Here is a 143742-nt window from a genome sequence, read left to right on the forward strand (position 1 = left end):
TACACTCAGCCACAGCCAAGGAAGGTCTCACTACAGATCCCATCATGCAACGGGGGAAGGACTAGCACGGTCCAAGGCCTTGAAACCCAAGTCCTGCCCAGACGGCGCCCGGAGACTCTCTGGGATTTGTAGTCGCAGTTCCGCGCTGAGCTCTGGAACTTGCACAGGATACTTGCCCCACCTCTTAAAGACCAAACACTCCATTTCACTACCACAGGCATTCTTGCTTATCAGGCGATATATTACTTTCACACACTTGACATTGTTTTAAATACGGAATTTTGCATGCTCAATGAAAACCTACAGTCGTAGAGCCTCTTACCTTCTTCACTCAGCAAAAATTTAAGAAGTTTCTAGCTTCTCTTAGGTAACAGGTACTAAGACCCTACTTTCAACAAATTCACAGAGTTTAAATCTCTTATCCATTATCTTATTCTGGAGATCTTAGAATCTGGGGCAGAAACATAGAGGCAACAAAAGGGGGGAGTGGGGGGAGAGAATGGTGAGCTACAATAGGGAAGCCCAACTGCTGTCTTAATATGGGATCCTCCCTTCAGAGGGTGTTTTTAGTTGCACCCTAAACCAGCGACCAATAAAAAGTGCCTTCATGTTTCATGGAGAACCAAAGGTTAATGGTTTTTAGTTTTTAAAAGAGACTCTAGGCTTAGGTCTTTTAAGGATGATTTTCCTGCCCTAGCTGGTTTGGCTCCGTGGATAGAACAACAGCCTGCGGACTGAAGGGTCACAGGTCGGATTCAGGTCCAGGGCAATTAATTGATGTGTCTCTTGCACAGATGTTTTTTCTCTCTGTGTCTCTCCCCACTCCCTTCCACTCTCTCTTAATATCAAAGGAAAAATATCCTTGGGTGAGGATTAATAAGGATGATTTTCCTCGCAATGATCTCTTTAAAAGGATTTTGAAATTTAAATCTGGGGGAAAGATTAGATGTAAGAATTTATAAAAGAAGAAAATTATATGTGACTCATGAATACAAAAGATCAATTTTGTAAATGAAGAATAAGGTATAGAAATATTTTCAGAACTCTATTTCATTAAACTGTTGAATGCTAATTTGAGATATCTTGGTCAATTAGCACAGATGATTTCTATTTTTCTAGCAAATAAACAATGAAGATTAAAAAAGTAATAATTAGTATTTGTAATGATAAATTGAGCACATGTTTTATTAAAATGCTTTTAGGTTTCATAGCTACTAACTTTCTATATTAGATCAGTATCCATCAGACCTCTTTACAGGGTTCTATTGTCACCAGAGTGGGCAGAGTAGGTCTACCTCAGTCTAATATGTAGTGTGTGGATTCTCGACTTTGTACAGGAAAGATTTCACAATGCAAGTCCAGTGATTTTGAGAGTACATTTATTAAAGCTGGCGACAGTAAACCAAAGGAAGGACTGAGGGTAAAAGAAGCAACAGGAGCGAGCCTAGGTGGGGCTGCTTTGACTCCCTAGAAACGTCATAGGAAAGAAATGAGCCAAGGCGGGGCTGCTTTTAGCTCACTGGAAAGTCAGAGAAAAAGGCGGCCTTGGAGGCAGGTTCAGGGGGTAAGCCTGGACAAGGTGCCACTGTCCACTGCTCTCTGGTTATAAGTCTCATGGAGACCCTTAGAGTTTAGGAGAAAGAAAGTAAAAAGTTCATGCCGTGCTCTAGAGGAATCCTGCATTGGGTCTTTGTCTTGAGGGTTTTTACCTTTTTTCTGCGGTTGAGAAACTTAGGGGAGGGTTTCAGTAGAATATGCATCAGCTTTCCAGGTGCATTTTTAAGATAAAGTCCTACAATTCACTAGCTGTAAGTTGTTCAAATTGTTTGACCTTGTTCTTGTCTCAGTTTCCCAATTCCATTTGCCCAGGAATTTTCCTAGCTTCTTACTGTCCTGCCTCATATTATATCTACAGGGTTGTAATTTTCCCGGACTAAGCCATTTACTAGCCCAGTGGACCCTTGTTAAGGTAAACCAAGATAGTCCCTCTATTTGCTAGGTAGACTTTCTTGGACAACTGAATTTGACTAAAATGGATCTTTTAGATACTTTAAAAATCATTTTTTTTTTCATGAGAGTAGCATAAAATTTGCTAGGCTCCCTCTTATTTCCTTGTCATGTCATTGATAATGATTTTCCGTTTTCATTTGCCATGTGGTTTGTGTGTTGCCTAGGTAAATGCAAAGGTAGATAAATGTCATACATTTGCCAGATAGCCTGATGACCCTTTCCCACTTAGGACAGGAAGTCTAAGAAAGCTTGACTGTCTTGTAGGTTTCTCCAACAGGATCAAGAGGAGAGAGAGAGTCAGTCCTTTCGTACAGCTTCTTTAGGGGAAAAAAAAAAAATCTGTCTTCAGTTCTTCGAATTCAAAAATAAAATAGTGAGAGAAAACTGATATAGTGATGAGCTGGGGGATTTAAACTTGGGTCCAGTGTGTAAGGGGTTACTGCTTTATGAATTACAGTAGTGTTGCTTGGGGCAATGTGGTTCCCTTGACCAGCACCAGAATTCTGGGGATAGGGCCCAGCAAACTTGTTTTAACAAACCCTCCAGGTGAATCTGATGCCTCCAATGAAAGTTTGAGAACCATTGGCTTGGGGCAATTATGTAAATTTAAATGGAGGACCTTGAAGCAATTTCTTTTTTCAAAGCACTTCAGAGTTAGTCCTCATATGAATGATTTAAGGTAATGTCTACAATACAAGTGAATGTGTTTAAAAAAGTGTTACGTGTTAAATTTTGTATAGTAACCAGTTACAGAAGACAACTGTTTCCTACCTGGATAACAATTCAGTCTTTCAAACTCAAGTTGCTCTTACAGTTCAAATGAATACAACAGGCAATCAGTTGCGCCTTTATTTTAAACGTTTTTATTGTGGTAATAAAATATATAACATAATTGCCATCTTAACCATTTTGAGTGTACAATTCAGCGGCATTGATTTCCTTCACAATGTCTTGCAACCTCAATTACGATTTTTTTTAAACCAGGAAACATGTTTTTGCGATTACCTGTAAGGAAATGTTCTCGGCATGTGCATCCACGGCCACCATTTCTACATCTCCATACGTGTGCAGCCGAGCTGCAAGGAGGCGTGCGTTTGGAGCTGAGGTCGCATTCCTGGTCAGCTGGCCGAAGGGAGCCCTTGGCTCTGGCGGGCGCCCAGCCGAGACTGGAGCGCGGCGGCTCTGCGATCCCGGGGCCCCTGCTCTCGGTGCAGGAACGCTCAGGGCCAGCGAGGGGAGCTGCAGGGTAACTTTTTCCCAGGGAAAGCGGCCCGTCGTCCTCGCTAGAAGCCTCCCTGCCTTTTGTTTGTTTTCCTGCTGGAGGCTGGAGAGCGGCCGGGTTCCTGCTGCTCTGCCATGCGCCACGCGGCCCGTGCGACTCGCCGGTCCTCCTGGGCGTCCCTGCACGGACGCCTTGGCCTGTCCTAGCAGGGATCGCCCCCATTCTCATTCCCGAGGGGCTGCTGCGCCCCACTCGCCCGAGGAGCTGTGCTCACCGCAGGGGCGGGCCCCCGCCTGTGTTCGCCGCACCAGTAAGTGGGGTCAGGGATTGAGGGGCTTCTGCCGGGCGACCTGTCACTCGGGGTGATGGACTGGAGCTGCGGAAGGACCCCTGTCCCGTGGCCTCTTGAGTGATCGGGGCGGGAGGGAGAGGTTAATGGGCTGTAGTTCTCTGCGCGGTCATGTGGGTCTCTCCCTCCCTCTAGGCATGAAAACTCCCGTTTCCTCGGAGTCTGGAAGATTTTGATGGGTGTTTACCTTTCAGTGTTTAAGAGGAGAGAGATTCGTGCCCGATTTGAAGCCCCTTTAGTAGTAGGTGGAGGACTTGCTCTGGAATTTTCCCTACTAGGCCTTTGGCTGTCCCGCAAGGGGTCTGAGCAAGAATCCTCACACATTTCTGTGCAACCATTTTTCACGGGGTTTCTTTCTGCTCTGATTCTTTCTTACCAATGGGAGTACCTGTTATGAGAGGGATGTTGAAGGATTTTCCAGAACAAGAGTTTCTTTTGTAATGCACCTTCGAAAGTTTGACTTTGACACTAACATTGAGGGCTTTGACTTTTAAATATAAAAGTAGTTTAATGCCTCCTTCTGCAGAAAAGAGTATTCGTTTCCACTTACAACTAAGTAAAGATCCACTTTTGCTATAGCTTGACTGTGCTGAGAGGATACCACCTTGGATTTTGCATGCAGGGCTGGATTTTTCAAAGGTACTGGCAGTTGTGTTTTTTATTTTGCCCTGGACCACTCTTTATAGCAATGGAAGTTTGATAGCTATAGTTTTCACTTCTCACCTTTTCCAATGAGCGGACTTCCTGGATGTGCCCCAATAGTGAATTGTACTATTGCAATTGAGATAAGCTTTAAATTTGTGTAGTCAACGTATAAGTAATTAAGAAGAACTTGTGTCTCAACCATATGCTAGCTGTGCTAAGAGTTAATGTATGCGTAAATATGCACATTTGAAATAGTTTCTGAACAAAGCGCTAAGATTTGTTACAGGATCTTGAAGGCCTTCCTATCTATTTGCAGGCTAGTCATTGTAAAACACTAAGAAGTGGGTGTAGAAATGAGAGCTGTGCTGGGATTCTTGATGTAAAAGGATATCCTGTACCACTGCCCTCTCCCTAAGGTCCAGCCCTCTACAGTGACCTGCCCACTTTTTATTTCCCCCCTCCACTTGGCTTTGTCCCCATCTCCAAAGTCAAAACTGGTGGTTGGGCAGGAGTGGACAGTCATGTTTCTAAATGAGACCCATTTAATTTTAGATGATGGAGGGATTTTTTAAAATTTAAAATTTATCTTTATTGTTGAAAGTTTGACAGATGTCCTCCCCCCGCCCCCCATTAAACCCCTCCTCTCCCACCCCTTCTCCAGATCTTCCCGACACTATTGTCTGTCCATGAGTTATGCATATATGCATATACGTTTATTGGTTAATCTCTTACCCCCCCACCTTCCCTCTGAAATATGCCAGTCTGTTGCATGCTTCAATGTCTCTGAATATATATATATATTTTTAAATATATTTTATTGATATTTCACAGAGAGGAAGGGAGAGGGATAGAGAGCTAGAAACATCGATGAGAGAGAAACATCGATCAGCTGCCTCCTGCACACCTCCCACTGGGGATGTGCCCGCAACCAAGGTACATGCCCTTGACCGGAATCGAACCCGGGACCTTTCAGTCCGCAGGCTGACGCGCTATCCACTGAGCCAAACCGGTTTTGGCATCTCTGAATATATTTTGTTCATCAGTTTATTTTGTTCATTAGATTCCACATATGAGTGAGATCATGTGATACTTGTCTTTCTCTGAGTGGCTTATTTGCTTAGCATAATACTCTCCAGGTCCCTCCGTGCTGTCTCACAGGGAAAGAGATCCTTCTTTTTTACTGCTGCATGGTATTCCATAGTGTAAGTACCCATTAGTTGACGAATGGATGGAGGGATGTTTTGGAGGGTTGATGGGGCCTATCTGAGTAGGCCAAGGCCTGTCTTTCTTACCCAGGGAACTCAGCAGTTAGTCACAAAGAAATGGTTTTTCTAGGTGAACTTTCCTTCTACTGACTATATATGTAAATGAGCTACCAGGATAAAGAAAAGGCCTTTTGGGAGCAGTTATTTGTTGACTGTTCAACATCATCAAAGCCCATTGTTAGTCTTATTCTCATTGCTTTTTGAGGTTCCTAGTAAAGGTGGAAATCATGTTAATATTGAACCTTTGGAATGATCTTTTTCTTCATTTCCTTCCTCCTTTATATCAATGAGTCATCTCGACCTGTTAAACATAATGTAAATAGATCCCTCCCTCTGTATTTTAATCCAGAACCTCACCTTTCCTCTCCTGACGACTGGAGCAGCCTCTTAGCTACCCTCCCAAGCCTGGCTCTTAGTAAGTCCTCAGTAAATGTCTGCCGAATGAATGAAGAATGAATGAGATGCTCCCCTTTCTGGAATCTTCAGCATTCTTTGTTTGTCTAAACTTTCTAAACTTTTAAACTATCACTTCCTTATGCTGCTCCTAGCTTTTTCCCACCTGCAGTTCCTCTCTATTCTCTAAAATAATTTGTCTCATTTTTCAAGGCCTTTATCAGGCTTCATCCCTCCCATCTAAATCTTATTTTCAATTTAGCATACATCTTTGTGCTCTATGGGGTTTGGTCTTCTTGCTCTACTGCTAAAGGGGCCAGGCTTTCCCTAGAAACTCCCTCCCTTCTCTCCACTCTCCTGTGCAAATCTTAAATCTTACCCATCCTCTGTGAAGGAGCCCAAGTCCTACTTTTATCATAATGTCTTCTCTAACGACTCAATTTTCTCCGCTTTCTTTAAAGTCTTAAGATACTTGTGTGTGTGTGTGTGTGTGTGTGTGTGTGTGTGTGTGTGTGTGTGTGTGTTTTAGCCCTTCCTTATACTGGCCATATTGACCTCTAATTGGCTTAGGCTATTTTAAGCCTCTTTGGGGCAGGACCCATATTTTATGCATGGTAATGTGGCACTGTGGGCTTTGGAGTCAGGCAGAATTGAGGTCAGGGCCTGACTCCACTTATTACACATGTGATGTGGCCTTGTGGGATTCACCCAGCATTAGTCCTCTCACATGTAAACTAGGGGAAATGCTTTCCCCAGCTGATTGACGTGTGGTGACGATGGCCTGGTGCCTAAACAGTGCCTGTCATATACCTGACAGAAACCTGCTCCTCCCCAGACAGGGACTCACAGAGACCTGAACATGTTACAAATATTTGGTCGATGTTTGTTGATTGACTTGTAGTAGGCCGCGAGTCCTGGCTCGGCCTGGAAGCCCAGAGCATGGGCAGTCATGCAGGGAAGCTTAGGGGGCGTTATCCTGCCTGTACTTAAAATGGCTTGAGCTTAGGTTATTCCTGGCTAGAGCTCTGCTTCTGGGATCTGTTGCTGTTTTTCCATCTGAACCTTGCCAGGAACACTACTGCCTTTAAAAAAAATTTTTTAACTGCTTCTCTTGAGGCAAGCTCCTCCATTTCATTTGGCAGGATCTTGCTGAATTGGAGTTTGATCTCACACGTCCTTCTATTTTTGTGCTTGTGAGGTATGTATGAGTGTATGTGTTTATGGCAGAACTACTTGCCTAGCACTTTCTTGGCAGATTACAGTGACCTTTGTGTATATGTTGATCCGTCAGCCTGTGAATAGTGTCTCACTTAATTGTAAATTCTCTCATCAGCAGTCTGACAAACCGTTCTGTGGCGTTCTGAGAAGGACCTCTGACTAGAGTGTCAGAAATCTCCTATCTGGGCCTCAGTGTTTGTGGCTGATGTGCAAACAGAGGTGTGTGCAGGACAATTTACACACATATTGTTTGGGGATGATAATGTAACCTTGGCCTAGGTTGTGGCTGTGCTGACTTTTGAAACACAGTTTTTTAACTTCCTTACAAATACACGTGCTCTACAAAATCACCCGGTAAAAATAACTTAGTGAAGCAAATCATTTTCTGGGGCAAATTACATTAAAATGCTAAGAACGTGTTATGGCAGGAAGGAATCAGCTGCCTTTACTTGCAGCCAAAGAGGAAGTTAAAGAAGCAGCTCAGGTTTCTCCCGAGAAGGTGAGGAAGGTCGGTATGGGCATTTGTACTCAATCTCTGCACCTAGCGAGGTGCTGTCGATGGTAGGAAAATGTCACTACTCAACAGATCCTAGAACAGTGCTCAATCCGTTCCTGATTTCTTCCCAAGGAAAGCGAAGCATCCTCGCTCATTGAGTAAATGCATGTGCTTTGAAAGTCGAAGCCTTCATGAAAAGAGTGTGGTCAGACTTGCTGGTACAGCTGGTGTGCGTTGACTTGTGACATTGTCTCAGAGTTTGAAGAAAGCAGATCTGCGACTCTTTTTAATATGTGGCTCAGAATTTTCAATACATTCATATACTTTTTAGAAAAGGGCAAGTGGGGAGCATTTGACACATCTCTGATGGATTATGAAAACATTTCTTGCCATGGCTGGGTGGCTCAACTGGTGGGAGCATCATCCCGTATACCAAAAGGTTGTGGGTTCATTTCCTGGTCAGGGCACATATCTAGGTTGTGGGTCCAATCCCCTGGTCAGGGTACAGTTAGTGCACATACAGGAGGCAACTGATCGATGTTTTTCTCTCACATCGATGTTTCTTTTTCTCTCACCCTTCCTCTCTAAAGATCAATAAAAGCATGCTTAGTGAGGATTAAGAAAAAAATAAACACTTTTTATTCAGACATTAAAAAATATGCTATCTGAAGATAACAAGGAATCCATTACTATTAGTTGGGTCTCTGGATCTCATCCGTAAAGTGAGGGTGTTGGATGATTATTAAGGTCCCTTACAGGAAAAAAAAAAATCTAATTTTATAGTCTGAGTTTCCTTGTGCCCATGTTGAACTTAGGTTCTGTGAACTCAGCTTTCAGTCTATACTAATGAACATTGCTACATGTTATCTTACCTTAATGTTCCCTAGATTTTAACTTTGTCATCCTAACTCAGTTGTTTTTTTGTTTTGTTTTATTTTAATGGAAGAGTCGCAGGTTTCACTTGGTGCCTTTTCTGCCACCCTGGGGGCTCTTCGTAGCTACTTGATAAATATATAGTGATGGCGGAGAGCTTGAGAGCCACATATTTTGGTGGAAAGATCAATGTGTCATTTTTTATCTTTCTGTAGGTGTAGTAAAACCTGTGATGAAGTGCTGATAACATGTGATGGCCCTCGTGGTTACTATAAAAGATAATGGCCCAGAAACAAAAAAGATAAAGTATGATGGTGCAATGTGCTCAACTACATGTTTGACGCTAGCATGAAAGTTACTGTCTGCATGAACTTGTAGTTCTCCAAAGACAATAGTTAATGCTTTTGTGATCTTGGACACTGCCTTTGCTTTGAAAGTGACTTTATTAAATATTCATTTAACTCAGACAAACCTGAGTGAGAAAAAGTAAGATATACATGCTCACACGTTATCTTAGCTGTTAAAAAGCATGTTTTCCTACTTTAGGGTAAGAGTTTTTAGAAAGATTCATAATTTTTGTATCCTAGTCCCCATATAATTGTCCAGTTTTGCAAAGAAGGGTGTGAGGGGGATGGGATGGCAGTGGGAGTAGGGTTGGTGACACAGGGAAATCACCGGTAGGCAAAATGACCATTTACAAACCTGTAAGTTGCTCATCCATTAATGTATTCATTCAACAAATCTTTCTTGTGAGTACTTATTTGTGCCAGCTGTATGCCAGGTACTCATCTAGGTGCTGGAGATACAGTTGTGAATATAAAATTTCTGCCCTCACCTTGCTTATATTCTAGGGATAAACACAGTTCACACATGTAACACTGTAACCTCGGGTTAAATGAGCGTTCTATGGCAACGGCTAAAATGTTTCTGCTTAGTTGCAGGGTTTCCTTTGTTCCAGGGGCCCACACACTGTGCCCTGCAGGCATACCCTGCCTGCTGCCCGTTTTGTAGGTAGAGTTGTCCTGGAATACAGCCGTGCCCACTTATTTCTGTATTGCCTCGGACTGCAGAGTGGAGTAGTTGTGACAGACTTAGAGCCCTCAAAGCCTAAAATATTTACTGGCCCTTCCCAGAAAATGTTTGCTAATCCCTGCTCTGTACTATTTTTTACATGAAGTCTTTGCTTCCTTGACACAGTTTATTGATTTGTTTGTTGTTAGACATGATAGTGAATCACTTTACATTAACATGAGATCAGCTCCTGAGTTACAGGTGCTGTAATGTTTGCACAGAGCTTGAATACAGGGTGGGGGGAAGTAGGCTTACAGTTGTGAGTACAGGAAACACAGATTTTTATTATTATTATTGTATGTTAATTATGGTATTATTTTCTATACAAACGACTGTGAACCTATTTTGCCCCACTCTATATATATACAGAGGCCCGGTGCATGAATTTGTGCATGGGTGGGGTCCGTCCAGCCTGGCCAGGGGGAGGGGACATGGGTGGTTGGCCGGCCTGCCTGCTGATCAAACTCCTCGTTGAGGGGACCATTTGCATATTAGCCTTTTATTATATAGGAAGGATATACACTGAGTGGCCAGATTATTATGCGCTCAGAGATCATAATAATCTGGCCACTCAGTGTATGTTCTCATTCACTCCCCCATCTTCACCACAACCTGCCTTACCCACCCTTACAATGTGGGGTGCCAATCAGGTCAGCAGCTGGGACTAGGACTATTGCCACCTTGGACAGTCTTTATTAAGCTTGAGGACTGTCACTCCAGCTCATCCACAGTTTCATACAAGTCAGGGTAAAGGTATCCTTCTTCCAGCTCGTCAACATTTGTCAACATCCTTCTTCCATTCATCAGCATCCCTTTCAGTTCTTTATAGTTCACAAAAGCCACATAGAATTATGGGTCCTAGTTTAGAAAGAATCCGCATGTGATTGAAGACGTTTTTTAAGGTTCAGGCACGAGCACCCTTAGGTAATGCAGGGGGAGCGATGGGAAGTTATGGACCCTGCTCAGGGGATTAAGGGCCCTGGGACATGGGGAGTTCTTTTTTCAGAAGCTGGGTTGATGGCGGAGAGAGAGGTAAGGCATGTAGCAGTTTCTGGAAACGGAAGAGGCATTCATCCAAGAGGCAAAATACTTAAAGAACATTTCTGCTAAATGTATATAGGCAGAAGAATTGGGCTCCAGAGAGAAAAATATGAGCACGTGTGCTATTTCTAGTATCTTTTAAAAAGAAATTAACAGTATTAACTTCCTCATGTCAAGTTATGACACATGTAAACCTAGAATCCAAGGTGTAATTAATTACATGCTGGTTATGGTGCCATGAGAAGGGCCACTGAATGACTTTGCACATAATCCAGTTTTCTTATGAGGGCACATGAAAGCAATGGAATCTTTTCCATGTAAAACAATCAAGACCCTCATAGGGTCTAAGTGGGGTCAGTGGGCTGGTAAACCAGAGCTCTCAAGAAGCCCATGTTTGCATGCACTTTTCTGTCTTCGATCTTCACAAATGAGTAATTGTGGCATTCATTCAGTGACTATCAGGATTCCAAAATAAAGAACGACTACCGCTTCCCTGTGCCCAGTCTCTGGTGTCCAGGCTGTGAATGAGCCGGGCACCTGTGAGAGCTGCTGGCTATGAGCAGATGTTCTTTGCCTCCACTGAGGATGGCAGCCGAGGGGAGGGAATTGGGGCTGTTTGGTCACAGGAAGGTTTCCCCCGATGTCACCTAGCTAGGAAAACCATCACTATATTTCAGAGTTTGGCTAGAACTCTTTGAAAGTGAAACCAACTTGTATTTCTCTGTTAGTTGCGTACAGCCTTACCCAAAGGCCAAAGACCTGATCTGACCATGTGGAGGGGGCCTTTCCGTGAGTCTCTGAGACTCCGTGATTCCGGCATTGCGGTGGGAAGGCCCAGGCCGCTGCCTGTCTTCACTTCTCTGTAGTGTTTACTGTTTTCCCATTTCAGAACTTCCGAACGTTTGTGGTCAGGTCAAACAATTTCATTGTTACTTTGCACATGAAGATATAGAAGTGCTGAGAGTTTTGAGATACTCATCGAGGGCGGTACAGAAAATGGATAGCAAAGACTAACATCCAGATTTTGACCATTCAGACAATCTTTGAGTAACTGCTGTGTGCAAGTGGAGGGTGAGGTGTGAGGAAGGCCAAGGAAGCATGCTGAGTGACCTGGCTGATGCAGAGGGCGGGCCTGCATGTCACTGACCACTGGGAAGTGTGGGGACTTTGAGATGGGACAGGGCCTTGAGAAAGCCATTAGGTGTGTCTGCGTAGGTTGGGGCAGGAAGCTTCAAAGAGGTGATGTAGATTCTGAACTTTGGGGCCCAGCTGAGGCAAGAGGTACTTGTCCCTCTCTGAAAGAGAAATGTCATATAGCATACAGGGTCCCCCGGGGGCACTCTTTTTGCTAGCTTTTGTGCATGTGATGGGAAAAGTGGAAACTGATTCTTCCTCTCCCCCACCTATTGATTTGAGAGAGAGAGAAACATTGACCTGTTGTTCACTCATCTGTGCATTCATTGGCTGACCCTTTCATGTGCCCTGATTGGGGAGCAAACCTGCAACCTTGGTGTTGCGGGATGACACTCCAACCAACTACCCGGCCAGGGCCAGTGATCCTTTTTTTTTTTTTTTTCTTAGACAAATGCTGGCATGATTGTGATCTAGTCACAGAATCACAGAGCATTTGAGCAAGAAACCATTTAACTGCATCAAGTCCAGTGCCCTAATTTCACAGAAAGTAAACCTGAGGGCCAGGAGACACTCCGAGTCAGAGGAGGTCTGGAAACTGGGACCAGCCCCTCTTTGTCTGCAATCACTTTGCCTCCGCTGCTGCTGCTGCTGCTGCTGCTGGCAAGGTCCCCGCTGGGTTCACTGATGTTTGTTAGCAGAATGAGGCCAACTATCATGGCCACATCACTGGTTTCCATATTTGGATTTTGAACTACAAAGTACTTCCTCTAATTCTTCTTATTCTCAGATCATCAAAAGATTTTATGACCTTTAGATCTTTTGCAATCTTTCCCTTGAGTTTGGTGCAGTCAGCCTGGGTTCCTATATCAATCCTACCACTTATTAGTTGTATAACTTTGGACAAGTAATTTGTGTCTCAGTTTCCTTATCTATAAAATGCAGGGATGATGGTAATAGTACTAGGGACAAGTTGCTTATACCTCAGTTTCCTTATCTGTAAAATACTGATAATAACAATAATAGTACCTACCTGGTACTATTAAACAGATTAATATATAGAAGCACTACAATAGTACTGTACATATAGTAAGTACTAAAATTAGTAGTAGTACCTTTTGGGTTTTTTTGGTACTAGATGCCCAGTGCACGACATTCGTGCAATGGCGGGGGGAGGGGGGGCAGGGAGGGTCCCTCAGCCTGGCCTGTGCCCTCTCACAGTCTGGGACCCCTTGGGGGATGTATGCCTGCTGGCTGAGGCCTGCTTCCTGCTCCTGAGTTGAGTGTCTGCCCCCTGGTGGTCAGTGCATGTCATAGCAATTGGTCGTTCTGCCGTTTGGTTGATTTGCATATTAGCCTTTTATTATAGAGGATATTAGGAAGGTGAGTGTGGATTAATTATAGTGAGGGATTTATCTATGTTATTCTTGGAGTCAGAGAGGTATGTGAAAGGTCTGCCCCTTAGCATATCAGCCAATTCCCAAGTCAATGGATGAGCTGCTGCATTCCTCTCACTTCTCAGGCAGTATTGACTGTCTATACCAGGAGCTGTGAATTCAAATGCTCTGGGGGACTCGAGGAAGCTAGCCACGTGCTTGTTAGGCAGTAAGAAAATGCTCTTCTCTTTTAAATAAAGAACAATTTTTCTTCAAACATGAGCTTTTTTTCAGGTTGCCTTTTAGTTTGTCACTTTTAATAGCAGCATAGGACCAGAGAAATGTTTTTCTTTTAATAAAACAAGTGGTTGTGATGGTACAAAAATACATGGTTACTAAAAAGAAAAATTGAGGAACTGACATAGAAACCATTTTAGGAACAGCAGGAAGGATGGGAACTGTGATGAGCTGAAGAGTCCATGTTCAGTCTAAGGAGGTGGTGACTACCCTTTTCTAGCTTTTTGTTACCACACAAGGCTAAGGATCCCATGTTGTCAGCCCTTCGGTTTTTCTAAAGAAGCCCCAAATCTGGATTTTTATATGCAAGTTCCTGCTTTCAAATACAGATTCAGAACATAGCTTTGGCTCCAGGCCTCAGACGTCCAGTTTGCAAGCTCCCGGTTCACACAGTGTGAATCTCCATATGCCAATATCGTATTCAGAGATTTCAGCCACAATTGTGAAGTCTTGCTCACTGTGCAAAATTGTAGAGAAATAGTCTCTAAACTTCAAAAAGGAATTCCGTTGCTTATTGGGGAAGTGTAGACTTCTGATTTCATTCTTTTTTTTTTTTTAATTGTGAAAATAAGTATTCATTTATTAAAAACAAACTTCAGAAAAACATATCTGTTAAAACATGGTTAATTTTGACAATAGCTGTCAGTGAGCAAAAATAAAAAATGTGATGAGGAAGCAAGAATTACTGTTACTAAGTAATATTATACCCACCTCATCATTTATACCCCTGTTATCTTGAAAAATATAAAGGTAACTCTAAGAACTTTAGACATAGCTCTAGGTTTATGGCATGATCTGCCTTTCATGTTTTATTGATTTCCAGAGGGTACTATTTTATGATACTAAATCAAATGCATAGTCTAAGAAAATTCTTTTCTTTTAATGTAGTCTATGAAATCTTCCTACCTGAAACCCTCAGGATCAAATTACCCTTACATTTTTCTAAGGAAAAGACAGCCATCAATTTTTTTCAACATTGGCCCCCATTCTTAAAAAGGATATAGGTGTGTTCTAGTCTGCAGAGGCAAGATTTATTAAAAGAAAGAAATGGGGGAAAAAATAGATACAGAGGCAAAGAAGCATTGAACAGACTGTCAAACTACAGCGGGAAGGCGGTGGGGGGGCTGTAAGAGATCAACCGAAGGACTTGTACGCATGCATATAAGCATAACGAATGAATACAAGACACTGCGGTGGGGGGGGGGGGCAGGTAAAGGCATGTACTGGGGGGAAGGGGAGGCGGGGGGGAGGTCAATGGGGAAAAAAAAGGAGACATATGTACTACTATTTGTAATACTTCAAACAAACAAACAAACAAATAAATAAATAAATTTCAATGCCCTCTGAAAAAAAATAAAAAGAACCTCATCACCTGCATCAAAAATAAAATAAAATAAAATAAAATAAAATATTATAATTAAAAAAAGGATATAGGTGTGGTTTAATTAATACTGATTTTTTTTTTAATGCATGGAAATCTGACTCTGCTTTTTAAATCAAATAATAGGAACAAAAATATGGCACCATCCCAAAAAATCTAATGCCAATAAAAATGGCAGTAGTACAAAAATCTAAGCAAATCTCAAATACAGCAGATTTGTTGTATACAACACGCAATGATTTCTTTTTAGCAAGAACAAGAAGCTTAATAACAGGTAAAAGAAACCAAACAACTGCATTATATTGAATACTAAGGTCAGTAACCATAATTATCTCATAAATCTTCCAATATCATAACTAGTTGCTTTTGAATAACTGTATGTAACCCTCATTTTTAATTAAATGTCTAGTCAACAAAGCTAACTGGAACAAATACATTTATGCAAATTTACATCCTAGGATACCAGAGTAAACTGGAGACGTTAGTCAACGATGAATAAGAAAGTTCTATTTTTTTTCATCATCTGTGTCACCAGGTGGCAAAGGATGTACTTTTCTCTTTCCTTTTCCTAAACCACTGCTTCCTGCCTCTTCAGGAATCCAATTCTCTTTTTCAGAATCTTTAGGAGACAGTTTGAAGAATTCTCCAGTTCCTTTTTGCCTTTTGGGAGTTGGGCGCACACAAACTGGATTCCCTCTTGCATACTTATTTTCAGCTTTCCTCGAGGAAGGTGAAGTGAAGTTAGTGAAAGAGGTAGAGGAACCAAGCACCTTCCTGGGGGCTCGAGCAGCCACCACTTTTCTGTAGGTGCCCAGGAGAATGTCTGCTCTAGTCCGCACCATGTTCAGACACGAGGAGATGAGAGCAACCCACTGACTTTCCCACGGAGGGTGTCTCAGTGGACAAGAACAAGAAAATGAATCTCCCGGGCACAGTTTATACTCCTGATTTCATTCTTAAAACATTCTTTTGAATAAATAAAAACCACTGCTGCCTTAATTCAGATGATTGTATGAAAGTCTTTGGGAGGTTCTCTGATTTCCTTTAACTTAAGCTCTGTTGTCATCTGTGGTAAGTTTCATTATCAATGACATACAGCATGAATCTATGTCATTGATAATAGAATAGGTTCTTTGGGAGGAAACTTTCAAATCAAGAAAACAAGGAAGAGCGGCATGGATGTCCCAATTTATCACTACAAATCTATTGTGGTGCAACAAGAAGGAGTGTCCAAAAGTGGCCCTGGGTACCACTCAGGGTTGCCTGGACAACTAGCCAACTGGGAAGGGGACTCTTTCATGCAGAGTTCATCAAAACTACATCTTTGTGAAGAGCCATGCTGGACTATGGTACTCTGTTGAATAGGCAGTGTTGGCATAATCAGATGATTTTCAGAGTCTGGGATTAGGTGTCAGCTTTAAAGAGTAGTTGTCTGGTAAAGCCATCCACCTAGCATGTAGTTTTGATGAACTCTGCATAAAAGAGTCCCCTTCCCAGTTGGCTAGTTGTCCAGGCAACCCTGAGTGGTACCCAGGGCCACTTTTGGACACTCCTTCTTGTTGCACCACAATAGATTTGTAGTTGTATGTTCTTCCCAAATAGAAGCAGATAATGGTGGATGGAAAAATTGAACCTTAGGCTAATAGAGAATTACTTCTTCTAATTTGTCTCCAACTGTGCTAACCTCTTTCAGTTTTCAAAGCATGCTAACTACAGATGATTGATCTATTGATCTATCTCTATCACCTCCTCTTAAGTCAGTGTAGCCTTAGGCTGCAGTATCAGGAATGTTTTCAGCTGTACTCAATAGAATATCGAACAGCAGCTTCAGCAACAAAGGCTTTTAATTAGATCATATAACAAGAAATCCAAGACAGACATTTTCAGGGATCATGCAGCAGGTCAGTGATATCATCAACCACTCAGCCTTTCCCCCAACCCCTCTTTTTTTTTCCCATCCTTAGCAGAAAAGATTCTCATCTTTAGAGTTCATTTCTTATAGTCACCAGAAGGCTGCCCGAACCCTAAATATCACAGTTTTATACAATCATGTTTAAGGCAGAAACACAGGGCATTATTTTTGTCAACTGTCTTTATCAGGGAGTAGATAGATTCCTTCTCAGAGGCTTTTCTCTTCCATCATCATCTCACTTTCCTTTCCATCTCTTAAGTCTGAGCCATAGCCTCACACCTAGTTGCTTTGCTTGGCTTAGACTGATCAGAATTCATGCATCAGGACTATGGTAGGTAGCTACCAGCCCTCATTAGATTGAATCTTGAATAAAGGAGAGGGTTCTATAAAGGAGAGGAGTATTGCTATTGGGTATATCAGCAGTGAGCCCACCCCTGTCTCCTTTTTTTCCAGTGCATTGTCCATCACTCTTGTTTTCCTGGAGCAGCAGTGTGGTTTGTTCTTCACTTTCAGATCATGACATGAGTCATCAGATTCAGGCCACCATAAAAATGATGAATAACTGACCACCACTGATCTCAAATGCATTTAACCACTTACTGCTGGGACATGCTCAGAATTGATTATACTTCTTGTCTAATGCTAATTTGAATAATACCACTTCATTTTTTTTTTAATTTTTTTTTTTAGGATAGGAAATAATTCACTGGAGTAGAGAATAGAAAGCTCAGACAGTGGTCATGGTTCTCTTCTCTGGAGCCCTACATCCTCTCTGATACCCCTTTGAACACTTGAAACAATTACCATAGCTCCCCAAGTCTCCTTTACTTTTAATTCCTTTCTTTCCCTTTTGTATATAATGAAACTTGATTATTCTTCCGTACCTCAGCCCTTCCACTTCTCTGAAAGGTTGCCTTCTCCCAAGAGTTGGTGATTCTCTCTATCATGTCCTCATAGCACTTTCTACATTTTTCATGTACATGTCAATTGTGAGTTATGTAAAGGAAGGGCCCTTATCTTATCCATAATGTGCCCCCAAAGCCTTGCACAATGCTTAGCATCTCAGCCTGGAGAGACACTAGTCTGATCCATTATAAGGTCATTACTCAATTACCAGAAGTAACAAGATGAAAAAGCAACTCCCATGCTTTGGTGAGAGTTACATCTTGCCTGAGTAATTGAGTTTTGTTCTATGATCTGAAAAACTGTAACAAGAAAGCATTGTTAGGGTGACTGTGCGTTGAATGAATGACCCACTTTATCTCGATTTCAGTGAAGTTCTTAATGCTTTCACAAGTAGCTTTCTCAGTGACCATCTAGGGCAGGGGTGGAAAATGTCCAACCCATGGGTCGTATGAGGCCCGTGAAATCATTTGGTCTGGCCCTGCCAAGGCATTAGAGGTGAATTAAGTAAATATTTGACTAAATATAGCAGACTAATTAAAAAAAATCTCAGCTCTATCTTAAAAAAAAAATATATATATATATATATATATATATATATATATATATATGTATGTGTGTGTGTATATATATGTGTGTGTGTGTGTGTGTGTGTGTGTGTGTGTGTGTGTATATATATATATGATAGAGCCCTAGCTGGTTTGGCTCAGTGGAGAGAGCATCGGCCTGTGGACTGAAGGGTCCCGGGTTTGATTTCAATCAGGGCACATGCCTGGGTTGCGGGTTCGATCCCCAGTGGGGGGCGTGCAGGAGGCAGCCGATCAATGATTCTCTCTCATCATTGATGTTTCTATCTCTCCCTCCCTTCCTCTCTCTGAAATCATTAAAAATATATATTTTAAAAAATATGATAGAGAGGAAGGGAGAGGGATAGAGAGATAGAAACATTGATGAGAGAGAAACATCATCGATTGGCTGCCTCTGCACGCCCCCTACTGGGGATTGAGCCCACAGGAATTGAACCTGAGACTTCTTTTATATATATATATTTTATTGATTTTTTTTACAGAGAGGAGGGGAGAGGGATAGTTAGAAACATCAATGAGAGAGAAATATCAATCAGCTGCCTCCTGCACACTCCCTACTGGGGTTGTGCCCACAACCAAGGTACATGCCCTTGACCGGAATCGAACCTGGGACCCTTCAGTCTGCAGGCTGGCACTCTATCCACTGAGCCAAACTGGTTCGGGCGAACCTGTGACCTCTTGGTCAACCGCTGAGCCACACCAGCCAGGCTAGCAGGCTAATTTTTAAGTTGATAATTTTGTATGGCCCATGAATGATGTTATAAATATCCAAATGGCCTTTGGCAGAAAAAAGGTTCACTACCCCTGATCTAGGGAAAGCATTGTCCCAATTATACAGTTTAAATGAATGAGGAAGTAGTAGCTCATTATCAAAGAAAGGCATCTATGATTAATAGTTAATACATGTGATTCATTAGTATGATGCCATTGGAAAAAAAAAAAGTGGGGAAGAGCCCACATGCTTCTGGAAGGTAGATAGTCATTAAGTTTTGGTCACCACAGTTCATCAAGGACATGGAGAAGTGTGTGAGGATTCAGAGATGAAAGCCAAAGGTAATTAAAGTAGTGTAAACAGGTCCTGTGAGGAAAGGTTGTGTAATTAAAGCAAGAAAAGGCCAAGGGACTCACATTTGATTACTAATTTCATGTATATACATATTTTTTGTGAGATATATTCTTTATATCCACAAAAAATAAGCATGAAGAAATTAGCTTAAAGTACAATAGGCAAGTTTTGGTTGGCTATGAAGAAAAATATTCTAACTAATTACATTTAAAAATGCAAATCTGACCATGTTATTCTCTAGTAAAAAAAAAACCAAAAAAAACCCTTAATTGACTTCCCATTGTTTCTAGGTCAGGATCTACTTTTTTTTTTTAATGAAGCATATAATTTATTTATTTATTTTTAAATATATTTTTATTGATTTCAAAGAGGAAGGGAGAGGGAAAGGGAGAGAGAGAAACATTAATGATGAGAGAGGATTATTGATCAGCTACCTTCTGCATGCCCCATACTGAGGATCAAGCCCGCAACCTGGGCATGTGCCCTTGACCGGAATGGGATCGAACCCGGGATCCTTTAGTCTGCAGGCTGATGCTTTATCCACTGAGCCAAACTGGCTAAGGCTGAAGCATATAATTTATTAGTTAGCTGATTTTTAACAAATCAAGGTTCAAGTGATTTTTTTTAAGCAAGATAATATGTAACAATGATTTGGGGATTTTAATTGGTTGGGAAATGAAATACTGAATGATACAGAAATAATGTCATATCAAAAATAGATGGAGATAAATAGGAAAAAGATGAAAAAGAGGGGAAAATAAACAGAGTCCAAAACTGCTTATGTTGTGGCCCAAATGTTCTTTCTATGTTTTATTGAGACACAGCTTGAATCCCAGACAGACTCAGCTTCAATCATGAAGTGGATGAGCCACAATGTATGATAGTGTTCTGTCTTATGAACAGCTTAATACTAGGTTTAATAAGTAAATCCACATTTGTATGGTTTAGGATTAAATAAAATGTTTAAGATATGTATGCGTGTGTTTTTAAAGTTACCCATTCCTGTATACTTTGAGGCTAATTTTTTCAACTTTTAATCTAGAATAATTTCAAACATGCAGTTATAAGAATAGTACAAAGAATATCCGTTTATCTTTACCCAGATTTACCTGTTAACATTTTACCCCATTTGCGCGCTTGTGCACACACTCTACACACACACACACAATTTTTGTTTTACCCACTTGAGAATAAACTGTATACATCATGGACCTTTACATATAAATCTTTCAGGGTATATTCTTTCAGAATAAGAATATGGTCTTACAGGACCACAGGGGACAGGCATCCACTTTAGTAAATTTAATACAGTTACAGTATTTTAATCTGCCATCCATATTCCAGTTGTTTCCTTTGACCCAATAATGTCCTTCACAGGTGTTTTCTTCTCCTGTAGGATCCAGCCAAAGCCTGTGTTTTTCAAAATGGCATCTGAGGCCATCCACAAACAAAACTGTAAGGTTACCTCTTTCCAGGTGCAAGCTCCTCACCTTGCCCTCCACGCCAGGTTCATGCCCCTGTGCCTACGTTTCTGGTCCTTGGAGTGCTAGAACCCCTTTCTTTACACAATACCTACTTTTCTTTTTCTTTCAATAATCAGACATTTATGAAAACTCTCCTTACTACCCTCCTGACCCAACTGGAAGTCAGGGGGCTTTCTCCTTTCTCCCTCCCCACATCTGGGACCCTAGGTGTACTTGACATATCTTAGTGCATATTCATGAATACATATCTGCCCTGCCTTCCCCCAATCACCCTCATCCCCTTCTATGAGACTCTAAGATCTTTGAAAAAGTAAACCATATTTTATTGGTCTTTGTATCCCCAGATGTTAACATGGGGTCTGTCACACACGAGGTGCTTTATAAATATTTATTTATCAGCAATGGAATATGTCACTGTAAAGAGCTGCTGAAGGAAGTTGTAGGAGTCTGATCCTGAAGAGCTTCCAAAGAAAGGAAAATGCCCTCTAACCATGGGCCTTAATGGTTCTAGGGCAGCCTTGGGCAAACTACGGCCCGCGGGCCGGATCCGGCTGTTCTATCCGGTTCTCTTGCTCTCCCCTCCGCTCCTTTACTTTGAATTTATATTAGTTCACACAAACACTCCATCCATGCTTTTGTTCCGGCCCTCCGGTCCAGTTTAAGAACCCACTGTGGCCCTCGAGTCAAAAAGTTTGCCCACCCCTGTAAGGGGAAGGAGTTTGGGTTGGGGGGATTGGTCGCTTCCAATTAAATGGTAGAGTATGGTGAAATCAGGCCTAACCTTTACATTTCTTAAGTTTTCTCAAGGTCACGCACAGCCTTCACAAGAACATGGACTGGATTTACTTTTTAATTTTTAACTTTTAACTAATTTTAGACTTCAAGAAACATTACAAAAATAGGACAGAAAGTTCCTAGAAACCATTCACCTAGCTTCCCCTAATAACAAATATCTTCTATAACCATAGAATGATGATCAAAACCAGGAGGTGGATTTGGCACAAGGCTATACTAACTAAACTACAGACCTTATTCAAATTTCACCAACTTTTCCACTAATGTCTTTTTCTGTTCCAGGGTCCTATCATGATCTCACGTTGCATTTAGTAGTCATGTCTCCTTAATTGCCTCCCATTTGTGACAGTTCCTCTTTGCCTTTGTGATCTTGACACTTTTGAAGAGTATTGGTCTGTCTTTTGTAGAATATCCCTCATTTTGGGTTTGTCTGATGTTTTCTCATGGATAGATTGAGATTCTGCATTTTTTACAAGAATACCACTATGCCCTGACTGGTTTGGCTCAGTGGATAGAGCGTCGGCCTGCGGACTGAAGGGTCCCGGGTTCAATTCCAGTCAAGGGCATGTACCTTGGTTGCGGGCACATCCCCAGTAGGGGGTGTGCAGGAGGCAGCTGATCAATGTTTCTCTCTCATCGATGTTTCTAACTCTCTATTCCTCTCCCTTCCTCTCTGTAAAAAAATCAATAAAATACATTAAAAAAAAAAAAAAAGAATACCACTATGATATTGTGATGTTGTGCCTTCTCAGAGCATCATGTCCAGGGTACATGAAGACATATGTCTTATTAATTGTGATGTTGAACTTGATCACTTGGATAAGGAGGTTTCTTCTGGATTTTTCCCTATAGAGTTATCATCTTTTTCTTTGACGTTAATAAATATTTTAGAGATGCTTTGAAACTATGCAGATAATCCTGTTTCTCTTCAGACTGTTATCCACTAATAACATCAGAGAATCTTGTTTGTAACAAATTTTACTGTTATGTTTGCCTAAGTCAATTTCTTATTGATTAGAAAGAATTCTTCTGGAAGGAGCTGTAGACTGGATTTGGATTTAGATGCAGAGTGTCACATATTTCTAATCAATATTTTCTGCTCTGGTGATTCTTCAGATAATTAATAGCTATATTTTTAAAATGTTTTTAATGTTCTTATTCATGTATTTACATTTTATTAATGTTTATGTAAAGGCATTACAATCACATACGTTATTACTGTATTTTCTTTATTATGAGCAAACTGAATGACTCTCAATTTTATAAATGAAAAAATTAATGGCATTAGAAAAACAGAACTAAAAACAAATTTTAATTAAAAAAAAACACCCCACCTGCTCAGGACTGCCCAGCCAGCTCAGTGGTTGAGCATCGATCTATGAGCTAGGAGGTCACCGTTTGATTCCCAGTCAGGGCACATGCCCAGGTTGCAGGCTACTGGGTTGTGCAGGAGGCAGCCGATCAGTGATTCTCTGTCATCATGGATGTTTCTATCCTCTCTCCCTCCCCTTTCCTCTCTGAAATTAATTTAAAAAATTGTTTTTAAAGAAAAGCTCTTAAAATAAATAAATACATACATAAATAAATACACAAATAAATAAATTTCTTTTTTTTAAAAGGGTATACAGAATTCAAATGGCAGCAAAAATAATTTAGGTGAAATACTAGGAAAAGCTTCTTAATATTAAGGACTGTGACATCTTCCATGCTATTTCCCTCTCCCTTCCTCTCTGAAATCAATAAAAATATATTTTTAAAGATAAATAAATAAATAAGTGAATAAAAATCTGAATGATGTTAAAAAGGGGCACAGCCTCCATAAAAAAATCACCAGCTCTTTGTTTGGCTTCTGAATGTCTCATAGTAAAAATCACACTTTTTTACCTAGCCACAAATACATCATGGAGCACAAGTACGCTCTCTATCAGGAGAACTTGGATTTGAGCCTTTCTTCGTTTTGTATGTTTCCATTGTTAACTGTAGCAGAATTACAGAACACGGTATATTTAGCATGAGCTCGGCAGTTTTCATGGACCATAGCTATCATGCAGAGTTTGCCCACAGTGGTTAGTCAACAAAAAAGCTTTGAATTGCAGATTCATTTTTGAGTCGGTGACAAATTCACTTTCCAAAAATGCTATCTTTAGTTTTACAAAGACTTGTAAAAGACCATTATTTAGATCACAGATGGCAAACTTTTTTTGTAAAGGGTCAGAAAATAAATACTTTTGGCTAAGTAGGCCAGTCAGTCTTTGTCACAACTATTTAACTCTGCTGTTGTATTATGAAAGCAGCCATAGACTATGCAAGTGAGTGGACAGGACTGTGTTTCAGTAACACTTTATTTATAAGAACAGGTGGCGGGTGCAGGTGGTGGGGGTCAATGGGAAAAAAAGGGGGACATCTATAATACTTTCAACAATAAAGATAAATAAAAAAAAAGAACAGGTGGCGGGGTTGGCGGGGGAGGATTATAGTCTGCTGATTCCCCGATTTAGGCTATAAAAATACACAAACTCAAAATATACTATAGCATTTATGCTTGTCCCTGATTTTTCTCTACAGGCAGAAGACTGATCTTTGAAAATATGTATTTGGGAGATAGTCACGTTCTGTTGAATACCTTGTGCGGGTGCTGCCACAGAAAAATCTGGTTACACTCCGGGGAGGCCTGCTGCCGCCGCAGGACTGAACCACCTCGGCTCTGAGATGAGTGTCCGGCCTGCGCGGGCACACCATGAATAGGTACACAACGATCAAGCAGCTCGGGGATGGAACCTACGGTTCCGTCCTGCTCGGAAGAAGCATTGAGTCTGGGGAACTGATTGCTATTAAAAAGTAAGTTTTACCCTTCACTCTCATGAATGCATCCTCAACTACGCATTGTCAAAAGGGGAGTGCGTGGGAAGCATGGAGAAGGAGACTAGACATTGATTTCTGTGGGTTAGATGATTGTCGACTCTGGAATGCTCATGTCTGAGGTGTTAAACACATTCCCTTGCATCCTGGGTTTCTGATTAGCTAATGGGCCTCTCTTCCTCACCTCAGGCTCCATACCAGGGATTGGCAAACTTTGTTCAGTAATGAGCCAGACAGTAAATATTTTAGGCTTTGCAGGCCATATGGCCCCCATCACAACTCAGCTCTGCTGTTGTAGTGTGAACGCAGTCATAGACCATATATATGAATGAGTGTGGCTGTATTCCAATAAAACTTCATTTATGGAAACTGACATTTGAATTTCAGATAATTTTCACATGTCACAAAATATTCTTCTTCTTTTGATTGTTTTTATTCCAACTATTAAAAAATATAAACGCCGTCTTAACTCATGGGCTTTACAAAAACATATATGGTGGGGTGGAGTTGGGGTGAGACATACCTTGCCAACCCTTTTACTGGCGTGTCTAGAGCTGTGTTGTCTAATAGGGTAGCAAGTAATCATATGTGACACTGAAATGTAAATTTAATTAAGAATTCAGTTCCTGTGTTGCACTAGCCACATTCCAAGTGCTCACTAGCCACATGTGTCTGTCTAGTGGTGACCATACTGGACAAACAACATTTCCAGGGAAACAAAGTTCTATTGGACAACTCCGGTCTAGACAGAATAAAAATGAGGGATCCCCTCCATGGCACAGTTAACTAATTAGTGATAAAGCAAGACACAGTCCAGGCCTCCTCTGCTGGGAAAATTGGTGATGTAGGATTGATTGCCAGATATTAAAATAAATGCTGTTTTGGATAGTATAATATTTGATAGGAATCAAAACCAATTTTAAGCACTATTCATTAGTTTCAGAATGAAAACATTAAAAAGAAAGTTTAGCCTGTGACTAGGAGTAAGCATACTATTTGTTTCTTCTCTTTTAGAATGAAAAGGAAGTTTTATTCCTGGGAGGAATGCATGAACCTTCGTGAGGTAAAGGTATGTATTAATACAATAGGGAATAATTTATGTATAGTTGATTAAAATAATGTTATATATGCTTACGTTTTTTTGTGTGGATATATTAATTCTCTTTGAATTGTTTCACTGATGCCCCAAAAAAGGGGGGAGGGATGCTAACATTATTCAGTTAATAGCTCAAGATAGAAGATTGCTATGCTATTAATGAGTGTATATATTGGTGTATTACTCTTAAGTTAATCACAGCTTTATTCAGATTTCAATAGTTTCCCACTAATGTTCTTTATCTCAAATTGTGATGAAAAACAAATAACATAAAATTTGCTATCTTACCAATTTGTAAGTGTATACAGTATGAAGTACATTCATATTGTTTACAACTATCATCACCATCTATCTCTAGAACTCATTTCATCTTGCACAACTGAAACTTTGTACCCATAAACAGCAAGTAACTCCCCATGACCTCTACCTTCTGTCTCTGAATTTGACTGCCCTTAGTACCTCAGGTAAGTGAAGTCATACAGTACAGGCAGACCTCGTTTTGTTGTGCTTCTCTGATTGTGCTTCACACATGTTGCCTTTTGTACAAATTGAAGGCAAGACCCTCTAACTCACTTCATGGCAGTACTCACTCATTGAGTTGGTTTAGACCCAATCCCTCAGTATCTCCGAGGTGTGCCTGTATTTATCTTTTTGTGACTGGTTTATTTCGTTTAGTATAAATGTCTTCAAGGCTCATCCTTCTTTTTTTTTTAATATATATTTTTATTGATTTTTTACAGAGAGGAAGGGAGAGGAATAGAGACTTAGAAACATCGATGAGAGAGAAATATCGATCAGCTGCCTCCCACACACTCCCCACTGGGTATGTGCCCGCAACCAAGGTACATGCCCTTGACCGGAATCGAACCTGCGACCCTTGAGTCCGCAGGCCGATGCTCTATCCACTGAGCCAAACCAGTTAGTCTTTTTAAAGACTGAATCGTATTTCATGGTATGGATATACCACATTTTGCTTATCCATTCGTCCATTGATGGACACTTGGGTTGCGCTCACTTTTTGGCGATGGTGAACCTTCCCATTTCTTTAAACTCTTCCTTTCCACTGGCTCCTTCTCTCCAGTCTCTAAATGTGCCTTCCATTCTCTCTAATCAGCCTCAGCCCTCTCTTCCCTTGAGCTTCCTCCCCTTTCCTTCCAAACAACACCTTATGCCATCATTTGTCACCTACCGTTGACTTTCCACTGAATTGAGTCTGGCATTTCCCTCTCTGTTATGGAAGCTGCTTATTGCCAAGTCCAGGATCATTTTCTCAGGCACTTTCTTGCCTGCAGGTTTGGGTGCTGTTGACCACTTCCTCTCCTCTCCCAGGGCGTGTGACTCTGTTTTTGCTTAGCTGTCCTACCTCTTTCTTGCCTTTCATCAGTTCTTCTGTGGGTCCACCTCTTAAATATCGGCGATTTCTCGCATTCTGTTCTTAGCAATTTTTTTCTTTGCTATGACACGCCTCCTGAGTAATGTCATTCAACCCCCTTGCTTCAGCAGTCTCATCAGATCTTTTACCTTTCTGATGCATTAGACCAGGGATTGACAAATGGCCCACGTTCTGATTTTGTAAGTAACATTTTGTTGGAACACAGCCATGCCCATTTGTTTGTATATTGTTTATGGCTGACTTCATGCTACAATGGCAACGGAGACCTCTCACCTAGAGATCCTAAAATACTTACTCTCTGTCCCATTGGAGGCGAGTTGGTCATCCCTGCTGCAGTGGATATCAGTGCCTAAATTTTCTAGAATGTCTGCAACCCCCAGTGCTCATATTTTCTGCCCTTTCTGTTCATTAACATTCACCCAGAAACCACAGCTCCTTGTAGGTGGCCTGTGTGATTCCACTTTCCTCATGTCTCATCCATCCTGTATGCTGCTACCTGAATGATCTCCGTGACATTCAGCTGCTCATACACTATCTACCATTTACTGAGAGGCTGTGATGGGCCAGGAAGCCCCTTAGGTGTCTTACTTCATCCCACAACTACCTGATGTAGAAAGTGTTAGGGTCTTGAGTTTGCTCAAGAGAACAGCTGAGACCCAGTCTCACTAACTGGCTTGAGGTAAACACACATGTAAGCCCCAAAGCTTGGTTTCCAACCCAGGTTTGTGTGAAGGTTTCAGTGGGTATCCACCTGGCATCCAAGCAATGTCTTCCCTGCCCACTTTTCCAGTTAAAGTCTTCCGGATGCACTTCCTTTAGAACCTAACTGGGGCCATTCCTATTTCTCAGAAACAGAATGCCACTCAATGCTCACACCCTTACCTGTGAGGGCTCCCCTCCTGACACACCCTTTCCTTCCCACTGAGTTGTCTAGGTGTTACTGTTCCTTAAAGTCACATTCAAATGATACTCATTGACTACTCGGGGTTTAATAATTACTCCTTCTTAAAACACCTCTGATGTTCCTTGTCTCTGTCATTAATACAGTCTTCTTAATTTTGTTACATGTATTTTGTCCTCTCTTCTGAATTAGATTGTTTGCCTCTGAAGGGCAGGCACCCCAAGATACCCTTGAGGCCCAGGTATTATACAGCAGGTCCTCAAGTAATGCCCTTTCCTTCAAGGTCTTTTTAGAACGCTGATATCAATTAGCCTAGGATACAGTTGATTTTGTTATACATTGTTATACACTGTTACACATTGCAGTTCCAAGAACCTATTGATGACGTTAAGTGAGTACTTACTGTAGTTTTGTTACTAGTTGGGAACCTTCATGCTTGGGGACAAACCGTCCCTATTCGGGCTGCTGACCCAGGTTCAATCTGCCTCTCTGCATTGATACAGCTGTCCTGCCCCTTCCTCTCCTTTGTAGACCTCTCCTGAGCCACAGTAAGATGCCTTCTTTCCAGAAATATTTCTCTGTAAAATGAGTCGCATGAAGTCCTCCACACAAAGTTAATTCTTTTTATGTTAAACTAATACATGCTTTAACTTGCTCATGAGCCTCGCTTAGAAACAAGAGCTTTGAGCCACTCAGCCTTGGTCCAGTAATTCATGCTCAAAACACACTTTAGAAGGTACCCTATTCCTTGCCTAGAATTCTCTTCTTGAAAAAAATTTTAAAACTTACTTCATTTTCCTCTGAACAAATTTGCTGCTCGTCCCCTGGACATCTCAGCCATTGTGTGGGAGGCACTGTAAGCAAGCAGGCAGAAGAGATGGCTGCAGTCTGCAAGAGCCCAGTGAATGCTGTTTACAAGTTAAGCAATGTTTGTTTTTGTTACTCATGGAGAATCAGGAATCCAACCCAAGTGAAAGAAGTCATCTGCCCGGTGGGGCCATTCTTGAAGGATCTGTCCATTTGGCCCGAACAGCTGAGTATTTCCTGTCAGAGAGGCATGTTGGCAGCAGCTCGCCTGGCCGGGAAGAGGCACCAGAGAGTCTTCCTTTGCTCTCATTCACTGGCCAGAGCCCCCTCTCTTCCCAGCTGCTTGAAATAACTTGATCTTATTGCACATTCCCAAGCTCTGGTCCCTGGGGTACCTTATCACTGAGTGTCCTTCCAGCTTTGAATATTCATGCTAACATTTCATCTTCAGGCATGGCGTTTGTTTTATAAGAGGGATGTCCTTTTAAAGAAATTCAAAGATAAAGAGGGCTTTGCAATGTGTTATTATTGGGCTCCCTTCTCTGTGAGGAAGTGGCTTTTTGAATGACAGGGCTCATCCCACTGGCCAGGGTGACCCCTCGAGGCTTCCTGGAAGGAGCCTGTCTATCAAATTCTAATCATCTAGTGAGCACACCAGTAGCTGGGTATCTCTGGCTGTCACACATGAATGGGATTGCTGCTCACCATTGACAGAACGAATGAGGCAAGCAAAAAATGGTTTATACGTGGCTGTACTCACGAGTGCGTTCCCTGAAGAGGAAACCTGCATGCACGCAAGACTGAATAATGAGGTCAGGCAGCATTTTCCAAGTCACCCTCTTGTTCCTTATGCCTCACTTATATTGCCTTTGCTGTTCTTGGAAGCAGAGATATTCCTCCCATATCACTTCAGAGTCTTTCCAAAGAGAATTCTCTTCCTTCTCCCTCTCCTTCAGAACTCACAGCGTAAGGAGCACTCTGTGTCCTCTGGACACGGATGAACCAGATGGGAGTTGACAGAATCAGGCTATCGGCCCCTGTTTGAACAATTTCTTGTTCATGATGTCTGCACACTGTCAACTGCTGATCTTGCCGCAAGGCGGCTGCCTTTTCCAATACAGGCACACCCCAGATATATTGAGGGTTCAGTTCCAGACCACCACAATAAAGCAAGCTGTAATCTTGTTTGCTGGTGGATGGTCTTGCCTTCAATTTGTAAAAAACGAAACACAACACAACATCTGTGAAGCACAATATAGTGAAGTGCAATACAACGAGGCTTGCCTGTGCTAGAACAGTCAAAGCCTCATCTTCCATTAGATTCCTCTCTCCACCTCCCAGGAATGAGTTCTGTTATCTGGAGGAACACACCTCAGGTAGCCCTGGCCCACTGCCTGGTGCTGGCGGCACCAGAAATACCAGTTAAGGCCATACATTTACCGTTCGGTCAGTTAATCAAGATAGTTTTTCCATGTACAGTTGCTATGGATTTCATTGACATATCATTTATGAAATTGTTGTTAAAATATGAATTGTGGTCTTTCTGTGGTTGTAGAATTGGGTGTTTCTTCCTAAGTCTACATGGGGTTACTTTTCTTTTTCAACAATAGAACCTCTCTTTTTGTTTTTCTTCCTCGTCTTTCAGTCTTTAAAGAAGCTCAACCATGCCAATATAGTAAAATTAAAAGAAGTTATCAGGGAGAACGATCATCTTTATTTTATCTTTGAGTACATGCAGGAAAATCTCTACCAGCTCATTAAAGAAAGGTACGATTTGGTTTTCATGATCTTAGAAATAACTACTGCAAAGTGGACGTGTTTTCTTTCTGCTTTTGTGGTTTTTATCAGTCATGTTCCTTAGGCTGTGCTGCTTAAAGCTGCCTGTTAGAGGCCAGACCTCCATTCTACTTTGGAGGCCTTGCGGTGGCATCATAGAAACTAGTTTCAATGAAGCTGCTGTCATGTTTTAATGGCTTATTCACCCAAAGAAGCTCAGACATGTAACAGACATTCTGCAGTTCTCCATTACCACAAGGACATGTGGGCAGAGCAACTGCAAGTCAAGGTGTAAAAGCTTCATTCACTTTGAGACCTCCATCAAAAACTTCTGGGATCATTTCCATTCCTTTCTCACCTCAGTGCTTAGGGGCTTGTGCACGGGGCAGAGAAGACTAATAAAAAATTTACCTGCTGTGGTAATTAGGAACTTTAAAAGTGAGCCATGTAGAAGCTCTTGGGCACATTTTCTTGGTGGCAGATGAAAGCCATTCACAGAATCCCTCTGAGTGGTTACAGCGGACAAGGATTGTCTTTATTGAAAATCATAGCAAAGAAGATGCATAGTTTGCCCAACCAGGAGGAAAATGTTACTCTCTACTACATGTCATAAAGCCTCAAATTTTCCCCATTAAAATTTTTTAAAGTTTTAGTTTATATTAAGGAGAGAGGAGATTTTTATATGTTACACTAGAGGCCCGGTGCACGAAATGATAATTTCTTTTTGCAAAGTTATCTCAGCCCATAATTAAGTTTTGATATTTTACTTATTTGTTTTTAATTTTTTATATTCAACTCTTATTTATAACTAGAGGCCCGGTGTATGAAATTCGTGCATGGGGGGAGGTGTCCCTCAGCCCAGCCTGCACCCTCTCCAATCTTGGACCACTTGAGGGATGTCTGACTGCCCGTTTAGGCCCGATATCAGTGGGCCTAAACGGGCAGTTGGACATCCCTCTCACAATCCAGGACTGCTGGCTCCCAACTGCTCACCTGCCTGATTGCCCCTAACCGCTTCTGCCTGCCAGCCTGATCACCCCCTAACCACTTCCCTGCCAGCCTGATCAACACCTAACTGTTCCCCTGCCGGCCCGATTGCCTCTAACTGCCCTCCCTTGACAGCCTGGTCGCCCCTAACTGCCCTCCCCTGCCAGCCTGGTCACCCCCAACTGCCCTCCACTGCTGGCCTGGTTGCCCCCAACTGCCCTCCCCTGCTGGCCCGGTCACCCCTAACTTCCCTCCCTTGCCAGCCTGGTTGCTCCTAACTGCCCTCCCCTGCCAGCCCAGTCACCCCTAACTGCCCTCCCCTGCAGGCCTGATCGCCCATAACTGCCTTCCACTGCTGGCCATCTTGTGTCCACATGGGGTGGCCATCTTGTGTGTTGGAGTGATGGTCAATTTGCATATTACCTCTTTATTATACAGGATTAGCAGGAATTTTGTTGGGGAGTTTACTATAAAATATTTTATCATTGCTTCTTTGTAACATAATTAAATATATTTGGTGTGTTTGGGCAAATGGTTGTTTTTCTTTGCTCTGTATTTTCAAAGGATCTGGTCAAATTAGCACGTGAGCAAATGTTTTCACAAGTTCTTACTATATAATCAAGATGAACCCCATTTTTATTTGTAAATCTAGATTTATAACTTTTTCCCTCTGCTCCATACAGAAATAAGTTGTTTCCTGAGTCTGCTATAAGGAACATCATGTTTCAGATACTGCAAGGACTTGCATTTATTCACAAACACGGTAGGTGATTTGGATTATTGTTCTTCTGAATAGCAGTGAAGTATTGTCATCAGGTGGGTGCAGGAAGCATCCGTGTATCTTGCAATTGACTCCCGGAAAAGGTTGAAGAGTTGAGAGGTTGACAATGGATTTTGGAATACGTTATCTTCCATTACTTGATTTCTGAATATCCCTCATTATTTCTCACGTCCGCGTATTCTTCTTTGGGCTTTAACGTTAAGCTTGTTAGTTATAGATCTAAAATCATTCCTGACTTAAGTGGTGTATTAATGAGAAACCAAGATTAGAATTCAGGGAAATGTCACATATTATGTTTAACCCACTAACTAACACTGATTTACTGTGGCTTCTCGTTTTCCTAATGTATTTATATTTTAGTTTGTTCAAAGGGGTTCAAAAATAGTCTAACAAGGTTTATGCAACACAGGAAAATTAAATGAATTAAAAATTAGCAAAGAAAGAAAAAGGCAGAGGCCGAGCAAGCTACAGTATAGCTATAGCCAGGGGGTGAGGTTAATCCACAAAATGCATCTCGACCTGTTTTACTTAAGTAGAAGGAACAGGCTACAGATTTGATTCTGAGCTTGCCTTCTGACAATGAGAAATGTGAAACATGACAGATTACAAACTACATGGTTTCCCTGAGGTAAAAACAGTCCGTTTGCCCAAGAGAAGCAGACTATTCTTGGTACTGAGACCAGGGAGGTTCTCTTATGTGTCCTTGTAGAAGAAATAATATGTAACATGACTTCATGGTAAACACAGTGACATGGGGAAGATTCATGTCACATCCCTCAATACAGGCCAATTATATCACCTGATCAGAGAAAACAGTTCTACTGAGGCCCAGGATAATTCCCTCTAGGGATGGTGTGGTTAGTCCGAGGAAAGAGAGTGTTTAGAATAATGGATGGTGCATATTCTTTAGGAAAGCCTTTATCACTTTTGTCCTTCTTAGCTGAGCTTTTGAAAGATAATGAGTTTGAGGTTTTATTTTCCAGCAAGTATCTGGGGCATTACTAGTCTTTGTTACTAGCTGCATGCGGCCCACCTGGGATGGATCGATACCTCCTCGTGAACACAGAGCCGTGGGAGGACATGTGTACCAGTAGAGCCAGGAGATACTTCAGGAGGTCATTTGAGGTCTCTTTAATATATAGACAGATGGGCTAAGCAGCTGATCTTGCACAGGTAGAAATCTGTCCACTCCCAGTGTAAGGATATCATTGCCATTGCAAATATTGCACCAACAAATGAATTTCCTAGTAAGGAAAAAGGGTGGAAACCCTTTGATAATACCGTCAGTTCAGATTTGACACAGATTGGTAGTGAGTAGAAAAAAAACCTCATGCCACCATCCACCAGCCTGTTCTTTAACCCCTGAGTAGCCTCTCACAGTTAGAGACTAAATAAAACACAAACAACAGACAGGCTGTCTGTACAAATCCTTGTCAGCCTCAGGCACATGCTGAATAAACAGTGAGTAACTGCAAGACTGAGTCAAATTGTGAACCAGTTCTAGTAAAAAGTTTTTAGTAAAAGGTATGTCTGATTCTGCTGACATTGATAGAGCTAGCACTTTAGCCTGTATTCACCAGAATTCACAAGGCATAGTATCAATTTGCAAAACACGAAACATTTATAGTAAGACATTAGGGACAAATAGAGGGGAAAGAGTCACTTACTAGGTTTAAGAGCCCAGGAAAAAGAAATGATAAGAAATCAAAGAAAAGAAAACAAAGAGATTCTCAAAAGAATGGTCAACCAAAATGTCTTCAAATTGGGACCAGTGATGGCATCTCAGTTGCTCGGACTCCTTGCTCAGTGCTGGAAACTGAGTGGGGACCTAAAAGAAAGTTAAATTCTTTAGCTTTCTCTTCTTTTGCTGCTTTTATGAGACTCAGATATTTGTTTCCAGAAAGAGCATGTAGCCTTTTATCCAGGTCTCTATCTAACCCATCAAATGAATACATGCATATACCCTCATACATGTGCATACACGTCTACATGTACACATACCCACATGTGCATGTATCTACATATACACCCCTCCCTACACACACACATACACACACAATACATATATACATATATACATATCTAATAATCTAGCATCCATATACTATTGTATCAAAGCAGTTCTTTGGAACTCCACACTATCAGTTTCGCTTACACGCCTTAGACTTGTTACAAGTCCCAATGCACAAAGCTTTGCAAATATTAGCACATTGAATTCTGCGAATTAACCCTACGAGGTAGATGCTGTTATTGCCCCATTTTACAGATGAGGAAAGTGAGGCACAGAGAGGTTAAATAATTTGCCATCCAGTACACAGAATTGGGATTTGAAATCGGATTGTGTATGAGAAGCAGGGTTTATTGAGGTCAAACCACCTTTACTTTATAACCCCAGCACCGTTGCTATGAGCAGAGTTTCTTGACACTTGCCCCAGCTGTTAAGTGCCCAGTTCTAGGTGTAACTTACTAACTTTTCACCTGTCACTTTATTTCCATGCCAGTTACTCAGGTAGAAAGGATAGCTGGTATCTGTTCCTTCCAAAGAGGTCTAGAGAGCTTTCAAGACCTGTCGCAGGCCCCACTGCAATGAAGTGGAAGAGCAGAGATCAGCTCAGATACCTGTGTCCATTGGCCACACTTCACTAGACAAACGTATCTTCCCAGCAAACAAGAGAGTAAGAGGTTAAGAAAATAGTGATAATAATTGTAGGTAGATATTAATTTTACAGGTCCTACCTCATTTTCATTGATAAATAATTTCTGGAAACTTTTTAATGCTATGTATATGGTATCAACTTGACTTTGATTAAGTGCACATGTAACTCCATATTATTTCTTTTCTCCAGTAATGGAAAGAAAAATCACCTAAAGCACTTCACAGTGAGTCTTAGGCTCCTCCCTGTTGCTCGTTCTCACTGTGAGAAGGCGCGTTCTGTCCATGGGGAGCAGACTCCTCTGAGAGGGGAGAGGCGCCCTGCGGGTAGTCAGTTGCTATGGCCATAGTCCATGTCACCGAGCCCTTTCCCCAGGGAACGAAGACACCATCCTGCTTGGGGCTGATTGAGCAGTGCCAAAGCACATGCACTTTGCGGAAATTAAAAAATTAATGCACACTGTGTTTCTTCCTTAACCTGCCCTTGCAAATATGCAGGTCACACTCATCCATGCCAGTAATCAGAAATGCACAGCTGGCTTGAGAACAGTGTTTTGCCCCAAGAAGTGGCTCTCTGCTTCCGTGTTTCACCACTGTCTTCCTGTGCATGACCTTGAGTCAGCCCTTGGCCTTTCTGTGTGTTGCTGGCCTCGTGGCCTTCTTTATAAAAACATTGTAGGTTTCAACTCGGTAATATCTGTGAAACTACACCTCCCGTTGCAGGAAGGTGTGCTACATGAATTCATAGTGTTTAAGTATTCTCTGGTTATTTCCCTATGTTCGTATCAGGATCATCATTAACAGGATGTGGCAGAGGGGAGAAAGCCTTCTTTGTGGCTGTGTGGTTTCCTTGCCCCAGGGTTCTTAATGAAAAGTAAGCACAACACATTTTCTGCCGGGATGAAAGAGGAAATTCCTCTGTTATTCGATTGGCGCAGGGCACCCTGAAATTAGATTGAAGGGCTGATCCTGAATTATGAAAGCCAAACAGTTTTGAACAGGAAGGGTTATCTTAACAGCACTTTGCTGTTGCATGACCCCTGAATGACCCAGCTCTAAGGGTTTGCATTGTGAATCAGAAGTGCAGAGGGAGAAGCGGACTCTTGTTACAAGTCCCAAAGCACGCATCCGCAGAGCGTGGACCCAGCCAGGAATCAGAGCAGAGCTAGCACCGACTCCTCACAGGTGGTGGCACATCACTACCCTCACAGCCTTGATTCTTTGCATCTACAAAAATGGAGCTGTGTCTGCCTGTTCACTTTACCAGGTTGCTGGGAAGAGAAAAATGATAGGATTCATTCTACTAATACCAACAAGCTCTTGCAAGGTGCCGACGTGCTAAGTGCTGCTCTAAAAGCTGTGCAAATGTTAACACATTGAATCCTGCAAAAAAAACCCCGCAGGTAGATGCTGTTATTCTTCCCTCATCTGAGGGAAGTGAGGCACAGAGAGGTTAAGTGATTTGCCAGACAGTAAACAGAATTGGAACTTGGAATCGGGCAATCTGATTGGTCTGCACAATTTACCACTATGCAGTATTCCCTCTCATGTGGTAATGCTTTATTAAAATAGAGATGAAAAGTAAATGTACATGACAGGAGGGCCTTTTACTTTTAATTACCAAGGAATAGAATGCATGGGCATAAAGCTAATAATAGCTCTTGCCATTATTCAGTAATGAAAAGAACAGAGGGCTAGATTCTACAGACATATTCATGAATGTTCCTAGTTATAAAGGCTTATTCTCGAATACAGTATAACAGACAACATATGTCAACTGACAGATACAATTTTCACCAGCCAATTTTAAGGGTCTGTTTGCAATTAATTTTTTTCCCCTAGCCATTTTCCCTCTGATTATTTATTTGGGGCCTGAAGTATGATCCATAGAAAAGAAAGTTGCTTAGAGGGACATATGGGGAACCAGAATCTTCACTCTCCTCATTTCATTAGTGCACATGTTCTCTGTGGAAGTAGAAGTGAAGAGGGAGAGGATAAAGCTGGACTGGCGGGAGGAGATAGTGCGTGTTTACAGGAGCATGACCAGCATGGAAGCAAGGAGTGCGAGAATACTTGTATCTGAGCACAGGTCGATGTGGGGGGATGCACAGGAGAAGATGCAAGTGTGTTGAGGTGGGTGTTATAGATGGTGGCAGTGGAGCTTGGGGACTGGAGAACAAATGACTCATAAATGCCACGAAAGTTTAGAAATAATAATTTAGCCCAACAAGAGGAGAAAGGGGGAGTTAAGAGGAAAAGCAGCATTAATCTGGACCTGAAAAGACTAGAACCACAAGCCTAGATTAGCTGTGTGGGCTGAGAGGGACAGAGTGGAGCTCCGTAGTATAACAGCTGTGGCACCTTTCTTGGTAGGATTGTGAATGATTCACCCACCCACCATGACTCACCTTTCCCATCTGTGCAGTCAGAAAACAATGTCTGCCATTTCTTTTCTCATTGAGGTGTTTGGTTTTTGTTGTTGTTAATCCACACCCGAGTATATTTTTTGCATTGACTTTTAGAGAGAGTGGAAGGGAAAGGGTAGAGGGAGAGAGAGAAACATCAATGTGAGCAAGACACATTGATTGGTTACCTCCCACATGCACCCCCACTTGGGCGGGAATTAAACCCTTGACCCTTCAGTGCATGGGCCTACGCTAACCACTGAGCTGCTGGCCAGAGCTCATTGGTGTGGTTTTAATTCTCTGAGTTTTTTGGAAGAGAGACCATGGTCTCATGGTTCATATATCTCCAGGGGCCATGGGAGTCTTCCTAGATGCACTGACAAAAGGTCACTCTCTAATAACTGCTTGTGCATTTTCACATTCTTAAGTCAGTTCCAAGATGGGAGCATGCCGTCAGGCCTTCTGGGAGCTGGATGGTGCTCTGAAGAATAGAGGGTCCAAACACAGTGACTCAGTCTCAGAACAGACCTCGCCCACTCTGGTGGGCGCTGATCATCTTTATTTAATTAGGCTGAGCAGAGGCCATCCAAATTTGCCCACATCCGAAATCCTTTCTTTCATTTTAAAGGCCATTTTTTACTAACACTGAATTACTGTTTGAATTTGAATCAGCCTCAAGTTTGGTTCTTCCTATAATTTAGGTTTAATTTACTCTTAATTTGGTTAGGAAACTTAAGGAAGGCCATTAGGTATATATTGGTATAATGTTAGGATAAAGAATGAAACAATGGAATATATATAGATATAGATATATAGATATAAATATATGTATCTATATCTACATATCTATCTATCTATCTATATCTATCTATCTATCTATCTATCTATCTATCTATCTATCTATACTACCTTTCTATACCCACATATGCATATAAACACTCAAAGCTCTAAACATACATGTACTACATATACATATGCTGTACAAATAGAAAATTTGCTATGCCAGTCTCTGGTCTAATCCAGGTCTAACTGCTTTGATCTTCTCAATGCCTTGGATTATGTAAAATAAAAGCAGCTCATTAGTGGAAGGAAGCACTTCCTCTTCTCCCCTGTGGCCCCCTTGAATGTATGCGATCACTTCTGTACCTTCAGCCCTTCTACGCGGACTGGGTTCCTGGCTCTGTAATTAAATTCACTTGGTCCATCTTAGCCAGCCATTCACCTTACAGACCCATCATTATGTCATAACACTAACCACCTGGAACTTGACCTCGTACTGAGCTCTGGTGTCTCCAGAATGATGAACCGAGAGGAGTATCCTTTTATGAAAACACTGTTGCTTCTGTGATACAGGACATCTAGTGCGGTTTTCACATGTAACTACGTTACAGCCACCCAGCTCTTCCTTTAGAACAGAGAGGGGTTTTAGAAAACGACCTTGACTAGTAGATTCTGTCCTGCTGGAACGCTCTCTGTGATGAGAACTTCCCACTCTGAGCCCTTAGTGTCTCCCGCACTGCGTCAGGGTCATTGCTCTTCTCTCTCAGTTCTCAGATGCTATCTATCTTGTGAGGTTTCCTTCCTCCCACCTTCCCAACAGCCCTGGTCTGCTCTCTGTTGCCCCTCCCTACTTGACCCAGGTATACTTGTCATCATTTGTCTTCACGTTCCCTACAAATCTATTCAAGTCCTGGGTCAATCAGTAAGAATATATTATGAAAACACCATGCTCCTGCCACTGCATTAGACATCCAGAAGAAATAAAACTGTGTCCTCTACCCTTAACGTGCTACATCTAATTACTGAGAGATGGTTAACATGCCTGAAAACAATAGCACTCTGCTCAAGTTTACTGGGGAGGGCCTATTATGTCTACCAAAGCAAAAACCATGTCCATTTGGATTTTGCTTCTGAATCCATGGAGCCTAACCCAGTGCCTGGCATGGAGTGGGCCCTCCTTGAATAGCTATTGGTAGAATGAATGAATGAATGAATGAATGAGTGAATGCTAATATATTAGAATGGCTTCATGGAGGAAGGGAAAGTTAAAGCAGATCTTAAAGCATGACAAAGATTGGAATTGGTATAGTCAAAAAGTAAAAGGGTACAACATTGTTAAAGGAAATAAATACAATGAACCTAAAAAAAAGGAGGAATTTTACCTGTTTGGAACACACTTGAAACATATTGGTGGTAAATATTGGAAAATAATTTTGTCTCTTTCGACAGACTGAAAGGAGTTTCAGGCTTGTTAAATAATTTTAAAAGGTGCCATGGAATGTTTTGTTGTGTGTGTTTGTGGATGGACAGTGACAGAACAGTGTTTGAATTGTCAGGAAGAGTGGGAATCCAGCAAGCTGGAGTGAGGACGGCCTGCTACAAAGGGGTAGTGCAGGGATAGGCTGCAAAAGGTAGGATTTGGGAGGGGCCAATGAGTAAGGGCACAGGGGACACATATGAGGGATTTTGATGAGAAATGTGACCGTTAGCATCCAACCTAACTACAAGGTATCTGGGTATCTTATCAAAGGTTCAAGAAGGAGAGAGAGTTTGGGACAGGCTGATGTGGGGATGACAGAGATATTCAGCTGCAATCATGAGAGACATAGGTCTAGCAAAGGGTAGAGGAGGACATTAGAGATGTGCATTACCAGCAGAGAGGTGGTTGAGGAATAGTGTAGATCTTCAGTGATGGCTATTAATTTCTCCCATAATGCGCTAGTTGGATCCTAACTTTCACAACCTTGATAATGATAGCACATAACAAATAACACTGTGAGCAGCATTAACGGAGTTGTATTTCCAGTTTGGGTGTTCCATTGAGATTAAGATGTCTATGTCAGCAATGCTCTCTGTAAGTGGGGGGTTCTGGGTTTTCAGAGGCATATACTGCTGATCAGTGGGTGTCTGAGTGTGCCTGGAAGGTTGGCATGTTGAGTGTCTGCTGCATGTAACCCCAAAGCTTTGATAAAGCTGAGGCCGACTTCCCATTCGATCAGTTAGCTTTGCCTTTCAAGATATGAACTGCACTTCTACTTCTTCATTAGGCAAAGTAGTATTTAATATTTAAACATCTGTGACAGCAGAATCTCAGCTATGTGTAAGTCCTATTCATAAATCCCTTGTTTCTTGAACAAAAATTGTAATTGTGTTTCTGCTGTGGTATAAACTCTTAGTACCCATAAGACTCGTCTTTTGAAATGACATTTTTTCCTTGAATGACAATTTCTTTTGGCAAAGTTATCTCACCCCATAATTAAGTTTTGATATTTTACTTATTTATTTTTAATTTTTTATATTCAAATTTATTTATAACTAGAGGCCCGGTGCACGAAATTTGTGCACGGGGCGGGGGGGGGGGGGCGTGTCCCTCAGCCCAGCCTGCACCCTCTCCAATCTGGGACATCCCTCTCACAATCCAGGACTGCTGGCTCCCAACTTCTTGCCTGCTTGCCTTCCTGATTGTCCCTAACCGCTTCTGCCTGCCAGCCTGATCACCCCCTAACCACTCCCCTGCCAGCCTGATTGATGCCTAACTGCTCCCCTGCCAGCCGATTGCCCCTGACTGCCCTCTCCTGCAGGCTTGATTGCCCCCAACTGCCTTCCCTTGCAGGCCTGGTCCCTTCCAACTGCCCTCCCTTGCTGGCCATCTTGTGTCCACATGGGGGCAGCCATCTTTGACCACATGGGGGCAGCCATCTTGTGTGTTGGAGTGACAGTCAATTTGCATATTACTCTTTTATTAGATAGGCTAGTGAAAAATGAAAAAAACCCAGCTTAAATGCTCAAATAGAAGAATTGGTATGCCAGAGATAATTTATCCAAATGATGATATTATGCAGCTATTAAGTCTTTTTAAAAAATAAGAAAACAAGGAATGAAATGAGAATTGGATACAGAAACTAGGGAAGAAGTCTTTGAAGATTTTTTTGGTCAGATTTATAGAAGTATAAATTGCATACATAAAATTTTTGATGTTTTAGAATAAGTTTTCTCTCTTGGAAAAGAAAGTATGACTGATGATCAACTTTGGAATAATTTTACATCTTGAATTCATCAAAGGGAAATGAATGAAGTCCTTTGAGAGGTCCGAAGGACTCTATCAGTGGGATGGATGTATAAAGCCTTCAGTGTCATACCTGAATTATAATTCAAACTATGGCAGTTATGGAAAGAGCGATACAGCTGGGAAGAGTAACGCAGAGGCCAGCTTGCATTTGGATTCCTTCTCCGCTTTCTCTCAGGCTTCTTCCATCGGGACTTAAAGCCTGAGAACCTGCTCTGCATGGGACCAGATCTTGTGAAAATTGCAGACTTTGGATTGGCCCGGGAAATCCGATCCAGACCTCCATACACAGATTACGTATCTACCAGATGGTGAATGCCATTTTCTTCAAAAGTATTTGATTACATTTCTTTAAAAATATGTCATTATACTGAGGGTGCTATTCATGTCACAAACATCAACTTTTCACTAGGAGAAACAGTGCAGTTTAAAACATATGTGTAAATATGTTGGCATTGTGCAAGGGTTAAAAGCTTGTGTTGTAAATAGTTTTTAAAGGAGGTCCATTATGCTTTTCCATAATATGAATCATATTTTATAGACCTTCTTAAAGACCATTTACAAAAGAGTTGTGTAAAAGATTCTCCAAAGACCTATCTGAATAACCGCTATTATTAAAACTTCCAGACCCTAAGAATTTGCTTTAAGTAGTTGGCCATGAGCAAGAAGTAGCCTACAGACAATGTTTTACATTCTCTCTCTCTCTCTCCTCCCCTCCCCTCCCCTCCCTCCCCTCACCTTCCCTCCCCTCCCTCCCCTCCCCTTCCTTCCCCTCCCCTCCCCTCCCCTCCCTTCTCTTCTCTCTTCCTTGCTTTTATTCTCACTCTGCATTTCCCAAAGAGGCTGCAGAGAGGAGTCCTGTAGAGACATGCGCAATAGAAACGACACTAAGATAGAGAAGCATTGCTCTCTGACAGCAGCCATAGAAGCTGCCAATCTCCGTGCCTACATGTACCACACTGAGCTACACAGATAATGGAAATGTGTAAGCTCTCTCACTGAGAGCTGATGATATATTTAACTTGCTCTGACCAGTGGAGGCAGTAACAGGCAGTGCCCCTTTGTCCCTCCAGGTACAGGGCCCCCGAAGTGCTCCTGAGGTCCACCAACTACAGCTCCCCCATTGACATCTGGGCCGTGGGCTGCATCATGGCAGAGGTGTACACCCTCAGGCCACTCTTCCCTGGGGCCAGTGAGATCGACACAATCTTCAAAATTTGCCAAGTACTGGGGACCCCGAAAAAGGTAAGCTGGCTCCCCGGGCTCCCTGGCCTCCACTGCGCCATGACCACCTGCTCCTTCTGGAATCTTTCTTTTGGCCTCAGCAGTCTTCCATACCCACCTTTCAGACACGCCCATGCCCTCAGACACGCCCACCTCTCAGACCTGGCCCTCGCTCCTTCCTTCTGCTCTCTCTCTCTTTTTATTAATTTTAATTTTTTAATTATTTAAAAAAATAATTCTTTATTGTTGAACGTATTAGATATGTCTCCTTTTTCCCCTCATTGACCCCCTCCAGACTACCCCCGCTCACCACCCCATTGTCTGTGTCCATGGGCCATGCATAAATGCATACTAGTATAAGGTCCTTGGTTGATAACTTCTCACCCACCCACCCGCCCCTGCCTTCCCACCGAGATTCCATTTTTATTGATTTCTGAGAGGAAGGGAGAGGGAGAGAGCGAGAGAGAGGGAGAGAGCGAAAGAGAGAGAGAGAGAGAAACATCAATGAGGAGAGAGAATCATTGATCAGCTGCCTCCTGCATGCCCCCTACTGGGGCTGGAGCCCACAACCCCAGCATATACCCTTGACCAGAATCAGACCCTTCAGTTCGCAGGCCGACGCTCTATACACTGAGCCAAACCAGCTAGTGCCTTCCTTCTGCTCTTAAGTAGAAGACATTTGTCCTACTCCCTCTACCCTCCTGTCCATGGCACCTCACCTCCCTTGTAGCCTTTCTCTGTTCTCATGGCCACAGCACTTAGGAGCTATTCAGAAGTCTCCTAAAGGCAATCTGTAGCTCTCACCTACCCTCTTTGTAACTCCATTCAAATAGTTACATCTATCTGTGAGAGGTGCTCCTGACACCCTCACCATCACCCCAGACTCAACACATCTGACAGTTTGCTTTTTTAAACTTCTTCCAAAGAACACAAACATATTACAATTTTTTCTTCCTGTTTTACTGAGATATAATGGACACAGCGTTGTGTAGGTTTAAGGTGCACCAGACTGTTTGTCATTTACCCCCACTGGCTTCTTGCTTTCATTCTCCATTTTTGTCTGTGGTCCCATCATAGTCCCAGAGCCCCAGCCTTGAGGATGAGTGTCCATTTTACTCTCTTCTTTCCCTTACTCCCTTTCCCCTCACCTAAGTAGTAGGTCCTTACATCCTGTTGACTGTCACTGCACAGTCTCTCAGGTGGCTCTCATCCTTGGAGTCCACTGGCCCCGTTACAGACTGGGCCGTACTCGCCCTCCCTGAATGGGGGTATCAATCTTTTTGCCTTCAAGTCTTTTTCCCTCCAGTTAATCTTTCAGTCTGCAACCAGTTCACCTCCTTGAAGAACAGCTCTGGTACTGGCATCCCCTCCTAAAAATATTTGCTGGCTCCTATCACCAGCCACCTTAACTGTCATTCTCTGTCCCCCATCTCATACCTGTACCCCCACACCATGCACCCCGGAATCTCCGCACTATCATGCTCTGCATATGCACACTCTGCCTCACTGAGGTCTCTCCCGTGACCCCATCTGCTGTTTTTCCAAGGCCCTGCAATCTTTCTCCCCACTGTTTCTCCTCTCCTCTCTGCCTTCCACTGTGATCTGTGTTATTAATATAATCATCTGTGTCCATATCTATTTCCTGGATGTTATCCTCATTCAGGGCAAGGATTTATCTTGTGTTTATTTGTGTTTCTTTTTCCGGGTCCTAGCTAGCATCATTGCTGGTACAAATCAGTCTCTCAAAAGAAATTACTAAATCATTTGAATGAATCACTGATGGCACCTCTTCAAGATTTCCAGAGTCTCCTGCCGGAGTCTCTCCTCCTTGGGATAACTGTATCTGTACCTCTCATGGCCCTAGTTACTTTTTATTCTGTATTACTGCTTTTAAATAAATATCTTATTTTCTCCTTTGGACAGTAATTTCCATAAGGGCAGCATTTATATCAGATTATTTTTGGATACCCAACGCTACGCCTATGGCAGGCCCTCAGTAACTATCTAAGTGAATGAATGATATGAGCAATACATAATGTCACTTTGCTTTTAAAAAAAGCAATTACACCAGAATGTGTCTTGTAAAATAGTGGAGTGTTGGAGTTAGAAGGGACCCTAAAGATCATTTGTTTGTCCTTTCCCATCATTCGCTTCAGCGTTTAGTCATGGATATGATGGGTGAAAAAGTGAGGAACTTGAGATTGCGTGAGATTGCTTTCTTTACCACTGGACTTCATCAAGATGGGGATATATAGGTTTTGACAAATTTATTTAATTGGGGACAGGTGTTTTGTTTTATCTCCCCCCCCAAAAAAAAAATCTCACTAGCAGTTTCTAAATCCTCTGTCTCATGGAACACAATTGGGAAAATACTAATTTGGTTCAACCCCCAAATCTCAAGGGAGGCGCTGTCTTGTGTTAAAGTTATGAAACAGGTTTGTGGCAAATCCAGTGTCTTTTTCTACGCTTTCTCAGACTTCACGTATTTTCTGGTCTCCCCATTAGCATCCCCCTGTGTGTCCATCATCATGGTGCCACCAGAATGGATATGGATGTGGTCATGACATGATTGCCTTTCTGTTGTAGGCACACATGCCAGGATATGCACTCCTATCACAGAAAGTGGCTGAGCAAGATTTTCTGTCTTTCCTTCTTTCAGACCGACTGGCCGGAAGGCTACCAACTTTCAAGTGCTATGAACTTCCGCTGGCCCCAGTGCGTACCCAATAACTTGAAGACCCTGATTCCCAATGCTAGCAGCGAAGCAATTCAGCTCCTGAGAGACCTGCTTCAGTGGGATCCCAAGAAACGGCCAACAGCTAGTCAGGTTTTCTTCAATCTTCTTCTGTGCGATGCATTTCTTAAGAAGTTCATATCTAACTCTGAATAAGTCCTATAATCTCATAGGAAGTACTTTATTTGATATTATGGGTAAAAAAATAGTATAGAATACCACTATTGGTGTATCTATACTAATAAAAGCATAATATGCTAATTAGACCGAATGACCTTCCAGACATCCTTCCGGATGTCCTTCCAGACAAAGCCACGGTGGCAGAGGCCGAGGCAGAGGCAGTTAGAAGCAATCAGGCTGTCAGTGGAGCAGTTAGGGCGATCAGGCCAGCAGGGGAGCAGTTAGGGGGTGATCAGTCTGGCAGGGGAGCAGTTAGGGCGATCAGGCCAGCAGGGGAGCAGTTAGGGGGTGATCAGTCTGGCAGGGGAGCAGTTAGGGGCATCAGGCTGGCAGGCAGAGGTGGTTAGGGGCGATCAGGCAGGCAGGCAGGTGAGCGGTTAGGAGCCAGCAGTCCCAGATTGCGAGAGGGATGTCCAACTGCTGGTTTAGGGCCAATCCCACAGGACATCCCTCGAGTGGTCCCGGATTGGAGAGGGAGCAGGCCGGGCTGAGGAACACTCCCCCCCGCCCCATGCATGAATTTCATGCACTGGGCCTCTAGTTATATATAAGAACTTAAAATAGTTTGAAACTTATAAAGTTAAAGTAGTCATGGTTTAAACAACATAGTTGCTTTGGAATGAGGAAATGAGCTTAGGAAAGTGTAATATATTTAAGACATATAGCAAAAAAATAAGTTACAAAGCTAGGAGCTGTGTTGAGCCAGAATACTTTTCAGAAGTAGCAAAGGTAATAGCAGTGTAACTGGCTGCTTTAGTGAGATAATTTTAAGTTCATACATTTGATAATACTTTAGATAAAAAAAATCACAAGGGGTGTTACGGATTCAAGGTGCTGGCAAACATAGGTTTGTGAGTACGAGAAATACAGTTTATTCTTTTATATTATTTATTAATTATTGTGTTATTTTCCATGCAAACAAGTATAAACCTACTTTTGCCTCACCCTGTAGTTGGTTTGGGCTAAGAAATTCCAGTAAACTGGTCAATGGAATGTAGCCCCATGAATTAATGGTGCTAACAGCTAACCTGCCCACCAGACTTTTCTCCTGAAACAGCCATATATGTCATTCCAGGCGCTCCGATATCCTTACTTCCAAATTGGGCATCCCCTGGGCAGCACCACACAGAGCCTTCAGGATTCCGGAAAACCACAGAAGGACATCCTGGAAAAGGCAGGCCTACCGCCTCACATTAAGCCAGTCCCTCCTGCCCAGCCCCCGACCAAGCCACACACGCGGATTTCTTTGAGACAGCATCAAGCCAGCCAGCCCCCTCAGCATCTCATGTACCCCTACAAAGCAGAGGCGTCCAGGACAGATCACCCAAGCCATCTGCCGGAGGACAAGCCAAACCCCTTGCTCTTCCCATCCCTCCACGCCAAGAATCCTCCAGCGGTAAGCGGCAAAATTCACTAGTGAGCCCCGTGTCTGGTCTGTTCTTCTTCTACTAGTACCTCACTTGCTGTGTGACCTGTTTTCCTTTTCAGCATGTAGAGTCTAACTGTAATGAATTTATCTTTGTAATCTCATGGACTTGTGAAAAGAGCTTTGGCCTTGGCGTTAAAGTGCTAAGTTCAAGTTCTGGCTCTGCCTGTTAATCATGGCGCTGTGGTGGGTGAGCGCTGGACGCTGCCACCAGATGGCCAAGGTCTCAAGTTTTGTCTCTGCTATTTCACAGCTCGATGGCCTGTGCACATGACCCAGCCTCTCTGCTCCTCATTTCCTCTCTGTAAAATAGAGATAATGACACCTGGCTGACAGAATTTTTTGAGCACTAAATGAGTTAATACTTGAAAGAATTTAAACTAATACCTGGCACCTAGGAAGAACTTAATATTAGTCATTGATGCTGATCCCTGTGGACTCAGTTTCCTCATCTGTAACAAAAAATCATTACATCTGTCTTGCCTACCAGACAGGGCTGTTCATGAGGATCAAAGTTCCTGATGCTTGTGCAGATGTTTTGTTTTGTTTTAAATATATTTTTATTGATTTCAGAGAGGGAGGAAGAAGGAAAGAGAGATAGAAACATCAATGATGAGAGAGAACCATTGATCAGCTGCCTCCTGCACGCCCCACATTGGGGATTGAGCCCAAAACCCGGGCATGTGCCCTGATCGGGAATCGAACCATGACCTGGTTTATAGGTCAACACTAAACCACTGAGCTACGCTGGCCGGGCTGTGCAGATGTTTTGAAAGTCACGAAGTGCCATACGAATATTTGTAGGTTGTTTTTCCCATGAATCCCATCAATGGCTCTTATGCTGGGCTGTTAATTGAGCCCAGATCTTTCTTCTCCTCTTGGGCTGGGGTTCAAAAGAAATCAATGGGTATTAGATTTAATCAAATGATAACCACGCCCAGGGAGTCCAGTTGCCATTAGCTTTTTAATGCTGTCTGAAAGTCTGATTTCCAAACACCTTCATGCAGAAGTAACACTTTTTCTGTCAACTAGTATTCCTTCACTGAGCGCTGCCTCCCAAGCAGCACAATGTACATGAGGTTACAGGGTGGCGTCTCTAGACTGTTTTACCCCAGCCCCGGACTTGAAGGCAGCGGTATTTGGAAATTTCCTATTATAGCTAATTCAGTAGTTAAATCATGTCCAAGTCTATCAAGAAGGCAAAGAAGGCATTATTTGTATTGTTTTCTGTAAGAGGGTGGGATCATTGACACTATATTCTTTACATCTTTACTTATAACACTATAAATCACATTAACTGTTTGAGATGAGGCCTGAATGAGAATCCAGCCATCTTCCTAGTATGGGAGAAGTCCCTTAAATTTCTTTTTTTAAGTCCTTTTCCTATATGACTAGTCTCTCCATAGGATGAACACCAATGTCATATGTGCAGGGTAGGCGAGAGACAAGGGTCTGGGTATGCACTGCCCCGGTTGCCCTTTCAGATGAGCAGTGCAGATTAGGGAATGCTATGCCCCAGGATCCTCCTTTTTATGACCAAGAAAGTTCAGAATGGGGAATACCCATGGGTGAGCTCCATTAATGCCAAGTACCACTTTTCCCCCCTCTACTTGTGAACACAGAAAATCCTCGGTGGGCTGGAGCACAAGAACGGTGAGATCAAGCCAAAGAGTAGGAGAAGGTGGGGTCTTGTTTCCAGGTCGACAAAGGATTCCGATGACTGGGCTGACTTGGATGACTTGGATTTCAGTCCATCCCTCACCAGGATTGACCTGAAAAACAAGAAGAGACAGAGCGACGAGACTCTCTGCAGGCAAGTGTGCACTTCTCTCTGTGAACGGACTGGATCTGGGATTTGTGAGGGCCCTTTACCCATCTGACGATGCTTTCTCTCGAGCGTGACCTGAGCCATGTCCTCTCGATTCAGATTTGAGAGTGTTTTGGACCTGAAGCCCTCTGAGCCCATGGGGACAGGAAACAGCGCCCCCACCCAGACTTCGTATCAGAGGCGAGACACGCCAACCCTGAGATCCTCAGCCAAGCAGCACTACTTGAAGCACTCCCGATACTTGCCAGGTAATAGAACAATTCCCTTTTCTCTGACCATCAATAAGAAACCATTTCCCTGGAATCCCATGTTCACAGAGATATTGTTTTGGAAGGCACTTGGGGCTTCTCTTCAGAACTGATGGGAACATCATAAAAATATTTGCTGGAGCCCAGGCCTCATATTTTTAGTTTTTATAGTTGCCTAAGATAAGAAATTTGGTAGCGGATACTGGGTCCAGCCCCCAGGGAGGGAGGAACTGGTAAGAGCCAGGCAGCATGCCTGAGGTCTCTCCCCCCCCCCCCCGCCCTGTCCCCATCCCCCCGAAACCTGCAGTCCCTGACACAAGTGGGGATGCAGGCATAGAGGGAAAGTGGTTTGGCTTGAGGTTAAGGTCAAGGCAGCCTTGGACATTAGGGAGTTGGTGAGGGCTGTTGGTACAGACTGGAGCCATCAGCATAGGATGACGAAGTGGTCTAGGTCAGGTGAGAAGATGGAATCTTGGGGGACAGAGGCAGAAAGAGGAGGGAAGAGCTGCAGAGGTTGGGACTTTGGAAGCGGGTGGAGAGGAACTTAGATGACAGAAAGGCGGTGGTCTATGAAGGGGACCAGTAGGAATGTCCAGGAGCACTAAAGCCCAGGACAGCACCAGAGTGCATCAAAACATAGGCCATGGGACAGAGCTGTTGGTAGTAGAAGTTTCAGACATCGCTCCCAGGCCATGTGCCAGTGAGGCAACATACTAAACCCAAAGGCAGCATCTTCCCTTTTCAGTCAATTTTTGCTTAGATTCTTGAGCCATAGAAACTTTTAGACAAATTTGGTTCTGCATTAATTTGATCTCTGAAGTCTGGTGCATATTTTGCCTTTTAAAAACATTTCTTCCCTGTTAGGCATAAATATAAGGAATGGCATCCTCCCGAGTCCGGGCAAGGACTTCATTCCATCTAACCCGTGGTCTAGTTCTGGTTTGTCAGGGAAGTCTTCAGGGACGGTGTCAGTAATCAGCAAGATAAATTCAGGTGAGTAATAATTATTAACTCCTAAATGGCAAGAAGCAAATTCTCTGGGTGTGGCAGCGTGGGAACGGAGACAAGGGTTCCAATTGTGGGACCACGAGGGCCTTCCTGCTACGCCAACCCTGGGCCTCTTTTCCTGGCCTGTGCTCCTCTCTCTCAGCAGCAGGCTCTGGGGATTCAGCCTGCTCCACGGGTCTGCCTCCAGGAGTATCTGGCGAGAAAAGCATAGTCATTCTTGGCTCCGGAAAACAAACAAACAAACAAACAAACAAAACTTGACAGAGTCTGACCCTCGATGGTGCGCAACCTCAGAAGTCAGCTCCAGCTTGTCCCCTCTGCTTGATTACCCAGCCCCTGCCAGGCCATCAACACTTCAGGTTGGAGGATAGTTTGGGAGGCCCTCCCACTCTTCATAAATAAGTAAATGATTTTTCCTAAGCTGTGCAGGCTGACTAACCCTGTTCCCAGCCGGTCAGTTTCCCACATGGCCGTCCCTCACATGGCAGCCCTGCTCTGTGCTGCTCTCCCTCCTCATTCCAAGTAAACATCTGGGTTTCACTTCTCCTGCCTTTATCCATTACATGCGCATTTATTTCAAGGAATACAAAAAAGAAGAAGAAAATAATATATCAACACCCACATACCCGCTGCGAGCTTACAAAGTCACACTTGGCCAATAGACCCTAATCCCATGTCTAGGCCTTCCCTCCCTCTCCCTCTGTCTCTCCCTCACCCAACTCTCACCTGATTTGGGTATTTATTATTTCTATGCTTTTAAAAGTATAAATACATGGAACACATAGTATGGTTTTGCATGTTTTAAAATTTATATGCCTATAGTCCTGGATCTCCACTTCACTCATTTTAATAATTATGTATGTAGCAATTACACATATATAGAATGTATGTCATATTATATATCATATTACATATATAATATATATAACCATACAATGCCATCATTTATTACTTCTACTAGACCATATTTATTTATCCCTTCTCTTCTTGATGAACATGTAAGTTGTTTATGGTTTTTGCTGTTAGAAAGCGTGTTGAAATGGGCCTTACTGTGCACCTATGTGGGGTTTCTCTGGGTGTGATATAAACATGCTAGGTTAAAGGGTGTGCTCATCTTCAACTTTGCAGATATTGCCAGATTGCTCTCCAGCAGGGTGTGGGAGTTGTGCTGCATCCTTGATGCCACTTGGTACTGTCGAGACTAAAATTTGTGCTTATGTGATGGGTGTGAAATAGCATTTATTGTGGCTTAAATTTGCATGTCCTGTTCAATAATGAGGTTGAGCATCTTGCGTTTATTGACTACATTTTTTCCCTTTTGTGACTATCTATTCAAGTTCTCTTCTCCTTTTTCTTCATCTCTGTCTATTCACCAAAAATGCAAAATCTGCTCCAGCTGACCAACACAGCTCCTCAGACAGGCATTCCGACCATGGTTCCTGCTCTGCTCTGAGCAGGATGCTCTGTGTTGGGAAGACATAGAGCAGTTCTACTACTCAGTAACTCTTTTCTTAATGGCTAGAACTTCCACTGTACAATGGCCATAATAACATTCTTCATCGTTCCATATGTAGCTTTACGCCTTCATAGTAAGACTTATAGATATTCATTCCCCCATTCAACATATATTGATTACTTGCTATATGTAAGGCATTCCACTAACATCCTAGAATACTAAGATGAGTAGCTATAGTTCTGGCCCTTAAAGCACTCTCAAGATGGAAATGGCATTGTAAGTGAATGTATTTAATATATTTTAATAATGGTTAATTGTTCTGATTACAGACAAGAATACTTAATATAGAACTACTTATAATAGCTAAATAATTAACATAACCCATGTATTGATGAATAGGAGAGTGGTCAAATGAATTATAGTTTAGCCATATTCTATAATTTGCATATACTGACATACAATGATAATTGTTTTATATTATTATGAAGTGGAAAAAGCACATTTCAGGACAGGCTAAACTGATTATACCAAGAGAAAGAAAATTCCAAATTTCCCTTTTCTCATACAAACCAACCATCCTCCATTTGGGTGTGGACTTTAGGAGCATAACACCCCTCCACCCCCATCTTTCTGACAGTGTGGTGTGCTGGAATGCTCTGATCAGAATATGTTTTTATCATCATTCTTCCCCCTCCAAAAATAAAAACCTAATTCTTTATTGTTCTGTACTACTGTCCTTTAACCCTGTCATGTACACATGACTTTGTAGTAATGAACTTTTGTTTTGCAAATCAGTTGGTTCTGGCTCTACAAGTTCTAGTGGACTGACTGGAAACTATATCCCTTCCTTTCTGAAAAAAGAAGTTGGTTCTGCTGTGCAGAGGGTACACTTGGCACCTATTCCAGACCCTTCCCCTGGTAAGTTCCATTGTGAATTATTCATGAATTGATTCAACAAATAGTTATTGAACAATGGCTTTGTCTTGCAGACATGGATAGGCATGTTGTAGGTCTAGGCTCCCCAAGTGAAGGAGACAGACAGAACGCCCTGTCCTTGTGGACTTATACTCTATAGACAATAAGAGGACCAGATAAGATGCTTGTAACTTTTGAGGAGAAAATAGAGCAGGCAGGAAGTAGATAATGTGGGAGTTGGAGGGTGGAGTGCAGATGGCAATTTTAGATAGGGTAACCAAACAAGACCTCATTGCAAAGGAGGTATGAAGGAGGTGAGTGAGCAAGCAGGCAATATAGTTGAGACTGTTTCACACATGGGATTCTGAGGTGTGTGGGTTTTTTAAAAAAATACATACTTTATTGATTTCAGAGAGGAAGGAAGAGGGAGAGAGAAACATCAATGATGAGAGAGAGTCACTGATTGGCTGCCTCCTGCAAGTCCCACACTGAGGATCTAGCCTGCAACCTGAACATGTGCTCTGACCAGGAATCAAACTGTGACCTTGTTCATAGGTTGACGCTCAACCACTGAGACACACTGGTTTGGCACAGGTGTGTGGGCTTTGAGACAGGACAGGCCTGGCATATTCAGCGAATAGCAAAAAGACAGAGTACAGGGGTGGCAGGAGTGAGAGGAGGGGAGTAGGAAGAGGAGAAGGGGTCAGAGAGGTGAGAAGACACCCCATGCTATGAGGCCCTGCAGCTACTATGTGCATTTTGTCATTGACTCTGAGTGACATGGGAGGCACTGGAAGGTTCTGAGCAGAGGAGTGGGGTGATTTGACATGCATCTTCCATGCTCACTCAAGAGCTGGCTGTCACTAGACTGAAAGGGGAGAGCAAGATTGGAGGCAGCAACACTGACTGGCAGGCTAATTATTCAGGCAAGGGATGGTGCTGGCCCGAGCTGAGGTGCTAGTGGTTGAGTTGGGCCAGATTCTTGGTATATTTGGAAGGTAGAGCCAGTAGTATTTGCTGACAAATTACAAGTGGAATTTGAGAGAAAGAGTGGAGTCAGGATTGACATCTGTATTTTTGTCCTGACACTATAGAATTAGGTTGTCTTTAACGGAGAGAGGGAAGACTATGAGTAGGAGGCAAAGTGCTCCTCTTGAATTCTCCTTTTCTCATAATTTTTGTTACTGAGATGCATTTATCTGCACCTGTTTGCATGGGTGCTCTACCTACCAGGCTCACCTTTCTCTTTCACTGCAGGTTATTCTTCCTTGAAGGCTGTGAGACCTCATCCTGGACGACCTTTCTTCCACACCCAGCCTAGGAGCACTCCTGGGCTGATCCCACGGCCTCCGGCTGCCCAGCCAGTGCACGGCCGGACCGACTGGGCTTCCAAGTACGCCTCTCGGCGATGACAGTCGGGATCCCTTTCATAGGGGAAAGCAGGACCCTGTCCCTCCGTCAGCTGGTGTTCTCCCTGCAAGAAACTTCTGGATGGTGTAAAAGCAAACACACACTTTATAGTTGTTCTTCTGAACTAAGACATTTCAATATTCTTTTTTAAAGTTTTTTTCTTAAATATTGATTTGTACAAAATTATTTTATTCTAATACTGGTCCTATTATTTTCTTAAACAGCAGCATTTTGTACATATGGATTATGTTTTAGTGTTTTATACAGTCAACTTTGTAACAAACTTTTTAAAGATTAATTGATTTTCTTTTGGGGTTCCAGATAACATTTTATATAGATTTTTTAAAAATGTAATAATATTGATGCAGTATTGCAACAGGGGTGCAATTTAAAGCTACATGACAGAGGATTATTTACTCAACGCGTGCGGATTATTTGTGAAGTGGTTAAATTTTAAATGTGGCACAAGGGGTACCTCAGGCTTCCTTGGACTGACTTCAGCACTAGAAAAATGGTCTTTTGCTTTTCAATGTCATGTTATTGGTTTGATTTTTTGAGACCGCTGTGCCCTTCTGAAAGTACTGTTACGTAATTAATTCATTTGGTTTGGTGTTTGTTCCCCAGCTGAAAGAACTCTAAGTAAATATTTTTTGAAATTTTTACAACACCTTTTATTGTGGTTGGAGATAGCCAAGTGAACCCAGGCTTTATCATGCTATGCCATTCCATTCTATTTTTTCCATTTTTAAAATCAGATTGTATCAGTACCACAAAAGGGACGCTTTTCTAGCCACAAGATTCTCAACATACAGGTGAATACAGTCAATTAAACTGCGATCCCTGCCAAGATGCACAAAAAGCTAAGTTTTGACACAGCAGATTTTTTATGGTAATAACTGATAGGATGCTGCATTCAGCTCAGTTCTCCAGGCCTGGCTGGGAACACACAACAAATAATCTCCTCTCCTAGCCAAAATCTCAGGGCACCTTGGGGAGCAGAAAAGATTGACGGCAGAGGAAGCCACAGTTACCATGACGCTAGTGTCATAGTGTGCCACATTTGAACTTTGAACTCTTAACCCTTGTGTAGTTTCTTCCAACAGTGAGAACTCTATTGGTTGGCAGTGGCTGTTCCACTGAGAGGAATGTTTACAGCAATTTTGAAAATGACAAAGCTAGTTTGGAGACAGAAAAAGACAAGAGGTCCACTCTCATCCATCTCTGTAGGACACATTTGCCTCCACTCATGGTTGCCTGACAGGCAAGAGGGAAGGTCACCTCCAGAGAATGCAGTATAATCTCAATAGTTCATTCTCCCAGGGCTCAAGTACTCTCATGTGGTTCCAGGTTCCAGGATATAGCAAGCTGAACCATACAAAATTGTCATTTTTGTAGGTTAAAATGAATATTGGCACTTTGATATGGCTCACTCTAATAAGTTGGGGAATTATCACTTCAGTGTGTTAATAATATGTTGCAGCCTGACCTGAACCAATTATACCGTGGCTCCCAAAGAGCGCTAACCTAAAATCGGGAGTAATTTCTGCTTTGGAGAATCTGGCTCAAAAACATACTTGACCAAGCGCTATGATCCTAGGGCCGGGAGAAAAGCACATAATGGATGTGGACTTAATAGGTAATATTTTCCTGTTAACAAACTGGCGGCAGAGCTTCAGAAAATAAATATGTATGTGTAAGCACAACTTGAACCTGAATTCATTTCTGTATTATATTCTCAACTCATTATCGAAAGCAACAGAAAATGTGTTTTCAGATGAGTCCTTTACTGAGGTTAATATTTATTTCCCTTTCTGTATTATGTATACAGAGTAAGTTAATCTGTAACCTTCCTCAGCTTGCTGGAAAGCTGGGTTTAAATTGTAAATACCCTGTAGAGAAGCAAATGTATTGTGAATACCATATTCTTGAAACTCTAGCTTATGCTAAGGTCATTACATTTTTTTTAATTGAAAAAACTAGCTACCTGGTTAATACACATTATAAAGTGGTTTTTCTAATATTTTTGTAGGGCCCTAGCTGGTTTGGCTCAGTGGATAGAGCCTTGGAGTGAAGGGTCCTGGGTTCAATTTCTATCAAGGGCATGTACCTCAGTTACAGGCTCAATCCCCCGTGTGGGAGACAACCAATCAATGTGTGTCTCTCTCTGTCTCCCCCTTCCACTCTCTCTAAAAATCAATAGAAAAATATCCTCAGGTGAGGATTAACAAAAATTTTAAAAAATAATATTTTTGTAGGGTCCAAATTCAGAAAATATTTCACTTTTCTTCCTCTTTATTTATCTGAAAACAACTTCCTTTGGGAAGCTAAACACATTTATTCATATGAAAGTCAAGAAACTGATGTTCAGTTGAGAAAACTAGAAAACTGAAAAAACTAAATTCTAAAGAACTTCCAAATTCCTATAAAGTACTCCCCCTTGCCCTGAAATGGATAAAGGACAAATTGTGTATACAAGCTGTTTACTATAGAAGGAAATAGTGACTTTTTTTTTGTTTTAGTGAAAAAAAAAATGCTACCTGTTGCATGTATTTTTCACTTACTATTGAATTGTAAAGCGTACTGCAAGACACCAAGAGGGACGACGAGTTTAACTGTACCCTCCATGACTATACTTCGTTTCCAGTGAGAATGCTTTCCAGGACATCGGGCAACGGTACAGGGATGGCTCTCATTTTGGGCCCAAAGGTTCAGTGACAGGTGTGCCAAGGGGTCCACATGTGAACTGCACAGGCACAGAAGTTACCTGGTGTGATTGTTCATTTCACAATAAAATCTCATTAATTGCTAAGCCCTCACCCAGCTCATGTATGATAGGGTTTAAATAGGAAGAAAATAGATTTTCAAACAAGTTTTAAGGCACATTTTACCGAAAGGACTAACTAATGTAGATAATATCTTCTGGGGTTTTCAAAGACTGAGTACAATCAAGGCAACACGTAAAAATCAACAATTCTTGTTTGTCAAGAATTGTCAAAATTTTGTCAAGAACTTCTGTTTTTCAGTACAAATCCCAGTACTGGTGGAGTTCATGGGCACCGTATTTCCTCATGAAGTAGCATTTCCCTTCCATCAAGCCATTGTTTGTGCCATTTAGGAGAGAAAAAGAAAGTAGGCTGTATGACCAAAAGCAATATATGTGACATACTAATTATATATCATTTAAAGCATACTGTAGCAACTTGTTTGTTTAATATATGTGGTTAATTTTTAGAATTATTTTTACATTTTCAACCAAAGTACTGTATTTTGTATAATTTATTGTGAGGACCTTCTCACAGAAACCATTAAGGAGACAGACTGGAGGCAGATATCACATTCATCTGTATTATTGGTTTCTTATAGACACTGTGCTAATGTGAATTTAAAATGACCTGAATAAGTAAATAGTTTTCTGATCTCAGATATCTGGGCACTGGTAGAAATTTCAATCACCTGATTTGATTACAAGGGAGTAACTAAGAATATATTTATTTATAAAGCAAATATTCATAATGATGAGAAGATAGAAGACAGAAAACCACTTATGTAAGCCCCTCTGAAATAAAAGTGTTGCTTTTTGAATAGTTTATCCTAAGGTGTTTTAAAATGTTAATTTTACATTTATAAAATTCTGCTCCAAATAAAGTTATGGTTTAAGAAAAATTGATTTGAGTGTTCTGTTTTTGTTTTTCATGTTCTTTCTTTCATCAAAAGATAACATTAGTCTTTCCTAATTGGCATTTTGATATTTTATAACTTTTTCTTAATATTTGACATTGGAAGTATATACTTAGAGCAGCAGTATGAAGAGTTATCCTGCAATGTGGAGAGTTTTTTGTTTGTTTGTTTGTTTTTAATTTAACTTTTAGTAAGTTAGGTGACTAGAGATACTAAAAATCACACAAAATAAGCACAGGCCAAAACTTCTTGTTTCTGATTCCATCATGGTTAATACCTGCCTTGTATGTTTTTAGCTTTCACAGTGCACTCATGTGTACAATATAAACCTTCAAAAGAAAATCCTAACTTCATGAATTGTATACAACATTCCATAGGAAATTCATTTCCCAAACGTTCTTCGAATCCGCAACGGAGTTTTGTAGGAATGTGATTTACTGATCAGACTTGTGTTGGTGAATCCCTAAACGTGCCCCTCATGATCAGAACACCGCCGACCAGCTGTGTAATTGTCAGCATTTGTGTAACCTCTAGCAAGGGTGCCCCTTTAGAAGCCATGCAGATTTAAGCTCTCAGCCATCCTTCCTCTGCAAAAACTTCCTGTAGGATTTGGTCTGACTCTAGCCATCTATAGCTAAGCCAATTGTTTCCCTCTTCCTGGAATGTTTATATATCAAGCTTCTCTTAAACTATGATGTAAAGCTCCTGATTTTTATTAAGGCAATTTTAGATGCTACTGAGTACGTGGGCGAAAGTTTAAAGACAAGATTTCCCAGAGCCTCTGAAAATGTATCAGGTTGGTAGGTGGACACCAAGAAGAAAATGATTTCAGGGGCTTCCAAAGAAGAAAATGGCCTAAGGGTACCTATTGTAGAATGGCAGAATCATTTTAACAGGACTTTTTATTTCTCCACAAGGCTGTGCAATTAATAGAGTCCAATGATACTGCCTTAGTTTCTCTTTTAGGTAAACAAGATTGCTAGGATGATGTGACCCCTATTTTATTAGGTTGGAATATGAACTTGTCATTTTTGTAGGTTAGAAAAAAGTAGTAAAGTATCAGCAATGTGATATGGTTCTATCAATTAGATATAAGGGAATGAAGATAAATGAGATTTTAAAAAGTTAAAATAATGCTTGTGCTGTGAAAAGTGACTTTTCTGACTCAGGCTGCCAGCTATTCTCGATTTGCTTTATTTCTTGTTTTACATGCTTCCTCTAGATAAGCTCACCCTTTTGCTGCCAGTTTGATCCATGCCAGTCCTCCCCTCTGAGTCATCACTGGCTTATACAATTGTCTAGTGGACATTGCTAATTGGATGGCTCATAGGAATGAAAGACAAATCTGCTCATTGTTTCCCCCACAAGGCTTTATGGAGCTAGGAACCAAGGCATCATTCATTCTTTCAGTAAATATCTCCACTCTGTGTTCAGTGTTATTCTAGGAGCAAGATATACAAAAGTATGTTGTTAAAAATGTGAAAATTCCTAACCTCATGGAATTTACATTCTATCAAATCTACAGGCAACAAAATAAAATATATGATATATTAGATGACAATAAATGTGATGAAAAATAGGCAAGGAAAATGGAAAAGGAAATGTGTGTGCTTGGGGGCGGGGCGCGGTCATTTTAGATTTTTTTCTTTTTCTCCTTTCCCCAACTCATCCTTCACTTACACCACCTCCTTGATATCTCACCTTTTCTTACCCATCTTCTTCAAACTTACGGTGCTACTTGAATTCACACAGACATTTTACAGGTCTCCCTTTCTTGACACCCCACTGTTCCCAATTTATTCTTCACACTTCTGTCAGATAAATCTACCACAATTATCAAGATAATAATAAAAAACATATACAGTCAAACAAAAAAACACAGTAAGTATATATCTTTAAGTTAAATCTATTCTGTACTTTGTAATATTAAGACCAAAAAGTAAAAAAAAAAGTAATTGTATTGGTTGCAATTAGAAAAGAAAGGCAGACTGCCACGTGCAGCGCCTCATTTGGATGTGTCTGGAGTCTTGGAAGCTTGACTACCCTACGTTCTCCTACAAATGGACCTTGAGAGCTTGTTTGGAGGTTCTAGCAGGGGAGCGCAGCTACTCGTATACCCTTGACCGAAGACCGGTCCTCTCCTCTGGGGGGAAGGTCGTCCTCTTCGACCGAGCGCGCAGCTTCGGGAGGGACGCACATGGATCGGTGAGGGAGGAGGGGGACACCCGCCTAGCCAGCCAGATCAGCCGAATCAACCCTGGCGATCAATGGGGTGACAGATGTCGCAGCCAGATCGCCCTCACATCCGAAAGAACAAGCTGAGCACAGGCTATATAAACCAGACCAGAATTTTCACTTTACACATAGGACGAGATTTTTTAATCCTACCACAGCTCTAATAAGAATTGTTCATTAAAGTTCAAATCTAAATAACACTTCAAAGCATACTTAATCTCTCAAAATGCTAAAATTAATGTTAAAACTGGCTTGAATTTGGGCTGTTTTGTCTTATCCAGAATGCCTTGCAGATGGGTGTGAGCATGCTAAACATTGCCTTTTCGATTGGTGAAATCTTCCCAGAGCCTCGCCCACCGGTAGCACCTCCTCCCAGCCAGCTGGTCCCGCCCCGCTGCAGGCTACTCGCAGTGCGCTTTGTGCTCCTCCGGGCGCTGGTAGCGGGTTCCAGGTCTGTGTGCTTCCTGTCGCTCCCACCCCTCTTCTTTTCCCTTCTTTTTGTTTATCCTTCTCTCTGTTCTTTCGGCTCCGAACTCTTATTCCATCATCCATCCCTCAACCCCAACCCTCCTTTTGTCTCCCTCCCCCTTCTTGTCCTTCCCGCCCCGCCTTCGTCTGGGTATTTGTGGGCCCCTTGACTGCAGTTGGGGTCGTCCTTGGCTCAGTGTGCGTATTTTTATTAACTAGCTCTGGGGAGTCTGAATCCATTGACGAAAGAGACTAGGCTTGGATCCTCCGCGGGGCGGGGCGGGGCACGGGGTGGCCGCTGTGGCCCAGCCTGGGCTGAGCGGGCACGCGGGGTACCCGAGTCCAGCCTGGGTGGCCGAGTCTGTAGCCTGGGCGCACTCGAGGGGGCCAGGGCTCACCTCCCAGCGGGGGCGGGGGAGGTGCTGGACCCTGGGCAGCTACCGCAGGCGTGACGATGGACGCACATGTTGCAATACTCGGCCTGTCCACCTTCCAGTTTCTGTGATAATCAAATATGATGATGCGTGTGAAAGTATGACTTCTTTGCAGACGTGCCGGTGGGTGTAGAATTCTCTGCGACCCTCCGCGTCTGGCCTCTGATGGCTGAATTTGGGAAATATTAAGATTTTCAAGCTCAAACTAGAAGATGAATCTGTGATATACAGTGTTAGCACAAATGTCTTTGCAACCAATGGCCCCAGCTTCCCAAGATCCAAACAAGAAATCATAGAAACAGTATGAGAGCCGAGGTATTTTGTTTTGTTTTAATGTTTTAAAATAGTGGAAGGTTTTAATGAGTGAGGGAAAAGGAAAACGCAGTAAAAATAAGCCAGTTTCCTGTGCCCCCGTCGTGCATATTCATTGAGCCCCCAGCACTGGGTTGAGGACACGAATGAGGAGATGCTGCGTGTGTTTTTCAGAAAGCCCGAAAGACCGCCATGGCCGAGAAGAAGCCCAAGCTCCACTATCCCAACGGGAGAGGCCGGATGGAAACCGTACGATGGGTTTTGGCTGCCGCTGGAGTCGAGGTACCTTCTATGCTGTTTCTTCACAGATTTGTCTTACACCTTTGAGACTTTTGAGGAAAACATACATGGGGGAGCCCTGAGGTAGTCCTCTCCCACTAATATTACAGGCATGCTTCATGGAGTCCGAGGATTCCTTCCTTTCCATCTTTTTCCCCTGTATAAATGGTATGTAGTGGATGGATTTCTATTTTGCTTTTGACTTTTACTTAATCATTGGTTTCTGATCTACCACCAATAAATATTTATTAGTAAGGAGAAAAGGAATGAACCTGATATTTGCCAGTTACTCCCAGATATTTGTTAATTATACAAGGTCCCGGTAAATTTTTTGTCTGTACAGTGTTTTTGTTCTGTTCTTTTAGCTTCTTACAGGAATTTCAAGGTAGGAACAAAGATAGAGAGGACATTGCCATGAATTCTATGTACCTTTCACCCAGCCTCAAGAATCGGTTAACTTTATTTGGTCATTACCAAAGGGAAAAGGGGGTTAGAGGGTGGTACAATAAGGTAAAGGGGGCGGGAAATAAATGGTGATGGAAGACTTGACTTTGGGTGGTGAACACACAATATAATATACAGATGATGTATTATACAGTTGTACACCTGAAACCTATATAATTTTATCAACCAATGTCACCCCAATAAATTCAATAAAAAATTTTTTTTAAATCATCAACTTTATGCTAATCTTGTTTTATCTACCTCCTCCCCTCCCTTGTTTTTTGGGAGTATTTTAAAGCAAAATCTAAACATCATATCACATCATCAAAATTTTTTTTTTAAATAGGTACATGCCCTTGACCAGAATCAAACCCGGGACCCTTGAGTCCGCAGGTGGATGCTCCATCCACTTAGCCAAACCGGCCAGGGCCACATCATCAATTTTTACCTCTAAAAGATGAGAATTTTAAAACACGACCACAATATCATTATTACACCTTACAAAACTAACAATTCTTCATTATTATCTAGTACTCAGCCTGATTGTCTCAAGCTGGTCTTTTTTATACTTAGTTTATTCCAGTCTTGATCTGAATCAGGCCCACACATTGCATTTGGTTATATTTCCTTTGGTATTTTAAAGATCTTTAGCAGTTTCCTCTGCATTAAAAAAAAAATAAACTATTTGGGAGAAATTTTAGATTTATAGCAGTTATAAAGATAGTGCCGAGCATTCCCCTATAAGCATCATTCAGGCTCCCTTACTGATAACATCTTACATAACCATTGATGCATGACTAAACTACAGACTTCTCGAAATTAACATTGATGCATGACTAAACTACAGACTACTCGAATTTAATTAGTGTTTTCTCTAATGTCCTTTTTACTGTTCCAGGATCCAGCATTGTATTGAGTCATATGTTTTCGTAGTCTCCCTCCATCTGTGACAGTTTCTCAGTCTTTCCTTTATTTCATGACCTTGACAGTTTTGAAAAGAATTGGTCAGGTTTTTTGGAGAATCCTCCAGTTTGGGTATATCTGATATTTTTCTCATGGTTGGACTGGGGTTCAGGGTAAGAACAGTACAGAGACGAAGTGCCCTTTTCATTGTATCACATTAGGGAATTACATGATATTAACATGATTTCTCACTGGTGCTATTAGCCTTGGTCACTTGGTGAAGGAGGTTCTGCCAGCTCCCTTGTAAAGTGGCCATTTCCCCTCTTTTCTTTAGAAGCGAGTCATTTTTAGCCCACACTCAAAAGGGTGGGAATTAAGCTCCTCTTCCTTTAGAATTCTTATGTAAGGGAGTTTGTCTTTTCCCTCCATTTAATTATTTATTCAGCCATTTATTAATATCAGCATGAACTTAAGTATATTTATTTTTTCACTTTGGGTTATAATCCAGTAATATTTTACTTTGTTGCACAAATTGTTCCAGCTTTGGCCATTGGGACTGTGTCCTTTCCACATAGTCCCACCCCCTTTTCTTTTTTCCTCCCCCTTCATCAATTTTTCTTACTTTCTGACAACAAGATGCTCCAGGCTCTTATATTTTCCTAGCCCTGGCCCTAGAACCAGGTATTTCTCCAAGGAGCTCTGGTCCCTTTTATTAGAAAACTAGAGGCCCAGTGCATGAAATTTGTGCACGGGTACGGTCCCTAGAGGTTGCCGGCTGCTGGCCAGGGCCTCCCTTCCCCTGGCTGCCTGCCACTGGGGCAGGGCCAGCTGGGGGGAGGGGCCATGGTGGTTGGCTGGTCGGCCCCGACCCCTGGTCGAACTCTAGGTCAAACTCCCGGTTGAGGGGACAATTTGCATATATTAGGCTTTTATTATACAGGATGGTATTAACAGCCAAGATCTGGTTGCTAACTATCTTCATTTGTTTCATGCCATTTATTTGTGGAAGAACTGCCCTGTAAAATCAACCCCATTCTGCATTTAGCTGACTAACCCTCATTTTAACATGTTCCTCTTAATTTTTTTATTTCCTGCAAATGGCTAGTTGGATCCAGAGCTGTGATCAAATCCAGGCTCCTTTCTTTCTTTCCATATTTATGTGTGTTTTTCCCCCTGCCAGACTCCAACAGAAGGATACTGTGCACATATTTCTGTTGTACGCCATCATGGAGCATGATGTTTGACTGTCTCCTTTTCAGCCATGCAGCGCTTGATCAGTGTGTTCTGGTGATGTCAGCCTTATCCACACATTGTAAAGTTCCCCCATTACCCTTTCAGATAGTGGTTTAGCAGCTGTTGATCTTCACCATTGCTGGGGATTACAAAATGGCGATTTTTCTATTTCTTTCATTTCACATGAATTAATTAACCATGGTTGTCTTATAAACAGAATTTTCTCACTCGTTAATGATTTAGTTACTTCCAAGTGCAGCTCATAGGAAAGGCAAGATAAATGCTTGATTTGGTCTCTATCAATTTTCAGAATAATGAACTGTTACCCTGGCAACCTCCAAAGATGACAAATAAAGGTCCTTGAGTTTGGGGTTTTGGCTTCTTTGTACACCATTATAACTCTCACACTGTGTTTTACAGTTTTCTAAATTAGTTGATATCATTTTTATATACAATGCTGATTTCTGACTTCTTTTGAGAAACTGGAAGATTTAATGACACCGGGCCCTCATTTGCACAGGCAGCGTTGCTGAGCCTGAGTAAGGACTGCCACTACAGCTGGGCCCTTGAAGCACAGTTCCCCTCAGTCCCTGTTGTCTCGGGACAAATTTTTAATTGTGTTAAGAGGGAGAGTGAAAAAATTCTTGGTCCCATCACCTGAACCTGGTCTGTTTATGTCATCTGTCTAACCCTGTATGCTTCTGAATTTACAATTCTGGTTTATGTAATAAGTTTTGAAATGGATGTCTTATATGTGTATGTAGTATAATGCTTCATCACATCCTCTCTCTTCCCAATCTTCATTGTACCTTGCCCCTCCTGTTCTTCTGAGTCAAGATTCTTGGTTTCATTGATGGAGACCCAACCCTCAATGAATTCAACAAAACAAGAACATGGGTCATGTGACCTGCCTATCCTAGACCAATCACAGTGGACAGGTAGATGGGATGGAATAATTAGCCCAGCGTGACTCTTAGGCTCGCCCCTCTGACCAGGATGGAAGGAGCTTGATTGGCCTCCCTCACTGGGGCTGACCACATGGCTTACAGGAGCAATTCCCAAAAGGTGATATTTGGGAGAGCTCCCCCCATGTCTTTGCCAAAGGATATTTTAGCTAAGTTTGTGTTCATACAGATCAAAACAATCAGGAGGGATGGGCTGGCAGCCAGAGGATGAGTTTGTGAGTCCCAGTGTCACAGTATCTAGTTGAGTCAGCTGGGTACAGCACACACATCTGAGTAAACAGGTAGCAACCTGCTGAAAGGCAGCAGGCCCTAACTCAGGAGTCAGCATCCTCCATCTTGGTCACTGGTTCAAGTCCTTGGACAGTGCTCTGTGCTGGGCATTGCTCTCCACTGCCAAGGGCTCCAATTGCCTGAAGACCCCCGCCCCCAGCCCAGATTCCAGCCAGATCCCCTTCTTAAGAGGGGAATCAACGCATATAAAAGAGAAGACTTAAGGGCTACGAGCTCCTAATGCAGGATGTCTGGTAATTCACTTAAAGAACTGAGCGAATGTTGAAAAAGTGAGCTCAGTTCTCCGAAGTTAGGGAGCAGAGACAACTGACTGTAGATGGAAACCCAGCCACCGGCAGTAATTGGACGAGGGTTGACAGGTCCCTCCAAGCTCGACCTGACTTTTTCCTTCCCTCTCTGTTCCACCCTCTCATCTCCCCTCCAGGGCCATTTCCTTCTTACGGACCGGTAGTTTTACAAAGCTTGATGTGAGCGAGGTCCTCTATTGAGAGCGCCGTGTCCCAGAAATCCCAAACCAGGACCAGAATCACTGGGAAGGACTTGTCTTTAAAATGCACGATGCTGGATCCAGTTCTCCCTCAGGAAGGACATTGGTGTTGGGGAGATAGACTCCCATGTCTTCCAGTGCGTGGCCAAAACCTCAGATGCGTGGCCTTCTAGCCAAGCATCTGCGATTTCATGTTGTTGGAGCCACCGTTGTATCCCTAGGGCTTGCAGCTTCCGACTAGTTTGGTGTGGCCAAACCAAGAAAGAAGGCAGGTGCAGATTTCTACAGAAACTATGATTCCATGGAAGATTTAGAGGAGACGAGGAAGGCTGGTTTCTTTCAGAGCAAAGTGATCTTGTAATGTAAGGAATTTCTTTGGGTTGAATTCCATGGAAGTTTGTCACTGACCTGTGTTCCTGAACTATGAAACATGAATATATGAGCTAAGGAAGAGTTTCTCCAGATAAATAAACAATGAAATACTGTGGGGGGGGGGATCAAATTAAAATGTACAATTCTGGTGTCTCTAAGCTACTGAAGTTGGGCCGGGGGTCAGACGCCCCCTCCCCTATTTCCCATGTGTTTTAAATGGTCATGGTCATAAATTCTGAGAGAGAGCAGTCGTGTGGAGGGAGCACCCCCAGCACCATATCTGACCAGCCAGGCGTTTGGACAAATGCCCAGAACATGGCTGGCCTGAGCACCAGATAGAGTGTCTGTCTGCAGGGGCACTGAGGCCCCTCTCCTCACACCACGGGGACCCTGGCGAATAGCGGAAGCCCCTCTACACCCCGTATCCCAGTTCTCCCCCAAGGTCAGCTGGTTGAGACAGAGGAGGGGGCACTGCCGATTCTGTGTGGGTCAGCTCCCCCTGCCCTTGGCTGACTCGGGAGCAGCACGGGGACAGACATCCGGGGACACAGTGGGAGGAGGCCTCTTCCTGACATGAAGTCGTGTTAGAACATTTTATAATGTCAAGAGAAGAAGAACTTGTTTTCACTCTATTTCTCTCCCCCCACCAAACTTTTTAATCTGCAAGCGTTCAAACCTACAGAAAAATCGTCTAAGAGTACAATGGACACCTTTCAACTAACCTTAATTGTTAGCAATTTACCACATTTGCTTTCTCCCTTCCTCCCTCTCTGCTTCTATTTCCTTCAGTCCTCTGAAAGTAAGTTGCAGACATCAGCACATATCTTCTTCCTGAGAATAAACTGTGCTAATAACCACAATTTCATTGTCACAACTAAGAAAAGTAATGCTACCTTTACAATGTCTAATATACAATCCCTGTTGTCCCCCAAATGTCTATATATCTCTTATATATTTGAGTAGCAGTTATAGCTGTCCCCTGTACCGCCCCATCAAGGATCGAGTCAAGATTCAGGCTTTGGGTTGTTAAGTCTCTTTTCATCTAGAACAGTATCTGCTTCCTCCCGCCCCCATGTTCTTGACTCTTTGAAAGAATCCAGGCCATTTATGTTGCAGAATTCCCACATTCTGGATGTGCTTGGTTTCTACCTCCAGGTTCAGTGTTTTGGGCAATGTTTTCACAGTGCTGTTGTAATCGTCTCATAGCAGCAAGCACAGGACAGCTCGGAGTGTCCCGCAGTGGGCAGCTGAGTCTGACCATGTGGTTGGATAGCTGGTGAGACCTCTGGGTCTCTCCATTGCAAAGAAACATTGTTCCTTTGTCATAACGAAGTAACTGGTGGGGAATACTTTGAGATTCTGTGAATAGTCTGTGCCCATGGCCCAGTAATTTCCTTGTAGGTCGCAAATTAGCTCTTTTCTAATTTTATTAATTAGCCATAATTATACATTAACTAGCATAACTAGCATTAATTCTGTTATATTAAAAAAAAAAAAAAGAAATTTCTTCTCCCCCTGCCCGCTTTTTAGTATCATCATTCTGGACGGGGTGGGGGGGGGGGTGTTTGGTTGGTGTGTGTTATAATCCATAACTGACGTCACTCTTTTTGATGCTTGAGTTGTCCCAGATTTGGCCAGGGAATGACCCGCAGGTAGGGTCCTGAGTGCCTTTGCCTTTGCCACAGCTCTTCGTCTGTGAGCGTCCTTGTTTCCTGACGTGACAGAATCCACCTTTTCTCCCAGGAGCCCTGATCTCTTTAGTGTGCAGTGATCTTTAGAAACCAAGGTGTAGGTACAACGTGTGCTCTTTCCCTGGGATTTCGCAGCAGTTTAACCAGGAGTGTGCAGTCCTGGACCTGTAATGACAGGTACCTTTTCTTTTTTACAATTTAGTTCGAGGAAGAATTTTTGGAAACGAAAGAACAGCTGCAGAAGCTGCAGGACGGTGAGTGTGGCGAGGAGACAACTCGGTAATGCTGGTTTTTTAAAAAGAGCTGACATTTATGTGGAAGGGTGAAGACCCTGCGACACTAAACATTCAGGACAGTGTCCTAAACCAGACCAGCGACGGAATAATCACAGAAACTTTGAGGAAATCGCTTCTGATCCAGGGTCTGTAAGAGCTGAAGGGAGAGAGCAGTTCTTCATTCCATCCACATAAGCCTTTCTCCATCCCTCTCTCCCCCCCTTCCCTCCTCCAAGCTCCTTTACTCCTTCCTCCATCTTCGTCATCCCTTCCCTCCTCCTCTTCCTTGCCCCTCCTCCTTCTCCTCCTCCAAATTCTCTGAGGCATGGGACCTGCGTAAGGTGTGCAGGTAAAAGTCCCCTTTTATGCTGGGCCGCATTTCCGAAGTGAATACCAAACAAATGGAATCAATAAAAGGCCCGCATTAACTCCCGGTCAGCCCTACCCCCTCCACACCCAGGCCCCATAAGAAATACCCAGCCTCCCTCCCAACCTCAGGACGCCCTTGAGTGGGACCAGCTGTACAGGCTGCAATGCCACCTGTCGGGCGACACTGCCTGACAGTCCGAGGCACATGCTGAGCGCTCATTGCCTCTCCGCCCCTACATGCCCCCAGCCTTGGAGCCCCTGTACTCGCATCTCTCCCTGGGGTTTGAAAGTGTTGGAGGAAGGTTTGTTGAAGGAAGTACTGGGTTACGTTTTGACCGGTGGCAGCTAACTTGGTAGTCCGTGGTCTATGGCTGTGAAAGGGACAAGCCCACGGGTGGACCTGCGTGGCGGTGGGTGATTCAGGCATCGTGGTCAGGAGAGTGCAGTCAGGAGAACATCCTATAGGGATGGGAATGTTCTCTTCTGCACTGGCCAGTGCAGGAGCCACTGGCCTCTGTGCCTACTGAGCATTTGAAATGTGTCTAGTGTAACTAAGGAGCCGAATTTTCAAATTTTCATTAATTTAAACGTAGGCTTCACTGGACACGTGCAGCTGCTAGCTACTGTTATTGGCCAGCACAGCTCTGAAGAAATGTCTTTACTCCATTTCCACCCCCTTTCACTGTGGGGAGGTGTTTTTCCAGGGGTGAAAATGAAAGGGGCAAGTTTTGAACAAAACGAGTTTTCAGGCTTCTTCTTTTTAAAAAAAAAATGTATTTTTTATTGATTTCAGAAAGGAAGGGAGAGGGAAAGAGAGACAGAAACATCAGTGATGAGAGAGAATCATCCATCGGCTGCCTCCTACACGCCCCACACTGGGGATCGAGGCCGCAACCCGGGTATATGCCCTGACTGGGAATCGAACTGTGACTTCCTGGTTCATAGGTCGACGCTCAACCACTGAGCCACACCAGCTGGGCCAGGCTTCTTTTATGGCGAAATCTGCTCCCCCGAATGAAGTTGAGGTTACTTATCTGTCATCAGGGGGTTTTATACCATTTCCTAAGGTCGTGTGGCCCCACTATCCTTTTTCATTCCCCAAAGCACTTTCTTAGGGGTCAGGGGACAGGGAAGAGATCTCCTCTAACTCTGGGCTCCCTTCTCAGGTAACCACCTGCTGTTCCAGCAAGTGCCAATGGTTGAAATTGACGGCATGAAGTTGGTACAGACCCGGAGCATTCTCCACTACATCGCGGACAAGCACAATCTCTTTGGCAGGGACCTCAAGGAGAGAACCCTGTAATGTGGCCCCTCTTGAGTGTTGTCACGTGTCAGCTTCCTGATGCCTTGCAGCACCCTGTCTACTTTATGTCTGGGGTCACTAGTGTGGACAGGGAATGGACACCTGGAATGGTCATGAAGGCCAGTTGGGAAAGCAGTACAGAGAATCTGAGTAAAATGATAGAAACGAATTGAATTCAGGTAGTGGAGCCGATATCGGAAGTGTGGTGGTTGCAGGTTTCAACATCTTTAAACACTTTGATAATACTTTTTATCTTTCTTGCAAATCTGTTACCATTGAGTATTAGGAATAGGAAGCTGCTGTGACATCTGAGGCCTGGGATACTGTGCCTTGAGTTATAATTTGAATTCAGAGCCCGGTCCTTGTACCTCCTGGATGCATGGCCCCAGGCAGTGTGTTAAGCTGGAATCCTGATGAGTGTCCTGTGCAGTGGGGGTAGTGATAGCACATTCCTCATAATATCATAGGATTCTGTGATCTCACAGATGCAGTGTTTAGCACCATGCCTGATGCATACCAAGCATTCCAGAAATGGTATCCGCTCTTTTTTTTAAAATAAATGTGGCGTTCCACCCACACTGCGCATGTGTGTGGAGTGAGAGTGAAGGAGTAGGGGCTGGGGAGAGAGGGCCGTCATGGCTATTGTGCTGTCTGATTTGTACAGATCTTCCTGAAGGAATTTTCCGAATTATAACTAGAATTGTTTGCATCTTTCGTCATAAGAGACAGGTGTAGATAAATGTTCTTGGTACTTCAGATGCCAGAGCCTTATGGGAAAAAGCACTCTGAATTCTTAGTTGTGGAAGCCGGTGAGTTCTAAGAAGGGGAAACTAAGAAACCTGCTTTTTCGTTTTAAGGATTGACATGTATGTGGAGGGGACGCTGGATCTGCTGGAGCTGATTATCATGCACCCATTCCTGAAACCAGATGATCAACAGAAGGAAGTGGTTAGCATGGCCCAGAAGGCTATTCTTCGGTACTTCCCTGTGTTTGAAAAGGTAGGTGGCGGAGAAGCCTATGAAAAGAGCATAACCAGGCCACCAGGGACCTGCCACCAATGCCCCTTCCAGCTCAGGACAGTGTGAGGCTGAGCCCCGCTGGACTAAGCCGGCTGGACCCCTGAGACCTGACAATAGCCCTGAGCACAAAGCCAGGGTGGCATGGAGCTCTCAGACCCACTGGGACCACATTATTCAGAAGTCTGGGAAAATCTGGGCTCACCACGTGGAGCGTCATCGTTCCTTAAGTTCACCTGGTGCCCGCCCTGTGTAAGATACAGACAAGCAGCAACTCCCTAATCCATTTGCTCTTTCATCCCATAGACGTTTGCTGAGCAGCGTTGTGTCAGACATCCTACTTAACAGTTTGATGTGAAGAGAAGAACCACTGCTCTTTATTCCCCTTTGCTCTTTTTTCTGTTTTGTAATTTACCTTGTCTTACTGCTTTTCTGAACTTCAAACTCCTTTTTCTCAGCTGAGAGGAATTGTGTTTGAATGTTTCAAGTAAAAAAAAAACACACAAAAGAAGACAACGTAAAAATATGGAATTGGCAAATGTCCTCTGCCATCTTCATGGAATTAGATCTGAAAAGGGGAGGTATTTCCTGGGTGTTTCCGTCACTTGCTTCCATGCTCTCTTGCCCACAGGCACTCCGTGGATGTAAAATATGCTAATGCAGAAATGTGGGGTGACCTGGGAGGAGCAGGTGCCTTGGGGAAAGGCTGTTGCTGGTTATGTCCCTGTGGCCCAGATAATGTCAGGGCTCCTCCCAACACCTGAGCTAAAAATGGTTACCCCTCTTTTATACATAATGAAACAGAATCACTGAGAGATGGAGTGATGTGCCCTAGGAGGAGAGCTGGGAATGAAACTCAGCCCTCGGACTACCAATGCCGCATTCATTGTGCTCCCCCACGCTGGCTGCACTGGCTGTTTGATTTGGAATCATGTGCGGGGTCCCTGTCAATCATACACACCACACACACATCCTCACACTCATGAGCACCTGAGAGTTCTCTGCCAACGGGATCTTCCCTCTCCTACCATGGTTCCTATGACTCTGCACCTCTATGGTACTCTCAGAATGGGAACAAGACGAACTCTCATGCTTTTCATTTTTTCTGGCTTAGAAGCATTGCAAGGAAGCCTGCTTTTTTATAGTGACGTCCAGTTGATCACGACGAGTGCTGATGTTTGTACAAACCACTGGCAAACAAGATCAGACTCCTTGGCGAGGATCTATAGCTTATTTCTTAAAGCGCTCTCCACCTTCCCCAGTCTCCTGAATTCATGAGAGCTACATCATTTCTGCAGATATATTTATGGAATCGATGTATTCTTTGAAAGCATAAATCTAGAATTAATATGTCCTTTCCCTTTACAGTGTTTCATTCAGATATAAAGCAGATATTTCACGGTGCTGTAACTTCTATACCTTTTGTCCACGCACATTCTGATATAGGGAGCTTCCTCTTAATTGATGGTACTAATAAAGAGGGGAAAGGATAAGGCCGGAGTGTCACCCCTTCTCAGATACAGTTCGAAAGCTTCATCAGCCTCTCTGTAGAGTACTGTGACCATGCAGAACACTTACTCATGCAGGTTCTGAGGGAGCATGGACAAAGGTTCCTCGTGGGCAATCAGCTGAGCCTTGCAGACGTGGTTCTACTCCAGACCATTTTGGCTCTAGAGGAGAAAATCCCCAATATCCTGGCTTCATTTCCTCACCTCCAGGTAAACAAAAGCACATATTGGAAGATTGGCCCAGAACTTTTAGGCCTGCCTTGGTGTCTGTGGATTGGTTGGCTGTGTGTGTGTGTGTGTGTGTGTGTGTGTGTGTGTGTAACTTTTTTAGAGTCTAGTTGGTAAAATGAAATGAAGGTACAGGCTTGAAATTGTTTTTCCACTCCCCAGATCTGTAGAGATGAAAGATCACTTATCTTCGTTTTGTTCCATAACTACACTCTTGGGACAATTCCTAGAGTTAGCCAATAGGGACTTGCCATAGAAGTCATTGCACGGGCAGGGTGCTCCTCAGCTGTTACTGCTCAACGTACTGACGGGGCGGGCATGAGCATCAGCATCAAAGACAGTCTCCTCACCAGGGTATGGCTCCCTGTCTCAGAAGTCATGTGTTAAAGTGGAAATGTCCAAGCCTGCGTTCTGAGAGTGAATAAGAGGCACCCTGAACGTCATCCCAGAGTTCCCACCATTCCTCTTCCCAGAATTTCCAAGGAAAGATCTGTGTGTGGCTCAGCTTATTTCTCACTGTTGTTCTGGCAGGATTGAGGATAGAATTTTGAAGCAGAAAGGGGCTTTAAAAAACAAACCTTTTCCAGAGCATTCACTATACATGTGAAGAAATAGAGACCCAGAGTAAAGAAATCAGCAGCTGAGATGGCCCAGCTAGTGGGTCCCTGAGTTTTGCTTGGAACCTTAGCCTATATCTGCAAGTCCGATGGGGTTTTCTCTATCCTGGGAGTTGGCAAACTACAGCCCCCCACCCCAGGCCAAATCAGGCCTACCACCTGATTTCGTACAGCTCTTGAGCTAACAATGACATTTGCATTTTTACATGGTTGGAAAAAGTGCCAAAAGAGTAATAATATTTCATGACACATGAAATTATATGAAGTTCAAATTTCAGTGTCCATAGATAAGTTTTATTGGCACAAAGCCACACCCATTCATTTATGCATTGCCTACGCTGCTTCCCTGCAACCATGGCAGAGTTGAGTAGTTCTGTGAGAGATAATGTATGGCCTTTAAAGCCTAAAATATTTACTAGTTGGTCCTTTATGGAAAGATTGTCAACCCTGATATAGACCACATTGACACATCTTTGACCAAGTTGTCAAAGGCCAGGAAAGGCACATACTTCATCTCCAAAGAGTAACACACATACTTTAAAAAATCATAATTTTTCAACCCAGCAGGTGTGGCTCAGTGGTTGAGTGTCGACCTATGAACCAGGCAGTCACTTGCCTAGGATGCAGGCTTAAGGGAACAAGCTTTTCAATATTGGTTCAATTCCCAGTCAGGACACTTGCCTAGGATGCAGGCTTAATCCCCAGTAGGGGGTGTGCAGGAGGCAGCTAATCAATGATTCTCTCTCATCATTGATGTTTCTATCTCTCTCTCCCTCTCCCTTCCTCTCTGAAACCAATAAAAACATATTTAAAAAAGTAATAATAATTCCAAATCCAGTAGGCATCAACCAGGACAACGACCACCAGTTTAATGCATATATCCAGAAAATGAGAATAAAAATATTCAACAAGGCAAATAGCCATTCTATAGTTTAACCATATGTTCATTTCTTTTTGAAGTCACAGAGATGAACATTGTTTAACTTGACTTGAATACCAGTAGGTCCTTGAAGTAGACTAGGGACCTACTGGTGTTTTCCATCCATAACGCTAGTGACATGTGTTTAAATGCCAGGCACTTTTGTGTAAATACAGTTTTAATCTCTGATAGATCAAGCATTAATATTAAAGGACTTCAGGATCTAACACCAGATCTGAGTTTAATTAAAGGGTCATTCCTACATTAACTAAAGAGTTTAAAAAAGTCAAGAGTCACTATAGTTTTATTATACTCTAGAAGCCCGATGCATGAAATTCATACACTCTGGGTGGTCCCTCAGCCCGACCTGCACCCTCTCGCAGTCTGGGGAGCGGGCCTAAGCTGGCAGTCGGACATCCTTAGTACTGCCGCAAGGCTTCTGGCTGAGCAGTGCTCCCCCTGTGGGAGCGCACTGAACACCAGAGGGCAGCTCCTGTGTTGAGCGTCTGCCCCCTTGTGGTCAGTGCACATCATAGCGACCAGTCATTCTGCCATTCCATCAATTGGCATATTAGCCTTTTATTATATAGGATGGTAAGTATAAGCCCCATGTAAATCTTTAAATGATAAATCCTAGGGAACAAGCTTTTCAATATTGGTATAATATTCAAAAGTAGGTAGTACAAATATTTCAAATAAGTAATAAAAAAGGATTGTCATATTTACATAGAATTGACATGATTAGAATAGTTTTTGTTAATATTAGTAACATGTATGTTTATGTGTGTGCATACTTAATGAAGGCTGTGCTTTGTTTACAATCAACAATTAATAAATACTAGCTTTTTAAGTAAATGACCTCTTTACTTTGAAAGATTTTATTAGAATAATTATATATAATGGATATACACTTCTTCATATAATTAAAAATTTTTACTGGATCAAATAGACTTTTTAAACAAAAATATTTTTATTAATTTCAGAGAGAGGAAGGGAGAGGGAGAGAGATAGAAACATCAGTAATGAGAGAGAATCATCAATAGGCTGCCTTCTGCACTCCCCTTACTGGGGATCAAGCCCACAACCCTGGCATGTGCCCTGAGGGGAGATCGAACAGTGACCTCCTAGTTCAGTGGTCGGCAAAATCATTAGTCAACAGAACCAAATATCAACAGTACAACGATTGAAATTTCTTTTGAGAGCCAAATGTTTTAAACTTAAACTTCTTCTAACGCCACTTCTTCAAAATAGACTCGCCCAGGCTGTGGTATTTTGTGGAAGAGCCACACGCAAGGGGTCAAAGAGCCGCATGTGGCTCGCAAGCCACAGTTTGCCAACAACTGTCCTAGTTCATAGGTCAAAGCTCAACCACTGAGCCACACAGGCCAAGCTCAAATAGACTTTTTTCTCAGTTACTGAGAGTTGGTAAGATATAACTCTATGAATGAAAAATATGATTTATTTCTTCCATTCCAGTTTACATAAATATTTGGTATCTGAGCCCTAGGCTACAAAAAATACAACTGGCCATCTCTCACACGTAGCCTGAGAGAGGATTCATTTGCTGTTAGAAGTGAAAAAGTCCAAGAAAGCGGACTCTTAAAATCTAAATTGTATTATCTGGTGACTTTTTAAAACACTTTTATTTAAATGACTCATGCATTTTCTCTGGGCAGATCAATATTTTTAAGGTATTCCCCAAGTCTTTTATTCTTTTCCCTTTTTCTTTTTCTGTTTAAGCCAGTATCATAATCCTATTCTAAGTATATTTTTAATATTGCTATCTCTGAAAAAAATTCACATTTTGGTGTGAACCGTGAGATTTGCATAAAGCCTGGTCCAGATACCAGCCCCTATTGGCAGAGAGTATAAATAATCGTACCTGGAGATCAGACCCTAAACAGTTGCTGGGTTACAGTTCTGGTTGGATCCCTGTAGTAAATTTTTTCTGAACAAACTTTGATAGATGGCCATTTTGAACAACCATATTTTCACAGTGACTCATACCTTTGTGGTCAACCTTGAATTTCTGTGTTTTCCATTTTCAGGAGTACTCAGTGAAAGTAAGTAATGTCCCCACAATTAGGAAATTCCTTGAACCTGGCAGCAAGAAGAAGCCACCTCCCGATGAGATCTACGTGAGAACCGTCTACAACATCTTTATGCCGTAAATCAACACTGATGTTTGTGAGTGAGAACTCGCCCCTAGAGATCGCTGTGTCCACACTAGTACCTTAGTTGATGCCAGGCTGCCTGATCCCCGCTCTGTCGTGGTGCTCTGTATAATTGTTCCTAAGTTGGGTCTTTCATGTCAAGGAGATCTCTTGTAGAAATACTGACACGTTTGTGTCCAGTGGATAATTGTTATGGGTCCTTTTTCTGAAAACCTTTGTGGAGAGGCTGACACTTATGTTAGATCTGATCTGAACACATTTCCTGATAACAGGATTGGGCAGGAACTCAAGTTCTCCCCAGAGCTTCTTTTCACCTCTCCTTATCCCATTCTAAACCCCGTCTGGTCTCTTCCCAATTTTTAGTGTTTAATAACAACAGAATATCTAGTGAGTATCTCTCTCTGAGCTATTATAATTCCATGTTAGTGATGAGTGCAGTCGATATTAGCCAAAATAAAGAATTCACAAATCATTGTCCTGTTGCTAGATTTTTAAATTGAATTATTTGGAATCTACAATTACATGGTTCAAAAAAATATAAAAGGCTGTACAGTTGGAAGTATTCTTTTCAGCCTTGCCCCCAGCTACCTGGTTCTCCCCACAGGCAAACATAGTTATCATTTATATATCTTTCCAGTTATATTTTATATACTAGAGGCCCGATGCACGAAGATTCGTGCAAGAATGAGCCTTCCTTACCCTGGCTGCCGGCACTGCCTTTGCTCTGGCCCGGAGCCACCATTCGTTCTTCCCACGCTGCCCAGAGGCCCAGAGCGGCTGGGGCAGTGTGGAATGCCTGCGTCGTCGCCATGGTGACAACGCAAGCATCCCGCCCCGCCCTGCCCCCTCAGCGCCTGTGCATGCAAATTAACCCACCATCTTTGTTGGGTTAATTTGCATACTCACTCCTGATTGGCTGGTGGGCGTCGCGAAGGTACGGTCAATTTGCATCTTACTCTTTTATTAGTATAGATGTGTTAGAAAATATAAATGTATGTCACGTTTGTCTTATTACTCATGTTCATTTGTAGGCTTGAATTTTTTGCATTTCAGACTGAAAGGATGGTTTATTCATGCTGCTTTAAACATGTGTTGATTTTATATTAATTGAGCACCTATTATGTGCCAAGCACGGTTCCAGGAGGCAGAACCCTAGAACAGAGCCCCTGCTCTAGGGAAATGTACCACACAGTGGGGGAGATCGATGTGTAAACAGCAGAAGTACTTTTGGAAAAGGAAGAAATGCTGGTTTTGAACTATCTCATACTCAGAAATTTAAAAACTAAGGAAAACCCCTTTTTTTATGAGGGCTTATAGTGGGGTCACATTCATCCCTTACTGCAGGAGGGGTTTTTGCTCGGATTAAAAAAATTAAAAAAAGTCATGAGGTGATCATTAATGCCTATCACACTCATAGCAAGGACCTTGGTGTTTTATTGGAAGAAAATCAAGTGTAGACATCCAGGTAGTTGTTTGTGTTCACGCTTTCACAGTGTGAGCACGCTATTGTCACGCTAATATTTAGAATTTCTGGATGAGCAAGGGCTTGGTGATACGTGTAGCACTGGACCAGGCCCCAGGAGCAGTGGTGGCCAGTCTCCTGCTCCTGAAGGAGACACCCAGGCTCCAGCCAGTATCCCGAGAGCAAGAGCCAAGGAAAAGAAGAAAGCGAGGGAGTGTGTAGGGAAAAGACTCACCCTCCCCAAAGGCCCGACCAAAGACTGGTGTGACCTCTGCCTCTGGGAGGTAACCTCTAAGTCCTTGGAATGTCATGCCTGATAGGAGTGTCTTTGCCTGGCGGCCTTAAGCCAGCCAGATAGTAACTAACAGTGTGATTTGAGCCACAGCAATAATGCCATGTAGGGTGGGGGTTTTGGGTCTTGTGGTGTCAGCTCACCTATGGAGGAGCTGGAGTCGGATCAACCACATGGCAGTCAATTATGCCCATGTGATGGAGCCCCAATAAAAATCCGGGACTCAAAGCTTGGGTGGGCTTCCCGGTTGACAATACTCCATGTCCCACATGGTTGCCAGGAGGAGTTCATGGGCCCACGGCTCCACAGAGAGGACATCTGGAAGCTCAAGTTTGGACCCTCCTGGACCCCGCCCCTGCGTCTCTTCCCCTGGCTGGTTTCCGTCTGTATCCTCTCCCTGTAATAAATCGTTGCCGTGAGTATAACAGCTTTCCGTGAGTTCTGTGAGTTTTTTGAGCGGCTCGATGAACCTCAGGGTGTTTTGGGGGCACCCCCTTGAACTTGCAGTTGGTGTCAAAGTGAGGGTGGGCTTTTGGCCTGCTCCTTCTAACCTCTTCCAGGAAGAGAAACTTTTACACTCATTTGAAGACTAATTTACACCATGGAACCAGACATGGGCATCCTAACATCCAGAGGTCTGTATTATGGAATTGTGTAGGATGGCAGCAAATTTGGACTACTGAACACCATTTCGGTGTGATTTTACTCTCCAGTGCCACGGCCTGACAATATAAATTGAGGGTTTGCTGTATAGACCTTAGGCCATTTTGTAAACATTGCTCTTTGGATTTTAATTCTCTTAGCCACCAGGGGGCCCTCAATGCCGGCTCTCTGAGGAAACGCCAGGAGGAAGTTTGGCTTCTGCTCTCACTGAATTAGAGGATTACAGAAAATAAACACAAGAGGCCGGGCTGTTTCCAATGAGGACAGATTCCTGTGTCTTTTCTGGTCATGGTTACATGATCTTAAATTGTGCAATTCAGTTGCCGTATTGGCAAAAAGTTCCTCCCTCCCCCATCCTCAGGTCAGGTGAACCAGTGAGGTTAAAGGGCACAGCCACGTATAAATAGAGCAGGTACAGAGGCCTGGTGTCTGGGACAAAAGAGGAAAGCTGATGGTGTGAGGCTCTGGTGTCTGTGACGGAGGAGGAGGTGCAGAGGGTAAGGAGCCTGGGACCCAGCATTAGCCACTCAGAGAGGCTTTGGCAGACTGGGGGCCACGAGGAACACCTGATCTCCTCCTGCTGCCTGGCTGGGGCCATTGGTAGGGGCCAGCCTCCAGGGGAACCCAACAGAGCAGAAAGTGAGTTCCACTGGGCAGGGTCTGCTACAAACAACAACCAGTGTGGGCGCTTGTATTTGCTGGTGTTCCCTCTTCATCGAATGTGATGGAGACTGCAGGGCGGGTTCCTTCTTGTCCTATTGGCGCACATGTCCCCACCTAAGGGAGTCCCCCAGAACAGAGGCCTGTAGCACTCCCCGAACACCCAAGTGCCTCTTTCTCATCATTTTGTTTTCTTCAGAGCACTTGACACCCTCTGTCCATTTTATCTGTTTAATCAGTCTCTGTCCTTATACTTAAAGTGGGTTTCTTGTAGAAAATATAATTGGTTTCAGTCCACCTGTAGTCTCTGTTTTAATTGATATATTTAAGACCACATTTAAAATCCTTATTGTGGTGGCTGAATTAATCTCTACCATGTTTGTAACTGTTTTCTATTTGTTTCCCTTGTTCTTTGTTGTTTTTTTCTTTTGTCTTCCCCTCTTTTTCTGCATGCTTTGGTTTTAATTGAGCCTATATATGGTTCCATTTTTTCTTAGCATGTCAATTATAGCTCATTTAAAAATATATATATTTTTCTTGATTTCAGAGAGGGAGGGAGGGAGAGGAAGATAGAAACATCAATGATGAGAATCATTGATTGGCTGCCTCCTGCACACCCCCTACCAGGGATCGAACTTGCAATCTGGGCATGTGCCCTTGACCAGAATCGAACCCGGGACCCCTTCAGTCCACAGGCCAACACTCTATCCACTGAACCAAATCAGCTAGGGCTATGGCTCATATTTTTTTTGAAGTTTAATTTGTTGCCCTAGAGTTTGCAATATATATTTAAGCTACACTAAGACCACTTTCAAATAACACTATAATGCTTTACAGGTACTGCAAGTACCTTATAACACAGTATTCCCAATTCCTCCCTCCTGTCCCTTATAACATTGCTGTCATAGATTTCACTTACCCATAAGCTGTAATCATCTGATATATTGTTGCTGTTATTATTTGAACACACTGCATTAATTTGTCTATATATTTATACTGTCCGTCTTCCCCAACTAGAATGGAAATACCACAGGTGTAGGAATTGGACCTGTCGTGGCCACCATTATAGAGTCAGGGCCCAAACAGGTACTCTGTGTTGAGAGAGCCAGTGGAGTCTTCCTTTCTTCTTCCTTGGGTAACTTGGTGTGCTATCAGATACACTGACAATGGATGTAAAGTGAAGCCCCGGGGGCGTGTACAAATTGGAATACTCACTGGCTAATCCCTTGAGTGGGCGGAGCTAGCAACTGGACAGATAAGGGTTATAAACCTTCACTTTGTCCCCCACCACACCAGAGACAAGAGCCAGGAAGTGATAAGGTTAGTGGTTAAATTTTGTATACTCTCCTTGGGCTTGGTTGGGTAGTTACATTTTGTGGCCAAATATGCAGCTTATAGTCAGCAATTGTTTTAACTTTGTGGTTAATTTAATGCCTATATTTTTAAACTTGCCTATGTCAAATGAAAGTAACAGATATCAGTTTCCCTGCAGAATAGATACGTAAATGAACACGGTATGGCAGGTTACATCTAGGCCTTTTGAAGACTTTCACTGCCTATGCCTGATCACATGGTACCAGACATGAACATCCCTCACATCCATGTCACACGTTACATGTGAGAGGACAGTGGTGCTTCAGTTGATTGGTGGACATAACAGACCTAGAAGAACATAAACATGTATTACTATTTGAGCCATTACATTTTTCCCTCTTAGGCAAATCTCATATTTTTTACATAGTTGAAAAAACAGAGATGCCACCTGCTCTGTGCCAGGGTGCTAACGGGGAAACTGAGTCTCCTGCCTCTAGGTGTCTACTCCACTATGCTTGGAAGATTTCATCCAAATAATCTGCCACTGGGGTCTTCTTCTGGAGTCCTGCATGCCTGGGGAACTGCAAGTTGAAAAGCAGGAGTCTCTGAGTCAAGCCCTGACACCATTTTTTTTTCTAGGACTTTAAACAGCTCTGGGCCATGTGGCAGCTCACGTGGCTTATTCTCTTAAGCAGCCTTGGTGACCTAGGTAAATGAAAGTCTCTTTCTTGGCTGTATCTTTCCTATAAGTAAGTTTGTAAGTTTTGGCGGGGTATAAGCCAACCTCTTGTGGGTTTTGGGAATGTAAATCAATCCATTAGACCCTCATGGAAAGGAAACGTAGGTTCTGAACCTGAAATATAAAGCTCTCTGGAGAAGATGCTTAGCATGTGAGCTTGGATTAGAGCTTTCTCCTGATCATCCTATTCAATCAGTAACCCACCCCCTCTCCACCTAGGAATATTGTTCAGCTGGGGTTGTGTATTAAAAATTCCATATAAATACTTGAGCTCTTTTTCAAAGGAGCAAGTTTTATGCAGGAGACTTTCCCTTTGATAAAATCCAAATACTGAATATGTCAGATCTAACTAATGAAGTGCTTTGCTATTGTTATAAGCAAAATAGAATAGAAATAATTCATAATCAAGTAAAAACAGACAAACTTTAAAGCTATACTGAAAGTCTTGGTTGTGCTCTGAAGCAGTATATTCTTAAAGCTAAAATGAGCTACTTCTTTCCAAACTAGCAAAGTACAGTTCTGTGGGGAATACAGGGTTACCTGGGAGAGTTTATTTTGTCTCCGTGACAAGTTTTGATCTGCTGGTTATAATGCAGATAGGCCATTCTGATCCATTGGAGAAGCCAGAGTAAATGTTAAGGCGATTTCTATGGATAATAGATTTAGAATTGACATCTTGTATTCTGACCCAAAATATTTGCTAAAACTGGCAACCTTTTAAATGAACCCCTTATATCTTTTATAATCCAGAAAAGTCAATAAAAGCCCGCTTTTTGCCTACCTGTTCAAATAATTGAGAAAAATATGTGTTGTTTTGCCTAAATCATCCAGAGTGACTGTTTAACATTGTCAGTTCACTAGAATTTCACCCCCAAAACATTGGCTGCTTTCCCGACACATGCATTCAGCAGATAGGAGCATAGACCAAAGAATGAAGATGAGGGAAGAGAAACAATATCAGAAGGATTGTTAAAACTGGAAGAAACAAAGGAAATTGTCTAATTCGACCAACTCTTCATTTTATAGCTGAGGACTGACATTTCTTCCAGACATGCCCAGGGCTGGAACCTACATATCTGGTACTTCATTAACATTGGGAATTGAAGAAGGCCTCGCTCATATCCTAGGAATTCCTCCCTTAAAACTATCCTTTATAATAAAAGCTCAGCGACCAAATGGCAGAACGACCGGTCAACCAGTCGTTGATGCGCACTGACCACCAGGGGACAGACGCTCAATGCAGGAGCTTCCCCTGGTGGTCAGTGTGCTCCCATAGTAGGAGTGCCACTCAGCTGACCGGGATGAGCGGCGCTCCCACAGCGGACTGATCCCCGCAGGCCACGCCCCACCAGTGCACGAATCCCGTGCACCGGGCCTCTAGTATGTATATATTGATTGCAGAGAGGAAGGGAAGAGGAGAGAGAGGTAGAAACATCAATGATGAGAGAGAATCATTGATCAGCTGCCTCCTGCATGACCCCTACTGGGATTTGAGCCCACAATCCAGGCATGTGCCCTGGCTGGGAATCAGACTGTGACCTCCTGGTTCATAGTCCCATGCTCAGCCACTGAGCCACACCAGCCGGGTGGAATTCCTCTCATAGAGGGGCATCAATACAAATGATCTCACATAGGAAATTTACTTACAATTCTCCCCAGTTCCCTCAGCCCTTCTCTCTCTCTATTCTGAGCCACCCACAACTCCAGCACGTCACCATTTGCTCTGCCTACCTTTTAAATGCCATGCTCTGCAATTTGTGCCTGCCCAGCAGTCTCTGGGAAGAATGACCCAGAGCCTCACACTGAACCCCAGGTGCAGGTTAGTTGGGTTTTCATTCTAGACTCGGCTTCTCAAACTTTATTTAAATATACAAGTGAATTGCCTGGTCATGTTTTGAAAAATGCACACTCTGATTGACAGATTGGGCCCAGGGACTGTGCTTCTGCATTTCTAACACGCTTCCAGGCGAAGCTGCTGCTGCTGGTCCAACACACTTGCAGGGAATGCCGTCCCTCCTTTTGGAAGCACACATGAATGCCGCTGCAGTGCGGAGATACAGGTGTGTGTGTGCACCATTTATTCAGCAGTTTGTACTCATTATCTTATGTTCACCTCATATCTAATCAAATGAATTAGGAGCTATTAGCGTTGCTGTACAAATGAGGAAACTGAGGCTCAGAGAAGTTAAAAACCTTGCTCAAGTGATAGGTAGAGCTGAAATATGTTTTCATAGATACATGTTCTATTTTCTAAAAAATTTGGGGCATATTTATTATCCAAGGACCACACTCTGACTCTCCAAAGGCTGTTATGCCATCATGGCTGCTTCCTGCTGACCCTCCTGAGGTGTGGGTCCCTGGGACTCTGGGTGGGGAAATGCACCCCACTCTCATCTCAGGTGAAGCTGCTCACAGGTGAAGTCTTCGAGCCCTAGCAGGTGAGTCTCAGTTCCCAATGTCATTTGATCTCTGTGGGGAGCCTTCCAGGTTTGTTGAGTTCAGGACACACCTTTTGGTCAACATCAGTAGCACAATAATGAGCTTTGAAGAGATGGGAATGGATTTATACTCAGCTCAATGCCTGGGGTTCCAGCAGCTCTTGCTCAGAGTGCTTGCATCTTGGGTAAAATCCAGAGAGCGCTGCTCCTTTGTTCCCTACCTCTTCATTTCCCACGGCAGGCCGGAATGAAAGCTTCCACTGCACCTGTTCTTTTAAGCTTTGATGGTGTGGTTTTTTTTCTTTTTTAACAATGAAAATAATTGGGTTTTCTATTTGAAGGGTAAACAAAGCCAGTCTTCCGTATTACCAAGCTGTACTAATCTGTTGACATTCATTAGCGGTCAAGAATAGAGGACTAAGGGACTTGGTTTTGTCCTTAACCTATGATGCCATGAAGCAGGGAGCAGTAGGGCTGAGAGACAAACATATAGACAGGGTGGGGCAAAAGTAGCTTCACAGTTGTGAGTATGTAAAACAGATCTACTCGTGCTTTTGTTAAATACCTATTTCATTCTGACTTACCTCTGGTTAGTCTGGATGTTTCCATCACTAGAATATAGGTAAGGTTTTTGATGGCAGGAACTACATGTTATTTATCTTTGTATGCCTGGAGTGCCCAACCTAGTACTATATCCACAGTAGGAGTTCACTAAATGTTTGATGCTGAGAGAATGAAAGATAGAACACAGAACTTTAACACGTTCGGGAACTGGTATGTATCTCAAAGTGGCACATTGAGGTGACAGCTGCCACGTGTCTGGGTTGGTTCTATAAGAGATGGAAGAACTACACCATCATCCCTGCCTTCCAGATGTTTCCCTCATTAGAATTTTGCAGTGAAGAGTTCAGCTGGTTCTTAAGGTGTGAGCTCCTAAGAGGTATTGGGCCGCTTCTCGGTGCTCAGTCCTTCTAGAAGGAACACCCCTTCCTGGGAAGGGTTGGGCATGGGGACTGAAGTCCTGCTGAGCCCCTTAAAAAATCATCCCATTTAGAAGGCCACGGAACCAGCCGAGGCTGAGAGATGAGGAATGGTGGCTGCTTGGCCAGACTCAGCTGTGATTTATTTATGGGGCACATCAACATTTTGCTGGGGCTTTTCCAAGAAGCGGTGGCTGATTATTAACAACTAGAGAAAAAAGTTTCCTTCTCTTGGATTGGAAGGGAGGGTTGCTGGTTTTAGGCCTGTTTATCTGAGATGGGGTCCCCTTCATTCTAATCCTGGGCTTTTAGGGCACCCTCGGCACCATTTAAGCCTTGGAGGTGATGGCAGGGAGGGGAGCGATTCTGTCCTTGTAATTAGCTCTGGGTCTTCAAAGTTACATCCTTCCATCTCCCATGTGCCTGGAGAATGTGCAAGGGGCCAGTGAAGTGGAGGAAGTGAAGTGGGGGAAGCTGTGGGCACAAAGTCTGTACATAAAATACAAAATACACTTCCTTGTAACAGTGAACCATGAAAATGCTCTGTTCACAAAATGAAGGCAAAAGCTACCCCAGATTTTACTTGTTGAATATCTTGTATTATAATATGGAGTCAGATTCACAAAAAGTTTTAGCTCCCTTTTGCAAATATCAATTGCATTTGCAACAAACACTTATAAATCCCATATAAAACTAATAGGCAAACCTATCTTAGCATAAAAAACCCAAAGAATTGCTAAACCCACTGGCAATTTGCTTCAAGAAGTGAGGACTTCACTTGATATGGGTCAGATATTGTATGTATTTCATCTATCACTTTTACTCAATCCTCACAACCACTACCCCATTTTAAGGATTAGGAGACTGAGGTAGACTAAGGTTGTACAATGGTGAGGACCACAGTAGGTGCCACCTGGGGAGCTGAGGTCAGCCTCTCCATCCATGTGCTCGCCTGATGCTTCCTGAGCACCCTCCTAGCCACAGAGCCTTGGGCACTGTGCCAGCAGGAAGTATTCTTGCAGTTTCCTTAAAGTATATAGGGTTCAAGGGGCAAATGTGGGTAAAGGAGACCCAACAATCCTCTAAGGTGGTAAAGAGCTTAGTTTATTCAAAGCACTTTACCTTTTTCTCATTTGATCACCCCAATAATCTTGTGACATACAGGGGTCACTAACATAATAATCCCTGTGGCTCTGTGACAATGAGGCAGAAAGTACTGCCAGGTCTGCTTGCATTATCATTCTACTCTCCTAGTATAATTTTTCTCAATTATAGACGTGGACATGAAGGTAGACCAAGGTTTAGTAAACTGGTCCTAAGCTTACCCAGCTCCTTGCTGGCCAGGTAAGGACTTGAATCCTGGTCCTGTGTAGGTCTGTGTCTATGCTTGTCTCAGCACTCAGGAAAGTCTTTGGCAGAAATGAGAGTCCCCAATTCCCACAAACATTTTAATCCAAACAAGCCCAGCCCCTTGCCGCTGTTAGAAAAGATTATATTTTGTAAGATCATTAATGAAACCATCATATTAACTCCTGGTTCCTTTTCTCAAAATACCAGAGGCAGTCTCTCAAATCTACAGAAAACCTTGATATGTATAATCTGTTTTTTTTTCCTTAAATTGTGAGATAGAGCATACATGCATATAGGAGATTGCAAAAACATTTATGTGCAGTTAATTTTTTATTTTTTAAATATTTTTACTGATTTTAGAGAGGAAGGGAGAGTGAGAGAGAGATAGAAACATCAGTGATGAGAGAGAATCACTGATTGGCTGCCTCCTGCACGACCCCCACTGGGGATTGAGCCGCAACCCAGGCACACGCCCTTGACTGGAATCGAACCCAGCACCCTTTGTTCTACAGGCTGACACTCTATCCACTGAGCCAAACCAGCTAGGGCTATATGCAGTTTAAAGATAAATTATAAAGGCTAATTACTAATTCTGTTTTAAGAAATAGAACATTATTAGCATCCCAGGATGCCTCAAGCTCCTCCAATCATAGCCTGCATTCTCCCACTAGAGGTGACCACCATCCTGCTGCTGGGATCATTATTTTCTGGCTTTTCTTCATAGTTTTACCTACTCTGTATGCATCCCTAAACAACAGCTTCCTTCCCCTGTCTTGGAATTGTTACAAACAGATACACTCCATAAGGTGTGTGTTAGTTCGCTCTTTAAACATCTTGTTTGGCCCTTTAGGAAACCCTGAGCCGGGCGTCATGGCAGCCAAACCCAAGCTCTGGTACTTTCCTGGCCGAGGCAGGATGGAGTCGATCCGCTGGCTGCTGGCTGCAGCTGGCGTGGAGGTTGGTTCCTGATTGGGAAAAGGAAGGAGGGCAATTTGGGTGAGAATGAAGTGAGCCTCTTCCCTCTTCAAAATTCAGGATGGTGCCTTCCAGCCATATTGACTCTTTCTCTTTCCAGCTGTCTTCCTTTGTGAGGGATGCGGAGGGGATCATGGTCCTTGGTTTAAGCAGGGGTGGGAGGGCAGAAGCCAAGGAAGGTGTTCTGGGGGCTTTGTGGGGGCTGGAAAGATCTTGGTGGGTCATAAGATAAAGGAGAGAAAGGAAACCACATAGGAATCATTTCTTTCATCTGGCCCAGATGGTTTCCTGGAGTCTCTTTAGCTCTGCTGTAGCATCTTAGTCATGTGCTACCCAGGGCTGCTGACTGGAATCCTAGGCCCACTGCAGCCTGGTCTCCCCTTGAATCATCCTCTGAAGAGCCTGCCACACTGGGATCTTTTTTTAACTCTGAGTTCCCTCTCCACTGACTTTTCATAGATTTTCACAAGTGTTATTGTTTGGTTTCATGCAGGTTTAGACTTCCTTTTCTCTTTCAATGTCATCTCTGGAACAAGGGCTCGTGATCTTGGTTTTTCTCTATTCCCTTTAGGAACTTCTCTCCTAACATTGCTCACCTTATCCTGCCCCCATCTCCAGGTTTGAGGGACAAAAGTCACTCTTTGTCACAAAAGCTTTGGAAACTCCATCAATAAGTGATTTTAATGATATTAACCTCACCTGAGTAATGATCTTTGGACCCCTTTCATTGAATATATGAGCATCAAAGAGAAATCTTATTAGAATGAAAATAACACAGAAAGGAAAGGAGATAGAAAAGAAAAAACAGAAGAGGAGAAATCATTGGGGAAGTTGGAGAAAAAGACAAGAGTTTGGAGAGAAGAAAGAGCTAAGGCAAAGAAAAGGAAAAATATGAGGCTGTCGGGTATGCTTTAAGTAGGCCAAGAGCAAAAAGGGGTTCCAGTCCCAAGTGACTCTAAGCTACTCTACACACACACTCTATCAGAATTTTCACCTGTGTGGTAGTTGATGGCTTTGTGTTCCTTTTAAATTTTTCCTTTCTTGAAGCCACTGGGCATTTTATACCATGAGCATTTCTCTCCATCTCTCTCCTCTCTCTCTCTCTCTCTCCCCCCCCTTTATCTCTCCCTTCACAGCTCTGTCTCTCAGCACCTTATTAAAGTTATAACAATGTCTCTGTCCTTTATCCAGTTTGAAGAAGAATTTCTTGAAACACGAGAGCAATATGAGAAGTTGCAGAAGGGTAAGCCTAGATTTGTTCAATCTCATCTTATTGGAAAAGATAGATATGTGTTTCTGGAAGTACTCATCCTATCTAATAAAAGAGTAATATGCAAATTGACTATTGCTCCAACACACAAGATGGCCACCCCCATGTGGTCAAAGATGGCCACCTCCATGTGGACACAAGATGGCTGCCACAAGATGGCTGGCAGGGGAGGGCAGTTGTGAGTGATCAGGCCAGCAGGGGAGGGCAGTTTGGGGTGACCAGGCCAGCAGGGAAGGACAGTTTGGGGGGACCCAGGACTGCAGGGGAGGGCAGTTTGGGGGACCCAGGCCTGCAGGGGAGGGCAGTTAGGGGTGATCAGGCCTCTAGGGGAGGACAGTTAGGGGTGATCAGGCTGGCAGGGAGGGCAGTTAGGGGTGACTAGGCCAGCAGGGGAGGGCAATTAGGGGCAATTGGGCTGGCAGGGGAGCAGTTAGGCGTCGATCAGGCTGGCAGAAGAGTGGTTAGGGGGTGAACAGGCTGGCAGGCAGAAGCAGTTAGGGGCAAACAGGCAGGCAGGCAGGTGAGCAGTTGGGAGCCAGCAGTCCTGGATTGTGAGAGGGATGTCCAACTGCCCATTTAGGCCCGATCCCACTGGGCCTCTAGTTTCATTATAAAACACAGAACTCTAGAATGTCCACTACCAGAAAAGACATACAGTGTGACCGCTAACATGGATTGTCTGTTAACTGTGTCCCTGGCACGAAGCTAAATTTGTCATCTGCATAGTCTCTTTAGCCTTCATAAAAGCTTATCAAGTAGGTTATGACCCCAGATCTCAATTGGATAAGATGCATGAATATGGGTGACCAATGCCAATTGGTTCAAAACTCCCCATCCCACTGAAGAATCCTTTAAGAATTCTTAAATAATGATCCAGAGGGCTGAAGGGGAAGGAGAAAAAAGGAAGAGAAATTTGACCTAAGATATCCTCTAGTTCTCATCATTCATATCCACTTGTTCTTGGTGGTTTTAACAGATTAACGGAAATCATTTTATTAGGTCACAATTTTAGAATCAAGACTATAGAAAAGATCCAAATTTGTTTAAATTTGGACCCAAGAAGACATCTTTAATCCATAAGATTCCCCAGAAAAAATTTATCAGATAAAAAAACAGAATACTTTCAAATTTCTAACAGCTATAACATTATTTTTCTTATCTAAGGAAACCTGAGTGTCCCATTGTTGATGATAAACAATCATGAAATTGACCAATTACTATTATTATTTATTGTGTTGTTGTTGTTTTTTATTTGAGAGAAAGAGGAAAGGAGAGGGGGAGAGAGAGAAGCATTGATGTAGAGTGAAGCATTGATCTGAATGCTCCTTAAAGGTAATTGAGCCTGCAACTCCAGCATGTGTCCTGACTGGGAATTGAACAGCAACCCTTCAGTGCACAGGAGGATGCCCAACCAATTAAGCCATACGGGCCAGGGTGACAAATTATTTTTTAAGGAAAACATTCACCCAATAGTCAGCAGACCTTCCATTTACAAGCTATATGACTTTGGGCAACACCTTTAACTTCTCTACATCCTGTCTTTAAAAAAAATTTTTTTTATTAATGTATAGTTGACACAAGTCTCCTCTTTACCATAACATAAAAATAATCTCTATGGTCATAGATTGCAATGTGCCAGATCTTATTGAGTGGGGAAGGCCCACTTCCCAATTCTTGTCCAGGAATCCCCCCTAAAGCTCCTCTTCCTCTTTATTTCTGCCCCATTTTTCCACAAACAAGGACAGTTACTGGTGCATATTAGGGACTAAATACATACATATTGAATAAACAAATGAATGTATCTCCATAATCTCACCCAGGATCATTCTGGCAGGAGTGCTCCCGCAGAGCCTCTAAAATCCTCTAGCTCTCTTTGAATCTGTGATGCTGCTTTATGTTTGAGACACCCTCCTGGTCATTCCTGCTGTTTGTGAACAAAGGGCAGAGAGAGACAGCAGAAAGGTCACTGGGCCACTGGGCTGGGAGTCAGGAGGCCCACTTCTGCTGGCTTAGCTGTCCCCTGACTCTGTCAGTTTGGGCAAAGCACCTGTGCCTCCCTTGGCCTCCACCCTGCCATTGTCTAAAATACAAATGCTTTGAACTAAATGTCCTTAAACAGCCTTTTCTGCACTCTTGATCTTAGATTTTTTTAATCCTTCAGAAGACGATCATCAGCTCCTGATTCTAATGGATATTTGTATCATAAGCAGTAGAACCCAGCGTTGGATACTCCTCTAATATTGACAAATGTAGAACTTTTAGGAAATTGATGTTTCAGTAACAGTATTCATATTTACAAAGCATGGTTACTAGTATGATCTTATTCCTACTCAAAGAAACTCAGTAAGACAGGACAGATAGTGTTACAGATCAGAGAATAAGTTCAGAGAAGTTAGAGATTTGCCTAACGTCGTCGGCTAGACAAGGACACCAGTTCCCTGAAAGCTCTTACTGGTTTCTGCACTGGTGTTCTCCCCACCATCCTCTACTGCCTCTCACTAAGTACAGTAGGAAAGGTAGTGAAATTGGGGAAATTAATTGTGACCTTTGCCAATGCACTAGTGAAGTCTGGTTTTTATTCTGGGTCAAGTTCCTTAATCTCAGCAATGTAGAGGTGTAAATGAAATATAAAAGCTATTCAATTCTTCCAGACCCCATGAAAAGAGCACTATTTGTAGTATTTATTTATGTATGTATGTATTTATTTATTTTTGGTTAATCCTTACCCAAAGACATTTTTCCACTGATTTTTAGAGAAGGTGGAAAGGAAGGGGAGAGACAGAGAGAGAGAAACATCGATGTGAGAGAGACACATCAATTTTTGCCTCCCACATGCACTCCAACCAGGGCTAGGATCGAGCCTGTAACCGAGGTACATGCCCTTGACCAGAACTGAACCCAGGACCCTTCAGTCCGAGGGCTGACGCTCTATCCACTGAGCAAAACAGGCTAGGACTGTAGTATCTTCTTAAACACATTATTTATATAGGCAGTCACTCACAAAGAAGAAAATCTGATTTTACTAAACATCTACTGTTGACAGTATTTAGCATTTTACTAACATTATCTCATTTCATCTTTTCAGAAATCCTGCTAGATCGGTATTATTACTATTTTAGAGGAAAGGGAGCTGAAGCTCTAAGTTAGTCATGGCTGAAAAGGGCTGAAGCTGACATTCAGACCTGGATACGCCAGCATTCTTAGCTTCACATCATCTTGATGTTGTATGGACCTACAGTGCTACCTGTTGTACTTTTTAAAGAATTCAGACTCCCAGACTACACCCCTAAAGCAGAATATCTGGGAAGTGGGTGAATATTTTTAACAACCACCTCCTCCAGGTGATTCTTGTACACTCTAAACTTTGAGAATCAGTCACAGTAAATGTAGAAAGTCCTGAATAGCCTGGCTGGCATGGTTCAGTAGTTGAGCGTCAACTCATGAGATCACAGTTCGATTCCCAGTCAGGGCACATTATGCGGGGTGCAGAAGGTAGCTGATGAACGATTCTCTCTCATCATTGATGTTTCTATCTCTCTTCCTTTTCTGAAATCAATAAAAATATGTTTTTTTTTTAAAAGAAAATCCTAAATAATCACGACTAATGAACACACAAAAATGCATGAAACCACCAAGCAAATCTCAGATTTTCCATTAAGCAAATGGTAGTCATTTCCTCAACAACTGGGGTCTTCAACTCACCACTTTGGCTAAAAACTAAAAATCATTCAACAAAATTAAAAGTGGACACTTTTGCAGGCTTACAACAGCCATAGAAGGAGAATATCTTAATCTTTCTTTGTTCATACTACAGATGGGCGCCTGCTTTTTGGCCAAGTGCCTCTGGTTGAAATTGATGGGATGATGCTGACGCAGACCAGAGCCATCCTCAGCTACCTGGCTGCCAAGTACAACTTGTATGGAAAGGACCTGAAGGAGACAGTCAGGTACGATAGGATTTATGTCTGTACTTGATTCTTATCCAAGCCTCTGTAGGCACCAACTGAGACCTGGTTCAGCTGTAGCCTTTCAGCCTGGACTGAGGGGAGAAGGCAAGGAAACAAGGGGAGATGTACTCTTGTTATACCCAGCATGACTTATACTTAACTCTGAATAAATACTCTAGGCTTCTCCTTTTACTGCTCATAGCAATCTGCATTCAACATTCTCATATTCTCTCTCCACTCCAAACAAAATATCTTCTCATAAAATGACCTGGCAAACTACATGAAGGTGGCAATGAATGAACTAATCCTATCTAATAAAAGAGTAATATGCAAGTTGACCATACCTCCGCTACACCCACAAGCCACGCCCACCAGCCAATCAAGAGTGAGTATGCAAATTAACCCAACCAAGATGGCTGCAGCCACGGAGAGAGCAGGAGGCTTGGGTTTCCCCGGCAATGGAGGAAGCTGAGCTTTCTGCCTGCCCTGGCGGGCCCAGGCCTCCACTCAAGGCCACAAAGTTTCAATTATAGAAGATAAATAAATCCCAACAAAAATGGCGGCAGTCATGGAGCTGGAGAGAGCAGGAGGCTTGAGTTGCCCCTGGCGATGGAGGAAGCCAAGCTTCCGCCTGCCCTGGCCTGCCTTGGCCTCTGCTTAAGGCTACAAAGTTTTAATTATAGAAGATAAATAAATCCCAGATACCAGGGCCTCCGCTTGGGTCGCCGGGGGGCATGGCCAGGCTGCAAACCACCACAGGCCCCTCACCCAGGCTGCCCCATGCCCTAAGGGAACCCTCACCCTGATTCTGGACACCCTTCAGGGCAAACCAACCAGCCCCCACCCATGCACCAGGCCTCTATCCTATCTAATTCTATCTAATAAAGGAATAATATGCAAATTGCCCATCACTCCAACACACAAGATGGCTGCCCCCATGTGGTCAAAGATGACTGCCCCCATGTAGACACAAGATGGCCACCACAAGATGGCCAGCAGGGGAGGGCAATTGCCAGGGACCAGGTCTGCAAGGGAGGGCAGTTGTGGGTGATCAGGCCAGCAGGGGAGGGCAGTTGGGAGGGACCAGGCCTATAAGGGAGGGCTGTTGGGGGTGATCAAGCCTGCAGGGGAGGGCAGTTAGGGGTGACCAGGCCGGTGGAGGAGGGAAGTTGGGGGCGACCGGGCCTGCAGTGAAAGGCAGTTGGGGGGGACCCAGGCCTGCAGAGGAGAGCAGTTGGGGGTGACCAGGCCTGCAGGGGAGGGCAGTTAGGGGCAAACAAGCTGGCAGGGGGAGCAGTTAGGCATCAATCAGGCTGGCAGGGGAGTGGTTAGGGGGTGATCAGGCTGGCAGGCAGAAGCGGTTAGGGACAATCAGGAAGGCAGGCAGGTGAGCAGTTGGAAGCCAGCAGTCCTGGATTGTGAGAGGGATGTCTGACTGCCCGTTTAGGCCCGATCCCAGTAGGATCCCAGTAGAATCAGGCCTAAACGGGCAGTCAGACATCCCTTGAGGGGTCCCAGATTGGAGAGGGTGCAGGCTGGGCTTAGGGACACCCTCCCCCGCCCCCCCCCCCCCGTGCATGAATTTTGTGCACCGGGCCTCTAGTAAATAAATATTGAGCAATGAGCTATTACTACAAATAATGCAGTGCAACACATCTTGAAGCCCAGTGATGTAAATCAGCAAGTGTTTATTATTACTCACCAGTCTATGGGTCATCTGAGTGGTGGGGTGTATCTGGGCCAGGCTTGACTTATCTTGACTGGACTCACTCATATGTCAACCAGTAGTCAGCCAGGAGGCTCTGGTTGTGGGTGCTGGCTGAATATTGATTGGGAGGCAAATGGGCGATACACCTTTCATCTTCTCATCTTTTTAAAAAAATATATGTGTTTACTGATTTTTAGAGAGAAAGGAAGGGAGAGGGATAGAGAGATAGAAACATAATGATAGAGAAACATCAGAGAAACATCCACACTGGGGATTGAGCCCACAACCCTAGCATGTGCCCTGACCAGGAATCAAACTGGTGTCCTCTTGGTTCCTGGGTCAATGCTCAACCACTGAGCCACACCAGCTGGGCCCCATCCTCTCATCTTGAACTTGTCTCATGGAGGCTAGGCAGGGTTCTGAGAGAGTAAAAGTACACAAGGCCTCTTAAGTACTAGGCTAAAAACTAGTTACTTATTAATTCCACCTCATTCTATTGGTCAAAACAAGTTACGAAGGCAGCCCAGGAAACAGACCCCATCTATTGATGGAAGAAACTGCAGGTTTTATCACAAATACTGGACGGTGAATATTTATGGCTATGTGGATGATTGGTTTAATTTCATAGGAGATAAGTAGATTTAAGGCAAAACAAGATAACTATAAAAGTTTATCTGGATTTGGGGTCAAAGAGCATTTTCAGTGGTCTCTTTTATCTTATCACCATAAGCATGGATATGATGGGATGGTCAGTAAATACAGAAGACTTGGTAGAAGTAAGGCTCAAGCTCAATTGTTCAGAAAAAGGAGAGATCAACATAGCAATGAACAGTCCATAAAAAGAGGCAGCTTACCCCAACTTTCCCATAGCTCTATCTTTAAAATTGATTTAATCATTCTAACCTGGCAGTTCCAAGGGTATACGCCCAGAGAAGCAATTTCAAACACAACTTTCCCATAGCTCTATCTTTAAAATTGATTTAGTCATTCTAACCTGGCAATCCCAAGGGTATACGCCCAGAGAAGCAATTTCAAACACAGCGTATGAATAGAATCCTTTTATAACAATGTAAACAAATACTAACGTGCAAAAACAGTCTGTTTCTCATTGTCTCCGTGCATGTTTTTAATTGTTGTTTTTTTAAATACCAGTAGCTTTTTTCCAAGAGGTGTGTCCGAAACTATAGTTAGCATTGTTAATATTCTTTGCTCCAGGTTGGGCATAAACTATAATGGACTAAAGCAAGCAGACTACATGGCAATCTAACCTGGAAGAAAAAGCATTTGTAATTCAGCTAGGACAATGACAGTACATTATTATTTTATATATGTTAAAAAGAAAGACAAAAACCAAGAAGACCTTTAAATTTGTTGGACGATTAGCACATAGTGGGGGTACAAAGACACACAACCCTTAATGAGTTTGCAAACTGGTTGCAGAGGTTAAGTAGCATAGCATGACTGTACCAATAGGGCACTAAATAATAGTAGTGCATCTACTATGATTAGATTTTTAATAACCTTTAAGGCCAAAAAAACACTTTTTTAAAAAGGAAAATTTTTAAGAGAATAATATGAATTGTTTGTCTGACCTGACTAGGAAAGTAAACTTCTTTCTCAGATGCCAGGTCAACAGAAGACCTAATACATGATATATCTTCCAAGTGAAAAGGTCCTGGTACTAAATTGTTTTGTATTTTTAGTAAACTTCATTCATTTCGGTCTTTAAGTTCATAATAATCTAATTGCTTGTTTATGGAAGATTTCAACTTAGAGGCACTCATTAGTTCTTTCGTGGGTCCCTTTATTCACTAAACATTTCCAGAGACCCTACTATACCGAGATCACTTGGCTGGTTCTGGCTTCAGAAATCATTCCTGAGCATGGACATGAAGGGAGGAAGAATCAAGTCATTTGCCCCAATTCCTATTAAACCATAGAAGTTGCGGTTGGGAAACCAGTACTGGAGGCTTCCTCTGGGGATGAATCACACTGTTTTGTCAGGATCAACATGTATGCTGATGGCACTCAGGACCTCATGGGGATGATCATGATGGCTGCGTTCAAACCCCCAGAGGAAAAAGAGGAGAACATCGCTTTAATCGTGACAAAAGCTAAAACCCGTTACTTCCCGGTCTTTGAAAAGGTAGGCTGCAGGGATCCAACCCTAGTGGGGCCCAGCGGTATGGCAGGCACCCTGATGCTCCAGCGACAGCCGAGTACTCAGATCCTGTGGGGACGGGCAGGGGGGGAGGAGGTAGACAAGGGGAGGAGCTGACATCTATGGGGACCACCCTCCAATCCTCCTCTCTTCCCGGAGCGGAAATGGAGAAGGGAAGGACGAAGCTGGGAGGAAAAGCAGGAGGGGGGCGGGGCAAGGCAAGTACCCACCTCCCCTTCCCAGGCTGCATGGATCCAGGTCTTGCACCTTTCCGATGGCTGATAAGAATATTTAAAAGAGTGAGTATCCGAAAAGACAGAAACCATGTTAGAGCTTTCCTGCATTTGGACTAAAACTTTAATAAGGATTCCAAAACAAATGGCATGTCTAATTATGGAACCCCCAACAAAACAGACTTAGAACAAACCTAGTGCAATGAAAGGATACAGTATTTCTGTTCTGATTTAAACAAACAAACAAACAAACAAAAATGATCAGCCCAAGGCATCATTATCTCAATTCATTGTGTCAGATATTTCTTTAGGCTTTAATGCTGTTGGCTAATCATGCCTCACTTAAAAGACAAAGCCTCTTAAAGTTACAACTTTTTTCTGACATCATTTTGGGGCAAACGCTAATTACAGATGTCTTCTCAGTATGTCTGTTAAAGTTCCAGCAGGGCAGCATGCCACAGGATAAAGACTTGTTAGTATAGAATTCCATATATAAAGGTTTGCAGGACAACATAATGCTGTGGTATAATTCAGAATAATTCAGTCTTAGCCTTGAAAAAGAATGATTTATTATTGACCAAATTATAATGAAGAGTTTTGCCAGAACCTCAGAGTATTAGACAAGCAAGTTCCTGTTTATTTGGGGACAATGTGCAGTGATGTTGAAATACCTTCCATTGAAAAGCAGAAAAACTAGAATGATTATTTGAGTTATGGTGTTTTGCACTGGGCTTTATGATATTATGGATTTTGAAATAAGTGTGGCCTTATTTCCCAGCACACCCCAAAATGTTTAAAATAATTCATTTGTTCAAATCAGGATCAAACTCAATTTCGTTTATTGTAATTAGTCAATTACATAATATTTTAAAATAGCTCCTTTTAATTTCAAGTTCTTTCCTCTTGCTTTCTCTCCTCTTTCCTCCTGCATTTGTCTTGCCAAGTTTCTCACAGTCTGGATTCTACCATTGCAACATAACTCTTTCATTCCCTAGATTTTCTGTCAATTGGAAATTAGAATTAGAAGCTTGACAGGTTCAAGTTTGATGTATTTTGGACAGACCACTTCATCAGTGGTGTTGTGTAGTTCATTAGGAAGCACACATCATCTGGTTGTCACTGTTCTTATGATTCAATGTAATTTATTTATTTTTTTAGATTTTCTTTCATTTTTTTAAATTTAATAAATCTTTATTGTTCAGATTATTACAATAGTTCCTCTTTTTTTCCCCCATAGCTCCCCTCCACCCGGTTCCCACCCCATCTCTGCCCTTACCCCCCCCCCGCCACTGTCCTTATCCATAGATGTACGATTTTTGTCCAGTCTCTTCCCGCACCCCCCACATCCCTTCCCCCCCGAGAATTGTCAGTCCACTCCCTTTCTATGCCCCTGATTCTATTATATTCACCAGTTTATTCTGTTCATCAGTTTTTTTATTTACTTGATTTTTAGATTCACTTGTTGATAGATATGTATTTGTTGTTCATAATTTTTATCTTTACCTCTTCTTCTTCTTCCTCTTCTTAAAGAATACCTTTCAGCATTTCATATAATACTGGTTTGGTGTTGATGAACTCCTTCAGCTTTTTCTTATCTGTGAAGCTCTTTATCTGCCCTTCAATTCTGAATAATAGCGTTGCTGGGTAGAGTAATCTTGGTTGTAGGTTCTTGCTATTCATCACTTTGAATATTTTTTGCCACTTCTGTCTGGCCTGCATAGTTTCTGTTGAGAAATCAGCTGACAATCGTATGGGTGCTCCCTTGTAGGTAACTGTTTTTCTCTTGCTGCTTTTAATATTCTCTCTTTGTCTTTTGCTCTTGGCATTTTAATTATGATGTCTTTGTGTGGTCCTCTTTGGATTCCTTTTGTTTGGAGTTCTCTGCACTTCCTGGACTTGTAAGTCTATTTCTTTCACCAGGTGGGGGAAGTTTTCAGTCATTATTTATTCAAATAGGTTTTCAGTATCTTGCTCTCTCTCTTCTTCTGGCACCCCCATAATTCGGATGTTGTTACGCTTGAAGTTGTCCCAGAGGCTCCTTACACTATCTTCATATTTTTGGATTCTTTTTGCTTTTCCGGTTAAGTATTTTTTGCTTCTTTGTATTTCAAATCTTTGACTTGATTCTTGCGGTCCTCTAGTCTGGTGTTAGATCTCTGTATAATATTTTTTATTTCAGTCAGTGTATGCTTAATTTCTAGTTGGTCCTTTTTCATATCCTCGAGGGTCTCGCTAAATTTATCAGCCTTTTCTAGAAAGTTCTTGAAAAACCTTATAACCGTGGTTTTGAACTCTATATCCAGTCATTTGCTTTCCTCCATTTCTTTCATTTGTGATTTGTTTCTTTGTCTCCGCATTTTGGCTGCTTCCCTGAGTTGATAGAGTGGCTTTGTGTGCTAGGTGTCTTATAGGGCCTAGTGGCTCAGCCTCCCCAGTTACCTGAGGTGGACACTCTTGGTGCACCCCTTTATGGGCTGTGTGCACAGTCTTGTTGTAGTTAAGCCTTGATTGTTGTTGGTATCACTTGGAGGAATTGACCTCCAGGCCAGTTGGCTGTGAGGATCAGCTGTGTCTACGCTGGGAGAACTTCTGTGCTGGAGACACTCCTATGAGACAAAACTTGCAAAAGCTTCTGTGTTCAGCTTGGATGGGGCGGAGTCTCATGGTGGAGCAGACAGCATTGGTTTCCCATCAGCCCTGCCCTAATAGGCCCCTGTGTCTCAGTGTCCCATGGTAATCGCTGCAAGCACCTCTGAGAGAAAGTCGCCCTCAAGTTCCGCCCGCTGCCAGACAGTCCAGTTTCTCCCCAAATGAGTCTGGGTCCCCAGAGTCTCGCCCGGAACTGGAGTTCAGCGCAGTCGGGAGCTTTTGTTTCCCTCCCACTTGAGAAAGCCAGCCACGCACTCAGTTGCCTGTCCTCTCTGCGCACGCGTCTCAGAACCTCTGCCTCCTGCAGCTCCTCTGAGTCTCAGTGTGCTTTTCTCTTTCCTTCTAGTTGTAGAATTTCTACTCAGCCAGACTTCCTTTGGTTCTGGATGATGATCGTTTTGTCTTTTAGTTGTAGTTTTGAAATTGTTATGCGAGGCAGCAGTTTAGGTATTTACCTATGCTGCCATCTTGGTTTCTCTGACTCAATGTAATTTATGATCAGTGCCTAGACCCACTGATTTATCAGTGGATGCAAATGTTGACATCCCAATCCTGCCAGTTGCTCTTCATTTATTAGCTGGAATCCTTTCTATAAAATAACTCTTCCCCTCATAATATATTTGGTTACTCTGGGATATGGTTTTTGTAGGAAAGGAGGATAAATGCTACTTTCTTTATATTTACCACGTTTGGACTTCTTGTATCCCATTTGTGATTTATTTGTATTTGTGGTACAAATCATGACCTTTGTGTCTTTCTCTTCTGGTGGGTGGGGACACTTTTACTTAACCAGCTCTAGTCTCATAACAGGGAGCTCCATTCTGGCATTTCACCACCCATGCTGTCTTGATAATCACTGACAAATTTCCCAAAAGATGGTGCTAATTTACAGCAATGTGTAAGAGTATCAGTTTCATCCTGTCCTTGCCAGCATTCTTGAGGATCGTCAAGGCAAAGATTCTTTAGCAAATTTGATCTGTACATGTTTTGTAAGTGTTTAGCCTGGCAAAATAGTCTCTACTTTTATTTGATATTCTTTGTTATTTTTTTTTCTGCAGATTTTGAAAGACCATGGAGAGGATTTCCTTGTTGGCAACAAATTCAGCTGGGCGGATGTACAACTCTTAGAAGCTATTTTAATGGTGGAAGAACTCAATGCTTCTGTTCTCTCAGACTTCCCTCTGCTAAAGGTAGTGTGTTAACATCTACACAAAACCCAGGGGGAAAATGAATAAAAACAAAGAATGAAACAAAGTGTGCCTCCAGGTCAATCTCAGAAGGAACTCAAGAAGACTGTTTTAAAAAATCATTATTTTATTCATTTTGTAATTTTCTCCTGCTCACACTATAGGATCATTCTATATATATATAAAAAGCCAGCAACCGAAACACTGGAATGACTGGAACAATGGGTCACTATGACACCCACTGTGGCCATCCTCGCCCCTGATCAGCCCCCCAACCCCGATTGGCCCACAGTCCCTCCCCCTGACCAACCCTGCATCGCCCCTCCCTGCACTGATTGGGGGCAGGGCCAGCCGGCCAACTGCCCCTGGCCCTTCCCCCCAGCTGGCCTGGCCCCTGATCGGCCCACATACCCCAATTAGGGGAGGGGCTGGCCGGACCCCACCTGTGCACGAATTCATGCACCCGGGCCTCTAGTTAGGAAATAAAATCTTACAAAGGAAAAAAAGAACAGATTATTTTGGTTTCTGGCATAAACATTTAGTGTGCTTTTCATTTTTGTAGTGCTTCCCATTTTTTGTTTATTTGTTTAGCACTTTGAGTTTTTCCTGATGAAGCAAGGATGACAAGTCTGTCTTTGTTGTTTCCCTCCCATCTCCTATTAAACAACTCTGCTTCCTGATAGTCCCCCTGACTCCAGGGCCCCCACAAAGTCCCTCAATGAGACATTGATGAGAGAGAAACATCAATGGGCTGCCTCCTACACACTCCCTTCTGGGGATTGAGCCCACAACTTGTGCATGTGCTCTGACTGGGAATGGAACTGGTGATTTCTTGGTTCATAGGTTGACACTCAACCACTGAGCGACCCTGGCTGGGCTGTGTTAACATTCTTATAGTTATTTCTTTGCTAGCACCTTTACTTATTTCCTTATAAATTCCTAGAATAGTAGTTGACAGCTTAAGGAATTTTTTGAGTTTTTAACATGTACTGCCTAATTATGACAGTGATTTTTTTAAAATTAAGATAATTTAACTCATGCTATACACACCAGCCACTGTATTATCCTTCTCAGAAATATCAGCAAACATGCATTCAGGGATTAACTCAGATTCAACACACTGGGCTCCATACGCAGCTGGTCTAAGTAACCTCCACTCATGACAAAGTTTTTATTTTTCTTAAAGATTGTGACCACTATTGAGGCCCTGATTTTGCTGTTTCTCATTCCAGGCATTTAAAACAAGAATCAGCAACATCCCTACAATTAAGAAGTTCCTGCAGCCTGGGAGTCAGAGGAAGCCACCTGCGGATAGCCACTATGTTGACGTGGTCAGGCACGTTCTGCAGTTCTAATGGCAGCCGGCCTTGCTATGGTGCACAGCCACGATTAGTCACAGCATCGCACGTGCCAGAGCTCACTGTAGATTCTAGGTGTAAAATGTCTGAAAAGAGCAAAGCAGTACTGCCATCAATAGCAAATGCCAATTAAATGAAACATGAAACCATTTGGTTATGTGAGCATTTTTAAACTTGTCCATTGTGGATGATTCTTAGAACTTTTTTGAGATCAACGTATATATGAGTAGGAGGCTGATATATTTAGGGCGGTGGCCTACATGGGGCCCTGTCCTTGTTGTCTGTATCCAGGTCAGAACTATTGGGGAAAGGGTGAGCAGAGCTTTGCGGTGGCGGGGGGGTATTTTTCCAACACCCATCCAATGCTGAGTACTTGGGATAGAAAAAAAGTGGCAAGTGACAAATTGTCAGGAAGAGGATGGATGATGCAGTAAATCCTAAGGGGATGTGTGGGGGACAGAGAATGTCCTGGGGACACCATTTTGAGACCCTGATAAAAACAAACAAACTTGGACAATTAGACAACCCTATTTCACCTAATATAGCTGCCAAGACTGGGTTGGTTTTGGTGAAATAATTCCAAGTAAAGCTGAGATTAAAATATAACCAATGAATATGCACATTGGCCATAAGATTCCCTTGGCTTGGCATACTTTCTTTAAGGATAACTATTGTGTTCTGAAATTTGTAAACTCAGCCTCCCAGGAGGGGCTCTGGTGGGAGAGGAAGGCTGATTGGAGATGGGATGACTATTCAGGGTGATGTTGCAGGCACAGCTGTGGTTCCCTATTTAGGGTGATGTTACAGGCACAGCTGTGGTTCCCGGTGGGTGGAGCAGGTAGGGAGTAGGGCTCCTGCCAAGGGCTTGGGGTACACAATCCCACCAGCTCTACACTAGGCATTCCGCCCAGGCTTGATCAGTTTCTGAACATGTATCCACGTACACATCCTTAGTTATGAAATGACTTAATGTCTCACCATTAATGACTTAATGACTTAATGTCTTCAGGCCATTTCCTCAGGGCCACCACAGCACATGGCCTCCTACACCACCCAATGCCCCATTCAGTCCTCCGCCCCTCCTCAGACCATGGGCTGCTCAACAGAGTTATGGCAAGCTGGGCCCTTTAGCATCCCGACCCCAGCCCACGGGGACCTGAGCTCCTGCTCCCAGTGTGGCCAGATCCCAGCCTGGGATTCCATTTAGCTAATGACCCCACCTCATTCCCACCCGGACAAAGCCATGGCCAACTCACACCTGATGAATAAGACAGCCAGGGTTGACAAGGCTCCTCATCTGGGTGGCGGATGACTTTTTCCTCTGACTTCCCAGTGGAAAAATAAATTATTATTATATTTTATTTATTTTTAATATATTTTTAAAATTGATTTTAGAGAGGAAGGGAGAGGGATCAAGCCCACAACCCAGGCATGTGCCCTAAATGGAATTGAACCGTGACCTCCTCATAATGCTCAACCACTGAGCCATGCTAGCCTGGCTAAATTATTTTTAATGACTCAAAATTGTAAGCCAATTTCTTTTTATTGGTAAATAATTCAAACACTTTAGAAGGCTTATATAGTGAACAATAAAATCATCCCCTTGACTCCTCAGACTGTTGCTGAAAACAACCACCCCTTGCCTGGGGGCCTACACAAGCCCTAGGCCTGGCCCCAAGCTGGCATGCTCTTCCCAAGCACACCCCAGAGGCACCTGACTCAGGCACAGCTGGCCATGTTCATTGTCCCACAATCCCATAAGTACGACATGGTGTCTTTCTTATAAGTCTCTCCCCGTTTGTTGTTCCCTCTGGGGTTCTCTTTGGGCTGACTGTGTACCTATGGGTGCCCAAGGAAGTGGGCTCAGAGACCCAACAGCATCCAGCAACATTCAAGGCCTCACTTCCACTCCCTCAACACCAGGGAGCCTTGAATGTGGCCAAAAAAGGAGGGTGAGTGAAGTCAGCTGAACATACCCACAGAGATGGAGGGTGGGGCCCTAGAGGCCCTGGGTTCTCTCTGCCATGAGACCCTGGGATGCAGAGCCTGACCAGCTTGCCCTCCCACGTCGGGCGTTGAGCACTCTAGCTAGTGAGCATTTCTTTTCTTGGTGACTATGACGCTCCAGTTTCAGTTAAAGCCTGTGTGTGTGTGTGTGTGTGTGTGTGTGTGTGTGTGTGTGCGTGCGCGCGCGCATTCCTGTACAAAGAATTAAAGAATTAAAACCTGGGCAGTGGCCTCATAATGACCCCTCCTAACTTGATGGGGGTCATGAATCCTCCCTTTAGACTCCAAACGCGTGATTGCATACATTTCTGGGCACAGGCTAAACTTAGGGAGAAAAGTGAAGACAGGGTCAGAGATGTTTGTTCCCACTGATCACCAGCCCTGAGTAAACTTAGGAGCGAGGGATTTGGTTTTGTTTTTGGCCTTTGAATTGGGGGTGGGGCGGTGATTGGTGATAACAGTTTTTGCTTTTAAGCAAGGAAGGGGTTTATTAGCACATATGTTTGAAAGAATGAGGGTGAGTTCAGGGACTCTCAGACCCTCAGTGTTGGTGTGTCTCATCCTCTCACAGTGGTGACTGACTTGCCCTGCTGGTGGCTCTGGGGCTGGCCCTGTGGGGTTGCTGAAGCCACAGAGGAACCATGTGGAGGAGGAGGCAGGAGTGGTTCCTCAAAGCAGTGGGGCCCGTAGTCACCGTGCAGTTTATAGATAGGGAAAGTGAGGCTCAGCCAGCCCCTGACCCCCCTCATTTGTCATGCTGCTAACAGGAATCCTGGTTGTAGGGATGGGGGAAAACTAGGCCCAGGGGGAGGAGGCAAATGTGTCTAAAATCACAAGCTAATGAGTGGCTGAACCAGAGCCCAATCTAGATGTTGGGACCCACAGTCTTTTAAATATATTTGGCAGGAGCCTGATGTTCTGTTTGGGAGATTAAAGATATCTAATCCTATTTGTTTAAGAGATGGCTGATTTGGTCACGGGTGTTCCCCTTCATAGCCCTCAGCATGCATTATAATGCTAAGTCAGTATATTTTATTTTCCCCCCAAATTCATTCCCATCCAGTATCTATTGGATCCTCCCCCAGACCTTGCAGGGATAGGACTTTTTTCTTTCAGATTATAACACGATTGGAACTTGACACTTCTTTTTTAAAATAAAACCTTTTTTTTTAAGGGGGTAAATCTTACAGTTACAGCTCAATATTTTATTTTTACAAATGCCACATTTCTATTTTTAATAGAAAGTATTACTGCAGTGTAGTTTACGTATTGCAAAATGTTCAATAATTTTTAGTGAGTGTATACAGTTGTACAAGCATCACCTGTCTCCAGTTTTAGATCACTCCCAGCATCTCCAAAAGTTTTCTTGTTTCAATTGCTCTTCTCACCCCAGACCCAGGCCATCACCGATCTGCTTTCTGTCACAGTTTACTTCTCCAAACACAAAATTGGCTTGAACCCACAATGCCAAGATGGTAGCCTTGGTCTTCTTGTGGCTTTCTCTTCCTGCGGGAAGGCCCCGGAGCATCACCCTGAGTGAGGAGCTGTCCTGACTAAGCCTGCCGCGCCTTTTCTCAACAGTGAGTGGAATACGGCTTCACAGACTTCACCAGCCGAAGAGAGATGGTCAGGGCCATGCCGAGGAAATCTCAGAAGCCCCTAAATTAGTTCAAGACCTTGAGGTATAATCTCAAGAAAATAGGATTTAGTGCCAAAGTAAGCCATTATTCAACGAGCAGTTTTATAGAGCCTTGTGCAAAAGGCAGGAATTTGCAGACTGTTCCGGCACTTGAGCATGAATGTCCTGGGTCCCCTGGCATACAGTTTCCTGTATGTCCTGGGTGGATTGTAGGGGCCAAGATACTGATGACTTCAGCCTTGGGGTTCAGCTGGAGCCATTCCTTGGTTTATCCCCAGAGCTCACAAATACCACCATTTCTTTTCTCTACCAGTTTGTGAAAGGTTGGGAAACTGCCCTAGGGGTGCTGATGGTGCACCTGGAGTTGACAATTTCATGAGTCAGGCCAGTCAGTGCTCGACATCACCCCACTCTCCTAGCTTGGAGTCTGTGCTCATCACATCTTCTTTTGGCCAGCTGTCAGGAACATTCTGATTCTCCTGGGAATTACTCTCTTCTTGTGAAAGGACAGGTATCTCTGATTTGTATGTATGTCTCATGTGTGTGTTTTGTAGTAAAATATACATGACATAAAATTTACATAAAAATTTTAAAATAATTTTTAAGCCTGGCCCTGCTATTCATCTCTATAGCAGAGGAGGGTCAAGGGGTGGGATGAACTTGCATTGTTATTGACTGGTACATAACAAGGAGAAACTGGTGCAGTGGAGATTGGGGGGCTGGAGAACTCTCAAGTTCTACTTTAAGTGGATTATCTCTTCACAGGGTTATAATGTATCCCAAGAAGTAGCTGCTATTTCCCAGTAGCCTAAATGTCCTGACTTGACCCTTTAATAATCTAGTTAATTCGATTGTTTTTCCTTTTAGGACTTTGTGGTCAAATTTAAAACGATAGTTGAGTTGCATTTGTTATTCCCAGAAGGCAACATAGAGAATAGCTTTATGCTGGGGCATCACCCTCTCATGGGGTTAGTGATAAAAAGTCTTGTCAAGTGTCAAACAAGAAGACTGGAAGAGATGCTGGAATTAATTGAATCGCATGACATGCCCAGAGACACATCTCCCCATGGGGAGAGATCTTCCCGGTCCCTCTCACTGTGGCCCCAGGCCAGCATCATGCACGGCACCTGGGAGTGTGTTAGAAATGCAAGGCCACAGGCCCTGCCCCAGAACTACTGAGTCAGAATCTGCGTTTTAACAAGATCCCCTGTGACATGTGCGCCTGTTGAAGTTTTCAACATGGCTTTGTATTATTATTCAGCTTTCCAAACAAACTCAGTCGTGGCTCTCCACATCGAAAGCCATCCTCCCCATGTATGAAAATGTTCTATTTCCTTCCATCTCCTACTTGCTGTCTGTACAATGGACACTGTCAAACATTTACTTTAAGGGCAAACTTCAAGGCCCTGCCTCCAACTCAAACCAATCAGACACAAAAGGCACTCAAGAATAGGGTTGCTAGATTTAGCAAAACATAAAAAATAAAAATAAATCATTAAATTAGCATTTCAGATAAGCAATAAATAGTTTTTAGTATAAGTAGGTCCCAAATGTTGCATGTATCCTGTATTTTATCTGGCCACACTACGCAGGAGCCAAAGTCCTGGGTTGCCCTTTCCACCTCCACCTCCCCAATCTCTTCCTGCTTTATGTTTAAGACCCTTACATATTTGCTTCCAATGTGGTGGCTTGGGCTCATGCTTCCTTCAAGCCCCATATCACGCTTTGCTTTCTCTCTTGTACTGTGAGTGAGAGGCAGGTGGTGAAAACAGCAGAGACTTTGGCCTGGGATCTGGCCAGCTGGGTGAGTGGGCAAGTTTTATCTTTCTGAGTCTCTGTCTCCTTATCTGTAAAACAAGGGTACTGGTATTCTCAAAGCCATATAGATAGTGCCTGGCACAGAGCACATCTGGCTGCCCTTGTTATCTCTTGGTAACTGGATCCTCAGGCAGCCCTGGCAGGCATGGCCTGGTTGTCCTTGGGTTCATATCGTTGTCCAGTATCAGCTCCAAAGATCTGGAGCCGAACAGCACTTGATACGAGCCAGTACTGTCCTTCCATAGCATCTGTTACTGTTTGACCATGAACTCAGCTCCAATTTAGACAATTCCTGAGTTGCAAATTTAAAATGAGAGCCTTATTCAAGTTGCTTCAAAGCAGAGTGCGGTAATGATATATATGGTGGTTATTTTTGCAACTATAGCTGCATTTTGTTTGAAAGGAAATGGTGTTTCACCATCACCAAGCAATGAGTTCTCATTTAGGTGGTCTAAATTGCGTTGCTAACTAAAACATATTTGGGGGTGCTGTAAATGTCATGCCTTCCACAAAGAGCATGTACATTCCCCTTTGCTCCTTTTAATTACTACTGTGACACCACTAGAGGTCAGCATAGACAAGAAGGCACATTTTATTCAAATGAGAGAACATGGCATTTTTCTGTAGTATTTTTTTCCGAATTGGGGAAGGGGCGGAGAAGGGGGGAGCCGAAATTGATGTATACAGTTAATCTTTATTTTCATTAGGCTTATTATATAAGTTGTATATACATTTGAAAATTGAGGTGGATGTCTTCTTGAGGGAATTTTGAAATCAATCTTAATACTTGAGGACTCTGATTCATTTTAAAATAAAAGTGTGGATTAATAAGTGGAGTCTTAAAAATAAAAACTAAAAGGAGACTGAAACAAAAAGATTGATTACTCTGCTAATAAGTAAAGAGGGGTGGGGGATTAAATAATAAAAGAACTCTGAGGACTTTCTGGTAGATCCAGGATTGCAAAGTCACAAAGCTTCAGGGTGCCTGTGAGCCAATGAGTGAAGTGGGCCAGTGGGTGGAAGTGCCTTTGCTCAAGAAGTTTGTGTGGGTGACGATGGGCAGTGGACAGGGCTCAGGGCCTTTATCAGATGGTGGTCACTGCTCAGCTCCAGCCCACAGGTGACCTGTCTGAGCATGCTCAATTGCTCCAGTTTCTCTGAAGTTTTACGAAAGAAACTGGATATCTAGATGTTTATGTGAAATCACCCCATTTTCAGTGTTGGCTTCAATGTTCAGAAAATAATGGGCAAGTCAAATAGACTGGGAAAGATGTTTGCCCATGGATTACCACTTAAGAGTCTATCTCTTATCTTCTTTTACTAAAACTGGAAGGTAGATTAATGTGTCCAAGGGTAGACTCAAATTCTAAACTTCCTAAGCCCAGATTTCTCGCCTGTAGAGTGAGGAGGAGGATGGTTGGTATCAACATCAAAGGAGGGTTGTAAGTATTAAATGGGATGATTCATAAAAAAGCAATTAGCACTGTCCCTGCCACAAAATTAGTTACTTAATAAGTCTTAATTAGTATAAATATTTTCAACATTTATTCATTCATTGAAGAAATAGTTTTTCAATGCTGCTACTGTGGTGAACGCTGGGCTGACTATACAATGGAGACCAAGGTAGACACGGTCCTTAACCTCATGGTGCTTATAGTCTAACAGGAAAGATAGTCAAATGATTGATGCTGCTGCTGATGATGATAGGGACAGAACAGGTTCCTATGGGGATTCATAACTGGAGCTGACAACCCAGACAAAGGGCATCGGAAAGTCATGCATTTAAGCCAAGCAAACTCAAAGGCTAACATGGGTCAAATAAACAAGGTTTAAGTTTATGTGGGCCACAAAAAATAAAAGCTTCCATTTTCATAGAAACATAAGTTTATTTCAATAGAGACATGCTGAATAGAAAGAGCTGAAATAAATGAGCAATCGTTAACATAAAATAATAGAACATTTTAATAAAATTAATATTTTCTTGAACATTAACTTACCAGACACTGAATAACTGCACAAATTAATAAGCATAACACAAATAAACCTATTTTTCTTGTTCTCTGAAAGCAAAATATTTCCTGTTGCGCACACCAAACAAGTCAGTACAAACTAATGATGTGGCAATCAGCTGCTAAAATATTTGCTGCTAGTATTAGTGGAGAGAAATGGTGTGCCTGTGTATAAGGTGCATAGGGAAATGAATGAAACACGATTATAGTAATCAGTCATTAGCAAATGTTGTAGTTCATTATTAATAATTATGTATAACAGAATATTTTAAAAATTAAGTTACGAGATTTTTATTAGAACATTTCTTACATACCATTATATTGGCTGGGCCACAAAAATATTTGTTGTGGGATGCATGTGGCCTGCGGGCCGCAAGTTTGACATGCTTGATCTAAGCCCTGTTTGGCTATATATTCAGGTTTCAACTAGAGATTAACAGGTTTTTTTCTAATGTTTTGTATTATTCCCTCTACACCTACAACTGTACCATCATCATAATTTCTCCTGACCCCAAAGATAGACGCCGACATCTCCTCTTGTAGCCTACCTAGCTGTACAGAAGGGTTAAGAACTAGGAGAAAGACTAGCCAATTTCCTAAATATTTGCTAAGCTTGGGAGGTTGACTGATTACTAACAAAGTTTGCCTAAGATGTTTTCCCTTAGGGCCAGAATGGTATAAAAACTAGCTGGACCAGTTGAGGCTGACCAGATACTTAGATGGCCTCTGTGTTAACTTTTCTCATTATAATTCTAAAATCTTGCCCAAAGTGGGGTTTATCTGCCATTTACTTTTCATGTGATGTAAGTATAGCCATGTCTGTTTACTGGGAATGCTCATCCCCAACATACCTCAACATGCTATGATGTAAGCAACTAGCCCTATAAGACTATGTGGTCTTTTGTACTCAGGGAGGCACTGCTCAGGGGAGGATCCCCTAGTGTACTCCTTGATCACTGGCTTGCAATAAATTTCCTACTAACAAAATAAACTTAGAGTGTTCTTTTGTCTGACACCTACCAAGTGGCCAGACCCCGTTTTGGGTTGGTAACAATCTTATCAGGACGGTACTGCCATTGCCTAAAACTCCATTTGACCAAATCTTAACCCCAGAAAACTTCATTCCCACCCAACTGGTTCTTCTGCCCAACTTTCTTCCTATCAAAATTATTCCACTTATCAGCATCATCTTGAACTCCTTCCTCTCTTTTATTCTCTTGTTGCAACTGGTTCATCAATCAAAATGTTTTAAGTTATTGAAAGCTCACTTTATGCCAGCCAGCATCATGGAAGGCATTGGGAGCTACATCGATTAATAAGATGGTACACATTGTCTCAATGAGCTTATGTTTAGTAGAGGGAAGACTCATTACATTAAGAGGCAACTACTAAGATAGTCTGCAATAGTGTTATAAGAGTAAGGTGATGTAAAACACATTTAACAGTGGGTTTTGGGAAGGGTAGAGACCAACTAGAATGGACCCCCAAACAATCAGAATGGAACTCAGCCCCACACAACCACTGAGGTGGTTTCTGCACTGGATAGATATGGCCTGGAATAGGACTTTAATGAGGGATATTTAGCCCAATCTTGGGTGGAAGGAGAGAGCATCTCTTCAGGGTGAGTCTTGTCAGTATTAGCATGAGAATAAAGGAGTGAGAGTGCTGGCATGGGTTGATTAATTGATAATGTGTAAAAGTATTTTGAAATTTTGTATTCATGAAGTAGGAGGCTTAGGTCATGCGGAGCTCCTGAAGGGCTCTAATATGGAATAGGTCAGATTTGCATTATAGGGTTGACTTTTGTGCAGAAGGGTCTTGGTAAGGAAGGTGAGGGATAGCAGGCACAGTTGGTTGCCCATTCTACAGCATTCCAACGGTTTTGCTGGGGCATCACCCTCTCATGGGGTTAGGGAAACTGGCCTCTTCTCAGTTCCATCAGTGAGTTTTCATTAAGACAATCATGGTCAAGTGTTCATGCATCGGCATGGCATGCAACCTTGACTAAGGACCCAATATAGGAGTCAGCCAAGGAGCTGAGGAGACGAAGGTTGTGGCAGTCATTGTGCAGCCAAAGTCATGACCCTGATGAAGTAACCAGCATACTTGCAGAGTCCTTGATGACATTATTGTGTTGCAAAGTCAATCACATCATCTCTAGAAGTCTTCCAGATTTCTTACTGAGATATATTACTTGTTACTAAGATGCTTTTGTTTGAATTTTCTCTTGCTTGAAGCTTAGAGCATCTTTAATAGGTAGACAGAAAGAGGGGGCAGGGAATCTGGTTAGGAGCTTCTGTAAAGACCCAGCTGAGTGATGATGGGGCCAATACTACGGTAGAAAGATGTAAAGACAGAGAAGAGGAGATGGATTCAAAAACATTGAAGAAAACCAGCAAACTTGGTGTATAATTGGGTGTGAGTGAGGAAGACAGGGGAAGCCCAGGAATGCCAGTCAGCCACTGACTTCTTAAATTCTTCCAGCAAAATATCAGTTGTCATAGGAGGAGTCAGGAATGCTGGCAGATTTCCATTTTGCACAAACTGAAGCTCACTAGATTGTTTTGTAGGTTCATAGTTGCTTTATCTCTGTTTTTATGACATTTTGTTGGCATACTGAGTCCTTGATCAGTAATAAAACATACACATGTAACATAACACAGTTCCCAGAGGAAAATATGCTCTGATTTATGTGCTTTAGAATATAGTTTCTAGAACCACATTCTTATGAAAACCTGGAACCTATGTATTTACTGAACCAGTGCCTCCAGTGTCTGACAGCAGTCAGTCCCTTTAAGGCCCGGGCCCCAGAAGCTGCATTTTTAACTCTAGCAATATTGACTGACCTCCCCACAATGGAATCATTGTTTATCAGCCTAAATGATCTCTAGTTTTGTGCTTATTTATGTTTCCTTTGGCTCAGAACTTGCTTTAGATTGCACTTCTGATAACTGAATCTTTGTCTTGGCCCAGACTCTCCTTTTTGTGAAATTCCACCTGGAAAGTTTCTCTTAACATTTCAAACACTCCCCATCTATCACCAGCTTCCCACCACCAGCACTTCAGCCCCAAAGGATGAGATTCCTGCAGTTGGGGCCCTGATAGCAGATATAGCTCCTCTCTATCCATACAAAACTGCACACACATGATGATGATGATGATGAAGAAGAAGAAGAAGAAGAAGAAGAAGAAGAAGAAGAAGAAGAAGAAGAAGAAGAAGAAGAAGAAGAAAAGGACTATTTTGAGTAATTATATGTCACTATTTTACACACATTTCAACCTCACAATAATCTGTTGAGGTAAGTATTACTATCTCTATTCTACTGATGAAGAATTGGGCTCTAAGATGTTAAGAAACTTACCAAGTTTGCAGAGTTGGTAAGTGGTTGAGCTGGGTTTTGAACCTAAATTCGAAAGCCCACATTCTGCATGTAAGGTACTGTTATTGATGTGATGCAAGAAGGCACTAAACAAACTTAAAGTGTATGCCAGGCTGGGCCATGCCAATGCAGGTTCTGCTAAGCACTCATACTGTCCAGTGTGATCCAGTGCAATGTTGTGCCATATCACATAGTGCTGTCAACTTAAATGAATAGTGCTGTCAACTTAAATGAATTCTGCTCTCTTTCTTCCATTCATTCCTCCCTCCCTCTTTCTGCTTTATAGAGGAAGTTCCCTTTTGCTTCATATCTGTTCTCCTGATTTCAATTTCTTAAAAAAGGATATTACATTAAAATTTTAGTATATTATTTAATTGAATTTATTGGGGGTGAATTGATTAATAAAATTATGCAAGTTTTAGGTGTACAATTGTATATTGTATTGTGTGTTCATTACTCCAAGTCAAGTCTCCTGCCATCATCATTTATCCTCCCCTTAACTCTCTTCTACCTCCCTCTCCTTTCCCTTTAGTAATGACCATATTGTTGTATATCTATGAGGTATTTTTTGCTTAATCCCTTCACCTTTTTCACCCAGCCCCCCAACCACCTCCCCTCTGACAGCTGTTAGTCTGTTCTCTGTATCTATGAGTTTATTTCTATTTTGTTTGCTATTTTATTTTGTTCATTAGATTCCACATATAAGTGAAATCATATGGTATTTGTCTTTTCTCTGATTGGCATATTTCACTTAGCATAATACTCTCCAGGTCCATCCTTTTTATGGCCAAGTAGTATTCCATTGGGTAAATGTACCATTGCTTTTTATCCACTCATCTACTGATGGGCACTTGGGCTGCTTCCAAATCTTGGCTAATGTAAATAATGCTGCAATAAACATAGGGGGGCATATATTCTTTTGAATTAATGTTTTAGGTTTCTTTGGATATATTCCAGAAATGGAATCACTGGGTCATATGCAGTTCCATTTTTAATTTTTGAGTAAACTCCTTACTGCTTTCCACAGTGGGTGCATCAATCTGCATTCCCACCAACAGTGCACGAGGGTTCCCTTTTCTCCACATCCTTATTAATTTTTTTAAATATATTTTATTGGTTTTTCACAGAGAGGAAGGAAGAGGGATAGATAGTCAGAAACATCGATGAGAGAGAAACATCGATCAGCTGCCTCCTGCACACCTCCCACTGGGGATGTGCCCGCAACCAAGGTACATGCCCTTGACCGGAATCGAACCCGGGACCCTTCAGTCCGCAGGCCGACGCTCTATCCACTGAGCCAAACCGGTTTTGGCCATCCTTATTAATTTTTGTTGTTTGTTGACTTGTTGATGGTAGCCATTTTGGCAGGTGTGAGCTGATATCTCATTATGGTTTTAATTTGCATTCCTCTGATGATTATTAATGTTTAGCTTCCTTTCATATGTCTCTTGCCCATCTGTATAGCCTCTTTGGAGAAGTGTGTATTCAGGTCCTTTGCTCATTTTTTAATTGTATTGTTTGAATTTTATAAGTTTTTAAATAAATTTTGGATATTAACCCCTTATCAAATATATCATTGGTGAACATGTTCTCTCATTCAGTGGTTTGTCTTTTCATTTTGTTGATGGTTTCCTTTGCTATGCAAAAACTTTTTAGTTTGACATAATCTCATTTGTTTATTCTTTCTTTTGTTTCCCTTGCTCAAGGAGATATATCAGAAAAAATACTGCTATAAGAAATGTTTGAGCTTTTACTCCCTATGTCTCCTTCTAGGATTTTTATGGTTTCGAGTCCAACATTGAAGTCTTTAATCTATTTTGTGTTTATTCTTGTGTATGGTGTAAGAAGTTGGTCTAGTTTCATATTTTTTGCACATATCTGTCCAACTTCCCGAACACCATTTATTGAATAGATTATCTTTATCCCATTGTATGTTCTTGCCCCCTTTCTCAATTATTAATTGACCCTAAAGATGTGAGTTTATTCCTGGGCTCTCTATTCTGATCCATTGACTTATATGTCTGTTTTTATACCAGTATCATGTTTTTTTATTGCTATGTCCTTGTAGTATATCTGATACCAGGTAGCATGATTCCTCCAAATTTGTTCTTCTGTTTCAAGATTGCTGTGGCTATTAGGGGTATTTTGTGGTTCCATATAAATTTTTGCAATATTTATTTTAGTTATGTGAAATATGCTAGTGGTATCTTGATAGGAATTGCATTGAATCTATAGATTGCTTTGGGTAGTTTGGACATTTTAATGTGTTAATTCTTTATATCCATGAACATGGTATATGTTTCCATTTATTTGTATCTTCAGTATATATTATAATTTTTTGAGTACAGTTCTTTTACATCAATGGTTAAATTTATTCCTAGGTATTTTATTTTTTTGAGGCAGTTATAAATGGGATTATTTTCTTAGCTTCCCTTTCTGATAGTTCATTACTGGTATATAGAAATGAAACTAATTTCTGGATATTTATTTTGTATCCTACCACTTTAATGAATTCATTTATCAGTTCCAGTATATTTTTTGGTGGAATCTTTAGGGTTCTCTGTATACAGTATAATGTCATCTGCAAATAACTCTGAGATCTACCTCTGCCAAAGAAGTTTTACTTCTTTTCCAGTTTGGATGCCTTTTATTTTGTATTCTTGTTTGATTGCTGTGGCTAGAACTTCCTGTATTATGTTGAATAAAAGCTATGAAAGTGGACATCCCTGTCTTGTTCCCAATCTTAGGAGGGATGCTTATAGTTTTTGCCCATTAAGTACGGATGATGTTAGCTGTGAGTTTGTCATACATGGCCTTTATTATGTTGAGGTATGTTCCCTCTATTCCCACTTTGCTGAGGGCTTTTATCATAAATGGGTGCTGGATTTTATCAAGTGTTTTTTCTGTATCTATTCACATGATCAAGTGATTTTTATTCTTTGTTTTCTTTTTTTTTAAATTTTATTTTATTGTTTAAAGTATTACACATAGTAGTACATATATCTCCTTTTTTCCCCCATTGACCCTTCCCCCAGCCTCCCCTACTCCCTGTCTCATGCCCTCATTCCACCCCGTCCCCCCCACCCCCCGCCCAGTGTCTTGCGTCCATTGGTTGCACTTATATGCATGCATACAAGTCCTTCGGTTGATCTCTTCCCCCACCTCCCCAACACTCCCCAGCCTTCCCGCTGTAATTTGATAGTGTGTTCGATGCTTTACTGCCTCTGTATCTATCTTTTTGTTCATCAGGTTATATCTTTGTTTTCTTAATGGGGTGTATCACATTTATTGATTTGGGGATATTGTACCAACTTGGCATCCCCAGAATAAATCCCACTTGACCACGGTGTATGATCTTTTTAATGTATTGCTGGATCCACTTTGCAAATATTTTGTTGAGGATTTTAGCATCTATGTTCATCAGAGATATTGGCCTATAACATTCTTTCTTTGTAGTGTCTTTACCTGGTTTTGGAATTAGGAAAATGCTGGCCTCATAAAATTAGCTTGGGAGTCCTTCCTCCTCTTGAATTTTTTGGAATAGTTTGAGAAAAATAGGTGTTAGTTATTCTTTGATGGTTTGATAAAATTCTCTTGTGAAGACATCTGGTCCAAAACTTTTGTGTGTTGGGAGTTTGCTTGTTTTTTTCAATTTTTTTTTTTTTTAAATCACTGCTTTCGTTTCATTAGTTGTAATCTGCCTATTCAAATTCTCTGATTCTTCCTAATTCATCTTTGGAAGATTGTATGTTTCTAGGAATTTACCCATTTCTTCCAGGTTGTACAATTTGTTGGCTTATAGTTGTTTGTGATATTTTATTACAATCCTGTGTATTTGGTGTCAGTTGTTACTTCTCTTTCATTTCTGATTTTATTTATTTGCATCCTCTCTCTTTTTTTCTTGATGAGTCTGGTTAAAGGTTTGTCAATCTTGTTTCAATTTTCAAAGAACCAGCTCCCTTGTGTGGGTTTTGTGGGTCCTCCTGTTATAACTGAGTCTTGATTGCTGTTGGCCTGTTTATGCATGGGGTCCAGGCTGGCTGACTGTGAGGATCAACCCTGACCACAATGTATGAGCTGTGCTGGTGCTGACCACATGGAGTAGAATTCCCCTCAGTGAGTCTTGTGCCTGCTTAGATCTCCCTTTGGATATGCTGCTTGTAAAGCTCATTGGATCATGCTCTGATGTTGTCTGAAGCTGGCCACTGGGTGTGTTAGTCCTGGGACCTCTTGGGAGGAACCCTGGTGCAGGCCATTGTCAGACACTATGTGTGACTAGCCCTGGGCCTCTGCTCGGCCTGGGTGTGTACAGGAAGGATCAAGCTGTGCACCAAGGCTGGCTTTTATTAGCACTAAGCATGGGAGTAGGTTAGCAAAAATCCCAGTAAACTCTGAGATCTGCCTCTGCCTGCCTCTATCTTTAAGCTGCCTGTTAGGCTCAGTCACTGAAAGAGCTTCTGGCAATTCTCCAGTTGCAAGAGGTATGTTCTCAGAGAGTCTCTAGGTAGGAGCGAGTGGTGCTCCCAGATCAGTACAGGTTTGAGCTTGGTGCCAGTGCTGAGTCTGAGGCCACTCAGTAAATATCCCAGGGTATACCAGTCGATCTGCCACCTGCAGGGTGCTTACATAACTTTGTGGTGGGATGGGGGTCTCAGGGAGTCACCAGGGTAAGACTAGCAGATTTTATCAGACCCAAACAGACCAAGATTGCTCTGTGAAGGGAGGCTCTGCACCACTTGGGCCTACAAGGGACAAATCTTCCCCCTCCTAGAGCCACACAACTAAATCTGTTCCAGATTCTGCCAGGAGCCCAATCTCAGCAGAACAGGGCCACATGAAGTCAGGAGAGGGGGAGATGTCAGCCAGGTTCAGGAGAAGGTGTGTGTTGGGGGATAACTCTTGCCCTAGAGCCACACAACTCAGTCTGTCCCATATTCTGCCAGACATTGGCAGGGTGAAGCCACCAGGAATAGGGAAGGTGGGGCCGCTGGGAGCCCAAAGAGTGGGGCTAGAGGATTTCCCATGAGGGAGGCACCAGTCAGGTTCAAGGGAAAGCAGGGGGAATGGTCCCTGCCCCAAAGCCGCAACACTCAGTCACTGACACCCCATGAGTCTGCTCAGACCTCTACAGCCCTGCCAGGCAGCTGACTCCACAGTAGGGTTGAACTCTGAAGCGTGGGGTAACAGGGAATCCAGAGGGTGGGGCTATTGCATTCTCCCAGGCTGATGCTGTATGAAGGCGAATGCTCCACCCAGGAAAGATGACTTCTATGGTATGGGAGGGGGACTCAGCACAGGGATCCTGGCAGCTGTCCCCTCAGCTCTCTCCCCTGAGCCACAAACCCCAGTTTCTCCTCATAGGACTCTAGTCCACTCTGCCCTCCCTCCACTGGAGCCCAGGGTGAGTGCCTGCAGAAGAGATTTTGTGGGTTGCCCTTTTAAAAGGGCACCTGTGTTTTTAGCAGACTGCTGTCTCTCCCTTGAGGACAGAATCCCCGCTGATTTTCACAGCCAGATGTTCTGTGGGAGCCTCTTCCAGGTGCTCTGGGCTGAGAGCCTGGTGTGGGGTTTAGACCCAATGCTCCTCAGGGGGAACCTCAGCAACTGAGATATCACTCCAGAACATCAGCTGCCATCTGTGGGAGTGAGGCCAGCCTTTTAAAATTGTCTTGTTAATCCTCGCCTGAGGATATTTTTTCCATTGAATTTTTAGAGAGGGTGGAAGAGAAGGAGGTAGGGGGGAGAGACAGAGAAACATCCATGTGAGAGAGACACACCAATTGGTTGCCTCCTGCATGCACCCCAACTGGGAGTGGGGATCAAACCTGCAACCCAGGTACATGCCCTTTGGTGCATGGGCCGACACTCTAACCATTGAACACACCAGCCAGGGCAGGGGCCAGTCCTTTTTGCATTCTGTCCTTCCTGCCAGTCTCAATGTGGCTTCCTCTATAACTCCTTGGTTATAAGGCCAGACCTTGGCAGGTTTCAGCTAGTCCTCAGTTGGTTATTCAGGTTGATAGCTCTATATTTTAGTTATAATTACAGTTTGTTTTGGGAGGAAGTGAGTGTAACATCTACCTACTCCACGGTCACCTTGGATCCTCAGTCCTAGAACATGTGACAACAAAACACACTAACCCACAATCTCGGAACTCCATTGCACATTATTTTTCTTTACCTGTGTTCCTTTCCATTTTTTTCACATACATATAAATCTCATATATTTGTAACCATAGTGTAAAAATAATTGAGTATTCTGATTCTTTTAATTAACTGCCTATCTAAAATATTATATTAAATTTTTCTATATTTCAAACATAGTACAGGCTTAATGCACAAAACCTGTGAGAGACAAAATACAGGTGTCCCCCCTCACACCACTCCTAATTTTGTAATACAGAGATAACTATTGTTAATCATTAAAATGTATGTGATTTCATATTTTCCCATGTACATCCTGCAATCTAATGGGGTTAAAGGGTGAAATTAGGAAGCACTGTGACAAGGGGCAGAAATGTGATGATTAGAGCTCTTTTATTATCAGGCCCTGACCTAGGCACTTTACATTTAACCCTCACAACAGACTTATGAGGTAGGTATTATAGTCTTATTTTGTAGATGGAGAAACTGAAGCACGGAGAGGGGAAACCATTCACCCCGTCACACAGTACCAGGTGCCAGAGCCATGATTGAATCCAGGCAGACTGACACCAAACCAAGCTCTTACCCAGCCCTGGTCTGTGGGACTATGTCAGGGGACGCTTCTAGCAGCAGCGACACTCCAACTGGTCTACAAGGAGAGGAGGAGGTAGCCAGGAGAAGTGGGGAGGCTGAAGGCAGATGGGAGGAAAGGTGTGGGGACAAACACCTACGAACAAACACCCTCTGTGAAGGCAGGAGGGCAAAAAGGTGGGAAGAAAGTTCTGAAGGTGAGAGTGCCTGGGGTAAGGGAGGAAGAGTGGCAGAAACAAGGCTGGGCTACAGTGTGGGATTGTGGAGGGCTTTATCATCTCTGTGCAAGAGTCTGAACTTCACCCTGACAGCAAAAATGGCTAATTCAACAGTTTTAAAGCAGAAGGTGACAGAGTTAAATGTGCTTTCTAGACAGACCCATTTGAGGGCATTATGTTAAGTGAAATAAGTGAGGCATAAAAAGACAAATACCGTAGAATTCATATTTGGAATCTAAAAACGAAACAAAATAAAACTTACAACTACAAAGAGCAGATTGCTGGTTGCTAGAGGTGGAGGTAAGCAACATGGGTGAAGGGGATCAAAGGTACAAACTTCTAGTTACAAAATAAATAAGTTCTGGGATGTCATTATGTACAGTGCGGTGACTACAGTTAACAATACTGCATATTATATTTGCAAATTGTTAAGAGAGTAGATCTTAAAAATTCTCATCACAGGAAAACACATTTGCAACTATGTGTGATCATGGATGTTGACTTCACTTATTGTGGTCATCATTTCACAATATCCTATCTAATAAAAGAGTAATATACAAATGAACCACCACTCTGCTACACCGACACCCATCAGCCAATCAGGAGCGAGTATGCAAATCAACCCAACCAAGATGGCTACGGCCACGGAGAGAGCAGGACGGAGGCTTGGGTTTTCCTGGCAAAGGAGGAAGCCAAGCTTAACGCACACCCTGGCCGGCCCAGGCCTCCACTTAAGGCTACAAAGTTTCAATTATAGAAGATAAATAAATCCCAGATACCAGTGCCTCTGCTTGGGTCGACGGGGGGCATGGCCGGCCTGCAAATCACCAACGGCCCCTGGCTCAGGCCGCCCCACACCCCAAGGGAACCCCCACCCTGATCTGGGACACCCTTCAGGGCAAACCAGCTGGCCCCCACCCATGCACCAGGCCTCTATCCTATCTAATAAAAGAGTAATATGCAGATTGACCATCACTCCAACACACAAGATGGCTGCCCCCATGTGGTCAAAGATTCTGCCCGCATGTGGACACAAGATGGCCACCACAAGATGGCCAGCAGGAGAGGGCAGTTGGGGGCGATCAAGCCTGCAGGGGAAGGCAGTTAGGGGTGGCCAGGCCGGCAAAGGAGGGAAGTTGGGGTGACTGGGCCTGCAGGGAAGGGCAGTTGGGGGGGACTTAGGCCTGCAGGGAAGAGCAGTTGGGGGGGACCAGGCCTGCAGTGGAGGGCAATTGGGGGTGACCAGGCCTGCAGGGAAGGGCAGTTAGGGGTGACCAGGCCTGCAGGGGAGGGCAGTTAGGGGCAAACAGGCTGGCAGGGGAGCAGTTAGGCATCAATTAGGCTGGCAGGGGAGTGGTTAGGGGGTGATCAGGCTGGCAGGCAAAAGTGGTTAGGGGCAATCAGGAAGGCAGGCAGGCGAGCAGTTGGAAGCCAGCAGTTCTGGATTGTGAGAGGGATGTCCGACTGCCTGGTGGGATCGGGCCTAAACAGGCAGTCAGACATCCCTCGAGGGGTCCAGAATTGGAGAGGGTGCAGGCTGGGCTGAAAGACACCCCCCGCCCCTGTGCACGAATTTCGTGCACCGGGCCTCTAGTATACATATATTGAATTAATATGTTGTACTCCGGAAACTAATATAATGCTGAAGGTCAATTATATCTCAAAAAGAAGAGAAAAGACAAACCACTTTGGCTGCCGCATGGAAGATGGACTACAGCACCACAGGGACCAAGTCTGGACACAGAGTCTGGAGTGCAGGGTTCTATGGAAATTGCATAAGAGATGATGGCAGCCTGCACTGAAGATGGGTTTGTGTGGAGAGAAGCAGCTGGGTTGGAGCAAGAGTGAAGGGGAAATGGAGATTCGCAGGGAGAGAGCGGGTGAGGGATATGTCAGGCTTCCAGCCTGGGCAATGGTGAGGGCCAGCAGGGCCAATCTCAGAATGGAAACACGATTTCTGTTTGGAGTTTGGTTAGTTTGAGTTGCCTGTGGGGCAGCCAGATGGATGAGTCCAGAAGGCATAGGTACACGGGTCATGTGCCAGGAGAAAGGTCTGGGCAGAGCTCCCCCTGACACCTGCCTCTAGAGTTCAGCTGCTGATTTCACGGGACCCTTCTGGTCCCCTGTGAGGGAGCTGCCTGCTCTTGGTCTGCTTCGGGGTGAAGCGGGGGGAAAGGGGGGTGGTGGATCATGTCGCAGGGAAGGAGGATGTGAGTTGCCTTGACAAGAACTCACCCCATGTCATGAGCGAGACTGACCTGTATTACAGGATCTTTCCTTCTCCCTCTGGGAGACCTCAGGGCTTTCTCTCTCCTTGGTTGACCCAGGAAAAACCTGCTCCAAGCTGGGCACACAGCCCTGCCCTGCCTCCCCACCCTCCTGACCGGGTTACCTTATTTCAGCTCAGAAGCTGCAGGGTTTTGTCCCTGACAGCCCACAGCTCATCTCCAACATCTTGTTCCTTGGTCCCCTCAAACTCAGCTTCTCAGAAACCAGACTCAGAGTCTGTTCCACAGGCTCCTCCTCCTCCTCTCCGTTTCCTCCCTGGAGCCAGGGCAGTGCTGGCAGCCCCTCCAAGGTGTCCACAACAGCAGCCTTACCTCTCCTTGCCCGCCCCCTGGACGAGACAGAGCCATGGCAACACAACTCCCAACTGCCATGCATGGCTCTCTCTTCCACTGCCTGAGATCAGGCCTCATGATTTCTCACATCCACCACCCCAATAACATCCCCAACTGCAGCTTCACTGCCCTCTGGTCTGCTCTCTACTTGCAACCAGAGTGGTTTGTAACCATGCAGAAACTTCATTTCTTTCTCTTTGATTCAAACTGGCCTTACCCACCACCCTGGTGCACCCACCTCTTTCTCCCCTGCACGTCCATTCCCTTAATCATTAAGTCCTCCAAACAATGAGGTTCTGGTCGCAATCAAACCATCTTAGGAACAAAGCCTCTCTGCTGACCACAGAGACAGAGTGTCAGCCAAACTAGAGATGACATCTAGGCCTCAGTTGTGTTTCAGCTCCAGACCCAGGAAAGCAGAACCAGCCCACCAACCACACCCTTGTGAAAGCAGACAGAGCAATGCCACGGCTGACAGTAGGACCACATGCAATGATACCTACCCCCTACCCTAGCATCGACCAATCATTAGAACCATGACCATGACCACGACCCTAACTCCCTTAGTCATCATGATTAATGATTTCTTCCCCTTCATAATGTGTTCACTAGAAGCCAATAGGAGCCAGGTCTTTGAGCATTTGCTCACCTGTGGCTCTGGGCTTCTCACCATTTCCTCAATTAATAAACCTGCTGCGTTTGATTGGGCTTTGATGCACACAGGCAAATGAACCCTTTTAGTTCAGTAACAGTTTTTCTAAGAGGCAAATCTGATGATCACCACCTTCTTTACCTCCTTCAGTGACTCCCATGCCTGCACAGGTGTCTCCTCACATCCCTCCTCACCCCAAGCTCCAGCCCAATTACAGCCTTGGGCATGGATGGGCCTCTTGCCTTCCTCCTGGGCACATTCATAACCCTGCTTAACCAGTAAAGATTGGGGTAGAGAGAGGAAACACAAGATAACCTGAAACATCTTTGGGACAGAAAATATACGGAGTTACCCATAAAGAAATAAAACTTGTTTTAAAGGACATAGGAGCCAACCTGAAGTATCTCCCAAAGGCCAAAGCTGGAACAATTTGAGCAACAAAATGTGTATTAACAGTATTAGATCATAAACCTTATGATAAAATATCCATAAGTCCATGCTGCTATCCTATCTAATAAAGAGGGAATATGCTAATTGACCCTCATGACGTTGCAAAGATGGCAGCTCCCATAGCCAATAAGGAGGGAATATGCTAATTGACTGCTCCACCCTCAAAGGTGGCAGCGCCCACAGCCAATAAGGAGGGAATATGCTAATTGACTGCCCCACCCTCAAAGATGGTGGCTCCCACAGCCAATAAGGAGGGAAGATGCTAATTGACTGCCACACCCTCCAAGATGGCGGCACCCACAGCCACAAGATGGTGGTGCCCAGTACCCTCAGCCTCGCTGGGGCAGCAGACGCAAGGCAAGGCTGGGCCTGCCTCCAGTCGGGCCCAGCTGACCCAAGCACCTGCCTCTGGAGTCTCCCAGTCCTCTCAGCCCCCCAGCTGCCAAGAGCCAGTCCAAGGCACAGGCAAGCCTCAAATAGCGGCTGCCCAGCCGCCCAGGGCTGCCTGAGGCTCAGGTAACCAGGGCCGGCCAAGGCTTGCGCTGCCGGCAGTGGCAGCAGCAGAGGTGTGATGGGGCGTTGCCTTCCCCTGATCACTAGGGTCGCCTCCCACCCCTGAGGGCTCCTGGACTGTGAGAGGGGCAGGCTGGGTTGAGGGACCCTCCCTCCAGTGCATAAATTTTCATGCACTGGGCCTCTAGTAAGTAAATAATTGAATAAATAAATAAGGGAGAAGAGATAGCTCTTTCTTTTTTTAAAAAAATCTTTATTGTTCAGATTATAACAGATGTTTCTCTTTTATCCCCCCATAGCTCCCCTCCACCTGGTTTCCACCCCACTCCAGGCCTCCCCCTATACCCACTGACCTTGTCCATAGGTGTAAGCTCTTTGTCCAATCTCTTCCCACATCCCCCACAACCCGTTCCCCCCGAGAATTGTCAGTCCGCTCCCTTTCCATGCCCCTGATTCTATTAAATTCAGCAGTCAGTGTGTTCTGTTCATCAGGTTTTTTACTTATTTGAGTTTTAGGTTCACTTGTTGATAGATATGTATTTGTTGTCACTTTATTGTTCATAATTTTTTATCTTTACCTTTTTCTTCTTCTTCCTCTTCTTAGAGAATACCCTTCAGCATTTCATATAATACTGATTTGGTGTTGATGAATTCCTTTAGCTTTTTCTTGTCTGTGAAGCTCTTTATCTGACCTTCAATTCTAAATGATAGCTTTACTGGGTAGAGTAATCTTGGTTATAGGTTCTTGCTATTCATCACTTTGAATATTTCTTGCCACTCCCGTCTGGCCTGCATAGTTTCTGTTGAGAAATCAGCTGACAGTCGTGTGGGTACTCCCTTGTAGGTAACTAACTGTTTTTCTCTTGCTGCTTTTAATATTCTCTCTTTGTATTTTGCTCTTGGCATTTTAATTATGATGTGTCTTGGTGTGGTCCTCTTTGAATTCCTCTTGTTTGGGGTTCTCTGTGTTTCCTGGACTTGTAAGTCTATTTCTTTCACCAGGTGGGGGAAGTTTTCGGTCATTATTTCTTCCAATAGGTTTTCAGTATCTTGCTCTCTCTCTTTTTCTGGCACCCCCGTAATTCGGATGTTGGTGCGCTTGAAATTGTCCCAGAGGCTCCTTACCCTATCTTCATATTTTTGGATTCTTTTTTGTTTTTGCTTTTCCGGTTGAGTGTTTTTTGCTTCTTTGTATTTCAAATCTTTGACTTGATTCTTGGGATCCTCTACTCTGCTGTTGTATATTATTCTTTATTTCAGTCAGTGTATGCTTAATTTTTGATTGGTCCTTTTTCATATCCTTGAGGGTCTCACTACTTCTTGGAGGTTTCTAGAAGATTCTTGAGTAACCTTATAACTGTGGTTTTGAACTCTATATCCAGTATTTTGCTTTCCTCCATTTCTTTCATTTGTGACTTGTTTCTTTGTCTCTGCATTTTGGCTGCTTCTCTGTATCTGTTTCTATATACTGGGTAGCTGCTAAGTCTCCTTGAGTTGATAGAGTGGCCTTGTGTGGTAGATGTCCTATAGCACCCAGTGGCTCAGCCTCCCCAGTCACCTGAGGTGGATGCTCTTGGTGTACCCCTTTGTGGGCTGTTTGCACAGTCTTGTTGTAGTTAATTCTTGGTTGCTGTTGGTATCACTGGGAGGAATTGACTTCCAGGCCAATTGGCTGTGATGACCAGCTGTGTCTACACTGAAAGATCTGTTGCGCAGGAGACACCCTTATGGGGCAGGACTTGTTTCAGTGGGGCTTTGGTGCTCACTGAGTCTGCCCCTTGAGTGTGTCTCTTATGGATGTGAAGAGTTGTAATCCAGTATGGTCTCACTCTGACCACTGGGTACACTAGCTCTTGGATCTCCAAGGAGGTGCAAGGTCAACCACTGTCTGGGGCTGCCCAGCAGGAGCTACAGAGACATCTGCAGATTCCTCCTCTTTGTATGGGGTTTGGAAGTGCCCAAACGAGGCCAAGCTGTGAAGCAAGTCAGGCTGCTGCTGCCAGACTTTGGGCCTTCTTTTGGAAGCTCTGGGGCTCTCTGACCCAGCTGCACTTTGACAGGTTTTATGTGGAGAAAGGACAGGCCATTCATATGCAAAAGCCTATGCTCACTGCTTGGGTGGGGTTGTAAATTGGGTGGGCAGGGTCTCCGGGAATGACCAGGGCAGAGCAAACAGCAATAGCTGCCAGTCAGCCCTGCACCAGAGAGGTACCTGGGTCTCCATATCCCGCACCCCCGTGCAGGAACAATGATCACTGTGAATACCTCTGAGAGAAAGCCGCGTGTTCATGTCCTGATGCCAGACAGTCCAGTTTCTCCCTGTATGTGTCTGGGTCCCTCAGAGTCTCACCCAGAACTGGAGTTCAGAGCAAGCAGGAGCTTGTATCTTCTTCCTGATTAAAAGAGCAGCACATCCAAGTGCCAACACTTTCCATGCCTCCGCACCTCTTACCAGTCTCAATGCGCTTTCTTCACCTCTCTAGTTGTGGAACCTCCACTCAGACTGCTTTCCCACGGTTCTCGGTGGTAGTTGTTCTGCCTTTTAGTTGTAATTTTTATGTGGTTGTGAGAGGCAGCAAGTATAGGTGTTTACCTATGCCGCATCTTGGTTCTTCGAGATAGCTCTTTCTTACAAGAGAATTTCAATTACTCAGTGTAGAAGGAATGAGGAAAATCACCATTAAGCAAACACATGGTAACATTTGCTGAAGGCAAGATCCATAACGAATGTTAAAGTTGGTGGGTGAAAGCTCATTTAGAAACAGAATATTTGCATAGTCACAAATACCTCCCCATAAAATAATTTTTAATTCCAAATAGGAACATTATAGCTGATAAGACTGGCAGACACTACTTGTGTCAAAGGATCAAGGTTAGCTTCATCATTAATAAGACATATTTTGTCTTGGGTATGATGTTATGTCCGAAAATGATGCCCCAAGATAGGAACAGCATTACTTCTGTGGTATTCTTGCAAAAAAATATATATAACTTCAACCAAGCCACAAGGAAACGTCAGGCAGAGCTATACTGAGGGACATTAGACCAGTGCTCTCCTAAAGCCCCAAGGTCGGCAGATAGAGAAAGACTGAGGAATTGTCATGGATTGGAGGAGACTATCGCAACTAATCGGTGTGAAATCCTGGACTGGAAAACAGACACTGCTCGAAAAACTGCTGAAACCCGTGTAAAATCAGGAGTTTAGTTAATAGTATTGTATCAATGTCAGATTTCTGGTTTGATCATTTTACTATGGTTATGTAAGATATTCATATTAGACAAAACTGGGGGAAGGGTATTTGGAAGTTCTGTACCACTTGCAATTTTTCTGTAACATAAATAATTTCACCAAAGTTTAAAAGTTATATGTTAAATTACTTATTGATGCAATACAATGGGATTTGCTTCAAAACATTGCTGACAATTATTGTGGTAATATGATGGGTCCAGTAAGGCCCATTATACTCGTCTTTCTGCATTTATATCTGTTAGAAATTTTTCATTAGAAAAAGATACATTATACATATTTATACATATTTATTTTTGCTTATGAAGCCTCTTCCATGTGGTGCCAGGCACTATAGTCAGTCATGGGCACTGGGCAGCTCACAGTTAATGGGAGTTGGGGGGCGTGGGGTGGGGAAAGACACACAGATATTAAACAGATAAGGTCATAACTACTTGACAGAGGAAGCACAGGATGCCTGAGAGTAGGGACAAGAGAGCGTTCCAATCAAAAGAAACAGCACATGCAAGGGTCCCGAGGCTAGAGAGAAATGCTGAAGCGTAGTCTCTAAGGAGAGGGTCTACACATGGCCCAGGTAAGGCAGCTGAGTTCCTCCTGCCCACCGCTAGAGAATTCCGATTCTTTGGGCCTAGAGAATTTGGGTTACAACAGTACTCATCATTCAGTCCTTGTTACGAATTTAGATTGCTATCTCCCTATGTTCCCTATCTTATCCCCTTTTCTGACACTACCCTCCTATGATTCATTTTCCCATAAGACTTTTCCATCTTTACAGCAAATTTCATGAAATCCTACATAAGCAGCAGTGTTAATAGAAGTCTGGTTCCCATGGACCTATTGAGCAACCAAATAAACCTGAAATGCCTTCTTTGTGCATTTATGGATAATCTTGAAATGAAACATTGCTAAGCTGTGGTTTGCTTTCAGGTCTAGTATTGAACTCTGTGGAGGCTGGAGGCTATGGGAGTGACTGCTCCTTATTGGACTCCACCCCCTTAGGAGGGAGAGGGTTGTCAAAATATTTAAGCATCTAACACAGATATTAGGCAGTGACCTTGAGGAGCTGAGCAGAGAGACAGCGTGAACTTAATAGGTTAGTACTGACCTTACACATCTTTATAAATTTTCTTGTGTCTGTTTCACTCGGAAATGTTTAAATAATGTGTTACTTTATGTGGGTACTCCATGTTCTCATTGTGCCTTCTTTGTGTGTTCAGGAGAAAATTCAAGCATTTTTGTATTAATTCCTCAAGGCCAGGTCTTTAACGGAAAATAATAATCAAGAATTTTGAAAATGAAGGCAGAGAATTTGATGATATGGGAAAAGTTAAGATTGTTATTATTACAGGTAATGAGAAAATACAACATTCTAGTTCCAGGGAGAGCATGTGAGCTTACACTAAAGTCACTTTCGGCATTATAAATGATGCATTAGTGTGTTCATATAGTAGTCAACACACAATGGTACTGAATTTAAATTTGGCAGGGTCACACATTGAGCAAGGAGAAGAAAATATATGACAATGGTTATGTGCCTCTTGAACCGACACCTCCTGTTGGGAAACCAATGCCTGCCCATCAGAATCTGAACTTACACCTCCATAGGTGAATTCTTATATTAGCTTGTTGTTGTTATGAGTTACTTTGTGATTAAACACATATCTTTCTTTCTCCTCTTTCTCTTCCTGCTCTTTCTTCTCTTCCTCCTCTCCCCCACCCCAGTCCTCCGTCTTCCTCTCATCCTCCTTCCTCCTCTTCCTTGTTTAATGGTTTTAGACCAAAGGGTAGGAAGGGTTTCTTGTAAAGAAAAGGCTCAAACTGACTAGTGAACCTAAATGTATAGGGATTTTAGAAAAGGAAGTCAAGTGCCTCTGGGTTTACTTTTTAGGCAAACTTATAAAATAATGGCCTTCTCTTGAGTTGTGAGGTTCCCAGTCTGACAGAACATTTGCAAATTCCTTCTATTTGCCCAGTTAAATATTCCTCTGGGCTACCTTGCCCAAGTTTTTTGGCATAACCATTGTGTTTCTACTATGTGGAAAGGTCTACTGTTTTGATAGTTCCATTTAAATAGCACAATGTTGGGTTTTATAATCAGGATTGGCCACTTCATTCCATGATCCCAGCTTATAATTTAATCACTCCATACTGCTATATTGTAAAATGGCAAGCCTTATGAGGGAAATCCTAAAAAAAAAAAAAAAAAAAAAAAAAAAAGTGTGGCTTTTGAGAAATCTACCCATGCCATGTCACATGTAGAGTGTACTGAACTTCCAGCAATCGGTCTGTTGAACAATGAACCGTGCTCAATACACTGTGTTCTACAACAACTCTGGAAGCTCACTAATTTAGTGGGGGATAAAGACACTAATTTCTGTGGGCTGTGGAAATTCAGTAATATAGAATAATAGGAAGGAACTAGTCTGAATGTCAGGAGAATTGGGATCTAATTTAGACTTTATCACTAACTGGCTAGCTGGCAAACCATACCCTCTCTTTGGTGTGTAGCATATTCTTTACACTCTTGAAGGACTAGTCTACTTCTCAGACCCTCTCTGGGTCTATAATTTGGGAAGTCTTGAGGGGAGAACTACATACATCAATGGAGCATTCGTTTTCAGAAGGCACATGAAGTCATCCAGTAGGGTGCAATCTAATGTAAGTCAGTAGTGCCCTGGAAGAATTGTCAACATAAGAAAGAGAAAAACAGAGTTCTCATTCAGGAAAGCCTCAGAATCCAGTTGTCAAAAAGCCTATTTTTCTGACCAGACATAAGTCCCTTAAGGGTAAGGAACAAATCAGACTTGTTTCTTGTTCCCAAAGAGCCATTATTGCTTGATACATGAAGCTGCTCCATGAGTGTTAGTTGAAGAAGTTTGAATAAAATGCCCAAAAAAGAGAAAGTATATTACATCTCACCCAGAAACAAGGGTTCTTAGAAGCAAATAAATAAATAAATAAATATCCCTTAGAACATTTAAACTCTTTTTTGTAATCAAACCCAGATTTGGCTTCCTTTGCAACGAGAGCCAAACTCATGAGACAGGTGCTGATGAAAAAGGAAAGAGGTTTATTTGAGTGCTGCATCTTGAGAATATGGGGGACTTTTCCCAGTCCTCAGAAAACCATCTTGATATCTCAGTGCTGACAGAGGTTTTTATAAGGATGGACAGGGACTGTACAACAAATAGATCAGGGGGAGGGGAATGAGAAGTGCTGCTTCTCCTAAGAAGGGGGAGCATGGGAAAGGGAGGGGGCTTCCTCCCCTACTCGCAGAGTTCTCTCTCTTTAAACCGGAATTTGTAGCTTTACTGAGGACACCTGTGGCCCAAGCAGTAGTTCTCTAAGCTGTAAAAGAGGCTAAATAGGGAATGACAACACAGGGCTTTATTTACACACTTTAAGAAAACAGAGGGTTGGCTGCAGCCTTGAGAAAAGGCAGAATGGAACACAGCATTTATTGCTTACTGGTAACTGCAGTGTTAATCTTCGGTTACCTTTTGACATATAAAAATTGAAATTTCATGTACCTTTTAAAAAATATAACTATTGTGTGAAGACATATATGTTTGCTAAGAAATTAACCACAAAATCTGGCAAAAAATGCTTAAAAACATTTTCTGACCAGATGTCTAGTGACTAAGAATGGGACAGATTGTCCCCCCCAAGTCTGGGCAATTGAATCCTTGCCTGGGCACACCTACCAGCTCCACCATTGTAACAACGGAATGGCACACATAGCTTCTATCAAGTGGCATCTTTCGGATACGGATACGTGGTGGCTTTTTGAATATGCATACCCTTGATGGCCTGGGCAAAGAACAGGAAGGTTTGAACCTCTTGATTTGCATGACTTTGTGGGGTTTTCTAGGTCAGGTGAACAGCGAACCATTTTCAGAGGTCACCCCTGGCCGCTTTCGGGAAGAGCAAATCTTTGCTTTTTAATTTCTCCTGTGCCTTTGTACTCACATCACTGATAAAACCTGCCCCAGACCTTTGCTGGAATTTCCCAGTCATTATGTGAGGAGCTGTCTTTGACTCCTCCCATCGATGTGCTGCTGTCCCAGCTTGGAACAGAGCAGGGGTGCTCAGCCAGAGGTGATTTTATTTGGGGTTTGTCTTGATGGGAGAGAGGGACAGGGCACTACGCTACTGGCATCTCGTGGGTAGAGGTCAGGGATGCTGCTAAAGTAAATATCCTCCAATGCTCAGGACTGCCCCCCACAGCAAAGAATTATCCAGAAAGTGGTGCAGAGAAACCTTAGAAAAGGGCAACAGCTGTCAGACTTGTTTGGCTGACCCAGACAAATGAATTTCTTACATTTTACAACAAACCAGAGCATACAGTCACATATACACTCTCACACACAGTGTAAGTGTAACTAAAATTAAAATCTTATTTAGTATGTAGTTAGACATACTACATATGGTACACTGATAGTTATTATTATATTTCAAATAGAAAATGCTAGTCAGAACCCACTGTTCTGATTTCACAGCACACTGAGGGATCACAATCCATAGTTTACAAAATACTGTTTTAGAGAAGCTCTAAGACTGTGGTGTCCAATATAAGTGTTTTTTATGTGTGTTCAAATGATAGGTTTACCACTTATTTTAGGCCAGTTGCTTAACCTCTATAGCCATCAGAACCCCCAACTATAAACTTAGAATAATACAAGATCTACCTCAAGTCATTTTTACCAAGATTAAATAAGGATAAGAATCAGAAAATGTCCATTATGTGGTAGACACTAAACATGTTCGTTCCTTTCCTTGTCCTATAAAGGTAATGCACTAACATCCCTTTTTCTAAATGGAAAATAAAATTCATCCAGCGGTGGAAAAATAGAGAATTCCAGTAGAAAAGAGGAATGAACCTCTTCTTGTGCGCAGAGAACTTAGAAGGTGTTGGTGACTACCAGGCCAGCACTAAGCCCCACTGCACGCATTTGAACAAGAGCAGCACGACAGCCAAAGAGCAGAGGACTAACTCTGCTCCCTTCTCCTCTTCCCTGTGCCTAAGTCCTCTGGCTTGAAGGCCACTCACGGGCTGGCTTGCTTCTCCTGTGTGGGATCCAGGCTGCTCTGTTTATATCCTCAGAGTGAGGACAAATGGCCACCTGAGACTTACTTGGTGCAATTTGACACCAATGGCCACTATTGGGTGAGAATATGGGCAAAGGAAGACCTCATGGGACTCCACCAATTCCACCATTAACAAAGCAGATACTTCACCCTTCCGTTCAAATGTACACCATAAAATACAGTTTGCTTCTATGGTTTCATTCATTCACTCACTCATTCATTCATTAACTCATGTTTACAGAAACCAGGAGTCTGCATCATGGCCGGCAAGCCCAAGCTTCACTACGTGAATGGACGACTTCGAATGGAGCCCATCAGGTGGCTCCTGGCTGCAGCTGGAGTCGAGGTGGGTTCTGAGTTCTGTCAACTTAATTTGAGCCTAAAATTAACTGTATTAAAGTACTTTCTCACATAAGCGAGAAGATTGCCATACTAGATGGCCTGTGAATGGTTTTGCCTTAAATAAAAAAAATTATGCATATTAGGAAGGAATTGGACTATTTGACCAATAAAATTTTTAAAAATCCTGCTATTATAAGAGTGCAGGAAAAATTAAAAGAAATCTTTAAAGGAAACAAAAGAAATAGCCACTAAAAATAATTTATGGAACTTATTTTGATTTTAATGAACAGTAAAATATTTATGACACATATACAACTATTGATTAAATATTAGAGGATATTAAAAGTCATTGTTAACTTTTAGTTGTGATTTTATGTGTTATATTGTGGTTATTTTAATAATAAATCTCATGTTTTAGAAATATAAATTAAAGAGTTAAGTATTAAATGATACTGTATATGGGATTGTTTCAAATCTTCACAAGATAGGGAGAGTGGGTGGGCATATAGATGACACAAGATTGGCTTGTGTGATAATGATTGTAGCTGGGTGATGGATACAAAGAGGATCTTTTGTACATACTAGAAATTTTTTTTAAAATTTAATAAAACTTTATTGTTCAGATTATTACAATTGTTCCTCTTTTATCCCCCCATAGCTCCCCTCCACCCAGTTCCCACCCCACCCTCTGCCCTTACCTCCCCCACACTGTCCTCATCCATAGATGTACGCTTTTTGTCTGGTCTCTTCCCACACCTCCCACACCACTTTCCCCCTGAGAATTGTCAGTCTACTCCCTTTCTATGTCTCTGGTTCTATTATATTCACCAGTTTATTCTGTTCATCAGATTTTTAATTCACTTGATTTTTAGATTCACTTGTTGATAGATATATATTAGTTGTTCATAATTTTTATCTTTACCTTTTTCTTCTTCTTCCTCTTCTTAAAGAATACCTTTCAGCATTTCATATAATACTGGATTGGCGGTGATGAACTCCTTTAGCTTTTTCTTATCTGTGAAGCTCTTTATCTGACCTTGAATTCTGAATGATAGCTTTGCTGGGTAGAGTAATCTTGGTTGTAGATTCTTGCTATTCATCACTTTGAATATTTCTTGCCACTTCCGTCTGGCCTGCATAGTTTCTGTTGAGAAATCAGCTGACAGGCATATGGGTGCTCCCTTGTAGGTAACTGTTTTCCTCTTGCTGCTTTTAATATTCTCTCTTTGTCTTTTGCTCTTGGCATTTAATTATGATGTGTCTTGGTGTGGTCCTCTTTGGATTCCTTTTGTCTGGGGTTCTGTGCACTTCCTGGACTTGTAAGTCTATTTCTTTCACCAGGTGGGGGAAGTTTTCGGTCATTATTTCTTCAAATAGGTTTTCAGTATCTTGCTCTCTCTCTTCTTCTGGCACCCCCATAATTCGGATGTTGGTACGCTTGAGATTGTCCCAGAGGTTCCTTACACTATCTTCAAATTTTTGGATTCTTTTTTCTTTTTGCTTTTCCAGCTGAGTGTTTTTTGCTTCTTTGGATTTCAACTCTTTTACTTGATTCTTGTGGTCCTCTAGTCTGCTGTTAGGTCTCTGTATAATATTTTTTATTTCAGTCAGTATTTGTTTAATTTCTAGTTGGTCCTTTTTCATATCCTCAAGGGTCTTGCTAAATTTATCGGCCTTTTCTAGGAAATTCTTGAAAAACCTTATAACCGTGGTTTTGAACTCTATATCCAGTCATTTGCTTTTCTCCATTTCTTTCATTTGTGATCTATTTTTTTGTCTCCGTATTTTCGTTGCTTCCCTGAGTTGGTAGAGTAGCTTTGTGTGGTAGGTGTCCTCTAGGGCACAGTGGCTTAGCCTCCCCAGTTACCTGAGGTGGACACTTTTGGAACACCCCTTTGTGGACTGTGTGCTCAGCCTTGTTGTAGTTAAGTCTTGATTGTTGTTGGTATCACTGGGAGGAATTGACCTCCAGGCCAATTGGCTGTGAGGATCAGCTGTGTCTACGCTGGGAGAACTTCTGTGCTGGAGACACTCTTATGAGACAAGACTTACAAAATTGCAAAAGCCTCTGTGCTCACCTTGGATGGGGTGGAGTTTCAGGGTGGAGCAGACAGCCTTGGTTTCCTGTCAGTCCTGCCCTATGAGGCCACTGCGTCTCAGTGTCCCGTGGTAATTGCTGCAAGCACCTCTGAGAGAAAGCCGCCCTCGAGTTTTGCCCGCTGCCAGACAGTCCAGTTTCTCCCCAAATGAGTTGGGGTTCCCAGAAACTTGCCCGGAACTGGAGTTCAACGCAGTTGGGAGCTTCTGTCTCCCTCTTGCTTTAGAAAGCCAGCTGCGCACTCAGCCTCCCATGCATTCAGTGGTCAGTCCTCTCTGCGCGCACATGCCTCCAGACCTCTGCCTTCCGCAGCTCCGGAGTCTCAGTGTGCTTTCTTTTTCCTGACAGTCCAGATTCCCCCCGAATGAGTCTGGTTTCCCAGGGTCTCGCCCAGGACTGGAGTTCAGTGCAGTTGGGAGCTTCCTTCTCCCTCCTGCTTTAGAAAGCCAGCCATGCACTCAGCCGCCCTTGCACATAGCCACCCTTCCTCTCCGTGTGGGAGCCTCTGTACCTCATCCTTTTGTAGCTCCTCTGAGTCTCAATGTGCTTTTCTCTTTTCTTCTAGTTGTAGAATTTCCACTCAGCCAGCTTTCCTGTGGTTCTGGATGGTGTTCGTTTTGTCTTTTAGTTGTAGTTTTGATATTGTTGTGTGAGGCAGCAGTTTAGGTGTTTACCTATGCCGCCATCTTGGTTTCTCCACCCATACTAGAAATTTTTAAAATAAAAGGATAAAAACTAGAATATTAGAATGTAATGTAATTAAAATGAAGATATAACCGCAAAAGTGGAGAGGAGCAGATTATAACAAGCTGCCTGTTAAAGACTTAAAGCATGCACTTAGCAATGATTTTGTTGAGCAGCTTTAAGTGCCAGATTCTGTGCTTGGTTCTGGGGAGACATGGATGAACAAGACAGACAAGGTCCCTGACCTCAGGAAGCTTACATTCCAGTCAGGATGCAGACAAGTAAATAGGTGATTAAAAGGAGGCATGGGAGCATCTAAGTCTAGAGGACATCCAAGCATTTACAGCAAGCATGTCAAATTCACAAGCCCACGGTCCACATGTGGCCCACAATGAATATTTTTGTGGCCCAGCCAATATAACTGTATGTAAGAAACATTTTTTTAAAAATTTCATAACTTAATTTTTACAATATCCTGTTATACATAATTATTAATAATGAACTACAACATTCACTAATGATTGATTACTATAATCCTGTTGCATTCATTTCCCTTACGTGCCTTACACGCAGGCACACCATTTCTCTCCACTAATACTAGCAGCGAATATTCTAGCACCTGATTGCCACATCATTAGTCTTGTGCTGACTTGTTTGGTGTGCACAATAGGAAATATCTCGCTTTGGAGAACAAGAAAAATAGGTTTATTTGTGTTACCCTTATTAATTTGTGCAGTTATTCAGTGTCTGCTAAGTTAATGTTCAAGAAAAAATAATATTAATTTTTATTAAAATGTTCTATTATTTTATGTTAATGATGACTCATTTATTCAGCCTTTTGTATTCAGCATGTCTCTATGGAAATAAACCTACGTTTCTATGAAAATTGAAGCTTTTGTTTTTTTGCAGCCCACATAAACTTAAGCCTTGTTTGTTTGGCCCGCGTGAGCCTTTGAGTTTGACATGCTTGGTTTGCAGTGTCAAAATGCCAGATCCTGCATGGAAAATTGGTAGGTTTCTGTGACACTGTTGAGCTCTGCCCTCTAGAGGTGTCAATGAGAAAAACACATCTCTCTCAGTCCACATCAGAGTGACTCAGCAACTCTGAGGGTTTTTAGGAGAGGGAGTCATGGATGAACTCAGGAAACTTTGTCCCACAAATCAGAGCAGTAAAGGAGGGTTTCAGGTGATGGACACAGGAGCTTTAATGTGCTCCCTTCAGCCTCATATCAACATGTTTACCTGAGTCAGGATTATACTTTCTTCACTGGTTCATGAAGGCATGGGGACTTGAGCCTGGCTCTTTCTTAATTTCATGAGTAAGAAAGTACATAAAAAATACAAATAGTGCCATGCAGCTTTTTTTATTTTTCCTCCATCAACCTACCCTGACTTCAGCTCTGGGGTTCAGGGATGTGTTCGGAGCCTGTGGGTAGGATGAGTTCAGCACAGGAGGGTGACTAGGAGGTAATGTCGAGAACATCTCAGGCTTCCTCTACTCCATCCCAGCTTTACTGAAGAGGGCGTGGGGTAAGGATCTTGGCCAGGATTTCTGGGTTCTCTGCTCCAAAAAGTTGATCTTCATAATCATTTTCATCTCCATTAGCCTCACAAGCAACATCACACCAGCCAATGCCATCCTATCTTGGCCACCCTCCCTTGATGACCATCCTCCATTCTTTATGTTTGTCTTGAACTGGAAGCTTTATAAATTGCTGCACACATAACTCACTATCTATCTGGTCTTCCCCTATGGCATTATGTAGATCCACAATAGACTGTTCCACTGAGCAAGCTAGTCCAAAACTTTTATCATACTCAAACACATCAGAGATCTCTTTTTTTTATTGTTTAAAGTATTACATATGTCTCCTTTTTGCTTGATTGACACCACCCCCCAGGACAGGCCCCCACCACCTCATGGCCATGTCCATTGCATAAAATAATCCTTTTATTTATTTATTATTTTTTTTTCTTTAAATGGCATTCTTTTTTGAGAAAATCAATGCATTATATTAATAGATAACTTTACTGAGGTATTTTAAAGCAAACAATTCTTTAAAATGTGCCTTATCGAGGTATAACAATGCATAAACTGAAAACATCAGATGCTTTCCTTCACATTTTAATATTTTTTTTATTAAGGTATTATATGTGTACATATATTACCATTGCCCCCCCACCCCACTCCCATACACGCCCTCACCCCCCAATGTTTTGCATCCGTTGGTTACTCTTATATGCATGCATATAAGTCCTTCAGTTGATCTCTTATTTCCCCCACCTCTCCCTAACCTTACCGCTGTAATTTGACAGTCTGTTTGATGCTTTACTGCCTCTGTATCTATCTTTTTGTTCATCAGTTTATAATGTTTTTCATTATCCCCAAATGAATGAGATCATGTGGTATTTTTCTTTCATTAACTGGTTTATTTCACTTAGCATAATGTTCTCTAATTCCATCCAGGTGCCTACAAATGGTAGTAATTCCTTCTGTTTTATGGCAGCATAGTATTCCATTGTGTAGATGTACCATAGTTTTCTGATCCAGTCATCTGCTGACGGGCACCTAGGCTGTTTCCAAATCTTACCTATTGTAAATTGTGCTGCTATGAACATAGGGGTGCATATATCCTTTCTGATTGGTGTTTCTAGTTTCTTAGGATATATTCCCAGGAGTGGGATTACTGGGTCAAATGGGAGTTCCATTTTCAGTTTTTTGAGGAAATTCCATACTGTTCTCCAGAGTGGCTGCACCAGTCTGCATTCCCACCAGCAGTGCACGAGGGTTCCTTTTTCTCTGCATCCTCGCCAACACTTGTCGTTTGTTGATTTGTTGATGATAGCCATTCTGACAGGTGTGAGATGATATTGTATTGTCGTTTTGATTTGCAACTCTCGAATAATTAGAGACTTTGAGCAGGTTTTCATGTGTCTCTTGGCCTTCCTTCTGTCTTCTTTAGAAAAGATTCTATTTAGGTCCGTTGCCCATTTTTTTTATTGGATCCTTTATCTTCCTTTTATTAAGTTGTATACGCTGCCTGTAGATGTTGAAGATTAAGCCTTTATCAGTGATAACATTTGCAAATATGTTCTCCCATACAGTGGGGTTTCTTGTTGTTTTGTTGATGGTTTCTTTTGCTGTGCAAAAGCTTTTTATTTTGATGTAGTCCCATTTGTTTATTTTCTCTTTGGCTTCCATTGCCCTGGGGGCAGCACCAGTGAAAAAGTTCTTTTGGCATATGTCTGAGATTTTGCTGCCTGTGGATTCCTCTAGTATTTTTATGGTTTCCTGTCTTATATTTAAGTCCTGTATCCATTTTGAGTTTATTTTTGTGTATGGTGTAAGTTGGTGATCTAGTTTCATTTTTTTGCATGTATCTGTCCAATTTTCCCAACACCATTTATTGAAGAGACTGTCTTGACTCCATTGTATGCTCATGCCTCCTTTGTCAAATATTAATTGTGCATAGTGGTTTGGGTCGATATCTGGATTCTCTGTTCTATTCCATTGATCTATATGTCTGTTCTTGTGCCAGTACCAGGCTGTTTTGAGGACAGTGGCTTTGTAATACAGCTTGAAATCTGGTATTGAGATCCCTCCTACTTTATTCTTCTTTCTCAGGATTGCTGTGGCTATTCGAGGTCTTTTTTTATTCCAGATGAATTTTTGGAGAGTTCTTTCTAGGTCTGTGAAATACGCCATTGGTATTTTAATGGGGAGTGCATTGAATCTATAGATTGCTTTGGGTAGTATGGACATTTTAATTATGTTGATTCTACCAATCCATGAACATGGTATGTTCGTCCATCTGTTTACATCTTCTTCTATCTCTTTTTTCAGTGTCCTGTAGTTTTCCGCTATAGGTCTTTTACCTCCTTGGTTAGGTTTATTCCTAAGTATCTTAATTTTTTTGGTGCGATGGAAAATGGCATTGCTTTTTTTAGTCTCTCTTTATGTAAGTTCACTGTTGGTGTATAGAAATGCCATAGATTTCTTGGCGTTAATTTTGTATCCTGCTACATTGCCGAATTCATTTATTAAGTCTGTTAGTTTTTTGATGGAGTCTTTCGGGTTTTTTATGTACAATATCATGTCATCTGCAAATAAGGATAGCTTTACTTCTTTTCCAATTTGGATGCCTTTTATTTCTTCTTCTTGTCTAATTGCAATGGCTAATACTTCCAGTACTATGTCAAACAGGAGTGGTGAGAGTGGGCATCCCTGTCTTGTTCCTGTTCTTAGGGGAAATGGTTTTAGTTTTTGCCCATTGAGTATGATGTTAGCTGTGGGTTTATCATATGTAGCTTTTATTATGTTGAGGTATGATCCTTCTATTCCCACCTTGTTGAGAGTTTTTATCAAGAAAGGGTGTTGGATTTTGTCAAATGCTTTTTCTGCATCAATTGATATGACTATGTGATTTTTATCTCTCAATTTGTTTATGTGATGTATCACATTTATTGATTTGCGGATATTGTACCATCCTTGCATTCCTGGGATAAACCCTACTTGGTCATGGTGTATGATCTTTCTGATGTACCGCTGGATACGATTTGCTAGAATTTTGTTGAGGATTTTGGCATCTACGTTCATGAGGGATATTGGCCTGTATTTCTCCTTCATTGTGTTGTCTTTATCTGGTTTTGGTATTAGGATGATGCTAACTTCATAGAAGGAGTTTGGAAGTGTTCTTTCCTCTTGAATTTTTTGGAATAGTCTGAGGAGGATAGGTTTTAGTTTTTCCTTGAATGTTTGGTAAAACTCTCCTGTGAAGCCGTGTGGCCCCGGGCTTTTGTTTGCCGGAAGCTCTTTGATGACTGCTTCAATTTCTTCCATAGTTACTGGCATATTGAGCTGTTTAGATTCTTCCTGATTGAGTTTTGGAAGGTTATATTTTTCTAGGAATATGTCCATTTCCTCCAGGTTGTCCAGTTTGTTGGAATAGAGTTGTTCGTAGTATTTTTTAACAATCCTTTGTATTTCGGCGGGATCTGTTGTTGTTTCACCTCTTTCATTTCTGATTTTATTTATTTGGGTCCTCTCTCTTTGCTTCTTGGTGAGCCTGGCTAGAGGTTCATCAATCTTGTTTATCCTTTCAAAGAACCAGCTCTTGGTTTTGTCCTTCACTTTGAGATCTAATTTGTCAGATATAAGTATTGCTACCCCAGCTTTTTTTTCAGTTCCATTTGCCTGGAAAAACTTTTTCCATCCCTTCACCCTCAGTCTGTGTGCGTCTTTTTTTCTGAGGTGGGTTTCTTGTAGACAGCAGATATATGGGTCGTGTTTTCTTATCCAATCCGTTACCCTATGACTTTTGATTGGGGCATTTAATCCATTTACAATTAAAGTTATTATTGATAGGTACTTATTTTTTTAAATAAATCTTTATTCAGATTATTACAATTGTTTCTCCTTTTTCCCCCCATAGCTCCCCTCCACCCAGTTCCCACCCCACCTTCTTCCCTTACCTCCCCCCCACTCTCCTCATCCATAGGTGTATGATTTTTGTCCAGTCTCTTCCTGACCCCCCCCCATACCCCTTTCCCCCTGAGAATTATCAGTCCACTCCCTTTCTATCTTCTTCCTCTTCTTTAAAAATACTTTTCAGCATTTCATATAATAGTGGTTTGGTGGTGATGAACTCCTTTAGCTTTTTCTTATCTGTGAAGCTCTTTATCTGACCTTGAATTCTGAATGATAGCTTTGCTGGGTAGAGTAATCTTGGTTGTAGGTTCTTGCTATTCATCACATTGAAAATTTCTTGCCACTCCCGTCTGGCCTACATAGTTTCTGTTGAGAAATCAGCTGACAGGCATATGGGTGCTCCCTTGTAGGTAACTAACTGTTTTTCTCTTGCTGCTTTTAATATTCTCTCTTTGTCTTTTGCTCTTGGCATTTTAATGATGATGTGTCTTGGTGTGGTCCTCTTTGGATTCCTTTTGTTTGGGGTTCTGTGCGCTTCCTGGACTTGTAAGTCTATTTCTTTCACCAGGTGGGGGAAGTTTTTGGTCATTATTTCTTCAAATAGGTTTTCAGTATCTTGCTCTCTCTCTCTTCTTCTGGCACCCCCATAATTCTGATGTTGGTACTCTTGAAGTTGTCCCAGAGTCTTCTTACACTATCTTCAACTTTTTGGATTTATTTTTTTGCTTTTTGCTTTTTCGGTTGAGTGTTTTTTGCTTCTTTGTATTTCAATTCTTTGACTTGATTTTTGTGTTCCTCTTGTCTGTTTTTGGGTCTCTGTATCGTATTTTTTATTTCAGTCAGTGTATGTTTAATTTCTAGTTGGTCCTTTTTCATATCTTCGAGGGTCTCGTTATATTTATCGGCCTTTTCTAGGATATTCTTGAAAAGCCTTATAACCGTGGTTTTGAATTCTATATCCAATCGTTTGTTTTCCTCCATTTCTTTCGTTTGTGATCTGTTTGTTTGATGCCACATTTTCACTGCTTCCCTGAGTTGGTAGGATAGATTTGTGTGCTAGGTTTCCTGTATGGCCCAGTTGGTCGGCCTTCCCCGTTAACCTGAGGTGGACACTCTTGGTGCACCCCTTTGTGGACTGTGTGTACAGCCTTGTTGTAAGTCTTGATTGTTGTTGGTATCACTGGGAGGAATTGACCTCCAGGCCAGTTGGCTGTAAGGATCAGCTGTGTCTACACTGGGAGAAGTTCGGTGTTGGAGACAGCCTTATAGGATTAGACTTGCCAAATTGCAATAGCCTCTGTGCTCAGTTTGGACGGGTTGGAGTCTCAGGGCGGAACAGACAGTCTTGGCTTCCAGTCAGCCTTGCCCTTGCACGCGCACCTTCAGACCTCTGCCTTCCCTGGCTCCCGAGTCTCCGCCCGAGAGTCCAGATTCCCCCCCCACAAGAGCGTGGGTCCCCAGGGGCTCACCTGGAACTGGGGTTCAGTACAGTCAGAACTGGGGTTCAGTGCAGTCAGGTGCTTCCGACTCCCTTCTGCTAGGGAAAGCCTGTGGCAACCTCCACAGCCTTTGTGCACACTGGCGCGCACGTCTCCAGACCCCCTGCCCACTGGGCCTCCCCCGGGTCTCCCCTGGGTCTCCGAGTCTCCGGGTGTCTTTCTCTCTACCTGACAGTCCAGACGCCCCCTGTTTCACCCGGGACTGGGGTGCAGTGCAGTCAGAACTGGGGTTCAGTGCGGTTGGGGGCTTCTTTCCCCCTTCCGCCAGAGAAAGTCAGCCAGGCTCTCAGCCACCCTTCCTCTCTGCGCGCACAAAGACCCTTTGCCGTACCTCCAATTCTTTGTGAGCTTTTCTCTTTCCTTCTAGTTGTAGAATTTTCACTCAGCCAGCTTTCCTGTGGTTCTGGATGGTGTCCGTTCTGTCTTTTAGTTGTAGTTTTGAAATTGTTGTGCGAGGCAGCAGTTTAGGTGCTTACCTATGCTGCCATCTTGGTTTCTCTCTGATAGGTACTTATTTGTCGCCATTCCTATTCTTTACCCCTGTGTTCCTTCTTCGCTTCCTATTTCTTTTTTTTTTACAGCAGACCCTTTAGCATTTCTTGCATTGCTGGTTTGGTGGTAATAAATTCCCTTAGTCCTTTTTTGTCTGTGAAGCTCCTGATTTCACCTTCAATTTTGATTGATAGCCTTGCTGGGTACAGTATTCTTGGATTCAGACCCTTCCTTTGCATGACTTTGTATATTTCATTCCATTCCCTTCTGGCCTGATGAGTTTCTGTTGAGAAATCAGTTGCTAGTCTGATGGGGGTTCCTTTGTATGTAACTTTCTGTCTCTCTCTTGCCGCTTTTAAAATTCTTACTTTGTCGTTGGTGTTTGCCAATTTAATTATAATGTGCCTTGGCGTCGGTCTTTTGGGGTTCATTTTGCTTGGGACTCTGTGAGCTTCTTGGATTTGTGTGGGTTTTTTCTTCCCTATATCAGGGAAATTTTCTGTCATTATTTCTTCAAACAGGTTTTCTATTCCTTGCTCAGCTTCCTTTCCTTCTGGAACCCCTATTATGCAGATGTTGTTTTGTTTCGTGTTGTCCCAAAGTTCCCTTAGGCTCTCCTCCTGCCTTTTAATTTTTTTTTCTAGAAGTTGCTCTACTTGGGTATTTTTTCCCATCTTGTCTTCTAGCTCACTGATGTGGTCCTCTGCTTCTTCTAGTCTACTCTTGATGCTTTCTATTGAGTTCTTTACAGCAGTGATGTCATTTTTCATTTCTTCTTGGTTCTTCTTCATTTCCTCTTGGTTCTTGCTCATATTGTCGAATTTGTCTTCCATTCTTTTCAGCCACCTTATGACCATTTCTCTGAATTCTTTTTCTGGAAGGTTGCTTGCCTCCATTTCGTTTACTTCCTTTTCTGGTGATGCCTGCTTTTCTTTCATATGCGGGCTGTTTCTTTGTTTCCCCATGGTCTCTCTTCTCTGGGTGTCTGGTTATCTCTCTCTCCTTATCCCAGGCGAAATCTGACCTTTCCCTGGTGGAGTGTAGAGCTCCTCTGAACCCGTGTGTTTGCGCCAATTGGGGAGCGGTGTTCTGGGGCTCGCAGCTGTTCCGTGGGTGCCGCAGTTGTGGATTCTCTGGCTTCCGATAAGCTCCACTTTCCCACTTTTGGGTTCAAGATGGCGCAGACTCCGCGTCCAAGCCCGCAGCTCCGGGAGGGTACCCAGCCGCAGTGGGGGCTGCCAGGTCAGGGGAACCCCATCTAGCAGTCCCCCACCTTCTTCTGGAGTTCAGCTGTCCCCCAACTTGCCAACAAATACTCCTCGTGCGACCCTCAGCTGTTCTTTCTTTCTGCTCCAGGACAAGGCTTGGAACACGCCTGTCTATTCTGCCGCCATTTTTCCTCCTCCACATTTTAATATTAATGCTATTCATAAAATAATCCTTTTAAACTATAAAATAAAATGAAGTAATGTAATTGTAACCTTGGTGACAGCATCTTAGATGGTTATGGGCCCAAGGATACCCCATGCTGGGGGACACACACTTTCCTGGCCTGTCTCATATGGA

At 42.8% G+C, this 143742-nt stretch overlaps 6 protein-coding genes and 1 pseudogene across 23 annotated transcripts in view; 6 read left to right on the forward strand and 1 right to left on the reverse strand.

Moving 5' to 3' along the window:
- Nucleotides 1-3283: 3283 nt before the first annotated feature.
- On the forward strand, nucleotides 3284-24348 carry LOC308247402 (uncharacterized protein). Its single transcript, XM_080666433.1, has 2 exons — nucleotides 3284-3542; nucleotides 24081-24348. Exon 2 carries the CDS (start codon nucleotides 24104-24106, stop codon nucleotides 24221-24223), a length of 120 nt encoding a protein of 39 aa, XP_080522559.1. The 5' UTR covers nucleotides 3284-3542; nucleotides 24081-24103; the 3' UTR covers nucleotides 24224-24348.
- On the reverse strand, nucleotides 15250-15610 carry LOC308246718 (PCNA-associated factor-like; the record flags this gene model as incomplete). Its single annotated transcript, XM_080665110.1, has 2 exons — nucleotides 15250-15318; nucleotides 15482-15610. 2 exons carry the CDS (start codon nucleotides 15608-15610, stop codon nucleotides 15250-15252), a joined length of 198 nt encoding a protein of 65 aa, XP_080521236.1.
- Nucleotides 24242-57323, forward strand: CILK1 (ciliogenesis associated kinase 1). Its single transcript, XM_080666432.1, has 13 exons — nucleotides 24242-24353; nucleotides 25389-25443; nucleotides 30217-30338; nucleotides 32018-32097; nucleotides 41418-41550; nucleotides 42313-42484; nucleotides 45123-45290; nucleotides 46453-46773; nucleotides 48426-48616; nucleotides 48731-48879; nucleotides 49744-49872; nucleotides 52139-52261; nucleotides 53516-57323. Exons 1-13 carry the CDS (start codon nucleotides 24253-24255, stop codon nucleotides 53668-53670), a joined length of 1899 nt encoding a protein of 632 aa, XP_080522558.1. The 5' UTR covers nucleotides 24242-24252; the 3' UTR covers nucleotides 53671-57323.
- A 2611-nt stretch (nucleotides 57324-59934) lies between these two features.
- GSTA4 (glutathione S-transferase alpha 4) lies at nucleotides 59935-78053 on the forward strand. Of its 4 annotated transcripts, XM_080664778.1 has the most exons (9): nucleotides 60024-60247; nucleotides 60599-60798; nucleotides 60970-61077; nucleotides 67663-67714; nucleotides 69271-69403; nucleotides 70265-70406; nucleotides 72011-72142; nucleotides 75745-75883; nucleotides 77905-78053. In XM_080664778.1, the coding sequence occupies exons 2-8, from the start codon at nucleotides 60787-60789 to the stop codon at nucleotides 75865-75867; spliced, it is 702 nt and encodes a 233-aa protein (XP_080520904.1). In that variant the 5' UTR covers nucleotides 60024-60247; nucleotides 60599-60786; the 3' UTR covers nucleotides 75868-75883; nucleotides 77905-78053. The 4 variants fall into 4 exon arrangements, with proteins under 4 accessions (XP_080520905.1, XP_080520904.1, XP_080520906.1 ...); XM_080664779.1 differs by lacking the exon at nucleotides 60599-60798 and having other exon boundaries at nucleotides 59935-60032; XM_080664780.1 differs by lacking the exon at nucleotides 60599-60798 and having other exon boundaries at nucleotides 60030-60247.
- LOC308245929 (cytochrome c oxidase subunit 6C-like) lies at nucleotides 65418-65758 on the forward strand (annotated as a pseudogene). The gene has a single exon. The product of its transcript is annotated as a cytochrome c oxidase subunit 6C-like (transcript).
- Nucleotides 78054-78646: 593 nt separating the features above from the next.
- Nucleotides 78647-101405, forward strand: LOC308246492 (glutathione S-transferase A4-like). Of its 14 annotated transcripts, none has more exons than XM_080664766.1 (9): nucleotides 78715-78784; nucleotides 80244-80267; nucleotides 80901-81010; nucleotides 86619-86725; nucleotides 87935-87986; nucleotides 91828-91960; nucleotides 95673-95814; nucleotides 99770-99901; nucleotides 101131-101405. In XM_080664766.1, the coding sequence occupies exons 4-9, from the start codon at nucleotides 86639-86641 to the stop codon at nucleotides 101251-101253; spliced, it is 669 nt and encodes a 222-aa protein (XP_080520892.1). In that variant the 5' UTR covers nucleotides 78715-78784; nucleotides 80244-80267; nucleotides 80901-81010; nucleotides 86619-86638; the 3' UTR covers nucleotides 101254-101405. The 14 variants fall into 14 exon arrangements, with proteins under 14 accessions (XP_080520901.1, XP_080520892.1, XP_080520898.1 ...); XM_080664772.1 differs by lacking the exon at nucleotides 80244-80267 and adding an exon at nucleotides 82922-83060; XM_080664769.1 differs by having other exon boundaries at nucleotides 78719-78784; nucleotides 80901-80970.
- A 30487-nt stretch (nucleotides 101406-131892) lies between these two features.
- LOC308246495 (glutathione S-transferase A2-like) overlaps nucleotides 131893-143742 on the forward strand; it is a gene marked incomplete at both ends in the record, with an annotated part of 20670 nt that continues 8820 nt past the window's right edge. Inside the window, one exon of the mRNA XM_080664781.1 lies at nucleotides 131893-131979. Coding sequence (XP_080520907.1) covers nucleotides 131893-131979 — 87 coding nt within the window. The remainder of the gene's footprint in view (nucleotides 131980-143742) is intronic.

This window comes from Plecotus auritus, assembly GCF_963455305.1.
Source record: "Plecotus auritus genome assembly, chromosome: 4".
NCBI lineage: Eukaryota > Metazoa > Chordata > Mammalia > Chiroptera > Vespertilionidae > Plecotus > Plecotus auritus.

Coding starts and splice junctions, on each gene's coding strand:
- LOC308246492 (XM_080664768.1), top strand. CDS start 80,922: ATGTGGCAGCTCACGTGGCTTATTCTCTTAAGCAGCCTTGGTGACCTA. Junction 91,961..95,672: donor GACCTGAAGGAGACAGTCAG/GTACGATAGGAT, acceptor CTGTTTTGTCAG/GATCAACATGTATGCTGATG. Junction 95,815..99,769: donor ACTTCCCGGTCTTTGAAAAG/GTAGGCTGCAGG, acceptor TTTTTTCTGCAG/ATTTTGAAAGACCATGGAGA.
- GSTA4 (XM_080664778.1), top strand. Junction 61,078..67,662: donor TGGCTGCCGCTGGAGTCGAG/GTACCTTCTATG, acceptor TTTACAATTTAG/TTCGAGGAAGAATTTTTGGA. Junction 70,407..72,010: donor ACTTCCCTGTGTTTGAAAAG/GTAGGTGGCGGA, acceptor TTACTCATGCAG/GTTCTGAGGGAGCATGGACA.
- CILK1 (XM_080666432.1), top strand. CDS start 24,253: ATGAATAGGTACACAACGATCAAGCAGCTCGGGGATGGAACCTACGGT. Junction 45,291..46,452: donor AACGGCCAACAGCTAGTCAG/GTTTTCTTCAAT, acceptor ATGTCATTCCAG/GCGCTCCGATATCCTTACTT. Junction 52,262..53,515: donor TATTCCAGACCCTTCCCCTG/GTAAGTTCCATT, acceptor CTTTCACTGCAG/GTTATTCTTCCTTGAAGGCT.
- LOC308247402 (XM_080666433.1), top strand. CDS start 24,104: ATGTATTTGGGAGATAGTCACGTTCTGTTGAATACCTTGTGCGGGTGC.